Below are 144179 nucleotides of genomic sequence, written 5' to 3'. Positions count from 1 at the left end.
CCGTTATAAAAGGATGTAGTAGGCTCCTGCTTTACTTAGGCACCGGGAATCCTCATTGGGTGCGGGTGCCTGGTTCCACAGACTGGGAGATGCTGTCCATTCTGCTGAGTTAATTCAAGCTCTTTTCTGAGTGCATGCGAGTGTCTTGTGGAATCAAAAGCGATGTGTTTTAAAAAAAATATTTTTTCCTTTCTGAACCGCAGAAGGCCTTTATTACAGTTGGTCACTGGAGCATGTTTCACGTAGAAGTTGCTTGGACTGCAAAGCCTCTGTCTTCTGAGCTGCAGCTACGCTGGGGAAGCCTGTCTTGCCTGTTATCAGACTATGGAAGGCAAGTTTTTTGAGACTCTAATGGCACTAAAGGTAAACTGCTGTTCCTCCGTGTCAGCGCTGAAAGTGCAGTAACCCTTCAGGAACACCGCACCACGCTTAGTTAAGGGAAACGTCCCCATTCTTTAAATAAAAGCTCACTTAAAAAGCTCAGGAGTTTGTGGGATTTAGTTTAATTACAGAGTGATCATAAAGGAGCACTGCTACATGACCAGGCTAAAACTGGGTTATGTTCTGCTGTGAGTGTTTTTGATCCCTTGCCGCTTACTTACTCATGGAGTTTCTCTATCCTTAACTTGTAACAAGAACACGACTTAGAGCACCCTCTGCAAATGTGTCTGTGTTTTGCTGAAAAAAAGGCTCTTTACTTTCCTCGGGAGGTACTCTTGTCATGCATGAATTACAATCAGGGCCACTGGAATTAAGCGGCAGGAGAAGGCCAAAATATGCAGCAAGGTTGAGTAAATTATTTGGCAAGAAAACGCAAACTATGCGGCATAATGCTCTATTTACTGTAATGGTATTAATTCATTATTCCACCATTTTTACATCAAGCATAGCAGGTCGCAAGTGCTGCTTTTACGACATGTTGGTATATATGTGGGCTTTTAACCACCCCCCCCCCCTACTCCATCACTTTCACTAGTTCCTGGGCTAGCCTTTCTAAAATCCTTTGATGACATTGGTAAATGCTTTATGTTTGTCCCTCCTAGGGGCGGTTTTGTTACCACCTTGGGGACCAACCCGGTTAAATGGATAATTGCATGTTTGCCATTACGTTTAACTGCGAGCGCACTTCTTTTTTCTATTGTAATTCTCCTTTGCACCCACGCTCATGGCGGCCGTGACGCTTTGAATCAGCTTATTTTTTTTATGTTTCTCGCTGTTTCTTCACTATCATTTCTATTTCCTCTAACTTCCAGTCCCTTTCCATGCGTCTTGCCTCATCTCTATTCATGGCCCGCCCATTGCTTCTTCCCCTAACTCCCTTTTTGATAACCCTGACACATTCTCCTTTTTGATAACCCTCACACATTCCTCTTTTTGACTCATCCTTTGATGCAGTCTGTTTCCTGATCTCGCCCATCACACCTTTATACCTTTTCTACTTTATTTTTCCCGACTTTAGTTTTCGTTAATTAGCTCTTCTCACTCGCCTTTCCTTTTCCTCAATTTGACCATTAACCGTTCTCTTTTCGGCTCCCCTGCTTCTGTCTTCAAGCAAGCCCTCCCGGTTCCTCTACACCCCTGTTCGATCCAGGAAGGGTGACCTGCCCTGCCAGTTCTGTCCTCCAGACATGTACAGCTTGTCGTTTCAACTGGTGGGGCGCATTGTCGACTGGTCTCCTTTCCATCATTCTTCCAGTATTCCGTTTCATGGTACAATGTGAGATTGTCTGCTTGCACCCAAGAGCGAGAATGTCAGAGAATACAAATATGTGCAGAGTAGAAGGACTCCATTGCTGGAAACAGCTGTCAGCTCAGCTGGTTGCCTCACTTTGGTGAATTCTCTGTGCCAAGGGGAAGGGTTGGCAGGAGAGTGGTGCTGTACTGTTATGTTCAGGAGCCCGGTCCTTGGAACAGCTATTAATAGGCTGTGGTTTGGACACAGCACTTCAGAGGCTTCTTGTGCACAAAGTATGCCAAATAATTGTAGCCGCTCACCCATCACCCAGAACGTCGTCTTTCGGCGATAACTGCCCCATTGTATACTCTGTGGAGTCTCGGTGGTGCCATTCTCCTTTCCTCAAGCCCTACAGTGCTGGCAAGTGGCTCCGTGTCATGTTTATCACTTCCAGTCGTTCCTGCCGCTTCAGCCAGCAGCATTTTTATATACTGCGACTTTGAATACCGCTCTGTTAACAGAAATATATACTTCCTTTTCTAGGCAGTGATCTCATCATAAACTACTTTTCACCAATATACATCACAAACATCGTATTTACACAAATATTACAAAGCATAGACAAATATTAGCCACATAGTAATTCCTGTATCTAACTACTTCTATCTTACTGTGTGTAAATTCTGTCTTTTGCATCCTAAAGAGAGGGTAATTTTCAGGTTGATCGCGCAAGCGCTCTGGCCTGTTCCCCAGCTCATCACTATCACTCGTTCATGGGCTTGCCTTTGTTAGCATTGGTAAATGCTTTACGTTTGTCCCTCCTTGGGGCAGTTTTGTTACCACCATCGACCCTGCTACATGTACAATTGCACATTTGCCGATATATTTGACTGCAAGCAAACTTCTTTTTCCTTTTTTGTCTCGCCTTTGCGCTCATGCTCATGGCAACCATGGCCCTTTGAATCAGCTCGCTTATGTCAACTGTTTTACTTTTCCTTTTCAATTTAGGTGGCAAGAAAAGTCCAGTTAGGAATTTTCAACGCTAATAGCTCTAACTTGAGCAAACATGAGACCCGTTGCATTGCAAAGGCTTGTTCTCCTTGCAACCTGTGATAAGGCCTAATATATGTTATATTCATTATGCTTTGAACAACCATATTTACAGAAATTATTTTAATTTATAAAGTCATCACAACTGACATTGCAAAAGCAGTGTTAATTTGAAATTTGAAGACGTACGCTGCTATAAAAAATAAACTTTGTCAGTCACAATTCATTCCTTGCAAGGACGTGCTAGTCCTTCTTCCATGAAAATCGCAAGACAAGGCACATATGCTCTGCGGCTTTCCCTGCAGTCTCAAAGTACTGAATTATTACAGGCCTCCAACGGCAATTGGTAATGTTGCAGAGAGTCCAAGTGGTCAATTTTTGAAAGTTTACACTCTGCATTTCGAGACTATTGGTATTATTAGTTTTCTTGGAGTGCGACCACTGTTCCTTTAGAGCACGGACGCCACAGTGTTAGCACATTCCGAATTCGAGTGATGTGATGGGACGGGATTCTCCTGTCCTGTGCAGACCTCCATCATAGCATTGACCCCCAACGCAAAAGCAGGCACACGGGTCCCACTCCGTTAAATTTAATTATGTAGGGAGGGTTGCCTCATCTCGAATAGCACATTTACACAGTGAAGGATTATTGAATTCTTCACAGCACAAAGGGTGTGGCTGCTTATATACCAGAATCAAAGTTTTGCACCACAGTAGCCTCTCTGTGACTCTTGCATGTGTTGATGTTTAATCAAATTTCCAAACATGTTATTAGTGTTTTCCTTCTGTGTGAGGATTTGTCATCTGTGCATGGACCCAATTATATTCTGTATCACTTAAAATATTGATTGCTCACTTGCTGGTTAGTGTGAGTCTTTCAGTCCCACTACTGAATTTCAGACAACCAGAATAGTAGTTATGCACAAGGCTGGGAATAAAGTGCCTATCAAATTATTTACTTAGGGAAAATTAGAGAAACTACTCTTTAAAACTGCACTCAAAAGAAAGTTCCACCACATAATTTGTTGTTGTTCATGTTCCCATTTATATTGCAAATGAATAATTAATATCATAAGACAATGTGATACATGTTTCACAGCTTGCTGGTTCTGTGGCTCTGCAGGCACCCAACTCTAACATTTCAGTGATTTGCAGATCATGACGTAGGGGTGTGCAAAATGAATAATGCCTGCATGGCGTACGACTCATCCATTGGCTGAATCTGCCTTGCAAATAAAACGTCACTAATAATGTTTTAGTCAAAATGTGATTTTGAATGACATTCTTTCACAGGTAGACGTCTTTTACCTGTACAAACCCCGGGGCTGGCAAGACTCTGCATTGTTAGGGAATATGGCTTTGGTAGGTGCCTGGAGACTAGGCCCCAGGCATTCACACTCACTCCACCCTCTTTTCACTGGAGCTACGTGGAGGTGGTTGACCTGGAAGTGGTTGAACGTAGGTGGTTGGCCTGGAGGAACACAACACTCCTTCCTTTTCAGGCGCTGTCATATCTTGGTTAAGGAAGGGGACTCTGGTTGATGTCTGGATCCCTGGCTCAAAGGGGTTCCGTAGCATCTGGTAGACAGATTGGAGTGGCGTAGAGTGAAGTGTGTCAATTGAAACAGATGTAGCATGAAAGTGTGTGAACAGATGTAGATGAAAGGTGGCAGGAATAAACATTATGAAGTGTTGATGGTAATTTTTGTTAGTATGTGTCAGTAGTTTAAGTAGTGTTAAAGTTACTTATCTAGATCTGAAGATGTAAAGCAGAACAGAAATTGTCCCTGAAACAACATAGCTGCCTTTAACGTTTGTAAAGGCAGTGATTAGACAACTGCCTAATGACTTGACATTGCTATATGCCTTGGTACTTAAGGAAACTACTGTAAAATGTCACAAAATACTGCAACAGATATCACAAGGTTAAAATACTTTGTAACTTACAAAACACTTAGCCTACTTACCTGTAGTACCCATAATTATCATCTGGGCACCATATTATGTAATGCTGCCAAATTTCATGTAATTCCTTGCAGCCGTTTACATGCTACATCCAATACAAAAGTCCATGGAAAATGCATTGATGTTCAAATGTGTTTTTGGACCCTACTTTCTATGTTTGCACCCTCTTGACTAATCACCGCAAAACTTTGCATCACAGAAGGCACAATAGGTCTGCAAAGTTTCCTGGAGATTCGTCAATCAGGTGCAAAGTTATTAAAGGTGAAACATACATCTATCTATATCTATATATCGGTCTCTGTCTCTCTTTCTCTCTATATATCTATATTGTTTTAATTTCTGCACTATTGATGTATGCATTTCAATAAATGAAATTAGGTGAATCTCCGATAAGATCCATTCTCCAAGTGCTCCGACCCTTATGCACCGGGGGTGGCATGTTTTACGACAGAGCTGCTGTACTTAAACATCCAACACTTTGCAATAGCAAGGAAGATGCGCACTCAAGCGTGGTTGAAAATATTTACATACCCCACAAAGAATCAATGCATTTCTACCAGAACGGTCTTGCGAACAATATGACTCTCCCCATACCAACGCTCCATAAGGGCTGATATTAGTGATAAAATATAAAGGAAGGTCAACATCCTAGTATCAAATAAAGGCACTATCTTTAAATTTGTAAGAATAATAAAGTTAATAGGACCCTTTGTTTTTCAAAATGAAATATCAAGGGGCGGATTTAACAACCCCTATTGCCTCCTTGCTCCACATTAGTGTCATTTGTTTTACGCTAATGTGGCCTAACAAGGCCAAAATCCGTGTGCCAAATTTACAAATTGATGCAATGCATGTATTGGGCCACTTTGTAACCCTTTGAGCTACATTATGCCTTTGCCAGGCATAAAGTATGCAAGGGGGGCTTGCCCAGATGTGTGTCCCAGGCTCACTATGCCACCGGATTCAAGTTAGCCTGGCTGATGAAGGGTGATACCCTGAAACCGGTCCCAGGATGCTTGTTTCCGGTCCAGGGAGGGCCTGGCCTGGCAGTTCGGGCTGTACTGTTCCCATGGGAAACGGGATCAAGACTGATTTGCATATGGTTGGGTCCAAACTGGGAAGGCATGGTTCACAAGAGAATTGATGGATTAAACCCAGATCTGTGACGGGGGGTGAATGTTTGATTGGTTCCACATTCCATCCATCATTTGTGCTTGTTTTCCAAAGGAAAGTTCAGCATTGTTGAACTGCCATTTCTCTTGGGGAACCTCATTCCATGTGCTTGTGCCATACTATTCTGTATTTATTTTCTTTGGCTGTGATGTATTAAGATCATTGATTGACTCATGGGTGTTTACATAAAGCCGATATGTTTATTCCAGGGATCACCAAAACTGGAGCCTGCAAAGTTACTATGGAACAGGCCCCTCCCCTGTAGGGTGGTAGCTGCACATACAGCGATTCTCCACACTGCCAGATGAAATCCTTAAGGCAGGAGGTGCCCCCCTGTATGTCAGCTTGGAAGACTGCCTTGCAACCAATATGTCAAGCCATGTAAATGGTGCCATTTTCCCTGAGACATAAGGAAGCAGAAGTTAGTTTCATGAAAGTCTGGGGAGTAAGAGTATTATCTAACAAAGCATAGTGCTGAATATTCTTGTCCCAGGTGGGTGTATGATTTTCCATTGAATCTTGGGTGATATCTGTGCCATTCCATAAGGACATAGCCCTACAGGAAAATTAAATGTTGGGTCCCATTGGTCATGGGCAAAGACTGGTCCTGGCACTCTAAACCTTTGGCCTTCGGACACGATCTGGGGATAAGGGGTTAAAAAAATAGTTGTTACATTCAGTTCTTGGGCCCGATCTAAGACCATTTGGGTCCAATCTACAGTGGGGGCCCTGTCTTTCTCATACATTATATTTCGTCCCTGATGCCCTGTCTGTTTGTGAGAATATAGAGCACTTCTGGTAAAGTTTCATATCTTGGAGCATTAACAAGGAAGCATACTACTTTAACATGTGTTAACTGCATTTGGACCTTAATTCTACGCAAGTACAGCTGTAATAAACAATGAGCTATGTTCGGGGGTACTATTTTCATGGGGTGCAGTCTATCTGATCCAATTGCATGAGGAATTAGCGAGCACACAAAGCATGACTCATTTGTGGTCTTTGCACCTATTTCTGACATGTGCTGATACCACGTTATCTGACAATTTAGCGTATGCATAATTGGTTACATTGCTATTAGAGAGCTCTCTCAAGACATGAAAGGCATTAGAATTAGAGGGTACTTCGCTAACAAAGAGAAAAAAGGATAGTAATAAGAGATAAAGAAGAAGCATAAAAACAAAATACATATCTTGTGTATTGTCTTTTCAAAAAATAGTCCAAAAACAGTTAGAGAGGAGTGCTTTTGAGGTCAAAATCTTTGTCCCATCTCTTGTTACATATGCATTGTTCATTGTTTTTGGCTGAAAGCTGGGTCGAGACCCACATGGCTGTAATGAATCTAGGGTTTCCTGCCGTCCACCTTGAGGGAGGTTGGTGGGACCATGATGACTGTGTAGGGGCACTCGAAACATTTTTCTTTCCATTTCCAGACCCAGTTGCATAGTAACTCTTGATCTCCTGCTTTCACAGCTGTGAGGTCAACCTCACCGTGGTGCAATTTTCTTTTCCTCTGCTGCCGATTTGGAGATGAATTTTGCACACTTCAATAGTTAACATAAGTACAAATGCATTTCATCATTCAGTGCCTCTGTTAAACCTTCTCACTGAAGTGTGCTTCTAGTGGCAGGGACTTGGACACTGATGGAACTTCCTGTCACTATTTGATGGGGTGTCGAGTGATTCTCTGAACCTGCCATATTCCTCAGGGAAAATAGTGCTATTGGCAAGCGGTACAACTATTTTTTGTTTAAAGTGGCACATAGCTTGCTGATTTTCCTCTTCAAGAGGCAGTTCAGGCGCTCTACTACCCCATATCTTTGGGGGTGGTACTCATAGGACAATGTGTGCTTTATCCCTAGCAGTGTTCCAATATGTTCAAATATTGCATTGGAAAAATGAGTGCCATTGTCAGAACTTATCCCTTCTAGGATTCCCCATTGTGGAATCACTTCCCTAACTAAGTATGTGGCTGCTGATTTGACATCACAATGGACGTATAGTCTCACTTCGACCCATCAGGAGATGGGACAGACCCCTACGATGAGGTAACTGTAGTTATTGCGTCTATTGATCATATCCACAAAGTCCAAATGAAGGGCTTTAAAGGGACCTTGTGGTCGTGGAATGTTGGAACGTATCACTTTTAAGGTGGGATTAGGGGAGTTCTGCTGGCAGATCATATAGCTGTGCAGATACCTAGTAATTATGTCATGTAAATTGGGGACAAACCAGTCTTGTTGTATCTGTGCTGCCAAGTAGTCCCTGGAGGTGTGGGCTGGCAAATGGATCTGACCCAGAGCGATTGCAAGCAAAGCCTGTGGCATTACTGGTTTGCTGTCTATACACTTGGTCATCCCCTGACTGGATGCACTCTCTATCTTCCCATAGCTGCTTTTCGTGCAAAGAAACAGCTTTCTGCAATACTCTGAGGTGTAATATCGCTGCCTCAGTATAATGAGGCATGTCCTTGTCTGTGGTAGGCTTGGATTCAGGCTCCATTGGTGAGGCAGCCTGAGCCACTAGAACAGGGGCAGGTTGTGTGTCTGATGGTACCTTTGGCCTGGCACCTAGCTGCATCCTTAGCTGCCTGATCTGCTAGTGCATTATCCCAGGACACAAAATCCTGTCCACTTGTGTGCGCTGCACACTTCACAACCAACACTGCATGTGGTAACATAAGTACCTCTTTTAGGGCCTCTAAGAAGTTTGTATGCATCACAAAACTACCATCTGACTTAAGAAACCCTCTCCTGGTCCATCTCATGATGCTTGAGTGTACAGTGGTTGTTACATGCACCGACTGAGTATATGGTGATTACTTCTCCTGCACCTGCCTTAAGGGCCGCTATCAGTGCTGTTAGTTCTGCTGCCTGGGCAGGATAATTTGTGGGTAATGTCAATTGTTCTATGGCCTGCAGTGTATCAAAGGAATCATGCTGCTGAGCCTTGACTATTGCTGCCCCTGTATGTTTCATTACTGTCTCTTGGTCAATTGTTGAGGAACCGTCAACAAAATAGACAATGCTACCTTGTGTATGGTCCTCTGTGGTTTGACTGTATTCTTTGGGGCTGTGTGTTGCACAGTTGTGCGTATCCTCCTCAGGGTTTAATATTGGTGGCAAAGAATGTCTCAGGATTCACTGTATGACACTTCACAACCTTCAAAGATGGTATTGACAGTACCACCTCTCTGAGTAGTCAGAGTGGTCTTGGCCTTATGGAAAATAGCAAACACTGCATATTCTGCATAGAGCATCAAGGGTGCCCCCTCATAACTATGGGGGTGCTCTTTTGTACTGCAAAGGCTGCAGTGGCCAGAGCCTGCTCACAGGGATGGTGTCCTTTCATGACTGAGTCACGCAGCCCACTGAAGTACGTAATCAGTTTGTGCTCTAGCGGATACTTCTGTGTGAGGACAGCTGTCATCACCTGAACGTTGCAAGAGGAGAATAAATAGGACTCCTTGGTATCATCCAGACTTCTCAAGACTGGAGTATTTGTTATCTCACTTTTCAACATCTGAAAATCTTCCTTCATCTCTGGTGTCCATAATATCCTGCCTTTCTGACTTTTGCCTGTTTGATATAAGCTAACAAGGGGACTATTAGCATGCTGTAGTCAAATACCCACTGCCTCACATAGTTTCAGAGACCCAGAAACTTCTGCCTTCCTTTGACAGTTTCAGGCTCTGTCATTTTCCAGATGGCGGCTGCCCTTTCAGGTGTTACATGCCTCCCTGATATGGACAGTAAGGCCCATATTTCTACTTTTTGATGCAAAACTGAGCAAAAAAAGTATAGCGCCGGCTTACTTCACCCAGCTGGGCACCAAATTAATGGAATCCCACAAGCCGGTGTAACGGGGGGGCTAACACCTGGGAAAATTATGTTAGCCGGGTGGGGGTGGTGGTATGGGGGAAAGGGGGTTTTGCACCAAATAATGACGCCAGGCTGGTTAGAGGCAAAATAAAATGCCTTTAACCAGCCTCGCGTCATTTCCTGATGCAAAACCGTCCATACCACATGACTACAAGACAGGATTTGAGCCCACCACCTCAGTGGCCAGCACAGGGGACAAGGGTTCCCTGGGCATGGCCATTTCACCCAGTGCCATGCAGGAGGACCCATTTTAGGGCCCCCAATGGCACTTTATTTTTGTTTCTAAATACTTACCTCTTTTTACCCTACTTACCCGGGATGGCGTCCCCCCATCCTCAGGTGTTCCTCTGGTGTGGGTAGGGGTGTTCCTGGGGGTTGGGGAGGGCACCTGTGGGCTCTTTCCATAGTGTTTGACAATTAAAATGGGTCAACAGGTCCCCTAACGCCTGCCCTGACCCAGGCGTTGAAAAATGGCGCTGAGCAGGATTAGCGCCATTATTTAGGCCTGCCTCTCTCCCATGCACCATTTTTGCATGGGAGGATAAATAAGGCGCTAGGGTCTTTGAGTCATTTTTTGGACGAGAACGCCTGCCTTTCATCTCATTGACGCAAGGTGGTTTCACACATCCAAAAAAATTGCGTTAACTCCAATAGTTTGACGCTGGATGGGTCTAGCATCAAAATATAAATAAGAAGTTAAGTGTGCGATGAATTAACATTAAAAAATGACTCTAATTCAGCGCAAAGAAAGTATAATTAAGCCCCTGATTGTCCTAAGTATTGGACTTTTTCCTGGCAGCACTGAATTTTCTTCCTCTCCATTTTGTATCTTCTGAGTGGTTAAAGAGATATAGGTGGTCATTATGAGTTTGGCGGTCCCCGGACCACCAAGCTGAATGTGGCGGGTGTACCACCGCGGGCCCGGTAGAGAAGACCGCTATATTATGACCATGGCGGTGTTTCCAACGGAACACAGCCAATACACAGCCAGTACCTCCAGTGCGAGCTTGAGGTTGCACACCACCAGGAAATCCTGTGCGGTCGCACCTCCACCAAAACCCTGGCAGAAAAGAACCACATAAAACAGAACACTCACCTTCAGGAACACAGACACGTCCGCACCCGCCATGAAACCCAAACTTGAAGTCTTCCCACTGCACCTGCTGGCCACACAACAGCAGAACCAGTGACGAAGACAAGATCCGTAAGTACACCCACCTAAAACACACTAGAGGGAAGGCCATTAGTACACACCCACACACAGCACATACACCATGGGCAACAAACACATGCCACACACACACTACACCACACACATACACCATGGCCCTGTCAAACACATACATATACAACACCACTGAGTCACACAACAACACCAACGCAACCACACATACGCATTGACACAGATGCACACCGCACACCTCCACAGGATAACACATACTGGCAGCAACATGTAACAACAGCGCACAACCAATCAAAACCACAACACTGCCAAGCAACGTGTCCTGTCACACGCCACGTCCAGCCACCACACAAAGCACAACAAAGATGCAACACTACACACATCGACAGACACATCACTACCACACAATGCCACACAGCACTATCACAACAAGTCCATAACACAGGTCACCCACACAACTCATGATGCCACAGAAACACATCACACACACAGAAGACACGCACTAATATACACAACCACAAGACATACATGTGGAAGGAAAGGCAGGACAAGTTTCTTAACCTGGACACTAACAGCACTGTGGTGCAGATGTAATGAACATCATAACAAAATATGAAATTTAACTGTAAACAACATAGGTCTACTGCCCCATCCAAATGTACACAGTGCCCCAGGCCCACTGGGCAGAGTTACAGGCTCTAACTTGACTCCTGACTGCAAAACGGCCTCCATATGGCAGGGGCATCAGTGGGGCAGGGAGACACCTCAGGGATGGGGGCAGATGTGTGGACTTGGGTTTTGTAGGGGGTCCCTTGGCTTTGGTTTCGGTTTGGGTGGGGTGGGTTTGGTTTGGGCTTCTGCTTTTGGGGAGGGTCTTTGGACTTGGTTTTGGGAGGGGTGACCATGGGTTTGGGGGAATTTCAATGTTGCAGGGGGAGGGGCATGAGCAGTACCAGGGCTTCATGGGAGGACTGGAAGATAGAAGGGCTGGGCTTGGGGAGGGAAAGAGGGTGCTTGGGGGAAGCATGGGCTGGGACAGTGGGAGGTAACAGGGAAAACTCACGGAGGAAAGGTTTCTTAGGGACACAAGGGTGGTCATGGGAAAAACGTTTCTGAGTGAAAGGAGAAGGAATGCTTGAGAGGTGTGTCATTGTCGGTGCCTTGAAAACAACTATTTTCTTTTTGATGGCAATTTCTATTTACAGCTTAAAGGTACTGCGATGGGGGCAACATTTGCTCTACCCTACACATGCATCCTGATGGGAGCTGTGGAAAACTATTGGCTTTGGTCAGATCGCTCAGAACGTTTCATTAAACATATTATATTTTGGGGGCGATATATTGACGATATTTTGCTTATTTGGCAAGGTTCAGAAACTTTTCTTCAACAATTTATTCAGTCTCTCAAACCAAATCCTTGGGATATTGATGTAACTTACCATATCTCTAACTCCTCAATTGAGTATCTTGATCTTTTGATATATGTTGAAGATAACAAACTTCAGACAAAGTTTTTTCGTAAAACGACATCAGCTAATTCAATTCTCCATGCCACCAGCTGCCATTCCTTCAGTACCATTAGAAACATACCGAAAGGAGAATTCAGATGAGCAAGGCTCAATTGTACCAATATTTTTGACTATGATAACACATCCTCTGAAATGACCAAAAGATTAACATTAAGGGGGTATAACAAGGCCTCTTTAGATACTATTAGAGATGAAGTAAGAAATATGGACCGGAATACACTGCTGAATACACCTAAAAAAAACTAATAAGAACAACTTGATTCGTTTCATTACCACCTTCCATATTGGTCATAAATATATACGTAAATCACTCAGGAAATTCTGGTTTTTACTTTTGAACAACACTTCAATTAACCAATACATTACCAACTATCCTCAAATTGGCTTCAGGAGGGCACCTAACCTTCAGAATAGACTCTGCCCTTCTTTTCTTCAACCAAGACCTTCTACGACTTTCCTACCCTCAAAACCAAAAGGCTTCTTCACCTGCAGCAAATGTTCTGTATGCAAATTGGGTCGTTCCAAATCCACAACAGTTAATATCAACAATTACACTCATCAGATTTCTGACTTTATTAACTGTGCTAGTACCTATGTTATCTATGCCATCTGGTGTCCCTGTAATTTAACCTACATTGGCAGTACGATTCGCCCATTAAAGACTAGAATCCAGGAACATTTTCGGAATATACAAAAATCTGACATTCAAGCACCACTGGTTGAACATTTTAATAACTGTCACTCACAACAATGTACCTTCACTTTCAGTGCTCTACAACGCATTTCACTCTCCCCGCGAGGTGGTAATAGGGCATTACGACTCCGTCAAGAAGAAAGTCGCCTTATTATCAAATACGATACAGTTAACAAAGGCCTCAACAAAGATTATGAATGGCATTTCTGGCTACTGTAGCAAAATGGCTGTTTTTTGGTTTCATAACTATACATTGCCTTATTTTAGCTTCTCTGTTAAAACAGCCAGTGCTCGCATTTGTTAGGCAAATGTCTTCTAGGGTTAATATAAGTCCTAATTTTGTTCCAGACATATATTTTTTTAGCTAAGTCTATTTTTTTAGCTAAGTCTTTTTTTAACTAAGTCTTTTCTTTTCACTGTCATTTTCTCTATTTGTCATTTTTACTCCTTTTTCCTTAATACTCATAATGTTGGTTATCAGTGCCCATTTAGATTCTCTTATACAAGCAATTGATATTTTGAACCATTCCTCTAGTCGGATTTTCCTTTCTCTTTATTGTTTTACATTCTCCCTTCTCGTTTTTTTAACTTTGCTTCATTTTCTTTACCTTTATGCAATATCAGGTGGTGTGCCTGTTATAAAACTTGACATAGTAATGATGAGTATATTTTTCATGTTCACAATAAGAAGTTCCTATGACTGTTTTTTTGACTATATGCACAGTGTCAAAATGGCGGCCACCCTCTTCCCTTCTCTCTCCTAATGTTCACAATGACAATAGTCCTTCGTTTGTTTCCATCCGGAAACAGAATGACGCTAGGACTCTCCTAGTCGATAAATAGCTTTGTTTATTGGGAGCGCGACGCTTAATGCGCCCATCCCGGTTCCGTATGGTCTTCCGCCCATGAGATTCGGCATTTTCGACAATAATAGAATTTCAAGGTAAGGAGCGGTCTCTGTTACATACGGAGACTTCGTTTTCTTGTCCCAGTGGATCTCTTTAATTAACTAATTTATATTACTGTTAGCGAGGTAGTATCTGTGACCCATGAACTTTTTAAATATCGTGATGAACCTTTTGGCTTAAACTCAACTAGTGTGTTTCAACAATCACATTATGATTGCTAATAATGAGCACTACGACTAAAAATTGAATATGCTCTAATAACTGTTACACATTTGTCATATAATGTAATCAATTCATATTATTAATGTATGTTCATCCTTAAGATACATCTTGTCTAACCTAAGTGCATTACTAATTGGTTTCCTTGGTATAATGTTCTCAGCACTGGCTTCTCTCCTCTTTTCCTTTTTTTCCCTTTTTCCATTTTCTTTTTGGGATTTTGGTATTAGATATCTTACCTTATTTTACTTCTATCCAAGTGGTTTTTTAAATTATTCACAAATGACCAGCGCTTTTGTATCGGTTTTATCTATCGCACAACATTGGTGATTCCTTTCGCAGAATATTCTGCCCTCTTGTTCACACTTCGGTGATCTTTGAATTTCCATCGATATTTTTTCATCAATACTTTTTCATCAATACTATCAATAGGTTTTTTCTTTGTCTTTTAGCCTTGAGAAAGCCCCGGCTTATAATGCCAGAGGGGGCAAAACACGTGTTGGCTGCTTCTCTTCCTTTCTTCTCGGGCCATTATTTTGGATGTTGCTCTTACTAAAGGATACAAATAAGTGACTTTTTCTTTTGAACGTTTGGAAGCATAACAATGACTGTAAAAACGGCTGCTTCTCTTCCTTTCCTCTCGGGCCATTATTTTGGATGTTTCTTTTACTAAAGGATACAAATAAGTGACTTTTTCTTTTGAACGTTTGGAGTCAAAACAATGATTGTAAAAACAAAGGAATAAATGTTGATTTTGATTGCTTAAAGAATTTAGAGTGGGGCTTTACCTATCCTTGATGGTGTATACTCTTTTTTAGAGGACGTTTGGGTCCCTGTCCTCTGGTCGAGTCCCCTATCTTCTGAATTAGGCATTTACACGGGAGAATAGTACTTTGGACCCTCTCCAATATTGGAGCCTTGTTTCACCTTCCATGTAGTCATTAGTACGTTACATTTGTGAAGTCCACTCCCTGGATGGCATTCACAATGGTTAACTGTCCCACAGAGATAGATCTTGGGAGGTCAATAGCCTTCTCATTGAGGACAGGGCTGACTGGGGCAGAGGCAGAGGTGCCTTTGGTGGAGGAGATGCCCATCCTCCTGGGTGAGCGTGCATGGGCAACTGGATGGGGAGCTACAGGGAGGGCGGTGCTGGTAAGGGGAGTGATGGACAAGGATGAAGCTGGGCAGGTCCCAGACGGGTCTGCCACCGCCAGCGAGCGTCCATCCGAGGAAGATTCTGAAGATGATGTACTAGATCCGGTCTCCCCTGTGGCACTCCCCTGGCCTTCTATCCCACTGGTCCCCTCGGCCCGCTGGTGTCAGCCTCCTGGGTCCCATGGGCTGCAACTTCCCCACTTGCCAGTGCCCCTTCTCCTTCACCCAATGATGATGATGATTTAAACAAAGACAGAGGAGGAGAGAGACGGAGGGTGGTAGAGACAGAAATGGTGAATTGCGTCAATGCCAACTGTTGGACCTGGCTTTTTGACAGGGTCATCCCCAAACTTTTTGCCTCCTTCCTCCTATTTTTTCTGACCTGTTGTTGTTGGCCTTTGACCTCTAGGCACTTTACCACGGCTAACCAGTGCTAAAGTGCATATGCTCTCTGTGTAAATTGTACTATTGATTGGTTTATCCATGATTGGCTATTTAATTTACTTATAAGTCCCAAGTAGACTGCACTATATGTGCCTAGGGCCTGTAGATTAAATGCTACTAGTGGGCCTGCAGCACTGGTTGTGCCACCCACTTCAGTAGCCCCTTAACCTTGTCTCAGGCCTGCCATTGCAAGGCCTGTGTGTGCAGTTTCACTGTTACTTCGACTTGGCATTTAAAAGTACTTGCCAAGCCTAGAACTCCCCTTTTTCTACATATAAGTCACCCCTAATGTGTTCCCTAGATAACCCCTAGGGCAGGGTGCTGTGTGGGTAAAAGGCAGGACATGTACCTGTGTAGTCATATGTCCTGGTAGTGTAAAACTCCTAAATTTGTTTTTACACTACTGTGAGGCCTGCTCCCTTCGTAGGCTAACATTGGGGCTGCCCTCATACACTGTTGAAGTGGCAGCTGCTGATCTGAAAGGAGCAGGAAGGTCATATTTAGTATGGCCAGAATGGTAATATAGAATCCTGCTGACTGGTGAAGTCGGATTTAATATTACTATTCTAGAAATGCCACTTTTAGAAAGTGAGCATTTCTTTGCACTTAAATCTTTCTGTGCCCTTCAATCCACGTCTGGCTAGGTTTAGTTGACAGCTCCTTGTGCATTCACTCAGACACACCCCAAACACAGGGTACTCAGCCTCACTTGCATACATCTGCATTTTGAATGGGTCTTCCTGGGCTGGGAGGGTGGAGGGCTTGCCCTCACACAAAGGACTGCCACACCCCCTACTGGGACTCTGGCAGACAGGATTGAACTGAAAGGGGGCTTGGTGCATTTCTTAGACACTCTTTGAAGTCACCCCCACTTCAAAGGCACAACTTAGTATAAAACAGGGCCTCTGCCCTAACTCATCAGACACTTGCTGGAGAAGAAACCTGAACAAGAAACTACATCCTGCCAAGAAGAACTGCCTGGCTGTTCAAAGGACTCATCTGTCTGCTTTTCTACAAAGGACTGCTGCCTTGCTGTTGGTCTGCTGCCTTGCTGAGCTCTTGTCTGGCTGTAAAAGTGCTCTCCAAGGGCTTGGATAGAGCTTGCCTCCTGTTCCCTGAAGTCTCAGGACCAAAAAGACTTCTCTCTTTCACTTGGACACTTCGTACGCCGACATTTTTGATGCACAGCTTGTTCCGCTGCGAGAAAAACGCCGCACACCAACGCTGATCGACGTGACGCCTTCGGGACGACCGGAACTTCGACGCACGGCCTCGCAAGGACAACGCCGCCCGACTTCCAGAGGAGAAATCGACGCGACACCTGCTGTGAGAGCGAAACTTTGGCGCACAGCCCCGCGGAACGACGCGCAGCCGGAAAACAAGCAGGAGAATCCATGCACCGACCCGGGACATCTGTAAATCCCCGCGACCCATAGAAAGAGACTGTCCGCGCGCCGGAAAACAACGCACGACTTCCCCGCGTGAAAAATAACAACGCAAGTCCGCGTGTGCTGGGGAGAAATCGACGCACACACTATTTTTCCACGTATCTCTTCTTCTGCTGCCCTTTGCAGAGATTTTCCACCAGAAACCAGGTACTTTGTACTTGAAAGAGACTTTGTTTGCTTTTTTAAGGACTTAAGACACTATGGGGGTCATTCCGACCCTGGCGGTAAATACCGCCAGGGCCGGGGACCGCGGGAGCACCGCCAACAGGCTGGCGGTGCTCCCTTGGGCATTCTGACCGTGGCGGTTCGGCCGCGGTCAGAACAGGAAAACCGGTGGTCTCCCGCCGGTTTTCCGCTGCCCTGGGAATCCCCCATGGCGACGCAGCTTGCTGCGCCGCCATGGGGGATTCCGACCCCCTCACCGCCATCCTGTTCCTGGCGGTTCCGCCCGCCAGGAACAGGATGGCGGTGAGGGGTGTCGTGGGGCCCCTGGGGGCCCCTGCAGTGCCCATGCCAATGGCATGGGCACTGCAGGGGCCCCCGTAAGAGGGCCCCACTTTGTATTTCAGTGTCTGCATTGCAGACACTGAAATACGCGACGGGTGCCACTGCACCCGTCGCACATCCTCCACTCCGCCGGCTCCATTCGGAGCCGGCATCCTCATGGAGGGCTGTTTCCCACTGGGCTGGCGGGCGGCCTTTTGGCGGTCGCCCGCCAGCCCAGTGGGAAACCCAGAATGACCGCCGCGGTCTTTTGACCGCGATACGGTCTTCTGGTGGTTCCCTCCAGGCGGGCGGCTCCCACCGCCTGCCGGGGTCAGAATGACCCCCTATATATCACTTTTCAGTGATATCTTTACAAATTCATATTGCATCTTTGATCGTTTTGACCTGCAAATACCCAGATAAATAATATATATTTTTCTAAACACTGTGTGGTGTATTTTTGTGGTGTTATATTATGGTATTGTATGATTTATTGCACAAATGCTTTACACATTGCCTTCTAAGTTAAGCCTGACTGCTCGTGCCAAGCTACCAGAGGGTGGGCACAGGCTAATTTTGGATTGTGTGTGACTTACTCTGACTAGAGTGAGGGTTCTTGCTTGGACAGAGGGTAACCTGACTGCCATCCAAAAACCCCATTTCTAACATTGGTGATCAGCGGTGAGGATAGGACTTGTGTTTGTGCAGTGACATACAGTAGCTAAGTATTTCACTACCTACCCACAGTTGAAGGTCAACTTGATTTTTCATCTTTTTGCTTTTAGTTCTCTGATGTCCTCCTGGATATACTATTGATATTTTGGAATTTAGATTTTGTTTTTTGCTGGTAAGACCTTATCAGTATGAGGTTGCTTACCTGCTCATTCTTTGTGCCTACTGACCACCTCACTAAGGCTGCCCCAAGGAGGCTTTGCAGAAAATGGGGCCTTCCTGTATCAAGGAGATCTACTAAGATGAAAATGCTACATAACTACATAGTCTGGGGGGAAGAAAGATGGGCAGAAAGAGAGGCAGCAAGAAACCAAATGACTAAGTACCCCTCAGATGAGGAGGAGGACTGCTCACATGAGGAGGAAGACTACTCAGATGAGGAAGGAGAACCAGAGAGAGGTGAATGGCTCCTAGCTCAAAAGCGGCAGGAGCAACAGTTAGAGGAGTATCTTGAAAGGGTTGAGGCAAAAAGACTCTTAGACCTGGAAAAAGAAAGGATTGCAGCTCAAGAGCTGAGCTGTGAAGAGCTGAAACTGGAGGCCGGAAGGACTGAGTCCAGTTCAGATGGTGGCAGCAAAAATCTTGCATCCAGTACTGCTGAAGAAGGGCACAAGCCCCGAGATGTGGGGCCCAACTTGAAGAAGGGGGTTGACACACCCCAGGTGGTTCAAGGGTATGAGGTAGTTCCCGTTATGCACAGGGTCCCTGAGAAGGATTGGGGAACTGGCACAGGGAGTCATATTCCTACTGGGGGAGGGACACTTTACTGGCTCCAGCAGAGAGTGACAGAGAAAAGGGTTCCCCCCTGGTGGACATCCTGGGTATAGAGTGTAGAGACATCCCAGAAGAGTATGGGTTGAGTGTCAGGGACAGTCAGATACTGTCTCACCAGTCTCAGGAGGGTGAGGTAGAGTGCTTTTCCAAGGCTGAGTTACTAGATGGTGGGGTGAAGGGTACTGTGGTTAATACATGCAAAGGGCAGAGTGATGTAATTGCTAGAGAGCATATGTCTGGTCCTTATTTTCCAGAGTTACGCCAACACCCGGTGGAGTGTGAGTTCTCTGACCCCAGAGAGCTTACAATGGAGGCAGACTTCTGGGTGAGTACCAGAGAGTCTGAAGAGGCATTTGGGGGTGCTCCTGAAGGGAGTGGTCTGGGTGTTTCTGAACCAAGTGAGGTGGGAGAGGATTGTAGTGTCCCAGATAGGTCCCAGAGCCTAGCCTGTACCGTAGGGCCACCTGTTGAGGGAAGCCCCGCAGTGTCAGAAGAACTTGGGGGGGTGACTGTAGCCAGCATCCCAACAGTTCTGGTGTCTGGCAGTACCACTCCTAGTGAGGGGGTGCAGAAGTCCAGACAGAGGGTTGAGAGGGGGTTGCAGACCCCAGTGGAGGACCTGGAGAGTCAGGGGTTAGCTCGGAGAGCAGAGCCCCCCAGGAATGACCCAGGTGAAACAGTTTCTGATTTGAGGGAGATCCAGACTCTGTCGGATGGGCAGAGGTCAGGAGACCTACGCCAACCAGACTCTTGTGTGGCCCTTGGGGACGGTGTGTCCCTTGTGGGGGGTGAGTGTGCCCCCCAGGAAGTCCTGGCATGCCAGGCAATGGTTCAACCTCAGGGTGGTGACCCTGGGTTGGATAGCCAGGTTCAGAGGTTAAACTCTGACCTGGTGGGGGGTAGGTGTGCCTCCCAGAAAGTCCTGGTGTGCCAGGCAATGGTCCAACCTCAGGGTGGTGACTCTGGGTTGGATACCCAGGTTCAGAGGTTAAACTCTGACCTGGTGGGAGGTAGGTGTGCCTCCCAGGAAGTCCTGGTGTGCCAGGCAATTGTCCAACCTCAGGGTGGTGACTCTGGGTTGGATAACCGGGTTTAGAGGTTAAACTCTGACCCGGTGGGGGGTAGGTGTGCCCCCCAGAAAGTCCTGGTATGCCAGGCAATGGTTCAACCTCAGGGTGGTGACTCTGGGTTGGATACCCAGGTTCAGAGGTTAAACTCTGACCTGGTGGGAGGTAGATGTGCCTCCCAGGAAGTCCTGCTGTGCCAGGCAATTGTCCAACCTCAGGGTGTTGACTCTGGGTTGGATGGCCAGGTTCAGAGGTTAAACTCTGACCTGGTGGGGATAGATGTGCCCCCCAGAAAGTCCTGGTGTGCCAGGCAATTGCCCAACCTCAGGGTGGTGACCCTGGATTGGAGAACCAGGTTCAGAGGTTAAACTCTGACCCAGTGGGGGGTAGGTGTGCCCACCTGGAAGTCCTGACGTGCCAGGCAATTGTTCAACCTCAGGGTGGTGACTCTGGGTTGGATAGCCAGGATCAGGGGTTAAACTCCGACCTGGTGGGGGGTAGGTGTGCCCCCCAGAAAGTCCTGGAGTGCTAGGCATTTGTTCAACCTCAGGGTGGTGACTGTGGGTTGGATGACCAGGTTCAGAGGTTAAACTCTGACCTGGTGGGGGGGTCAGTGTGCCGCCCAGGAAGTCCTGGCGTGCCAGGCAATTGTTCAACCTCAGGGTGGTGACTCTGGGTTAGATGGTCAGGTGCAGAGGTTAAACTCTGACCTGCTGGGGGGTAGGTGTGCCCCCCCAGAAAGTCCTGGTTTGCCAGGCAGTGATCCAGTCTGAGGGTACAGACCCTGGGCTGGAAGGCCAGGTTCAGGGTGTCCCCCGGACCTGGAGGGAGGGGCTACTGATAACACTGCCCCTACCATGTTGTCTTCTGAAGAGGCCACTCCTAGTTGGAGGGTGCTGGACCCCAGAAGGGAGGGCAGGGGGAGGGATGCCTCACCCCGGGCCCTAGTCCAACCTGAAGGTACAGAGCCCCAGAGGGGAGGACCAGGTTCAGGCTGTCATCCCTGACCTGGTGGAAGGGAGAGTGGTTAAAGGGTGCCCAGCACCTGGGGCTACTGCCCCCCACTCTCCACAGCCACAGTGGTGGGAGAGCTTTGAGAGGCCTGGGGCCTGGCTCTCATCCCTGGCAACTGTCGGTAACCACTGTGGCTTTCTGTCCAGGTGGACAGAGTTACCCCTGGGGAGGGGACAAGTGTCACACCCCGGGGGTAGAGTGGGCAACACCACTGTGTTGGTCATGGTGGAACTATCCTGCTCCTGGGATACAACTGTGAGCAAAGTAAGGTTAGGTGCTGCACAGATGGGATCCGCAGGTAAGGAGAAAGATTCCCCATGGGTTGGCTTAGTGGGCCCTGAGAGTATGGACAGAGGGATCCAATTGGAGTCAGGAAGGCGAAGAACTAGAGCATGCCCCTGCTGTTGTGGGCCTGGGTCCTTGTTCTGTCGCCTCAAACAGGGAAGTACATCAGGATAGTGATTGTTCTCCCCTGGCTTTAGGCTGGTAGGGGGTCATGTTGGACCTGGCTTTTTGACAGGGTCATCCCCAAACTTTTTGCCTCCTTCCTCCTATTTTTTCTGACCTATTGTTGGCCTTTGACCTCTGGGCACTTTACCACTGCTAACCAGTGCTAAAGTGCATATGATCTCTGTGTAAATTGTACTATTGATTGGTTTATCCATGATTGGCTATTTAATTTACTTATAAGTCCCTAGTAGAGTGCACTATATGTGCCTAGGGCCTGTAGATTAAATGCTACTAGTGGGCCTGCAGCACTGGTTGTGCCACCCACTTCAGTAGCCCCTTAACCTTGTCTCAGGCCTGCCATTGCAAGGCCTGTGTGTGCAGTTTCACTGTCACTTCGACTTGGCATTTAAAAGTACTTGCCAAGCCTAGAACTCCCCTTTTTCTACATATAACTCACCCCTAATGTGTTCCCTAGGTAACCCCTAGGGCAGGGTGCTGTGTGGGTAAAAGGCAGGACATGAACCTGTGTTGTTATATGTCCTGGTAGTGTAAAACTCCTAAATTCGTTTTTACACTACTGTGAGGCCTGCTTCCTTCATAGGCTAACATTGGGGCTGCCCTCATACACTGTTGAAGTGGCAGCTGCTGATCTGAAAGGAGCAGGAAAGTCATATTTAGTATGGCCAGAATGGTAATATAAAATCCTGCTGACTGGTGAAGTCGGATTTAATATTACTATTCTAGAAATGCCACTTTTAGAAAGTGAGCATTTCTTTGCACTTAAATCTTTCTGTGCCCTTCAATCCACGTCTGGCTAGGTTTAGTTGACAGCTCCTTGTGCATTCACTCAGACACACCCCAAACACAGGGTACTCAGCCTCTCTTGCATACATCTGCATTTTGAATGGGTCTTCTTGGGCTGGGAGGGTGGAGGGCCTGCCCTCACACAAAGGACTGCCACACCCCCTACTGGGACTCTGGCAGACAGGATTGAACTGAAAGGGGGCTTGGTGCATTTCTTAGACACTCTTTGAAGTCACCCCCACTTCAAAGGCACAACTTAGTATAAAACAGGGCCTCTGCCCTACCTCATCAGACACTTGCTGGAGAAGAAACCTGAACCAGAAACTACATCCTGCCAAGAAGAACTGCCTGGCTGCTCAAAGGACTCATCTGTCTGCTTTTCTACAAAGGACTGCTGCCTTGCTGTTGGTCTGCTGCCTTGCTGAACTCTTGTCTGTCTGTAAAAATGCTCTCCAAGGGCTTGGATAGAGCTTGCCTCCTGTTCCCTGAAGTCTCAAGACCAAAAAGACTTCTCTCTTTCATTTGGACACTTCGCGCGCCGAAATTTTTGATGCACAGCTTGTTCCGCGGCGAGAAAAACAGCGCACACCGACGCTGATCGACGCGACGCCTTCGGGACGACCAGAACTTCGACGCGCGGCCTCGCAAGGACAACGCCGCCCGACTTCCAGAGAAGAAATCGACGCGACGCCTGCTGTGAGAGCGAAACTTCGACGCACAGCCCCGCGGAACGACGCGCAGCCGGAAAACAAGCAGGAGAATCCACACACAGACCCGGGACATCTGGTAATCCCCGTGACCCATAGAAAGAGACTGTCCACACGGCGGAAAACAATGCTAGACTTCCCCGTGTGAAAAATAACAACACAAGTCCGTGTGTGGTGGGGAGAAATCGACGCACACACTATTTTTCCACGTATCTCTTCTTCTGTGGCCCTTTGCAGAGATTTTCCACCAGAAACCAGGTACTTTGTGCTTGAAAGAGACTTTGGCGGTCATTCTGACCGCGGCGGGCGGCGGTCGCCGTCCGCCATGCGGTTACCGCCGAATGGCCGCTCCGCGGTCAGGAGACCGCGGATGCCATTCTGGCTTTCCCGCTGGGCTGGCGGGCGACCGCCAAAAGGCCGCCCGCCGGCCCAGCGGGAAAGCCCCTGCAACGAGGAAGCCGGCTCCGAATGGAGCCGGCGGAGTTGCAGGGGTGCGACGGGTGCAGTGGCACCCGTCGTGATTTTCACTGTCTGCAAAGCAGACAGTGAAAATCTGTATGGGGCCCTGTTAGGGGGCCCCTGCACTGCCCATGCCAGTGGCATGGGCAGTGCAGGGGCCCCCAGGGGCCCCACGACACCCGTTCCCGCCATCCTGGTTCTGGCGGTGAAAACCGCCAGAAACAGGCTGGCGGGAAGGGGGTTGGAATCCCCATGGCGGACCTGGGCCAGGGGAAAACCGGCGGGAAACCGCCAGTTCCCCTTTTCTGACCGCGGCTTTACCGCCGCGGTCAGAACAGCCCTGGAAGCACCGCCAGCCTGTTGGCGGTGCTTCCGCTGCCCTCCGCCCTGGCGGTCAGAGACCGCCAGGGTTGGAATGAGGGCCTTTGTTTGCTTTTTTAAAGACTTAAGACACTATGGGGGTCATTCTGACCCCGGCCGGCGGCGGAAGCCGCCGGCCTGGCTGGAACCTCCAGAATACCGCTGCGCGGTCAAAAGACCGCCGCGGGTATTCTGAGTTTCCCGCTGGGCGGGCGACCGCCAGAAGGCCGCCCGCCCGCCCGCCCGCCCAGCGGGAAACCCCTTCCCATGAGGAAGCCGGCTCCGAATGGAGCCGGCGGAGTGGGAAGGGTGCAACGGGTGCAGTTGCACCCGTCGCGATTTTCAGTGTCTGCAATGCAGACACTGAAAATCTTAGTGGGGCCCTGTTAGTGGGCCCCTGCAGTGCCCATGCCATTGGCATGGGCACTTCAGGGGCCCCCAGGGGCCCCACGACACCCGTTACCGCCAGCCAGGTTCCTGGCGGTAAGGGGGTCGGAATCCCCATGGCGGCGCTGCCTGCAGTGCCGCCATGGAGGATTCCCCAGGGCAGCGGAAAACCGGCGGGACACCGACGGTTTTCCGTTTCTGACCGCGGCTGTACCGCCACGGTCAGAATGCCCATGGGAGCACCACCAGCCTGTTGGCGGTGCTCCTGCGATCGTTGGCCCTGTCGGTCCATGACCGCCAGGGTCAGAATGACCCCCTATATATCACTTTTCAGTGATATCTTTACAAATTCATATTACATCTTTGATCGTTTTGACCTGCAAATACCCAGATAAATATTATATATTTTTCTAAACACTGTGTGGTGTATTTTTGTGGTGTTATATTATGGTATTGTATGATTTATTGCACAAATGCTTTACACATTGCCTTCTAAGTTAAGCCTGACTGCTCGTGCCAAGCTACCACAGGGTGGGCACAGGCTAATTTTGGATTGTGTGTGACATACCCTGACTAGAGTGAGGGTTCTTGCTTGGACATAGGGTAACCTGACTGCCAACCAAAAACCCCATTTCTAACACCAACCCATTATTTACATAGGGTAAAACCTTATTATTGCTCTAATGTCATGGCAGGGCATGCCATTACAGAGACATGAGAACCTGTGAGAAATCAAAAGGCAAACAAAATCTATGCTCAATAGATCTACTAACGTGGGGATATTGTCACTGAATGACTTGAGTAAGCCTGTAACAATGCATAGTAACAGAATAGTAGCCACATTCTCAAGCTAGTTGACATAGACATGTACTGCACTGACAACCCAAATGACTTCTGCATGTTAAGGTTGCACGGCCACATATCCCTTAACAATGTGGTAATTCATTCCTTGCAATCATCTACATAGTCTGTACATGGCAGCTGGCAGAGAACACACACACATTACCACTGTCATAGTGGCTGACTAATACAGACTGCAATGGCCTAACACCTCTGAATCACTGATGCTGATGGAAGGAGCTGCTCTACTGAAATATATGGAGGGTGTCCAGAGAAACCCAAACATGGAGTGAGTCACCTCATATGTCACTTTCAGCATGATATTGGCACACAAAAGCTAGATAGATCTTGCCACAGAGACTAAGACCCATAGTCGATGTGCATCTACCAATGAGATACACCACATCTTCCCACAGGTAGTCAAGCCAAACCCATCAAGGGGCTAAAAAGTGAGAGGTTACAGTCTGTACTCACCCCCTTGTGGCTGCTGTGCTGGGTTCAAGCGCCCATCCTCATCGGGGTAGGGCACCGCCAAAATGTGGGCCGTTAGTGGGGTCAAGGTCCGACGGGCACCCATCGCTCATTGGAGGCCGTCCCCAGCTGGGCCTCAGTGGTTTTCTGGGCCCAGCATCTCAGGTCCTCCTACCACTTCCTGCAATAGGTGCTCCACCAGCTATAGACCCCCAGTGTCCGCACTTGGTTGGTTGGCTATGGCACACCAGATCTCTTTCTTCTTGTGGGTGCTGACCTGCATGGGACACACAGACACAAGGAGAGAGTCTTGTTGAGTGGCATCACAGCAACAGCATTGACCTTCACACTTCAAACACATCTCATGCCCACGCAAACTTGTGTTAACAGCACTAACGCACTCAGTCCTTTGCCATGACCATGCATCCAATCCGTGTGTGCCGTCAAATAGCCTTCCTATCCTCCACACCACTATTTGACAAGACAATAACATTGGATTCACCTGCTGCTCTAGCGCCCCATACAACCATCCAAACAGGGCTAGGACTCATCCACCAGCCTCTCCAGTTCTTCATGCATGAAGGCAGGGGCCCTATCTCCTGCAGGACATGGTTTCCTGGGTCCCAGAGATAGAACACAACAGCTCACGCAGTGAAGGTCTTGCTTGCACGAGTGTCAGGAGTCAAGTGAGGTAGACTGCAGAAAATGGCAGTCACAGCCGCCGTGAACATGACTGTCACCGCCCGTGGTGATCATCATTGGTCCCAGTCTGCCTTAAACAACAATTTAATCCAATGAGGAGTTGCACAGCGGTTCTGACCACCTACCACCATGGCATCTAATGCCGGCGGAATGAGCTCACTTCCATCTTTCCTGTGCATGCAGAACAAGCGGCTGCCATTTTACATGTAGTCAGTGTATGGTGAATTATGAGGGCATCATGGAAGATTTTTATTGATGTGTACGTGAAATTACAATGTTTGCACATCAATTCGGGGTTCACACATGTGCCATACATGGACAGTGTAGTTCGATGTACCGATGACTATGAGAGGCCATGTGCAGTCATTTGCTGCCTCATAGACGGAGTTATCATATCTGTTTGTGTGCAGTTTAAATACAGGTCATTATCTGGGGACCTAGGGTGTTGTTACGTGGAAGTTTCACAAATGTTGTGTGTTGCGATCAATTTGTCTGGGCCTTGCACAGTCATCTGGGATAGCATACACGTTCAGTCTTCATACCCCATACAGTCAGTACAGTATATATTTCAGCTATTGTCCACAGTACTGTTGTGTGATCCAAGTGTTGTGTCAGTTGTCATGTGAACTGTTGACATGAACTTGTGCCTTTCCTCTCTCCCATTCCTAGATACTGTGCAATGGTGTGCATGAGACATCCATGGGTGTACCGGTCCGTAGTCAACCTAGCTATTCTGGAGGAACACCACATCATACAGACCTATTGTCTGAACCTTCAGACCATCATGGAACTGTGTACCCAGATGGAGCCGGATCTGTTTCCTGGCATCCTCAACCCCTATGCCATCCCTCCCATAGTACAGATCTTATCAGTGCTACACTTCCTCGCCTCAGGCTCCTTCCAGGTTACAGTGGGCTTGGCTGCTGGGATGTCACAGACAATGTTCAGTCTAGTGTTGTAGGATGCACTGGTTGCCTTACTCAAACACCTGGACAGCTACATCAGGTTCCCCCAATGTGCGGATCTGTCCACTGTTAAATTGGACTTCTATGATATGGCACACATCCCTCATGTGATAGGGGCCATAGAGGGCACCCACATTCCTTTGGTTTCTCCCAGGGCCAATGAACAAGTGTACAGGAACAAGAAAAACTTTCACTCTATAAATGTCCAGGTGGCGTTTCTTGCTAACCAGTATATCTCACAAGTGACAGACAAGTTTTCTGTATCAGTGCAGGACTCATACATTCTGAGGAAAAGAAATGTCCCACACATGATGGCACAACTACAGAGGGAGAGAACCTGGCTCATTGGTATGTATCCCGTTGTACGTGTCCAACTGTAATTTCACCTCTCATCACATTTTGCCCTGTGTCCCTACCGGTTTTGTAGTAGGTCTAACCTTTGTACACACAGGTGACTCCGGCTATCCTAACCTTCCCTGGCTGCTGACACCAGTGAGATACCCAACAACAGATGGGGAACACTGTTACAATGAGGCCCACAACAGTACGAAGCGTGTTATCAAGGGAACATTTGTGCTACTGAAGGCTAGATTCCAGTGTCTAAACATCTCAGGATGTGCCCTGCTCTACAGACCACAAAAAGTCTGCCAGATCATTGTTGCTTGTTGCACGCTACACAATCTGGCCCAGAGATGTCACATACAATCACTGGATGTAGAGGAGGTGGCAGTTTGACCAATGGCTGATGATGGTGACATAGAAGGCGATGAGGAGGCAGATGATGAGGATGCAGCTGACTCTAGAACAGAGTTAATTCCGCACTTCCTCCAGTGAACTTCAGGTAGTTGTACACTGTATTGTATGTGAACTGTTTTTCTGTTTGCCTTGTGACATTGCTCCTTCTGGTGTGTAGCATCAATGGAGGTGTAAAGTGCAGCTATCCCTCTGTGTGGCTTTTAAGGGAAACATATTGTCCATCAGGGGAGGTGTTACTGTATAACTGTCAGAGCAATGTTAAATATGCTGTTGGCTAGCATCACATCTGCAAAGTATTGGGCATGTTGTATGTTCCCAGTACTGCTATGTTAACTGCATAAAGAGTGCCAACCAAAGTAGTGATATCAGTATTGCTACTTATCCTGACTGTACCCAATTGACGATTATGGTACCTAACTTTTACTGACAGCGTAATTTGCCTATAGTTGGGTAATGTCAGCTGTGGGGGATAGTCCATTGGGAATACATGTCTTGGAAAAGTCAACCTGCCATGGTAATTTGTGTTAACAATCCTTTTGCAAATTTGCACTTGTAAGGATAAATATGTACAGCATGTGTGTTGAGTGGCCAACATTTACTATCATGATGGTTGTCCCTGTCTTGGTCTATTTGCAGGACCATTGGGTGGTGCTTCTCTGGTGCCTGGCTTGACTGGTGGCTCCTTGACACAGGATTTCAGAATATGTCTGTTGTACTACTATGTTAACTGCACATTGCTGCCCCCCATGTCCATCTTACAGACATCTTCTGCTCAATGGGTGGACTGTATTAACATATTGCACTGCATAAAATCGTACTTGTTACAATAGGACACGTAAGCAGTAGCTGTGCTCAATGGCGTTTACTGTAATTTTCAAGTGCTATTGGTGACGAGTGGGGTCATGGGGAAGGAAATCATCAGAGTACTTGGCCCAGCTGTAGGTATTACAGGTCCAGTATCCAAGTGGCATAGGAAAATGGAGATATGACAGTGGACAGTCGACAGGGTGTCTCAGTGGCACACAAGGGAGACTGTTCAAGAGAGGGATCACTTCCTGGCGGTGGTTTTGGTCTTGGTATCAGGTCCTGCAGAATGTCAGGATGGACGACCCTGTTTGTGTGGGGTTCCTCAGCTGCAGAGGCAGGGGTAGTAGTGGCCTGTGGATCCTCCGGCAGGGCATCCATTCCCCTAGCTACAGCTGATGTGGATGACACAGTTGGTAAGTGGCTAGTGGAAGGGGCCTATTGGGTGGAGAATGCAAGCAGGATAGTTGTAAGTTCTGTGAGCACCCCTGCAATGGAGGCCATGGTGGCATTGAGTGCCTGCTACTGCTGCATGGCCTCCTGGTGATATTCCCTCTGCAACCTCTGGTTCCCCTGCAAGGTTGAGGGTATCCGGCCCATCTTGTCCTGGGATTGTTGTTATGCTCCCAGAACTTGGGTGATGGCATCCTAGCCATTTGTTTACCTGGGGGGGCATCATGCCTTGGCCCACAGGTACCCTCCCACTGCCCCTGGCCCACTGAGCCTGTGCCCCTGGCACAGTGTGCCCACTCCCAGTTATACCAGGACCTTCATCGTCTTGGGTGTGTGGGGTAAACTCTGGTCCCTGTACTGTGGGGTACACTGCTGATTGAACAGGCCTTGGGACACAGGTCTGGGGACGAGGAGTTGGCTGTGATGTCGATGCCACAGGAGTGGAGGGGCTTAAATGTGGGCAGGGTGAGGCTGGTAGTGGTGGACTGACCAGTTGTCCCAGATGGGCCAGGTAAGTTGTCACTGTCCAGACATCCAGAGTAGTAGTCCTCACTGGGGCCTTTATCTTGGGGAGGGCTGTCTTTCTCTGGCATCCTCTGCAGGGTGGCAGTGGCAGGGGTACCTGTGGATGTAGAGGGTGAAAGTTATGTTGTGGAGGTGTACTTGTTAGTATCATGGTCTGGTGGATACAGTGCCTTGACTTGCTTCCCAGTGATGGCAATGACAGATGCTGCACTGCTGACATTGTTTATTGGTGATGGATTGTGAAGATGGTTCCATGTTGCATTGAGGCTTGTGGATAGTGGATAGCATTGCTGTCATTTATATGTAGTAGTAAGCAGTTGAAGTATTGAGTTGGTGTAGGAGGTACCATGGTTTTACGTTCACGGATTCCACTGTGGTGTGGGAGTGGCTGATTTTCAAGGGTAAGGAGTAGTGCATTGTGGGAGTTGTAGTGCTTGCCACTGTGAGTACTATCCATGCACTGGGAGGGGCTGTGTGGGGGTAGTGGCAGTGGGGTGGTATGGCATGCAAGGGTGGGCCATTGGGTGAGGGGGAGAAGGTGTGCACAGTGGGGCACATTGCGGGGTGATAGGTTGGTGGGGACGCATGCTGTTCAGGTGTGGTTGGTGCCAGGGGAGTGATAGTGACTTACCAGAGTCCAGTCCTCCGGGTATTCACGTCAGGCCCTCAGGATGGCCAAAACCTTCTCCTCCAATGATGTGAACTCTGGGGGAGGAGGTGGGGGCCCACCGCCAGTCCTGTTGTTTTGCAATCTGGTGTTGTGATGTCATGGAATGCAACCCCATAGGTTGTTCTACCTCTTCCGGATGTCGTCCTCTGTTCGTCGATAGTTGCCCACTGAGTTTACCCTGTCGACGACCCTCCACCATAACTCAATTTTCCTGGCGATGGATGTTTGCTGGACCTGTGCTCCCAACAGTTGTGACTCTACCCTGACGATTTTGTCGACCATGAGCCTCAACTTCTCGTCAGTGAATCATGGGTGCTTTTGAGGGGACATGGTGGTAGTGAAGTGGTTGGGGGGGGTTGTGCTCTACAGTGGAGTGCCTGGTGCCTTATGGGGTGTGTGGGGTGCCTAGTTTAGTGTGCTGATGTGTTGTGATGTTTGTGTGCATTTGTGATGTGTGTATTGTATTGATGGGGCAGTTGTGTGGTGTGTGCTGAGTGAGATGTGTAAATGCGCCTATTGTGTGCAAGTGCAAATTTGTGTGATGTTGGCTCCTCACTGCCTGTGATAGTCAATTTAGTTGCAAAGGATTGTGGGTTCTGTGGGGGTGTGTTATATAGTGCAGTGTGCAGGTGTGTGTGATGTGTGTATGCGTCTCAGGTGTGGGGGTATACGTATTCTCCAATGTGGTGATGTGTTCTGGTGGAGGTGATTCCTTGACCACAGCGGTTCGCACTGACCGCTTTGCTGATTTGTGGGTCGTAATATGGAGGGCGGGTTGTTGTCATTGTGGCAGTGCTGGTGGTGAGACCACCTCCCTCCCGCCCTTGGTCGGCCCAGCAGACTCTGATTTGTATGCATTTTTTGACAGACTTCACTTTGCAACTCATAATACGGCAGTCGGGATACTGATGTGTTGTGATGTTTGTGTGCATTTGTGATGTGTGTATTGTGTTGATGGAGCAGTTGTGTGGTGTGTGCTGAGTGAGATGTGTAAATGCGCCTATGGTGTGCAAGTGCAAATTTGTGTGATGTTGGATCCTCACTGCCTGTGATAGTCAATTTAGTTGCAAAGGATTGTGGGTTCTGTGGGGGTGTGTTATATAGTGCAGTGTGCAGGTGTGTGTGATGTGTGTATGCGTCTCAGGTGTGGGGGTATACGTATTCTCCAATGTGGTGATGTGTTCTGGTGGAGGTGATTCCTTGACCACAGCGGTTCGCACTGACCGCTTTGCTGATTTGTGGGTCGTAATATGGAGGGCGGGATGTTGTCATTGTGGCAGTGCTGGTGGTGAGACCACCTCCCTCCCGCCCTTGGTCGGCCCAGCAGACTCTGATTTGTATACATTTTTTGACAGACTTCACTTTGCAACTCATAATACGGCGGTCGGGATACTGCCAACTTTTGGCGGCTGTTGCCATGGCGGTCTTCCCAAAAGACCTCAAAAACTCATAATGAGGCCCATAGTGTTGTTTCTGCACTGTTATTCAGTAGGGGTACAAACCAACATGTCATCAACATATTGGTACATAGTGCTGTTACATTGAAAATTGCTCTGCTTCCTGCGATATGAGAACGCTGTAAGGGTGATGCCCTGCTCTGTCTCCTTGGACAGGGGATATTGCTTCACTCTGGGTAAGAGGGCACCTTCCTTTATTGTAATCCGGAATGGTCCAGCAGTACGGATAAGGCCAACATTGTGGGGACCCTTAGTCAACAAGGTGTCTGATACTAGGACTGGTCTGTTTCTTTTACTGAATCAGAAGCTCTGCTTGGTGTGGGTGTTCTGATTTTTAACACAGTTCTCAGTGGTATGTCTTCCTGAAAAAGTACCACTCTTTTCTTGGGGTCATCATCAAACAGTTGGTCATCCATCACTTCCCTAACCATCTTTCCTGGCTCAAAGAAGATGATACATGCCCATAAAATATTATTATGGTCACTGGCTATTAAAGCACCACAGGCCGGTGTTAGTTCCAAAGCCTCTATTTGTAATATCATCTCAGTATCTGACAGTCCAGAGTTCTGTCCTTGATGTCTAAAGAGAAATTCCTTGGGCAATTGCACCTCCTTTCCCAATAACTCTGGTGTTTCTGCTATGATGGTGTTTACTGCTGTGGTAAATACCTCATATCTGGTATGTTGGGGTACATTTTTCTCAGCTGTTCCCACACTACTGATCTCACCAGATTAAATGGAGACACATCACACCTGATATTAGCGAGGGTCACATTCTTAACTCCTGCCTTTTGAAATACTGTGCCTGTTTCATCTCCTATGAGGGGACTAAGCAGACCTTTTATGACCCTATTGCCAGGGTAATGCGTGCAGACTGTTTTTCAAATGCCCTGATCCATTTCCCTGCTCCATCAGTGAGTAGCAGCAGCTGTTTTCTGAGGTTTTCCTTGTCCATTTGTAGCCAGAGAGCCTAAAGTGATGTCCCAGGTCCCTTACGTATGGGGGGCATCTGATGCAAAAGGGTGGTGGCATGTTGGAGATAGTCCTATCTGTTGTACTTCTGCCATATATGTAGACATTTCGTTATGTAAGTGTAGTCCCAATCTGGATCACCCTCACCATACAGAATACAATCTTCAGCATTCGCCATATCATGTGGGTCAAAGGGCCCATCTTCTGGCCACCGGATCATCTGTTGGGCTAGCCTTTTGGTCCAGTTTGCCTAATTGTCTATAAATGGTACACCAGGGTGCCAGCTATTTTCCTCTTCAGCGCCAGTCTCACTGCTTGGGCACTCTTCTGCTGTGCTGGTCTGTTGTGGAGTGTCATCTGTCCCCTAAACTCATTTGATCCCATTCTGGGGCTGGCCCTGGGTGCTTTGGAACTATAACCGCTCAAGCTCTGAAGCTCAGGGTTTTCTACTTTTAGGGAGCACATCTCACTCTCTTTCCCTTGCATCAGTTAGTTTAGGCAATCTGTCCGCACCCCTTGTGTAGTCTAAGTCAATGAGTGGTCTTCTCTTGAACATCATAAGTGGGGTGAATTACTTCTTGGTTTTGAAACAGTTCACCCATGCCCTCCACACGCTGGTGTATGGATTCTATCTTGTCTGCTAATTTCCCAAAACGTCTCTGAGTTTGTCCTGTAAAGCCATTGTTAAACCGTTCTCTCCTTACTTCACTTGTCTCTCTCCTACTCTCACTGCATGATAGCCTGTCCTGTACACTCTATGTTGAGGCTACCATGCACCCTTCTGCTTCTGACAAAGGGGGGACTATCTTTAGCCCTTGTATGCTCCTTCTTCCTTCCTAGAGACATTAGCTGTTGTGTTGTATCTACAGTCCTTTGTACGTAGTCACTCTACACTGCATTCCCTATGTCCCTTTGCTGTTGGACGGACACCTTTTCTTTAATTACCAGTAGTATCTCTTCTCTGAAGTAACCGCAACATGGCTGATAAAATCTGTGATTGGTCATCCCTAACCCCTGAACTCTGTTCTTCATTCTTATCTTGTTGGGTAAAGGTTGGATCTTGATGTATTATGAATTGCCATGAAAATTAGGCATCCCCTACCCTAGTTTTCTGCTCAGGGCCGCTTGCCCTCTTTCGCTTTGGTATTTGTGGGGTTACCTTCGGGGGGGGTCCACTGTTGGGAAGTGTGCAGAGGTTCCAATTTCAGGGTTCTCAAACCCTACTGCAGCTTCCTGCAGCTGCACTAATGCGTAGATGCTAGACACTGTAGGCACAGTGCTCAAAGGGTCATACAGGAGTGGGGGAACAGACGGGATATTATTGGTATCTCTATGTGAGGAATCTTTTGACTTCTCACAAAAGTTTCTCCATAAGCCTACAGACACTTTCATTGTCTTTCATTTGGTTCCTGCATTATTACTTCTGTAGTACGTGACAGCATGCTCAATTATCCTATTGTTGAATGTTTTTTTTTTGGGGCGAAGGATACGTAAGCTTTTGGGTGGCTTTAAACCTCTCCAGGCTATGCTTTCATAACTTCTTCTTGTCACTGGAGAATACCTTCTGCCTGTGCTCTAATGGGGTCTCCACCATTAGGCAAGTTTACTACTTTACTTTTTTTATCTATTTTGCTACCAGATCAAATAATCTTTGCACAAATCTTATTATGGTAGGACTTCAGCACTTCTTTCTACTTTTCAGATCACATTATACATTCAACTTTTAATCTTGCTTAACCAATTTTACAGGGCACATTACATTATAAACTTTTCCTTTTATGCAATGTATATACAACAACACTTTGTGCATTTATACAATACTACACAACAACATCACACTGTGGCCACATTCCATTCAAATACGCGCTCGCTCGCCACCAGTCACATTAAAGAAAAAATGCAACACTAAGGGCCATATGTACGAACACTTTTTCCCATAGACACAGAATGGGTAAAGACCTTTGCTAAATCTGGCCCTAAATTCTATTCTAGGGCAATAATCACATCTCTAATCTACTTTCGATAAATGCAACTAGCACCTTCCTCCAGGCCCCAGAGAAGACACTTGTTAGACCATGTGTTTTACAACCCAAGGAAAGAATGCTGGACATTAGTTCCAGGATTGGGAATTTAAGTGTTCAGATTTTAACCGCAAGTAAAGTTTAGCGACAGCAGCTTTTCAGATGCCCCTCAGTGTCAAATGGAACACATCTCACCTCCTTCCGAGTTCATAGCTCCCACATAGGACACTTCAAACCTGTCATTGGGAATCACAGATTAACTAGTTATGTATGCAACTTGTTGATTGTGCAACACATGTACACAATCCTCCAACATATAAAAAAAAATTGCATGTGGTACCTTTCTGTCTCTTACTATATTAAATCCTATATTTACACTACATTTACATATTTGACTTTGCCAAGATGAACACAACACAAAATTCTATTCTACATCTGTGTTCAACATTGCCAAGAAGAACGCGCTAATTAAAAAACAAGGATTGTGATTTGCTTTGCCCTCACCTTAAAAAGACAGAGGTCCTCAGTTCCTTTCCACCCTACGTGCACAGGCAGAATTTCAGTCTAAACCTGGCTTCTGCTTACCTCATCAAAGTGTGTGCACTGGCCTCCCTGCAGCAGGAGGGCAGGCAGTCTTCTGCGGCCAGCCGTCGGGTGAGAGGCAAAGGAATCTTCTGGAATCTGGCTTGCCAACTGTTACGGGGTGTGCAAAATGCTCTCAACTAAAAAAAAACATGTAGACTCTTCTTGGCAATCCAAAGACAGTATGTACTAACTGTTGCGACAGGGAGAAAAACACTGTGGAATGTACCTCAGCCCACTCAAGCCAACTTTGTGTTTTTTCTCAAATGCCTGTTCCCAGGCAGGCCTTTTTATACAATTCAGTACAATGCTCTATTACATGTATTAAATAATCAGTAATTGCATGTTACAGATTTAAGATGTAAAAAACCCTTAAAGACATGTGACTCCACAACCCCGAATTCCTAAACTAAACTATTACTGTTGGAAAATGGGTTATTGGTAAGGGCAGGTAGGTACCTATACTTAGCAATAGGCCACTAACCTCCACTAAGGTCCAGTTAGGTCTCAGTAAATTAAACCAAGCTCAACCCTTGGTAGCTTGGCAATGAGCGTCAAGGCTTAACTTAGGAGACAGAGTGTAAAGCATTCAAATATCACAAAACAGTAATTAAATAAAACACAGGAAACAGTTTAAAAATCCAAAACCAATTTATAAAAATTAGATTATATTTTTATCTTTAAAATGACACCAAAACGAATAAAATCGGATAAGGGGAACCGGAGATATGAATTTGTAAAGAATTATTATTTTTTTAGCGCCTAGAAACAAAAAGCGCCAATCGGGTCATCTGGTTGCAACTCGACCGGGGCAAAGTCAAAGTTTAAGGCCGACCGCGATGGAGCCCTGCTCAGCTACAGGCCGCGGGAGGCCTCGGTTAAAAGTTTACCTTCACACTTAGTCTTTTTTTCGAATATTTTCTTCAGCAGGACGAACCTGTCAGTCCAATCCGACCTCCTGGAGCCCTTCTCCGGATACGCGATGCTGGAATCCTCGGTGGAGATTTTTACCTTCGGACTTTTCGAGTTGAAAATCCTGTAGTACTTCCTTGTTGGATGTGGTAGGGAACTGAGGTGTGGGTGCAGGTCTGCCAGCTTTATCCTTGCTCCTGGGTGAAAAGCAGGGGGGTCCTGGTTCCCCAATCAGGTGTAGGGTCCTTCCCACTGTGATGACCACTTCCTGGGAAGTGTGGCAAAAATCAATCCCAGGAGGCAACATTTTCCAAAAATTCATCATGGCTGAATCTGATTTTTGGAGGTTACATCTGGCTGAGCCCACCCACTGGTGTGGCTAAAAATCATAAACACACCCCTCTCCTGCCCTCTCCTAATCTAATCAGGGGGGCACCTAGTTGTCTGGGGTTGCAGGATGTGGGGGTGTTGCTGGTTGCTCCAAATGTCCTTCTCTGCCTTTGAAGACCAGTTTGGCAGCCCTCCCCCTTCCTGCCTCACCATCTGCTGAGGGGAGATTCCTTCCCACAGGCACATTCCTTTGTGTGAAGCCAGGCCACTTCACACCTCATCAAGGCAGCTTGGCCAAGCTGCTAGAGGCTGGCCAATCAGAGCACAGCAGCAAAAACAATGCAGGGCTGAAATTGGCAACTTTTCAGGTAAAATTTAAAACTCTTTACCTGAACAAGTTATATTAAATCCAACAACTGGAAGTTGTGGGATTTATTACAACAATTAATTTGATTCCAAACTCTTGGTATGCATCATTTAAGGAGACTTTAAAAATTAAAATAAAGTCTCCCCATTCTAGCCTATGAAGGCCATTTACTACAATGAGGGAAAAATGAATGTGGCTGTTTTTACCTCACCAGGGCTTATAAAACTATTTTTATAAAGTCCCTGCTTATAGTTACATGGCACCCAGCCCTAGGGGCACATAGGGCACACCTTAGGGGTGACTATATGTAAAAATAAGGTAGTTTAAGACTTTGGAACTACTTTTAATTCCAAAGTCGAATTTACATATAACTTTAATTTAAAAGCAGCCAGCAAGGCATGCCTGCCTTTAAAATGACACTGGGCACCTCAGCAGTACACCTATGGGTGCACCACCTATGCTGTGGTCCCTAAACCTACATGCCCCACCATATACTAGGGACTTATAGGTAGGTTAACTTAGCCAATTATAGTTAGCCTAATTTGCATATCCATTTTACACAGAGCACAGGCCCTGGGACTGGTTAGCAGTACCCAGGGCACCATCAGAGTCAGGAAAACACCAGCAAAAAGTGGAAAATGGGGGCAAAAAGTTAGGGGGCCTCTGCAATCAGCCCTGTTTTCCCACAATTACACATTCTTCACACTACGTTTGACAATGTTTACAACAGAGTATTCTTTGGCCTAAGAATGCTCGGGTGTTTCATGTGAGAAGCAATCTCCTTAGAGTGTATGCTGGCAGCATTGTATGGCTGCTGCCACAGTGTGCTCGGAATTTAGGTTCTTCTCTGCACCAATTGTTTAAGCAGAGCACCTGTGTGCTCTGGGCTAGTTCAATTATGGACCTAATGTCTAATCAGACCACAATCTGTTTGTAGGCACAGAGTGGGTACCGGGTGGGCCTTGTGTGCTGGTATCGTAAATAGTTTTAGGTCAGTTAGACATACCTCGGTCTTTAACTAACAACCCATTCAGGTTTCCTATTCCACTACATTCTTGAGTAAACTTTTCTCCTTGTTTGTGTCAGTGTGGGAGTTGGGTCTGTTGAAGCGGATATGTTAGTTAGAAATGTTTAATGAATGTTCATGCGTTTTGATTAACAAGAAAATGATAGAAAAGTTAACATAGAGAAATTAATGTGAACGTTTGAAAATGTGTCCATGAAGAGTGACAGACAACTTATACAAACTTGTACTAAAATGATAAAAAATGCATGAAATATTTAAAATGTGTAATAAAAATGTAGTAGTATGTCATAGTGAGATGTATAACTTATGAATTAACGTAGCCGAAGTTGTGGCCCAGTTTGCCAGGCCTTGTGCAGCAGCGGAATAACGATGTACTGTTAAGAAGCAAATGTGTTGAACTGACCATGAACCACTGGATGTTAATAAAGTCTGCTTAGCTAGAATCTTCTGCAATGTACCGACAGACAGGAGACAAGGGAATAAATGTTGCAACAAGGACTGTGAAGAGCAGGCTAGATGTAGTTTCCCAGGACTCGAACAATAGAGACACTGACTGGAGAAGAAGATGCAACATTTTCGATACCTGATGAGACGGATAATGAGGACATAATACAGTGAACCAGTCAACACCTTGAGAACGACATAATATCAGAATTCATTGATTTGGAAAATAAATATTATTGGTAGAGTCCTAAATGCTGATTAATCTGACCAATTAGGAATTAGGGGGATGAACTGGGCAACAATGATATAATGTCATGACAAGAGGTGAAAACATCCAATGCGAGATGAGAGGGGAGAATTGATGCAGATGTTAGATGTCGGAAGACGCAATTCTAAATTCTGTCTTGGGATCATGGTCTTGAGAGCTTGATGTGTTGTTGATCTATTGATGAGCTGAAGACGAAGACTCACTTTGTTGCTGATCCCTACTGTGGTTAGGTAGCTATGACAATGCGACTGTTTAACTTTTGTGCCTTTTTTTTCTAGGTACTAACTGCGCTGTTTTATAGTTTTCTCTTAGTTAGATGTTTTCCAAATTCATGTTCCAAGTTGTTTTTTTTCGCATGAAGTCCCACATGCTAATGCAAATCTGGGTTAGGTAGGGTTTTTGGGTGATGCTGACAGTGACAAATGATTAACGGACTGTTTTGCTGAACTCTGCTATTAATGTTGTTATATTCATCTTTATTGGCTTATACTGAAGCACTAGAGCATATGTTTTCTCAAGTTCTGATTAGATTATGTTATTGGTGGTCACCAATGAACTAATTCTGAACTGATTTGAATAAAGTTTGATCTAACCCGATGACTTAGTATTGTAACAAATAGGGAAATAAAATTGCTAAAACGTATATTGAGGTGTGGTTATTCATGAAATGTTGACGTTATTAACTGTTGACTAAAGTTTTGCTTATTGATTATTGTTTTGCACACTGATTATTGATGTTCATCGATTACTACGTAGAAAGGATACTCCATGCGATCCAAAAGGTTCCTCGACCTATACACGTCCCCTTGTATGTTTACTTACTAAGGACCAGGCACGCTAGCAGTATTTGATAGCAGCTTGATGGTTAGTTTCCTTGGAAAACTAGTTATGTGCTAATTAATGGTTATGGTGGTAGTTTGAGTTAGGTTTAGTTTTTCATTATTATTGTGATTTGGACTTTGTTTTTTCGTAATGGCAATTTAAGCAAGCATGATGTCCCCTTAAGCCCAGAAATTATTTACCCAGATCCTGGATCCCGCTAGTAAAGTTGGGTATCTTCTTGGCGTATTTTGATAGTGTGAAAGTGGTAGGTTGTGCTTGCAAAGGCTTATGCAAATCGCAGGTGAATTGTGACGTATGTGAGGGAAGTAGGGAGTCTGCGTACTCCAGTTGAAGTATAGTAGTTGTTGGTGAAGTACGGACCCTGTGTGGTCTAGGACTCCATAGTATATTGACTAGTGTAAGAGACACTTGGTTATGTGTTGTAATCTGTCTGGTTTAGTAGGATTATCAGGCATGGTCAACAAGTCGGTGTGTGAGATAGATGAGTAAAAGACATTTTTCAACTGAGATTTTGCGAGTCCTATGTGCACCAGGACAGACCCATTGATCAGTTGGGAGTAAAGTTTGTGGGGCGAATTTTGCTTGCGAATGTGGGAGCCTGAGACAGAGGAATAGCTATATGAGCAAAAGGGCCATTAGTGAAAATCCGTAAGGTCTCTGATGCGATTGTGTCCCTTCCTGTAGTAAGCCAGCAGGTTTGTTTTAGTTATTGGTTTTTGGTAAGTGCTCGCAAATAATCTGCATTTGTTGTGTGAGTTGAAGTTAGGAGGACAAGCCGCAAGACTTTGTCAGCCGCTGTGTGTGGGTGTGACGTCAGAGTGTGCCGCCCTGGGATAGGTTGGTTAGTGAGAAGAGTCGCTAGCAGATTGGCAGCCGTCCGTAAGGGGCAATTGGTTGAGTAAGCGGGTAAAGGGAATCTTGGGAGTAAAAGTCATTTCACTATTTAATCGAGATAAATAAAACAGACAAAATGAAGTTTTTCAAGGCATTTAGAAGTGCGATGAAAGGTGATTCTTACCTTAAGGCATCAGTGGGGAGCTGACCCCACCTCAAAATTCTCCGGCTTATATTGTGATGAAGAAGCGAGGTGTAGCACTGTGTCTTTAGTTAAAGCAGTGGTATGAACTGACAAAGAAACAAGGAGCTTTAGCGTTTCCAGAGCATGGAACATTTAATTTGAGATTTTTGGACAAATTGCGAATGGCATTATATGAGATGAAGCCGTTACCGAGACCAGCACAGTTTGAAGCTTTAGCGGTTTGGGAACTAGTGGCCAGACAGCAACAAGAGATGAAATTCAAGAGGAGAATGAAAAGAGTAGAAAAGTCCTTAGCTGAAGCTAGGTGGGATTGGGAACAGAAAAGATGGAGAGCAGAGACGCTACAGGGTGTCAAATTGTTTCCTGCAATTACAGAGGAAGACGAGATAGAGAATGAAGATAATGCTAAAGAGAGTGAAACTCCAGGGGCAAAGAAAATGAAAAAGCCTCATGTAGACGATGAAGACTCTGATGTTGAGGACCTTATTACACAGGTGTTGAGGGATTGACCTTCACCCTTTGGGATTATTCAGGGTGTCCAAGTACTAGTGCCATTACAACTGCTCCAGCACAAGCATCAGGAACACAGGGACCAGTGCAGACTGACAGTGGACAGATACCAGGGGTAGTACAGAGTATACCAAATGCAGGGACTACTACTGTGGTCCAAGCACAGATGCATCCACCATCAGTAAAGAGAATTTATCCAGATATGCCAGTTTTTGAGACAGTTTCGAACATAGTGGTGCCAACGGAGCCAGTACTCCAGAGGCCAATGCTAGTTCAGACTGAGCCAACTCCAGTGTTACTGTCTGTGGCACAGCCACATGGTTTGCCGAAGATTACACCGATGACAGGAACACAGTCAGATATTACACCAGTCATGAACTAGGTGATGGGGGTAACATTTCCACAAGGTGCGAGTGTCAGGGCAGCTCCAGATGTAATATCACTACCAATTACTGTAGGTCCAGCGGTACCCTTATTTGCGCAACAGAAAGTAAGTGTGCGAGAGCAGAAAGAAATGTCACAGAGTCTTGTGAGAAGGGGAGTGAGTGATCCTGTGCAGATGATGTCATCCGCAGGTCAGACTTCTAATGGATCTAAACCTTTAATAGATCTCAGTCCACTTGTAGCGCTTCCAGATGCAGTAAATGGCCCGAATGTGAGTCAAAGTTTGAAAATGTTGACACCGCAAACTCCAGGTGCAGTGATGCAACAGGTACATCCAAGGGTGAAGAGCAGATACATTGTGTGAGGTTAAATATAGAAGCAACTGAGTTAGTTGAGGGAACAATGGGTGTGAACAGGTTAGAGTCCTACACTGAAGAAGAGCTGAGGTATTTGTGCCAAAGACTACAAAAGAAGTGAGTAAAATACATCAGAAGTTGGCAGAGCTAGCAGAGAAACATGACATCGGGATTGAGAAAACAAAGCATTTGAAACTCAGTTTCAGTTTAGATTTTGAGGCGAAGTATTTTGAACACATGAGATCAGCAGGAATGTAGGCTCACTTGAAAGAACTACTGCAGAGTGCTCAGATCTGGGGAGCATTAGAGAAGTGGGAAGGTAGATGGGCAAAGAAGGATAAGCAGAAGCGAGATTCGCACGAGGGGTTTGAAGATGTTCAAAAAGAAAGGGAATTAGTAAAGATGCTTCCGATGAGAGAGATTCCAGGGGAGCAGTTTGTTCATGTCCCATGGCACAGGAGTGATATATTGTCATTCACAAACTATTACCCAAAACTGGGAGAGAAACCGGTCGAGTGGTATCAGCATTGAGATAGGTTTGTGAAACTTTCCAAATGTTTGTGGGAAGAACACATAATTGGAGATAGTGGTTCCAGCCGACTTATGGGTTGAGTGTAAGAGAGCAGTAGATTGGCCGACAAGTAAAAGAAAAAGGGATAAAGTAACGGGTGCACCTTCACCTGAGGTGATGAAACATTACTATAAGGTGATTGAGTTCCTGAAGAGAAGAATTTCTCCTAAAAATATTGACTGGCAGAGAACTGACAGAACGGTTCAGGAGTCTAAAGAGTCTATACATACCTACTATGAAAGATTGTTAAAAGCATTCAAGGAGTACAGTGGTAAGGAAGCAATTGAGCCGAAAGACATGTTGCATTTTGTGTTCAGGTTCATCGAAGGGTTAAGACCGGAATTAAGGCAGCTGATAAAGAGTCCTTTGATTTGCTGGCAGGCAAAGCCAATTGATGAGGTATTGCAGTATGCAAAATACTGTAGTGATGAGATTGAATTGAAGCAGAAAAAGTTGAAGGAAAAATCAATGGTGATGCAAATAAAGGCAGCTCAGACAGGAGTGCAGGGAGCTTTAGTACCACCTATGCTGCTGCAGAAGAGAACTGTTATGTTCCAGCCTCAAATAGGAGGTAGAAGTTGTGGCGTTGACATGATGCGTGGTCCGGAGTTGGGTACTCTAGTGGTTCAGAATGACATGCAGGGGATGAAAAAGATATTGCTGTGTCATTTGTGCGGAAACGTGGGACACTGGAAGCGGGAGTGTCCTTTGATGGTGCAGGATGGTGTTGTTCAGCAGGTTGGTGATATCAGTACATTTCAAACTGTGAAAGTCCCAGGAATGAGAGGATTTATTCCTATTGTTTAGAATCGAGTGCAGATTATTCCGACCCATGCAGCAAATGCAAGTGCTGTGTGCACAATTAACACAGTTGCAACCAATACAGCAGCAGGTTACCATGGTACCTAAACAGCAAATACAGATACCTCAAGCCCCGATGGAGCAGCAACAGGTGATGCTTACTCAGCAGGTCACAAGTCAGAGACAAGACAGAAGTAATGACACAGTACACCAATTCCCATTTTATAGTGAGGATGGAATAAACGAAGAATGGATGAGTGATAGTTCGGATGAAGGACAGTGTGTGCTTACAGCATCCTTAGAGCTAGATCAGAGAGGACCTTTCGTGAAGGGAAAGGTGATGGGTTACAAGGTCTCATTTTTGGTGGATACAGGAGCTACACGCTCTACAGTGAGAAGTGTGGAAGTTCCAAATTTACCTCTTTCAGGCAGAACAGTTCAGGTTGTGTGAGTGGAGAATAGACAGTTGACAAACCCAATCACAGAACCAGTGCAGGTTGAGATCGGCAATTACCAGCGACTACATAGATTTGTGGTGTGTGATTCGAGTCCAGTATCCCTACTGGGAAGAGATTTACTGTGCAAGACAAAATGTTCCATTAATTGCTCGGACATTGGAATCGAAGTACAAACTAATTGTCAACATCAGGGCAGTGCACGCTTTACGGGTGGCTGGAATGCAAAAAGCCAGCACTTATGAGATAATGTAATTCATGCATTATGTTGATATGCTGTTGTTTAACCTTTTGCATTGCTGAGTTTAATCCTGAAGACTTATATTCAAGGTGCTTGTAAATACTGTTCATTTGCAATGTATTGCTGCAGGCTTTCACAGTGTGTCAGGGTGTGGTCCCTTTCCAGGGCCTTCTAGAAGCTTTCTCTGCAGCATGACTGGGTGTGGTTTGTGGGCTGGCTAGACTCTATATAAGGGAGCCAGCCCAGCTCCATGTGCTCACTATTCAGAGGTCCCAGTGCAGAGCAGCAGCAATTTCCAGAGCTTCTGTTCCGGAGGCCTACTTTGATCTTCCAGGCCTTTGCCCTTCATTGTATTGGTGATCCTTGATCAGGGCGGTAAGACGGAAGTCGGCTGGGCCCCCGATTCTGTTCGAGTTTTTGGGCCTAGTTTTCATGTTGGAAGATTTTTCCTTGTGCGTGTGAATGTGCTTGTGTTTTCTTGCATTTACATGTTGATATTCGAATAGGCAAGACGCGCAATTTATTGTTGGCATTTGACTTTTGAGATTGGGTCGGCAACATTGTGCGCAACCATTTCTAGATATTTGCATATTGACATTCGAATCGGCAAGACGCGTGATTCATTCCTTGCATTTAACTCTTGATACTCATTGTGTGCTACCATTTCTTGGCATTTACATGGTAGCATTCGAATCGGCAAGACGCGCGATTCATTCCGTGCATTTAACTCTTGATACTCACTGTGCGCAACCATTTCCTGGCATTTACATGGTGGCATTCGAATTGGCAAGACGCACGATTCATTCCTTGATTAAAACCCTGATAGTCATTGTGCGCGACCATTTCTTGACATTTACATGGTGGCATTCAAATCGGCGAGACGCGCGATTCATTCCTTGCATTAAACCTTTGATAATCATTGTGCGTGACCATTTCTTGGCATTCACATGGTGGCATTCAAATCGGCAAGACACGTGATTCATTCCTTGCATTAAAACTTTGACAATCATTTGTGCGTGACCATTTCTTGGCATTTACATGGTGGCATTCGGATCAGCAAGACGCGCGATTCATTCCTTGCATTTAACTCTTGATACTCATTGTGCGCGATCATTTCATGGCACTTGCACATACTTGTTGGAATCGGCAAGACGCACGATTCATTCACGCATTTAAACCTTGATGTTCAGATCGCTTACAGAGTGTCTATCATTTCAGGGCATTTGCATATACTTTTGGAATTGGCAAGACGCGCGATTCATTCCTGCATTCAAACCTTGATGTTCAGATCGCTTACAGAGTGCGCAATCATTTCATGGCATCTGCATATACTTGTTGGAATCGGCAGTGTGCGTGATTCATTTCCCGCATCCAAACCTAGGTGTTCAGATCGCGTACAGTGTGCACGATCATTTCATGGCAATTAAAAATATCTGATGTGTAGTGTTTTCCTGAAGTGCACACAACCATTCAAGGCTTTTGAATTTTCTGCAAAGGTGTTAAAATTCAAGGTGTTACATTATATGTGCATATTAAGTCCTTAGTACAATTCCTATTGTTTTCCAGGGAATGTTCAGATTACTTTTTTTGTCCTCATGTAAAAAGACAATGTTTGTTCTGAAAACATAATTCTAGAACGTTCTTATTTTCCCGGACAATATGTAACATCTCATGAAAAGTCCATATGAAACATTGTATTAACCATTCTTGATTCCTTTCCAGATACCTAGATTTCTTGAGGCCTAGTTAGAGTCTAGTTCTAGGCCATTCATGTTTCTTCGATCTAAATGTTATTTCATGTTCCGAGTATCATTGAACTCTAGATTCAACAGAGTGTTATTTCATTTCCCGAGTATCATTGAACTCTAGATTCACCAGAGTGTTATTTCATGTTCCGAGTATCATTGAACTCTAGATTCAACAGAATGTTATTTCATGTCCCGAGTATCATTGAACTCTAGATTCAACAGAGTGTTATTTCATGTTCTGAGTATCATTGAACTCTAGATTCAACAGAGTGTTATTTCATGTCCTGAGTATCATTGAACTCTAGATTCAACAGAGTGTTATTTCATGTTCTGAGTATCATTGAACCCTAGATTTCAACAGAGAGTTTTTATGAACCTCAATGTGATTATATCTTGATATTGTGTTGTTTAACCTTTGCCTCCTACAGGTCTCCTTCCCAGCTGTTCCCTTCCTAATCCCTTTTTCCCCCACTTGGACTCTCTCAGGCTCGGTGATTTTATCTATCGGAGTCTTGGAGCTGTCTAGTGGTGGACATGATGGGAACGTGCGCAGACCCGAGGATCTGGTCTCCCTGACACTAATAGTGATGATGAAGAAGAACAGGTGACTGAAATGGTGATCAACAAGGCTAGTGAGGAAACCCATTAATTGAGTTTTTCCCACTGTTTACTGTGAAAGAATTGCATGCAGACTTACAGGGAACAGTGAAATAAGAAGTCTGGGACCTGACAGGTAAAGAAGTAGGTCTGATTAAGGGAGTGGAGCCGATTAAGATAACTTTGAAGCCAAATGCAGTATTTCTACAACTTACACAGTATAACATGCCACAAGATGTTCTGATGAAGGTGGCGCAGATAATTGGAGATTTCCTAAAACAAGGGGTGTTGAAGGAAGTGTTAAGCAGTCCATGTAATTCACCAATGATGAGCTTAAAAATCCATGCTGAAAAGTGCGCGTTGTGCAGGACTTGCGAAAAGTAAATGATTTAGTGGTCAAGTGTTGTCTAGTGGTGCCAAATCCAGCTGTGACACTGTTTCAGATTCATTGTGATGCAGAGTGGTTCACAGTGGTCGACATGTCACAAGCTTTCTTTTCTGTGCCTCTTCATGAGGATAGTAATTTCTTTTTAGTTTCAAATTCCTAGACAGAGTCTATAGCTGGTTCAGGCTTCCACAAGGGTATACGGAGTCACCATCACTGTTTAATAAGATTTTGAAAAAGAACCTGGAGTCATTGGAATTGCCATACCAATCGACTTTGGTGCAATACATTGATGATTTGCTGACTGCATCCAGAACAAGGGACGAGTGTAAGTACAAGTCGATTGCCCTGTTGAATCATTTTGGAAATTTTGGACATATGGTCTCACCTGTAAAATTGCAGTATTGTCAGAAATCAGTGAAATACTTGGGACATCAGATTGAAAAGGGATTAAGGAGAATCTCTAGAGAAAGAATTACCATGATACTGCAGAGAAGTCCCCCGACTTTGCAGAGAGATGTCACAATGTTCTTTGGAATTGTGGGGTACTGTAGACAGTGGATCCCAAACTTTGCTGAGATTGCAAAACCCCTACAGCATTTGATACATAAGGAAGTTACAGATCCCATTACCTTAGATGAAGATCAGATGAAAGCGTTCACTGAATTGAGAGAGAGTTTGTGCAGAGCTCCAGCGTTGGGAATGCCTGCTTACACAAAGCCATTTACATTGCTTTGTCATGAACGTGATGCTTGTTCTTTGTCTGTTTTGACACAGGTCTATGGAGGTGCTTATCACCCAGTAGCCTATTTTTCAGCTACCTTGGACCCGGTTGCAGCAGCTTTACCAGGTTGCCTGCGTGCAGTAGCTGCAGTTGGTCAAAGTCTTTCCCAATGTGAGGGGGTAGTCATGGGATACCCTTTGACGGTAATGGTACCACACTCTGTTGACAAGGACAAAAACGCAATACTTGACAGGTGCAAGATTGACAAGGTATGAGACGAGCATATTGGGTTGTCCAAATGTGACATTGAAAAGATGTACAGTCCAGTGAAATTGCTTCCAAGTGATATTGTTGAAATTGAAAAAGAAGAAGGCATTGAGAATGATTGTCTTGAGGTAACTGAGCTGTGTACAAAACCAAGACCTGATATTAGAGACATGCGTCTACAAGAAAATGACCAAATTGTCTTTGTTGATGGTTAATGTCTCAGAGATGGAACAGGGACACTGAGAGCAGGATATGCAGTATGCACAATTACAGACAAGTTAGATGCTTCCTGGCTTCCAGGTGTATACTCTGCACAAGTAGCAGAATTGGTAGCTCTTACTAGAGCATGCTATGTTTCTGAGAGATTAAGAGTTACAATCTATACAGATAGTCAGTTTGGATTTGGACTTGTTCATGATTTTGGTCAGCTGTGGTCACAGAGAGGTTTCATGACCTCACCTGGAACACCAGTGAGAAATGGTGACAGAATAAAAGAGTTGTTGTACGCAATACAATTACCTGAAGAAATTGCAGTGGTAAAGTGCAGTGCACATCAAAAGACACAGGGTTACATTTCTTTGGGAAATGGATATGCAGATCAAGTCGCAAGGTTTTGCGCATTGAACTGTATATCGTTTAAAGACAAGTGTGAATTGATGTCTGAAGAAGAGAACAATTGCACACGTTGTGCTTTAAAAGTGATTGATACTCTAGAAGAATTGAAAACATTGCAGGAAAATGCAGACAAAGAGGAGAAACGAATTTGGGTAAAGCTGAAATGTATCCAAAGACCTGATGAAATTTGGGTTTCTGAGGAGGGTCAGATGGTGTTGCCAAACAGTTTATTGTCTCAGATGGTCAGGTACTACAATGGCCAGGTGCATATTGGAAGGGATGCCATGGTCAGGTTGTTCAAGGTTGATTGGCTCAATCCAAAATTCAGGCAAGCAGCGGAGCCAGTGTGTCATCGATGTGTAATTTGTCAGCAACTGAATGTGGGAAAAGGGACAGTGGTGAATTTGAGCCACATTGGAAGAGCAGGGGGTCCATTCAGCAGGATGCAATTGGATTTCATTGAGATGCCTGCATGTGGTGGTTTGAAGTACGTGTTGGTGGTTATGTGTGTCTTTAGTCATTGGATTGAAGCATATCCAACAGGAAGAAATGACAGTCTCACAGTAGCAAAGCTGTTGCTTAGAGAATTAATACCACGGTTCGGATTTCCGATCTCTTTAGAATCAGATAGGGGAACTCACTTCGACAATGAGGTGATTAAACTCTTATGTGCAGCACTAAGCATTGAGCAGAAGTTGCACTGTAGCTATCGCCCAGAAGCTTCAGGACTAGTGGAAAAAAATAAATGGTACCTTGAAATCAAGAATTGCTAAGATGTGTGCCACTACCAATCTGAAACAGCCAGACGCATTACCTTTGGTGTTGATGTCAATGCGGAATATACCTGACAGGAAGACAGGGCTGTCGCCTCATGAGATCCTCTTGGGCAGAGCAAGGAGACTGCAGGCAATTCCAGCCAATGCACTGGTCAATATTACAGATGATATGGTGTTGGATTACTGCAAAGCTCTGGCTGATGTGGTTCGCTCTTTCTCTCAGCAGGTGCAGGCTGCTGCCCTGTCACCCATCCATGACCCAGGTCACAATCTGAGTGCTGGAGATTGGGTCGTCATCAAAAAGCACATTCGCAAAACCTGTTTGGAACCGCGCTGGAAAGGTCCATACCAGGTGGTGTTAACAACTACGACAGCTGTAAAGTGGGCAGGACTGTTGAACTGGATAAATGCAAGCCATACAAAGAGAGTGGTGAGTTCACAAGATCATGCAGAAGTGTTGTTGAGAGCACCAACAACAGCGAAACAAGTGAATGTAAATGGGTCGGACCCAGAGCAGGCTGAACCTGAAGTTGAACCTGAGCTTGTGGAAGATCGGTCTATCACCCTTGTAAGAGAAGAGAGTGAAGAATTACAGGAGGGTGAGCAAGATCCTAACTCAATGGATACAACAGGAGAACCAAGCACAGTAGGGGTTCTCCCAGAAGCAGATGGTGCTGAAAAACAAACAGAGCAAGTGCCAGATCAAGCGGGTGAAAAAGTTGAGACGGATCAAAGTCAAAGTGATTCGACTCCTCCTGAACCCGTTGCAGGTCCATCAAGAGAAAACACCATAAAGAAAGAAAAGGAAAAGAGTCCAATCCTGAGGAGAATATTGACAGAAGGAACAAGAAAAGGAGATAAGTGGCCTGAATCCCAAATTGGACAGAACAAGGAATTGGTCATAAATGAATCAATAGAAGAAGAAGTGGATACTACAAGAAAGGAAGAATTAAATGAAGGAGAATTAGGTGGCGGACGAAGGTTAAAAAGAAAGAGAGTAGCGAGTCGAAGATACGCAGGTCTTGAGTGGGCATATGCAGCTACAGGCGAATGGCAAAACAAGTTTATGTCCTTTTGTTTTGATGGAGAAGTTCTGAGTCAGTACTTTGATGTAACCTGAAGGCAATCAAAAGTTGTTGAGCTGATCTAAAAAAAAGGTGAAAAGGAAAGACTGTTGAAATAAAACCGGAAAAGACATTGATAACCTGACATGACAATTGAAAAACGGATATGACAAGCTGTTAATCGATTTTTGACAAGGAAGAAAAGGGTCCTAGGTGTGAAACTGAACTGTGAGAAAGAAATATTTTTTTTCATTTTTGATTTTTTCTGTTGCACTTTTCCTAAAGAGTCACTTCTACTTTCTGATTCTTTACAGATCATGGCTGAGTTAAATAACCAAGTTAACAACATTAGATATTGTAGGTATTTGAGTGTTGGAGTGGCAATTATGTGTGGAATAATGTTTATAATAATGATTGTGGGAATGTCTGTTCATTAAATGAAAGAGGCTACTATTGCTTCTGTTCCTGAGACTACTACACTAACAGCTTTAGAAAAGTGTAAGTTAGATGAGAAATACTTGCATGACTACTAATACTCAAGGAGAGCTTTCTTCTAATGTCTTCTAGCGCTTATTGAGTGAGTATGTTGAGACGATGGATGCAAGGAATTGTCTTGTGTGTACTCAAATTCCTTCCTCTGTGGAAGAAGGGGTTATGTACCATAGTCTGCACTAATGTATGGCATAAGATGTAGTCTGCTACTAATAAGATCCTATAACCAGGAGTATATACAGTACTTTTATTCAAACTACGACCTTGTGTTTTCTTTTGTTCCTAATATTAGATATCTGAGTAAGGTAGCTAAAGAGCATGATATAGTATTAGTTGGAGGCTTCTTTGAACCAACATTACTTTTTGGTTCCGCGTACGCTCACAAAAATAATTTGACATGCTTACTTACCCCGTTAGAAAAGAGCTTTATAGGGCATACTGATGACAGGAGAAAGGCATTGAAGGAGAAGATAGAGAAAGGATTAGAGAAGGAGACTTATAAGAATGATTATGCTTACACTGCAATTAAAACGAAAGGGAAATTAGCCTTAGATGCATTACATGTAGGGAAGCTTTTTATATATAGGGCAAAATCACGCACTGACACTTTATTTGTGGGAACGAGTGAATGTGGGCATGTGTATTTGTTTTAGAGTAAATGGACTTTTAAGTTGAATGGTCAGGACCCTGCGATTCCTGGGATTTACTATATTTGTGGGCTTAATGCTTATTACCATCTTCCTAGAGGATGGTATGGGACATGCTATTTGAGGAGAGTTTTCCCTAAAATCTATCCGATAGATGATTTAAAGAAGTTTCCGAAAGTGACTGAATTACATCATGAGCGACAGAGGAGGGAAACCACTTCTGCAATTGTGGGAGATATTTTTGGTGCAGTAATTCCTTCTGTAGGAGTTATTTTGAATGCAATCAAGATATGAAAGTTGTCTACTATTGTGGATAGCATGCTGATGAACTTTACAGGGGCAATACTCCTATTAGATACTGAATTAGCTGCGGATAGAGCTATGACACTTCAAAATAGGCTTGCTTTAGACATACTATTAGCAAAATACGGCGGAGTCTGTAGGATGATTAGTGTTAAGCATTGTTGTTCTTACATACCTAATAATGATAAGGAGATAAAAGACTTACTTGCTAACTTAACTAATTCAAGTAAGGATTTGAAAGAATTGAAGGAACCGGGGGTTTGGGAACAGGTTGGAAAAGCATTAGCTTCAGTAGGCAATTGGTTTAGTCAAATTTGGAATGGGGTATTATGGAAAATTGTACAGGAATTATTAATTGTGATTGCTTGTCTATTAGGATTTTGGGGCATATGCAAATTGTGGCAAAATTTAAAATTAAGAAGATCTAAAAATAATCAGAGGAGGGAAGAACATCCCAGGGGAAGAATCTATAGAGAAAATTTAAGAAGGAGACAAGATACAGCAGAGACTGTTTTATAAAATGTTGATAAGGAAAGGTGTGATTACATATTTAGTCATCAGAGGAGGGAGTGTTGAAGCAGATATGCTAATTAAGAAAATTATTAATGATATATATGTGTTTACTAATGAAAAATGCATAGAGAAATTATTCATTGAGAAAATAATGTGCACATTTGAAAATGTGCCTTCGGGGTGTGATCACCATGTGTACTAACGGAACTGAAAATGTAAGAAATAATGAAAATATATGAGACAAATGTAGTAATATGTCATATTGAGAAGTATAACCTATGTTTTGCATTAATTTGTAGTGCTAAGTTAGCCGAACTAAAGGCCTAGTTCCCCTAGGCCTCACACACATGAAGAGCTGAAATTACTGAACACTTTGCAAAGGACTGGAGGCATGCAATGACCCTGACTCGCTTGATGTTAAAGTTGCTTAGCTAGACTTTTCTGCAATGTACCAAAGGACAGGAGATGATGAAGAATATTTGATACAATTATGTGTAGAGCAGACTAAGGGGGTCATTCTAATCTTGGCGGGCGGCGGGAGCCGCCCGCCAAGCGGGAACCGCCAGAAGACCGTACCGCGGTCAAAAGATCGCGGCGGTCATTCTGAGTTTCCCGCTGGGCTGGCGGGCGACCGCCAGAAGGCCGCCCGCCCAGCGGGAAACCCCCTTCCACGAGGATGCCGGCTCCGAATGGAGCCGGCGGAGTGGAAAGGGTGCGACGGGTGCAGTTGCACCCATCGCGATTTTCAGTGTCTGCTATGCAGACACTGAAAATCTTTGTGGGGCCCTGTTAGGGGGCCCCTGCAGTGCCCATGCCATTGGCATGGGCACTGCAGGGCCCCCCAGGGGCCCCACAACACCCGTTCCCGCCAGCCAGGTTCTGGCGGTCAAAACCGCCAGAACCAGGCTGGCGGGAAGGGGGTCGGAATCCCCATGGCGGCGCTGCCTGCAGCGCCGCCATGGAGGATTCCTCAGGCCAGGGGAAAACCGGCGGGAAACCGCAGGTTTCCCTTTTCTGACCGCAGCTTTACCTCCGCGGTCAGAAATGGCCTGGATGCACCGCCAGCCTGTTGGCGGTGCATCCGCGGTGCATCTGCGGTCCCCGGCCCTGGCGGTCTATGACCGCCAGGGTCGGAATGACCCCCTAAATGTACTTTCCCAGGACTTGAACAATAGAGCCACTGACTGAAGAGGAACATGCAACAATTTCGACACCTGAAGAGCCGGGTGATGAGGACATCATATGGAGAATCAATCCACATCTTGAGAATGAACTGATATGGAAATTAGTAGATTCGGTAAACAAATACTATAGGTTAAAGTTATATCTGCTAACTGACTGACCAATTAGAAATTAGGGGGACGGACTGAGAGACCCTAATAAAAAGTCATGACAAGGGGCTAAAATCAGAGATGAAAGGGGGGAATTGATGACGTCAGGAGACGCTGTCCGGGGTGCTGATACTGGGCTCATATTCTGTGAGCCTGATCCGTGGCTGACTAATTGATGACCTGAAGACGAAGACTGACTTGTTGCTGATCCATTCTTGATAGGTAACTATGAAAATGTGACTGACAAATGTTATGCCTTTTCTTCTAGATACCAACTGCGCTGATTATTGAAATTCTCTTTTAGATAGAATTTTCCAAATTAATGTTTTCTCTAAAATGTTTTTCACATGAAGACCCACATGCTGATGCTAACATTGGTTAGGTAGGCTGTAAAGGGTGACGTTGACAGTGACAAATGACTCACAAACTTATTTTGCTGAACTTTGCTATTAATGCTAGTATTCTTAGTGTATGGAATTGCATTGTCGTATATGTTTCTTTCAAGAGATGATGTCTTCTATTAATGGATTAATAAATTGAGTGGATTGAATAAAGATTGAATTAACAGATGCTTTCGAATTGTAAACAATAGGGAAATAAAATTTGTTAACTCTTTACCAAGTTGTGGTTATTCATGAGTAGATGGTTTTCAGCTGTTTTCCATAGAATGTTTTCTTGATTATTGACGTTAGCTATTGACTCAATAGTCACTGCATGTCTAGGATACGCCATCCGACTCAAAAGGTTCATCAACCTATACGCGTCCCCTTGTAAGTTTACTTACTAAGGACAAGGTGCACTAGCAGCGTTCAAGGAGTACAGTGGTAAGGAAGCAATTGAGCCAAAGGACAGGTTGTACTTTGTGTTCAGGTTCGTGGAAGGATTGAGACCTGAAGTAGGGCAGATGATTAAGAGTCATTCGATTTGCTGGCAAGCGAAACTGATTGATGAGGTATTGCAGTATGCAGATTACTTTAGTGATGAGATTGAGTTGAATCAGGAAAATCTGAAGGAGAAAGCAATGGTGATGCAAATTAAGGCAGCTCAAACAGGAGTGCAAGGAGCTTTAGTGCAACAGATGCCACAGCAGCAGGGAACTGTTATGTTCCAACTTCAGATGAGAGGTAGGGGTCATGGAGCTAATTCGAATCGTAGTCCGGATTTAAGTACTGTAGTGGTTCAAAATGATGTGCAAGGGATGAAAAAGATGTTACTGTGTCATCTGTGCAGAAACGTGGGGCACTGGAAGCGGTAGTGTCCGTTGATGGTGCAGGATGGTGTTGTTCAGCTAAGTGGTGATGTCAGTACATTTCAAACTGTGAAAGTCCCTAGAATGAGACTTAATCCTAATCTTCAGAAACAAGTGCAGAATTTTCAACCCATGCAGCAGGTGCAAATGCCTCGTGCACAAGTGACACAGTTACAACCAATGCAGCAGCAGGTTCCTATGGTACCTAGACAACAAAATGCAGATACCTCAAGCCTCAGTGGAACAGCAACAGATGATGCTTACTCAGCAGGTCACAGGTCAGAGACAAGACAGAAGTAGTGACACAGTGCACCAGTAAGAATTAAATAAACGATGAATGGATGAGTATTAGTTTGGATGAAGAGCCATGTATGCTTCCAGCTTCATTAGAAGTAGATCAACGAGGACCCTTTGTGAAAGGAATGGTAATGGGTCACAGGGTCTCATTCCTAGTGGATACAGGAGCTACAAGCTCTACAGTGAGAAGTACAGAAGTTCCGAACTTACCTCTTTCAGGCAAAACAGTTCAGGTTGTGGGAGTAGCGAACAGGCAATTGATAAATCCGATCACAGATCCAGTACAGATTGAGATTGGCAACTTCCAGGGACTACTTAAGTTTGTAGTTTGTAACTCAAGTTCAGTATCCCTATTGGGAAGGTACTTATTGTGCAAGACTAGATGTTCAATTAATTGTTCAACTGTTGGAATAGCAGTTCAGAGAAATAGTTATGATGAGGAAGAACAAACTCCTGAATCTGAGAATGAAAGCATTAATGAAGAGTACCCGTTAATTGAGTTTTTCCCAATGGTTACTGTGAAAGAATTGCACGCAGACTTGCAGGGAACAGTACAGGAAAATGTGTGGGACCTGACAGGTAAAGAAGTAGGTTTGATCAGGGGAGTGGAGCTGATGAAGATCACTTTGAAGCCGAATGTAGTGTTCCTGCAGCTTCCACAGTATAACATGGCGCAAGATGTTTTAGTGAAAGTGGCACAAATAATTGGAGATTTTCTGAAACAAGGGGTTTTGAAAGAAGTATTGAGCAGTCCATGTAATTCACCGATAATGGGCTTAAGGAAGCCGTGTGGGAAAGTGCGCATTGTGCAAGACTTGCGGAAAGTGAACAACATGGTGGTCAAGTGTTGTCCTGTAGTGCCGAACCCAGCAGTAATATTGTTTCAGATTCCATTCGATGCAGAGTGGTTCACAGTGGTTGACTTGTCACAAGCTTTCTTTTCTGTGCCTCTTCATGAAGATAGTCAGTTTCTTTTTAGTTTCAAATTCTTAGACAGAGTCTACAGCTGGTGCAGGCTTCCACAAGGGCACCCGGAGTCACCGTCTCTGTTCCATCAGATTTTGAAAAAGAATCTAGAGTCATTGGTACTACTGTATCAATCAACTCTGGTGCAGTACATTGATGACTTACTAATTGCATCCAAAACGAGGGACAAGTGTAAATATTACTCGATAGCCCTGTTGAATCATTTGGGAAAATTTGGACATAAAATGTCACCATTGAAATTGCAGTACTGTCAGAAGTCAGTGTAGTATTTAGGACACCGAATTGAGAAAGGGTCAAGGAGAATTTCAAGAGAGAGGATTACAATGATATTGCAGAGAAGTCCCCCGACTTCGCAGAGAGATGTCAGAATGTTTCTTGGAATGGTAGGTTATTGTTGTCAGTGGATTCCAAATTTTGCTGAGATCGCCAAACCATTGCAGCAGCTGACAGATGAGGAGGTTTCTGACCCCTTAGCCTTAGAAGAAGATCAGATGAAAGCATTCACTGAGTTGAGAGAGAGTTTGTGCAAGGCTCCGGCATTGGGAATGCCTGATTACACAGAGCCATTCATATTGTTTTGTCATGAACTTTATGCTTGTTCTTTGTCTGTTTTGACACAGGTCCATGGAGGTGCTTATCGCCCAGTAGCCTATTTTTCAGCTACCTTGGCCCCAGTCGCAGCACCTTTACCAGGTTGTCTGCATGCAGTTGCCGCAGTTGGTCAAAGTCTTTTACAATGTGAGGGAGTAGTGATGGGATACCCTTTTGACAGCAATGGTACCTTACTCTGTTGAGATTTTACTGACAAGAATGAAAACACAGTATTTGACTGGTGCAAAACTGACAAGGTATGATACGAGCATACTAGGTGCTCCAAATATAACATTACAAAGATGTACAGTGCTGAACCCGGCAACATTACTTCCAAGTGATATTGTTGAGATTGAAAAGGAGGAAGACATTGAGCATGATTGTCTTGAGGTAACTGAACTGTGCACAAAGCCAAGACCTGACATCAGAGATTCACAATTGGAAGAAAATGACCAAATTGTCTTTGTTCATGTCTCAGAGATGGTACAGGAACTTTGAGAGCAGGATATGCTGTACGCACAATCACAGGTACCTTAGAAGCTTCTTGGTTTTGAGTTGTATATTATGCACAGGTAGGAGAATTGGTAGCTCACACTAGAGCATGCCATGTTTCTGTGAGACTGAGAGTCACAATCTATACAGATAGCCAATATGGAATTGGAATTGCTCATGATTTTGGTCAATAATGGGCGCAAAGAGGTTTCTTGACCTCTACTGGTTCACCAGTAAGAAATGGCGACAGAATATAAGAATTTTTTTATGCAATACAGTTGCCTGAAGAAATTGCTGTGGCAAAATGCAGTGCATATCAAAAGACACAAGATTACATCTCACTGGGAAACGGATATGCAGATCAAGTCACAAGGTTTTGCACATTGAACTGTATATCATTCAAAGATAAGTGGGAACTGATGTCAGAAGAAGACAACCCATGTACAAGTTTTGCATTGAAAGAGATCGATACTTTGGAAGATTTGAAAACATTGCAAAGTAATGTTGACAAGGAAGAGAAAAGACTCTGGTCCAAATTAAAATATGTCCAATGTCCTGATGAGATTTGGGTTTCTGAAGAGGGTCAGATGGTCCTGCCCAATAGTTTATTGTCACAAATGGCTCGTTATTATCATGGCCAGCCACACATTGGGAGGGATGCCATGGTTCGATTGTTCAAGTTCGATTAGTTTAACCCCAAGTTTAGGCAGGCGGCAGAGGCAGTATGTCATCGCTGCATAATTTGTCAGCAGCTCAATGTGGGAAATGGGAAAGTGGTGAATTTGAGCCACGTTGAAAGAGCAGGAGGTCCATTCAGCAGAATGCAATTGGATTTCATTGAGATATCTGCGTGTGGAGGGTTGAAGTACGTGTTGGTGATTGTGTGCATTTTCAGTCACTGGATTGAAGCATACCCTACAAGAAGGAATGACAGTATCACAGTAGCAAAGTTGTACTTAGGGAGTTGATACCACGTTTCGGATTTCGGATCTCTTTAGAAGCAGATAGGTGAACTCACTTCAATAACGAGGTGATTAAACTCTCATGTGCAGCACTAAACATTGAGCAAAAGTTGCATTGTAGCTATCGCCCTGAAGCATCAGGACTAGTGGAACAAATGAATGGTACCTTGAAATCAAGAATTGCTAAAATGTGTGCAGCTACGAATCTGAAATAGCCAGAGGCATTGCCTTTGGTGTTCATGTCGATGAGAAACACACCCGAAAGGAAGACAGGGCTGTCGCCCTATGAGATCCTCATGGGTAGAGCAATGAGATTACCAGCAGTACCAGCCAATGCACTTGTAAATATTACAGATGATATGGTGTTGGACTACTGCAAGGGTCTGGCTGATGTGGTTCACTCTTTCTCTCAGCAGGTGCAGGCCACCAACCTGCCACCCATCCACGATGCAGGGCACAATCTGAGAGCCGGTGACTGGGTCGTTGTCCAAAAACATGTTCGCAAGACGTGCTTGGAGCCATGCTGGAGAGGTCCATACAAGGTGGTCCTGACAACTACGACAGCTGTGAAGTGTGTAGGACTCCCGAACTGGATACACGCGAGCCATACAAAGAGAGTGGTATGTCCGCAGGATCATGAAGAAGCGTTGTTGAGAGCACCAACAAGAGCGAAACAGGTTGCCGTACCTGAACCAGAAACAGAGCCAAGAGAGCCTGAAATTGAACCAGAGCTTGTGGAAGATGGTTCTATTACCCCATAAGAGATAAGAGTGAAGCATTACAGGAGGGTACGAAAGAATCAATCTCATCAGATACAGCAGGAGTGCCTAGATCAGCAGAGGTTCTCCCAGAAGCAGATGGTGCTGAAAAGCAGACAGAACAAGTGCCAGACCAGGAGGGGGAAAGAATTGAGACGGATCAAAGTCAAAGTGATCCGACTCCTCCTGAGCACGTTGCAGGTCCATCAAGAGAAAACACCATAGATAAAGAGAAGGAGAAGAGTCCAATACTGAGAAGAATATTGACAGAAGGATCAAGAAAAGGAGATAATTGGTCTGAGTTGCAGATAGGGAAGAAAAAGGAATTGGTCATAAATGAAACAATAGAAGAAGTAGATACTACGAGAAAAGAAGAATTGAGTAAAGGAGAACTAAGTGGTGATCGAAGGTTGAAAAGAAAAAGAATAGTAAGTCAACACTACGCAGGTCCTGAATGGGCGTATGCAACTACCAATGAATGACAACACGAGTTTATGACTTTTTGTTTTGATAGAGAAATTCCGAGTCAGTACTTTGATGTAACCTGAAGGTGATCAAGAAGCTAAATTGCTGAGCTAATCTAGAGAAACCTTAAAGAGACTGCTGAAAATAAACTGGAAGAGACATTGATAACCTGATGCGACATTAAAACCCAGATGTGACAAGCTGCTAAATGAATTTTTGACAAAGGAAAAGGGGTTCCTGAGTATAAGATTGAACTCTGAGAGAAGAAGTTTTCTTTTTGATTTTTACTGCCCTTTATATAAGAGTTACTTCTGCTTCCCGATTCTTCACAGATCATGGTTGAGTTAAATAAGCGAGGTAGAAATGCTAGGCGCTGTAGATATATGAGTGTTGGATTGGCAATTATGGGGGTTATTCCAACTTTGGAGGAAGTGGTAATCCGTCTCAAAAGTGACGGTAAAGTGACGGATATACCACCAGCCGTATTACGAGTCCATTATATCCTATGGAACTCGTAATACGTCTGGTGGTAAATCCGTCACATTTGGGACGGATTACCACCTCCTCCAAAGTTGGAATAACCCCCTATGTGTGGGATCTTCTTCATAATGATGATTGTGGGAATGTCTGTTCTTGATGTGAAAGGAGCCACTCATGCTTCTGCTCCTGAGACTACTACACTAACAGCTTTGGAGAGGTTTAAATTAGATGAGAAGTATTTGCATTATTATACTAACGCTCAAGGAGAGCTTACTTCTAATGTTTTCTTTCACTTGTTGAGTAAGTATGTTGAAACAATGAATGCAAAGGATTGTCTTGTGTTTACACCAATTCCTTTGTCAGTAGAGGAAGGAGTTACGTACCACAGCTTACCATTAACCTACGGAATAAGCTGTAGCTTGCTACTAACAAGGTTCTATAATCAAGAGTATATACAGTATTTTTACTCTAATTACAATGTTGTTTTCTCATGTGTTCCTTTAATAAGACATCTGAGTAAAGTAGCTAAAGAGCTTGATATAGTATTAGTTAGAGGATTCTTTGAGCCTACACTAACATTTCGAACAGCCTATGCACATAAAAACAACCTTACGTGCTTGCTTACACCTTTAGAAAAGAGGTTTGTGGGGCATACTGATTACAGGAGAAAAGCATTAAAATTAAAATTAGAAAAACGTTCAGAGAAAAGGACTTATAAGAATGATTATGCTTACACTGCAATTAAAACACAAGGGAGATTAACATTAGATGCATTACATGTAGGGAGGCCTTGTATATATAGGCCAAAATCACGCACTGTCACTTTATTTGTGGGAACAAGTGAATGTAGGCATGTGTTTTTGTTTCAGAGTAAGTGGACCTTTATGTTGAATGGTCAGGACCCTGCGATTCCTGGGATTGATTATATTTGTGGACTCCATGCTTATTACCATCTTCCAAGAGGATGGTATGGAACATGTTATTTGTGGATAGTTTTCCCAAAGATTTATCAGATAGATGACTTAAAGAAGTTTCCGAAATTGACATAATTACATCATAGGCGACAGAGGAGGGAAACCTCTTCTGTAGTTGTGGGAGATATCTTTGGTGCAGTGATTCCTTCAGTGGGAGTCAACCTGATTTCAATCAAGATACCAAAATTGTCTACTATTGTGGATAACATGCTGACAAACTTTACAGGGGCAATACTCCTGATAGATACTGAATTAGCCGCGTATAGAGCTATGATGCTTCAAAATCAGCTTCCTTTAGACATTCTTTTAGCGAAAGACAGCGGAGTCTATAAAACGATTAACTCTAGGTATTGCTGCTCATACATACCTAACAATCTTAAGGAAATAAGAGACTTAGGGCCAGATGTAGCACACAGTTTGCACATCGCAAACAGCAAATTTTGCTGTTTGCGACAGGCAAACTGCACTTGGCAATGCACAAAACACCTTTTGCGATTCGGTAACCTGGTTACTGAATCGCAAAACGGGTTTGCGAGTCACAATTAGGAAGGGGAGTCCCCTTCCTAATTGCGAGTCGCAGTACAATGCCAGATTAGTTTGTGACCACGAACGTGGTCGCAAAGCAATCGCAGTTAGCACCCATTTCAAATGGGTGCTAACCCATTCACAATAGGGAAGGACCCCTTCCCCTTTGTGAATGGCATCCACTGCCTGCTCTGAAAAAAATTAAACAAAAATGTTTCATTTTTTAGTTTTGTAATACGTCTCGTTTTCCTTTAAGGAAAATGGGCTGCATTAAAAAAAAAAACTGCTTCATTTAAAAGCAGTAATGGACATGGTGGTCTGCTGTCTCCAGCAGGCCACCAACCCTTTGCGACCCCCTTGCGACCCTCTGACTGACAATTTGCAAATCGAAAATTGGAATATACCTACATCTGGCCCTTACTTACTAACCTGACTAACTCAAGTAAGGATTTAAAGGAATTGAAGGAACCAGGTGTTTGGGAAAAGTTTGAAAAAGTATTTGCAACTGTGGGAAATTGGTTTAGTAACATTTGGAATGGGGTATTGTTACGAATCATGCAGTGAACATTAATTGTTATTGCTTGCTGTTAGAAATGGGGTCTTTGGTTGACAGTCAGGTTACCCCCTGTTCAAGCAAGGACCCTCACTCTAGTTAGGATAAAAGAGAATCACCCTCAGCTAACCCCTGCTTACCCCCTTGGTAGCTTGGCAGAGCAGTAGGCTTAACCTCAGAGTGCTGGGCGTAAAGTATTTGTACCAACACACACAGTAACTCAATGAAAACACTACAAAATGACACAACACCAGTTTAGAAAAATAGGAAATATTTATCTAGACAAAACAAGACCAAAACGACAAAAAATCCAACATACACAAGTCAAGTTATGATTTTTTAAAGGTTTAAAATAAAAAGAGTCTTTAGGTAGTTGTAACACCACACTAGCGCTGCTAGCGTGAAAAATGTACCTGCTTTGCGTCAAAAATAACCCCGCACGGGCGGTATGCGTCGAAAATAACCCTGCACGGTTATATGCGTCGGAAACAACTCGGCACGGCGATGCGCGTCGAAAAAGCCAGCCACGCGACGGTCCGAAAGTCCCGCGGTGCAGGTTGCGGTCTCTCAGCCTTCGTCAGCGATGCTGCGCGTCGTTTCTCCTGCTCCGGGCGTCGATTCTCCGGTCGCGTTTCCTGCGGCGTCGTTTCTCAGCTGCGGAGCCAGCGTCGCGTCGTTTTCTCAGCCGCGATCGGATTCGCGTCGATCTTTTCGCCGCACGGCGCTCGGTGCGTGTATTTTTGTCCTTAGGCTGCCAGCCTCTCCTTTCAGGGTCCCAGGAACTGGAAGGGCACCACAGAGCAGAGTAGGGGTCTCTCCAGAGACTCCAGGTGCTGGCAGGAAGAAGTCTTTGCTATCCCTGAGACTTCAATAACAGGAGGCAAGCTCTACATCAAGCCCTTGGAGATTTCTTCTTCAAGATGGAAGGCACACAAAGTCCAGTCTTTGCCCTCTTACTCTGGCAGAAGCAGCACTGCAGGAAAGCTCCACAAAGCACAGTCACAGGCAGGGCAGCACGTCTTCCTCAGCTATCAGCTCTTCTCCAGGCAGAAGTTCCTCTTGGTTCCAGAAGTGTTTCCAAAGTTTGTAAGTTTGGGTGCCCTTCTTATACCCATTTTAGTCTTTGAAGTCACCTTTCTTCAAAGGGGACTCACACCTTCTTGTGAAATCCTGCCTTGCCCAGGCAAGGCCTCAGACACACACCAGGGGGCTGGAGACAGCATTGTCAGAGGCAGGCACAGTCCTTTCAGATGAGAGTGACCACTCCACCCCTCCCTCCTAGCAGAGATGGCTAATCAGGAAATGCAGATCACACCCCAGCTCCCTTTGTGTCACTGTCTGGTGTGAGGTGAAAAACAACCCAACTGTCAAACTGACCCAGACAGGGAATCCACAAACAAGGCAGAGTCACAGAATGGTTTAAGCAAGAAAATGCTCACTTTCTAAAAGTGGCATTTTCAAACGCACAATCTCAAAATCAACTTTACTAAAAGATGTATTTTTAAATTGTGAGTTCAGGGATCCCAAACTCCACCTGTCCATCTACTCTCTAGGGGAATCTACACTTTAATCATATTTAAAGGTAGCCCCCATATTATCCTATGAGAGAGAGACAGACCTTGCAACAGTGAAAACGAAATTGGCAGTATTTCACTGTCAGGACATATAAACCACATTACTATATGTCCTACCTTATCCATACACTGCACCCTGCCCTTGGGGCTACCTAGGGCCTACCTTAGGGGCGCCTTACATGTAAGGAGAGGGAAGGTTTAGGCCTGGCAAGTGGGTACACTTGCCAAGTCGAATTTACAGTGTAAAAATACACATACAGACACTGCAGGGGCAGGTCTGAGACATGATTACAGAGCTACTTATGTGGGTGGCACAACCAGTGCTGCAGGCCCACTAGTAGCATTTGATTTACAGGCCCTGGCACCTCTAGTGCACATTACTAGGGACTTACTAGTAATTCAAATATGCCAATCATGGATAAACCACTTACATATAATTTAAACAGGAGAGCATATGCACTTTAGCACTGGTTAGCAGTGGTAAAGTGCTCAGAGTTGAAAAGCCAACAGCAACATGTCAGAAAAATATAGGAGGCAGGAGGCAAAAAAAGACTGGGGATGACCCTGCATAAGCAAAAGTCCAACACGACCCCCTACCAGCCTAAAGCCAGGGGAGAACAATCAATACCTTGATGTACTTCCCTGATTGGGGCGATAGAACAGGGACCCAGGCCCACAACAGCAGGGGCATGTTCCAGTTCTACGCCTTCCTGACTCCAGTTGGATCCCTCTGTCCATACTCTCAGGGCCCACTAAGCTAACCCATGGGGAACCCTTCTCCACATCTACAGACACCATCTGTGCAACACCTAACTTTACTTTGCTCACAGATGTATTGCAATGGGCAGATAGTACCACCAGGGCCAACACAGTGGTGTTGCCCACTCCACCCCCGGGGTGTGACTCTCGTCCTCCCCCCCCCAGGGGCAACTCTGTCCACCAGGACAGCAAGCCACAGTGGCCCCAGACAACTGTCAGGGATGAGAGCCCGACCTCAGGCCTCTCTAACCACTGTGACTGTGGAGAGTGGGGGGTGGTAGCCCCAGGTGCCTGGCACCCTTTGACCACTCTCTCTTCCACCAGGTCAGGGATGACAACCTGACCCTGGTCCTCCCCTCTGGGGCTCTGTAACCTCCCTGCAGAAGCGGCACCCCCAGAGTCAAAAACTGTCAGGGTGCTTGTAGAAGCAGTCCTGCACAATTCTTCCACCAGTGCAGGGATGTTAACCTGCAACTGATCCTCCAACCTGGGGTCTGTACCTTCAGGTTGGACCAGGGCCAGGGGTGAGGCTTCCCTCCCCCTGCCCTCTCTTCTGGGGTCCTGAACCACCCAACTAGGAGTGGCCCCCCCAGAAGACAACATGGTAGGGGCACTGTTAGCAGTAGCCCCTTCATCCAGGTCAGGGGGGACACCCTTAACCTGGCCTCCCAATCCAGGGTCTGTACCCACAGACTGGATCACTGCCTGGCAAACCAGGACTTCCTGGGGGGCATACCTACCCCCTACCAGGTCAGAGTTTACCCTCTGAACCTGGTCATCCAACCCAGGGTCACCACCCTGCGGTTGAACCACTGCCTGGCACACCAGGACTTCCTTGGGAGCACACTTACCCCCCATCAGGTCAGAGTTTACCCCCTGAACCTGATCATTCAACGCAGAGTCACCACCCTGCGGTTGAACCATTGCCTGGCACACCAGGACTTCCAGGGGGGCACACTTACCCCCCTCAAGGGACACACTGTCCCGAAGGGCCACACAAGAGTCTGGCTGGCGCAGGTCTCCTGACCTCTGCCCATCTGACAGAGTCTGGATTCCCCCCAACCCAGAAATGGTCTCACCAAGGTCATTCATGGGGGGCTCTGCTCTCAGAGCTGACCCCTGACCCTCCAGGTTCTCCACTGGGGTCCGCAACCCCCTCTCAACCCTCTGTCCGGACTTCTGCACCCCCTCACTAGGAGTGGTACTGCCAGACACCAGAACTGGTGGGACGCTGGCTACAGCCGCCACCCCAAGTTCTCCTGACACTGTGGGGTCTCCCTCAACAGATGGCCTATGGTACAGGCTAGGCTCCCTTCCTGGTGTTCCCGCAGGGAACCCTCCAGGACCTGGGACCGGATCTCGGGCACCTTGGGCCTCAACCCATCCCCATTCCCTCTCCTCTGAGACTGGACATGGGGTCCCTCACCCATCCCACTACACTGGGACCTACCTGGGACACTACAATCCTTCCCTACCTCACCTGGTTGGGAACTACCTAGACCACTCCTCTCAGGAGCACCCCCAAATGCCTCTTCAGACTCTCTGGTACTCACCCAGAAGTCTGCCTCCATTGTAAGCTCCCTGGGGTCAGAGAACTCACACTCCACCTGGTGTTGGCATAGCTCTGGAACATAAGGACTAGACATATGCTCTCCAGCAATTACATCACTCAGCCCCTCACATGAATTAACCAAAGTACCCTTCACCCAACCATCCAGTGACTCTGCTTTGAAAAAGCACCCCACATCACCCTCCTGAGACTGGTGAGACAGTACCTGACTGTCCCTGACACTCAACCCACACTCTTCTGGGATGTTTTCACACTCCATAACCAGGACTTCTACCTGGGGGGAACCCCTCTCCCTGTCACTCTCACCTAGAGTCAGTAGAGTGTCCCTCCCACCAGTAGGAATATGACTCCCCATGCCAGTTCCCCAATCCACCTCAGGGACCCTGTGCATCACTGGAGCTACCTCATACCCCTGAACCTCCTGGCGTGTGTTAACTCCCTCCTTCAAGTAGGGCACCACCTCTCTGGGCATGTGCACTTCTGCAGCATCACTGGATATACAATTGTTGCTGCCACCATTCCAGCTGGACTCAGCCCTCATGACTTCCAGCTCTTTCAATTTAAGCTCGTAAGCATAAATCATTTTTTTAATCTCTAAGTTCCTCCTCCTTTCTTCCAACTCTTCCCACTTGTCATACTCCCTTTGCATCCTCAACTTTTCTGCCTCCAACCGGCGAACCCTTTCTGCCTGTCTGTCCTGTAACTCTTCAGGAGTCAGACCCTTGGGTGACACCCTGCCATCCCTCCTGGGGACCCTCCCCCCAGGCGTAACAGGTTCTTCCACTACACCACTGTGTATCCTCTGCACTTCCCCACCCACATTCTCCTCCTCTGTGTGCCCTCCAGCCTTCTTGATTGTCACCCCGGCCCTCTGTGCCTGTTGCAGCTCCCCCTCCCTGGTGGAGCTCTCAGTGGGACAGTCAAGATCTTTAAGGAACTGTTTCAATTGAGCAACTGAGTACTCCTTCAGTTTCTCCATTTCAAACACAGCTCCAGCTGTTGCATCTCCAGATTGAGACATGATGGTCACAAGTGCAAAGTTCCAAAGGCAGAAAATAAGTTCCCAATGAAGTAAAAAGAATCAGTCAAGGGATCAGCAAAATCATGGAAGTAGAACAAAAAGAGTCCTTAAGAGAAAAATCAAAAGATCACCAAACAAGTAGTATGTGGTCACGTAGTGGTCTGAGATCAAAACAGTAGTGTACACTTAATTACTGTATGTCAAGTACAAATACAAGTCCAATCCCGACCGCTGGTCACCAATGTTAGAAATGGGGTCTTTGGTTGACAGTCAGGTTACCCCCTGTTCAAGCAAGGACCCTCACTCTAGTTAGGATAAAAGAGAATCACCCTCAGCTAACCCCTGCTTACCCCCTTGGTAGCTTGGCAGAGCAGTAGGCTTAACCTCAGAGTGCTGGGCGTAAAGTATTTGTACCAACACACACAGTAACTCAATGAAAACACTACAAAATGACACAACACCAGTTTAGAAAAATAGGAAATATTTATCTAGACAAAACAAGACCAAAACGACAAAAAATCCAACATACACAAGTCAAGTTATGATTTTTTAAAGGTTTAAAATAAAAAGAGTCTTTAGGTAGTTGTAACACCACACTAGCGCTGCTAGCGTGAAAAATGTACCTGCTTTGCGTCAAAAATAACCCCGCACGGGCGGTATGCGTCGAAAATAACCCTGCACGGTTATATGCGTCGGAAACAACTCGGCACGGCGATGCGCGTCGAAAAAGCCAGCCACGCGACGGTCCGAAAGTCCCGCGGCGCAGGTTGCGGTCTCTCAGCCTTCGTCAGCGATGCTGCGCGTCGTTTCTCCTGCTCCGGGCATCGATTCTCCGGTCGCGTTTCCTGCGGCGTCGTTTCTCAGCTGCGGAGCCGGCGTCGCGTCGTTTTCTCAGCCGCGATCGGATTCGCGTCGATCTTTTCGCCGCACGGCGCTCGGTGCGTGTATTTTTGTCCTTAGGCTGCCAGCCTCTCCTTTCAGGGTCCCAGGAACTGGAAGGGCACCACAGAGCAGAGTAGGGGTCTCTCCAGAGACTCCAGGTGCTGGCAGGAAGAAGTCTTTGCTATCCCTGAGACTTCAATAACAGGAGGCAAGCTCTACATCAAGCCCTTGGAGATTTCTTCTTCAAGATGGAAGGCACACAAAGTCCAGTCTTTGCCCTCTTACTCTGGCAGAAGCAGCACTGCAGGAAAGCTCCACAAAGCACAGTCACAGGCAGGGCAGCACGTCTTCCTCAGCTATCAGCTCTTCTCCAGGCAGAGGTTCCTCTTGGTTCCAGAAGTGTTTCCAAAGTTTGTAAGTTTGGGTGCCCTTCTTATACCCATTTTAGTCTTTGAAGTCACCTTTCTTCAAAGGGGACTCACACCTTCTTGTGAAATCCTGCCTTGCCCAGGCAAGGCCTCAGACACACACCAGGGGGCTGGAGACAGCATTGTCAGAGGCAGGCACAGTCCTTTCAGATGAGAGTGACCACTCCACCCCTCCCTCCTAGCAGAGATGGCTAATCAGGAAATGCAGATCACACCCCAGCTCCCTTTGTGTCACTGTCTGGTGTGAGGTGAAAAACAACCCAACTGTCAAACTGACCCAGACAGGGAATCCACAAACAAGGCAGAGTCACAGAATGGTTTAAGCAAGAAAATGCTCACTTTCTAAAAGTGGCATTTTCAAACGCACAATCTCAAAATCAACTTTACTAAAAGATGTATTTTTAAATTGTGAGTTCAGGGATCCCAAACTCCACCTGTCCATCTACTCTCTAGGGGAATCTACACTTTAATCATATTTAAAGGTAGCCCCCATATTATCCTATGAGAGAGAGACAGACCTTGCAACAGTGAAAACGAAATTGGCAGTATTTCACTGTCAGGACATATAAACCACATTACTATATGTCCTACCTTATCCATACACTGCACCCTGCCCTTGGGGCTACCTAGGGCCTACCTTAGGGGCGCCTTACATGTAAGGAGAGGGAAGGTTTAGGCCTGGCAAGTGGGTACACTTGCCAAGTCGAATTTACAGTGTAAAAATACACATACAGACACTGCAGGGGCAGGTCTGAGACATGATTACAGAGCTACTTATGTGGGTGGCACAACCAGTGCTGCAGGCCCACTAGTAGCATTTGATTTACAGGCCCTGGCACCTCTAGTGCACATTACTAGGGACTTACTAGTAATTCAAATATGCCAATCATGGATAAACCACTTACATATAATTTAAACAGGAGAGCATATGCACTTTAGCACTGGTTAGCAGTGGTAAAGTGCTCAGAGTTGAAAAGCCAACAGCAACATGTCAGAAAAATATAGGAGGCAGGAGGCAAAAAAAGACTGGGGATGACCCTGCATAAGCAAAAGTCCAACACTTGCATATTAGGATTATGGGTTCATGCAAATTATGCCAATAGATAAAATTGAAAAGATCTAAAAATAATCAGAAGAGGGAAGAGCGAAACAGGGAAATAATTTATAGAGAAGATTTGAGAAGAAGACAAAATGCAGAGGAGATTGAGCTATGAAAACGATGATGGTAAGGGTAGTTTGATTACATATTTAGTCATCAGAGGAGGGACTGTTGAAGCGGATATGTTAATTAGAAATTTTTAATGTCTGTTTATGCGTTTTGATTAACAAGAAAATGATAGAAAAGCTAACGTAGAGAAATTAATGTGCACATTTGAAAATGTGGCCACGAAGAGTGACAGCCAACTTATACGAACTTGTACCAAAAAGATAAAAAAATGCATGAAATATTGAAAATGTGTAATAACAATGTAGTTATATGTCATAGTGAGATGTATAACTTATGTTTTGCATTATATTGTAGAATTAACTTAGCCGAAGTTGTGGCCTAGTTTGCCAGGCCGCAGCGGAATAACCATGCACTGGAGAGAAGCAAATGTGTTGAACTGACCCTGAACCACTGGATGTTTATAAAGTCTGCTTAGCTAGAATCTTTTGCAATGTACCGACAGACAGGAGATGAGGGAATAAATGTTGCAACAAGGACTGTGAAGAGCAGGCTAGATGTACTTTCTCAGGACTCAATCAATAGAGACACTGGCTAAAGAAGAAATGCAACATTTTCGATACCTGATGAGCCGGATGATGAGGACATCGTACAGTGAACCAATCAACACCTTGAGAACAACGTAATATTAGAGTTCATAGATTTGGAAAATAAATAATATTGGTAGAGTTGGTTCCTTTATCTCACTTTCACACTAGAGGGGGCTAATACATGGGTCTATGTGATTATTAGATTGTTGTAAACAGACTTATTAATGGGATCTTGATCTTGAGTTTGAATTTGATAATATAACTAATTAATTTTGTTACTTGCTATTTGTGGGAGGTTAATTTTCATTGTCTTGTAAGTTATGTACATTTCATGTCGTGATTTCTGTTCATATATGTACATGTCTTATGTTTGATGTGTTTTTCAGCCTTGAAAAAGTCACGGGGAGCACTCACTCCCATGACGAAACACATGTTGGCTGTTTCATGTTACATTAAAAGATGGACTCTTCACTCAAAACGAATTCCACTGGATTTTTGTTCATTTGCATGTACAATGCGATTTTTAATTACTGAAATATACGTTTACAAATTTTTGTAATATTGAATCCTATAGTCTTGAACTCCTATTCGAGTGCCTAGGTCTCTGTTATGTAATTTTGTACATCTGTGGTTTCACAGTGTTGGAGGTGGGGGAGATTCCTCCGAGGCCGGCAGCACCGTTTCTCTAAATGATATAATTCTATTTTACTCTTATAAGGGGAATGTTGGGAGCGCTTCCTTTCCCTTAATGTTTCTTCCCGCTTGGAACACTTCATAAATGCTGATTAATCTGACCAATTAGGAATTAGGAGGATGGACTGGGCAACTATGATATAATGTCATGACAGGGGGCGAAAACTTCAGATGCGAGATGTGAGGGGAGAATTGATGCAGATGTTAGATATTGGAAGACGCTATTCGAGATTCTGTCATTGGGTTCATGCTCTTGAGATCCTGATGCTTTGCTGATCGATCGATGACCTGAAGACGAAGACTGACTTTGTTGCTGATCTATACTGTGGACAGGTAGCTATGACAATGTGACTATTCTTTCGAGGTACCAACTGTGCTGTTGTATAGTTTCCTTTAGTTAGATGTTTTACAAATTCATGCTCCAAATTGTTTTTTTCGCATGATGTCCCACATGCTAATGCTAATCTGAGTTAGGTAGGGTTAGGTAGGGTTTTTGCGTGACGCTGACAGTGACAAATAATTGACGGACTGTTTTGCTGAACTCTGCTATTAATGTTGTTATATTTATCTTTATTGGCTTATGCTGAAGCACTTGAGCATATGTTTTCTCAAGTTCTGATTAGATTATGTTTTTGGTGGTCACTAATGAACTAATTCTGAGCTGATTTGAATAAAGTTTGATCTAACCCAATGACTTAGTATTGAAACAAATAGGGAAATAAAATTGTTAAAACATATAGTGAGTTGTGGTTATTCATGAAATGTTGACGTTATTAACTGTTGACTAATGTTTTGCTTATTGCTTATTGTTTTGCGCATTGATTATTGAATTTCATCGACTACTACATAGCTAGGATACTCCATGCGATCCAAAAGGTTAATCGACCTATACGCGTCCCCTTGTAAGTTTACTTACTAAGGCCAGGCGCGCTAGCAGGTCTAAACTGGTTTTTAACTATGAACAGCTGTGTGATCCCTGCTTGGGCCAGATGTTGCATGATATTTACGTGTTTCATATTTTCTACATTGTGATTATTTTATACATTTCCTACAGAATAGTTTACAATGACTTCATTGTAAAGCAAAACTAAAAAAGGTAATTAGGTAAAATAAATCCATACAGAGATGAAGCGCCTCAGTGGGCAAATACCCACAGTGCAAGGAAAAATGAATTTATAAGTAATACGTGCACAAAATACACTATGAAGCTGTATGACCCTAATTACATTGTGCTTCATATACTGGCAATTCTAGGGGCCTTGAGAAGACCCTTTTGTGGCAAAATAAATTCATACACACATAAATCCCATTGTAAGCAAATATCCACAGTGCAACACAATATGAATCCACATTTTATGAGGATACAAAGTATTCAATGAAGCTGTATGCCCTTTAATAATATCATGCTTCATATACTAGCAATACCCTGTTGGGACTTCAATAAATATTCAAGCTTCCGTTGTTCTGTGAGAGAGAAGCACGTATTCAGGCAATACCTATTCATATGTAAAGAAAAGACAAAAAATAATTTATAAGGAAAACTTGCAAACAACTTATAATATAGCATTGTGTTTGCATCTGAAAAACTTAGCTTAAGTTGGAAGTGTCCTTCCAAGGAAGAAAAAGGTTGAGGGGTGATGGCCTGCTGACCACAACTTCCTCAGTTTTTTCCCTCCGGTCCCCGTCCTCTCCTTCCTGTAAAAGTAAAAATTAAAAATACATTTAGATAAAATGTGATCCTTATATTAAAAGACAGAGAAAAAAGAGGCACTGCAGTCTTCTGTTATCTAATTACCTATATGTACCCTAAATTCCTCTTCTGTGTTCAATCCTATAGGGCTTCTGGTGTCAAAGTCCAATATGTATCTGGATTCTTTTCTTCTCAGAATTAAGTGCTCTACTACCTACTCTAGGCTTATTCTTGATTTGATTTATAGCATAGCATTTCAACATATCCCTGTTGCTAAATTAATAATCCACAAAATGTCGTGCAACAGGGTAATTCTTATAATTGTTATTTATTGCCCTGATATGTTCAAGAATACGTTTTCTTTTTTTAACCGGATGAATATTACTTCCAATGTAGCACTTGCCGCAATGACACTCTAGGATGTAAATCAAAAAAATGTAATTACAATTCAAACATTGATCGATTGTCTTAGTACCATTCCCGCATGAAATCAGATCTTCTCTTACAATGTCACTATTTTCTCAAGCTTTACAGTTTCTACAGGGATACATGCCCTTCAAACCCCATGTATTCTGACCAGCAAACACACTGAAATCACTGTGTCCAAGTTGGTCCCTAAGTGATCTCCCTCTCCTATATTTTACACTCGGGATGTCCTTGATCTCATTTCGAATTATTTGATCACATCTAAGCATCTGCCAATTCATATATATAATAATATTCGTAACCTTTTTGGAGGCTTCATTAAATATGGTGATGAACCTGATCTCATCCTTTATTTCCTTAGGACTTCCCTCATCTGTCAAATAGTAATGCCTCTCTAGGTCTTTCTTTGACACTTTCCATAGAATTGTTCAGTACTCAATCAGGATAACCCTGTTCTTTAAATCTATTCATCAGCTCCATTTGCCCAGCTTGAAAGGACTCTTCTGTGCTGCAATTTCTGTGCACTCTCAACAATTTACCAAATGGAAAATTCAATTTAAGAGGTTCCGGGTTGTCACCCTGTGCATGAAAACTCATGTTCCCTGCAGTGCCTTTCCTGAAAGGTTTGGTACATATTTTCTTATTCGTGAGGATTTTAGATTTTAAATTGAAAATTGTATGAATACAATTTAAAATTAACTGGAGAAATAAGCAAAAGAAAATATCATATTTTTTGATGTAAAGATAGAAAAAAGGATTAACAAAATATGTACCAAACTTTTCAGAAAAGCCACTGTAGGGAACGAGTTATAGTTACTTTAGGGCAAGAATTAAAGTTACTTGGGATAGCAATAACTGGTGAATTTCAGAGGTTTTGTTAGTTTAAAATGGTATGATTTAACTGGGATTTTCACCTAATTATTGTCACAGCCCCCTCTTGCACCCTCTGTACAGTGGGCCTGTCACACAGGACTCATGTTGTATCTCCCCTGTGGCACTTCATGGCCTCCTGCAATACCAGGATAAACACCCCTCAGGCCCCATTGTCCTCGTTCATATAACACCTTGGGAGGCCCCCTCCCAGACCATTAGAACAGCTGTTCTCTTAGTTTTTTCAGTTTCGGACACTTGAGAAGAACAGGCTTGTGTATCCTTTTTATTGGTTCCAACTGCCATGGCCTATTGACTTCACCTGCTAATGTTAATTGATTCCACTTGCGTTTGTTTATTGGTTCCATCTGCCATGTCCTAATCACTCCACCTGCTTTTTTTTAAACAAAATTTTATTCGGTTTCAGGCTTAACTGTTCCAACATACAGTGTATAAATCAAGTAGCTCTGCATACAAAAAACATAATTGTAAACAAGCGGTCTGCTTAACATATCTACAGGAGTGTCCGAGCAGTCTTATATTATTTAACATTGATGATGAACAACAAAAACCTGTCCCAACCCCCCTCCACCCTAACCAGCTTTCGTCAATTAATTATATGAGTTAAGGCATATGGGTCGCAATTAATATTAAGCTTCTCAGGAGTCTATCTCATTATATGGAGGGCTGACATATGTAATCTCCTTAAGAACAATACCATTCCTAGCAAGTCGTTTGCGTGGAAGGGGAGGATGAACACCCCTTAGGTCAAAATATGTGTAAGCCTCAGGTGTTCTACACAGACTCTCCTTCAGAATCTTTTAAGGGACGCTACTTGCCTAAGTGCAGTCAACCCTGTGTCTCAGTCTGTGCCCCAACACTTCTACTAGTGTGTCTCACTCTAGAGCTATTGGTTTTCTTCTCGGCCCTCTATATTCTTCTCTTCTGGGACCCAAACTTTGAGTGTGGCTCCAACGTAATACCTGTTCCCTCCATGGGAGGAGAGACGGGGCATGGGGAGACTTCCAGTGCATCGTCAGCTGTCGTTTTGCCAAAAGCATAGGCAAGTCCATGAAGCGTGAAAGTACCTTAGGTCTACGTTTTCTAGGGTGTAGTCCCAGGAGGAAATAAGCGGGTGTCAGTTCCACTGTCACAATCCCGATCTCTGTCAAAGTGGCTCCTATTGCAGTCCAGTACAGTGAGAGGGACGGACATGCCCAGATCATATGGGGAAGGTCGGCGTCAGTGGTCTGACACCGAGGACATTGTAGTGTGGTAGATCCTGCTGACCCTATCCGGAGTGCGGTGTGCTCGATGAAAAAGCTCACATTGTATCAGCTTAAACCTACTGTTGTGAGAAACTTTTTTAGCATATTGTAATAGGAAAATTCACTCTTTCGCAGCTGTACAATTTATCCTTCCAGATTATGGCCAGCTAACCAATAGGACAACCATTGAAGTTGGCCCAGAATAGAGTAGGCCTTGAAGTCTGGAGCGCCCAAGCAACCCATGCCTGGAGGTAACTGCAATTTTATCAGGCTGACTCAGCGGCTAATTCTTCCCCATATTAATTAAATCAATCAATAGGGAGTTCAATGTCCCAAATATGCAGGGTGGTACCATAAGCAGCAATTTCACAAAATGGTATAAGACACCAGGTAACAGTACCATATTTCCCAGTGCTACCCTCCCCACTCCTGAAAGTGGTAGAGTGATTCAGTAGTCGACTTGGCATCGAAGCGATGTAATCGTCCGGCTTAAATTACCTTCTAGTATCCGCTTGGTCCCGATATATGCGAATACCAAGACACCGGAAAGAGACAGGTGCTATTGCGATGGACATGGGTCCAAATTGGATCGCAGGTTCCGAACAAGTGCCCCGGAAGGAGTATGCATATGATTTATCAGGATTAATTTGGAGCCCTGAAAGGAGTGCAAATTGAGAAAAAATCTGTGCTGTCCTCTGTGTGTCTTGCCTCAAATCCCCATAAAACAGTATCATATCATCTGCATATAAGGAGCAAGCATGAGTAGTGGGGTTGAGCACAATTCGCCAATCATTCACGCTGTGGTGAAGGTGTTGTGCAAGGGGCTCCAATGCCAATACAAACAAGAGGGGGGAGAGAGAACACAGAGAACAACCCTGCCTAGTTCTACGGTAAATGGGGTAAGAGGTAGATATACAAGAGCTTCCCCTACTGTATAAAATCTGTGGGTATGCCATAGGCTTCCAGAGATGCCAACATATATTGTCAGCTGAGAATATCGAATGCTTGCTGCATATCTAAGGAGATTGGTCTTTCGACTGATCCACCAACTGAAATAGTTGGCGGATATTCATTGATGTACCACGGCGTGAAACAAATCCACAATGGTCTGTGTGCAGTAGACGCAGGAGTAGTGGGAGTAATCTGCCCGCTAATACTTTACTGAGGAGTTTTCTGTATTTATAATAAATAGGGGTCTATAAGAGAACATCTGTGTGGGAGGTCTATCCTGTTTAAGAAGCAAGGTCACCACTGCTTCTCGGGTTGTAGCCAGAAGCATTCCTTCTTCGAGAGACCTCTTATACAACTTCTCTAGGTGGGGAAGCAGGCGATTAGCAAATGTGGCATAACATTCCACCAGCAATCCATCAGAGCCTGGGGTTTTATTAGATGCCATCTCTTAATGTTTTGTGGATCGCAGTAGTCGTGATTGAAGCTTGCAGCACTTCTCTTTCTAATGCTGTCACCTGTGGAAGCAGATATTGGTGCAGAAACATGTGTATGGAGTGATGGTATAGAGGCGGTGGTGCAGCGTATAAATGAGCGGAGTAGAGACGAAAGGCGTTGTTAATGCTAGTTAGATTATTTGCTATACCCAACTGTGGAGATTGTATCATTGATATAGGCGTGGGAGATTGCTGTGGCCTGATTGGTTTGGCAAGAAGGGGCCCCGGTTTGTCGCCTCTACGTGTGTCCTTTAGGTGTAAAATCTATAATCTACCACTCGCAAGCGCGCTAGAAGTTCCACATGACGGATCCGTGCTGTTTGTAATTGCGCTGTCTGAGTGTCGTCCAGGGTCGCCTCTTGTTCTAGAGCACCCAGATTATTTTCTAGGTGTGTGAGGTCTTTCAGAATTTCAACCTGTGCTCCCACTCGCATAGAAATGGAGGATCCCCGTATTATCACTTTAAAGCCTCCCATTCAATCAGTGGGGAGGTGGCAGTGTCTGTGTTTTCTGAAACATATGTGGGCTGTAGGTGGCATGTTGGTATAGGGTTGGGTACCCTTCCCCAGTTCAGCTGGATCTCGAGCAGGTTATGGTCAGACAGCGTCTTACCTAAATATGTGGCATAGGTTATGTGGGATTGTAATCTGGAGGTACACAAGAATTGGTCTAAGCGGGAATGAAGCATATGTGGGTAGGAATAAAAGGCACATTCCTTTGCAGCCACATTATGGTTCAACCATACATCCACCAGGTCCCACCCCTCAACCCAGTGTCACAATGTTCTGGCCTGGCGAACCAGTGCGGTGCTCGGAGGGGCAGTGTGAACAGTCGATGAGAACATCCAGCACTGCATTCGAGTTCCCCCCACCCCCAGTACCCAAGGGAGGTGAGCCCAGTCCGATAACACAGTAGATAAGCGTGCATAAAAAGCATCTTGTTCTTGGTGTGATGCATAAAAAGAACCTATTGCTGTCTGCTCTCCATCCAAGAGACCTTTGAGCAGTACATATCTACCTTGTAAGTCAATTTTAGTATTTTGGACTGAAAACTGAATTTCTGCCCTTATTCATATGGCTGCTTATGGGCATACATCGAGAAGGAGGTGTGGAACTATTGTCCCCGCCACTTGTACTGTAGTTTTAGGGCTTCTGGCGTAGTAAGGTGGGTTTCTTGTAAGAAGACAAGATGAGCGTGGTGTCTGTGCAGTTGTGCCAGTACCCTGTGTCGTTTACAGAGTGTTCCCAGCCCTCTAATATTCCAAGTAGTTATATTGTGTAATTTAGTAATCATGGCCATTGCCATTAATGTAGGGAGTGTCAAGCAACTTCAACCCCATGGCCCTACTGCGTTCCCCCTGTTTCAGTGATGATGGAAGCATACCAATAGCAACAACCTGACCCAATATGCGGTCCAGCGAGGACAACTGTGCTCGACCAAATGCAACTAATATAACAAACTGTATAAACATAAAGATAGCAAGTCTTAAGCTAGCGGGGTGCCTGCGGCTCATACGCCAAACTATACATTTGCGCTGTAAACATAACACGTTATCAAGGTCCAGACCCAGGTTTCATCAGTAATTAGCTACTCACATCGGTGTCCCCAACGTCAAGCTATTAATATAAGGAAATTACACGTGGATGACGGGCGCACCGACTCCAACGGCCAGAGTTCTGTGATGGAAACTCCTGTTTTTGGTCACCCCACGTTCCTTGAAAGTTCTGATCTAGCCATACTGTGGCCGCCATTGGAGAATCAAAGAAATGAGAATGTTGTTCATGTATTACTTTCAACTTCGCAGGAAGGATCAATGCATATACAAGGCTGTATGCTCTTAGGTGTTTCTTAACTTCTTGGAAGGAAGTCCGGTGACGTTGAACCAACGTTGTGTAATCTGGATTGAGAGATACTCACAAGCCATCCACAGTGATCGGCGCACGTTCCTGTGTGGCCTGAAGTAACATGTCTCTGTCTCTGTAGTTCAGTATTTCCACCACTATTAGCCGTGGTGGGGCCACCGGAAAAGGTCTCTTGGGAGGCACACAGTGCGCCCATCTACCCTGAAGAGAGCAGGCAGGCCCTCAGGTGATACCTTCGATTGTAGCTAGGTCTCGATGTACTGTGTGGGACAATCTCCTTCAGTACCTTCCGGAATGCCCACTATCCGGATGTTATTCCTTCAGCATTCTCGGCTCGGTCTTGAAGTTGTTCCACTTGTTTGCGCAGTTGCTTCAACATGTCGTTGTGCTCTGCCTGCGCCGGTGCCAAGGTGGCCAATGTTTGTTCCGACGATTTGACTCTGTCTGCCAATTTGTACTGGTGATTTTTCAGCAAATTGCGGTCTGTGGTAATAGCGCCAAGTTTCTGTTCCATGGTTTCTCTGGAGTCACGTATTTCCCATAAGATAAGATCTAGCTTGTCCCCTGCTGTCTCTACTCTCAGGTGGCATGGAGGAAATCGAGTCTTCTGAGGGTGGGGAGTATTGCTGTTCATATTCCTCCAGCCTGGGGGCTTGGTTTTGTTGCGCATCATCTTGATGAAGAATTGTCTCCGTAAGGGCAGGGGGCCACCCTCAATGCTCCAGATATTTACTCCCTAGAGGGGTGCGTGGGACCTATCACCCCCGCCCAGCACCTGGTGGTGTATGGCAGTTCCCAGTGCATTCTTTGTCTTCTCAGGGTGTGGACAGACTAAGTCAGCCAGAGCCCTGGGTCTCTGGGTCAGGCAGATCCAGTATTTTCCGATATCCCACTACTCGCCACAGGCCGCCACCGTATGCAGCATCTCATATCTGGGGCTAAACTGGGGCAAGCCCCCAAGCCATTCAGATCCTCTTGCCCCAAGTCGCGGCCACTGGTCTCCGCCATGGGACACCCTCAGGGGACGCCAGCAGGCCGCAGCACAACACGCCCGGAGAAATGCATTTGTCAGCGGGCCTCCCATGTGCTAGGACTATCCACACGGACTCCCTGAGGTACACGACTGCGGCCCTCCTCTAACCTGTCACAGCTATCAGGCACCACACCCAGCCTCCACCAGGTCAGGCCGTTCCCTGTCAGCACTCAGTCCACTCCTGCCATCCACACCTTACCACTTGGTTGCTAGGTGGCAGGGGAAGGAAATATTGGGTGGGAGGGAGGCCTCGCCACAGGCTGCTGCCATCCGCTGCCATCACCACACAGGTGCCGCCGCTCTGCAATCCGGGCCTCACCGCATACCCGGCACCTCTGCGATCCTTTACTATGTGTGGTGTGGCTTCTCCGCAATGGTGGGGATGGATCTCGAGTAGATGTTATGACCCGGGTCCAGAGCATCTGAATTAGGCATCCGCCATGTTGGACACTTGGCCATGCCGACCCTTCACTCCACCTCCTAATGTTAATTGATACCACATGCTTCTTTTATTGGCTCTTACTGCCATGATCTAGTGACTCCACCTGCTAATGGTAATTGATTGCATCTGCTTGCATTAAAGGTATGAACCATTATGCTGACAGGTGTTCTCTCCCAGGGCCCATTGGAACCTTCCTGTCTCCCATTTGAGCCACATGCCTGTCTGGAGTCAGCCACACCCATAGAGTATTTAAACCAGACCTGAAACTTGAATCGGTGTTTGGCCTAATTCCTGTCCTGAGCAAGCATCATCCCTGCATTCACCTCCTGAGTGACATGGATTCCTCCAGCGCTCTAGCCTTTCTCAGCTAAAGCCTTCCTGAAGCTCCTGTGACCCTAAATTTTTGACGCTTCTGTTGTCTTTGCTTCCAGTATGGCAATTCCTCTTCCTCTGAGGCTCCCTTCATTACAGTTAAAACAGCTTCCTCCGGATTCCAGTTTTAAGTAGTAGAGACAGGGCTTAGTACTTAATCACAGGTTAGTGTGCACTAATCCTTAGATTAAACCTAAGACTATTTTATAAGAGTTTTTAATAGAGAAAGCTTGCTTTTAGGAAATCGGACACTCCATTTGTTTCAATAGCTTTAGCACTCTGAACTCCTTCACAGAGTGGGTGTTCTGCACTTGAATTATATCAGAACTGAAATCCACCCACCAGTAATTATTGACAAATATTTGTAATAAGACTAAGAGAGGAGTTATTAGGGCACACTATATTTGTATACAATCTTCCACACAGAGATACAAATGTAAAATTACTCTTGGCAGTGCCATAAACTCCAGCCTTAAATTTTGATTTGTACCTGCCCTCATGCATAACTTGTGGTGAAGCCATTAAACATGCAATATTGTGAATAACTATGTAATCTTTGTATTCTGAGAACTACTGGTCAACTATTCTTGTTATTTCCAGAGCACTCTATCCATACCAACACAAAAGGTCCAGAGACTGGGGAACCTCTTACACAGTGTCGCACGGCAGCAGAGCAGGACCGGTGCCACAAGTCTATCTTTTTTTTGTGTCCCAACTCCCTTCCCTTCCAGGGCTGTATATGATTTGAGGGTTCCTTGATCGTAGGCTGCCATCTGGGAGGATAAGAGGTCCAGCATTGCCTCTGTGGCCGAAACCAGGTGAGTGTGTGACAATCACAACGTCCCATTAACTGTTGCTTTTTTAGTGAATTTCAAGTAATATTGTATTACCATATGTAATGCAAGCCCCATGCCCTGCATGGCTTTTAGCCGTGCACTGCGTGGAGTTGGCCACTGGGCCTGGCCAACTTCTCTTGGGCAGCCAGCACCATGCAGGGCATGGCCTTCAACCATGTGCAGCATGAAGATGGCCGTGGGCCAGGCTCTGAGTCTAACATCCGCTGATGCCCAACCCTTCCGTTGTGCACGAGCCATATGCAGTGGGGGTTTGGCACAGGACCTGACACTCAAACTCCGACAGTCGCGCATAGCTGAATATAATGGGGATCATTTTAAGTAAGGCAGAGCTACTGATTTTGTAAAAGGGTCCGCAAACCATAATTTAAAAAGTGGGCATATTAGCTATTTTAAGAGGTCAGAATATCAGCATTTATAAAGCACATGTATTGTCTTTATCTGGAAATTAGCAAGCGTTATAATTAAATGTTTATTTTATTAATTCACATAGTTTTATGTCTAATAAAAGTAATTGTCATTAAAAAATGCAATTTAGCTTTATTACAAAAATCAGCAACTCTTTCAGTTTTATTTAACATTTTCAAGCTAAAAAGTGCAGCCTTAGAACTGACCACCAGGGGGCTCTGTACTCTAGCTGAAGCACTTAGAGCTCCAGCTAGGCCTGCTTTTGAAAAATATGGTAAACGTTTCTGGGTGGGATCATAGATTTAATGACCCAGGAGTCTTGCATTTTTTCTTTTAATATTGGTTTGGGGCTGCTGGATTTCTTGCAGCCCCCACATTATTAAAAATAAATGCTTGGTGGGGCCACTGCCCCTTCTAAGGACACCACCAGGATAAAAGAATATCTTTAAGAAGCCCTCACAGGGCATTTTAGAGTGTTCCTCGCACCTTGAATGAGAGGCTCCTGGGTGTCCTGGTGCCCAACAGGGACCATCAGTTTTTTTTGTTGGGCTCCATTGACCTACTGGATGCCCTGCCATCACATATTCTGGGTGCCCTCTGGAGCTGGCAGTTCTTTTTATGTTTAAATAGTGGGGAAAGTTTGTGTTTTCAAGACAACACTGACCCCATGACGCCATACCCAAGGACCAAAATGTATTTAAAGGGGACGGGCATGAGGCGTGCCTCCCTGAGCCTTTATAGGCCAATGGGCCCATCCCACAGGGCAGTATTTAGTTTTATGGGATGAAGGGGGCACAATTTTACCTCCACAAGACAATATTGGCCGTGGGGTCCTAAATTCCCCATGGCCTAAGGTGGGTGGGTGCCCCTGTGCCTTCTTGGGCACTCACAACACAGAATTTAGGGAACTGCGTGTAAAGACTGATGCCCCCCCCCCAAACTGCCTCATTGGTTCCACTGCATGCACCCATCCTGAGTGCAGCAGGAGCTGGCTTTGCTCCATCTGGCAGGAACAACTTCTTTTCGTGTCTCTGTTTCTCTGCCTACAGGAGTGTGGGCAGGGAAGAAAATGTATGCTCTCACCTAGCAAGAGTATTTTTGAAGTTCCTGCCGGGTAGAACCACACATTGTTTCGCTGCCAGCTCTCTCACAGTTATATCCACTCTGCTCCCTTAAATATGTTTTTAAATTGTTTTCCAGCACAAGGTTCTGAGTCCTGAGTTCTAAGATGGTTGCCACACATTATTGTTGATGTGGTGTCAACCAATAAGAGCTCATCTTGAGACCTTTCGACTCTGTGGATCCTTTGCGGCTTAAAATGCCTATATGTTTTTAACCTTAATTTCTCAAAAACTACCTACCAGATATAGACCAAATCACAAAAAACATGTTTTTTTGACCAAGATCTAGCTTTATGCCAAATTTGATGTTTATCCTATGAGCCTTTTGGGATGTAGCTGTGTCTAAATTTCCTATGGAAGAATGAATCGGGAAAGCCTGTTTTAGACGGCCCCTTTTTCTTGGCCCTTCATCACCCTGAACTTTCCAGGTGAAGTTGAGGTGGATGAGATTTTTTTTTCGTGAAGATTCGTCAACCGGCGAAAAAGTTATAAGCAAACCAGAAAATATTTCTCCCATGGAAACTCGGTCTTAATATAACTACCACGTGGTGACTGCCACTCAGATGAGTTAGAAGAACTTCTAGATCTTACAAGCTGCAGTATCCTTTTTGTAGCTTCATTTTTACAGTTCATCTATTCAGGTTTAACAGAGCAAAGTGGCTTTTCATACCCAGTTCCATAAACTTTGAGGCTGTGGCCTGTACCTGTAGAACTGGCTCAGGGGACTAGACCACAGATTTACCAGTAAGCTTGACCCACCTCTCACTGTTTTTTTTTAAGCTGGTTAACCCAGGGAAGTATGAGAATCCTCCCTAGTCTGACATGCATTGGCAAGTTGGCTCTTATCTGAGTCTCTAACTCTGAAATGAGGGAACCTGGGGCAAGATGTAGCAAGGGTTTTGCGATTCGCAAACGGCGAAAAATGCCGTTTGCGAGGTGCAAAAGCCTCTCCGCGATGCAGAAATGCATTTCCGACTCGCAAATATAAAGGGGTGTTCCCTTCCTATTTGCGACTCGCAACGCTATGCAAGTTCATTTGCGAACGCGAAAGCAAATGAACTCGCAGTTACCATCCACTTGAAGTGGATGGTAACGCATTCGCAAACGGGAAGGGGTCCCCATGGGACCCCTTCCCCTTTGTGAATGATCACAAAAACAATTTTTCAGAGCACCACTGCCTGCTCTGAAAAATACCGAAACAAAAGGTTTCGTTTTTTTTTTCTAAGTGCAGCTCGTTTTCCTTTAAGGAAAACTGGCTGCAGATAGAAAAAAAAAAAGCTTTATTAAAAAGCAGTCACGGACATGGAGGTCTGCTGTCTCCAGCAAGCCACCATCCCTGTGAGTGCCCATACTCGCAATGGGGTCGCAAACTGTGACCCACCTCATTAATATTAATGAGGTGGGTCTTTGCAACCCCATTGCGAGTTGCAGAAGGTGTCTGAGACACCTTTCTGCATTGCAAATTGCGAGTTGCAATTTGCGAGTCGCTCGGACTCGCAAATTGCTAGTCGCAATTTGCTGTGTTCCTACAGCTGGCCCCTCGTTCCTAGCACGCATGGAGGTTCGACCAACCTCCAACTGGAACTAGTTTGAGTGCATCACATCTTTACGAGTACAGTCATTTAACCGTAGATACCTAGAGGTGCTATTTCCTTACTGGAACTTAGGTTTCATTACCCAATGTGGTTTAAGCCTCCTGCACCCTTTTGGGCCTGTCCAGGAACCCATTTTTCTTGACATTATTTTTTTACATGAATTTCAGGCTTATGGAATCTAGGAGGACTGACATGTTGGAGGAAGATGAACCAGTGGTCCGCTGGCCATTTGGTCTACGAACAGCTGACCAGATGTTTGTGGCTAGCCACTGACCAGATAGCCATGGCCATCTACCAACCAGGTTGCTGGCTCCTGCCACTGACAAGATAGCCATGGACAAATTGAGGTGCTGGCCAGAGTGCTCAGGCCTACTAGCGCTGCTGACCAGAATGCCCAGGATCACCAGAAAAGCTGACCTGAGGCTGAAGGCTCTAGAGCCACTAACAAGCTTCCCTTCACCAGGGCCCACTTGAGTCATCTGGTTGTCATGCTGATCTGCAAATAGAGTATGTCCCTCATTCTGCACCTACTGCAGAATGGGAGGTGGAGACCCATGCACCAAGTTTCAAACACCGTGCAGCTGCACAGAGACGATACCGCTCATGACACATGCAGCCAGGTACCTCAGGGTTTCACCCTCAGTATGGGCCCTGGGTTTATCCTTCCCATGAGATACCGTGACGTGCCTTTATGGCAGGAATGAAGGTCCTGCAGTGGCCAATCAAGGTTTGCCTTTTAAGAGCCCAAACTCCAGCTCCCGGAGAATCCAAGGATGATTGATACTCTAGAGACCCTCATAAAGGCAGGTTTTTGATATTCCCACAGCTTCAAGGTCAGGTTAGATGGGAGGAGCACAGTGACTAAATCACAAATGAGAGTACGGGGTTCTTGTAACGTAAGTAGGTCGATAGTGTAACAATTATGACACTAGACCACTCATATACCTCGAGTAGAGGTGAAATGTAGGTGGGCTGTGGAGTGGTGTAAGGTCTGTACGGGGGGTTTCCTTTACGGACTAGGTGGTCTCACACACTATATAGTGTCATGCTTCATCATATGACCACCTAGCCCCACCCAGGTAGGACAGTGCCACCTGGGCGGATTCAACCTCACTGTTAAGAGAACAGGAGGGAGTGCGTAAATTAATTTAATTTCTGGAAAAGGGGATCCAGCTATGCTAGGGTAATAAAAACACCTACTCAGATACCCGGGTGAGTTTAATAGAGGGTTCTGTGTGGTGTGATTAAAAAGAAATGGGGAACCAGTGTGAGAGCAATGACTCACAAGGTCACCTATCTAAAAGAAGTAGCCGACATGTTTCTGCCCTTATAATTGAGCTGTGGAGGGTCTCTGGGCATTCATCAGGGCGTTGGATCCCTGTTGCAAATGCTTATTAAGCGCTGCAGAAATGATCACAATAGAAAAGGGGTTGAGGAAGGGCCTACCTTAACCAAGGGAATACCTGGGGAGGACCTATAGTAAATAGGATAAAAACAGACCAAAATTGATAGTGAAAGGTAATACACAGCAAACCACAACACACGTGACATAATTCATGCAAGACGCAGGGGTGCTAGTTGCAATTATAAATAACAGTCGCATCATTGCTAACTATGCAAGGCGGACAATAGGCAAGGGAAGCGAATGTCTTACCCTAACACTCGAGGCTAGTGGCCTCTGGTATCCTGGAGAGGGAGCGTCCCCTTATAGTCAGACTCTAGGGTTTGAGGGAAAAGGCAGAAGGGAAGAATAAAGATGAAAATAGATGGAAAATACAAAGGAAAATAAGGGGGGGGTTTCAAGTGAGTAGAATGGAGCGGGAGGGGAATGAGAAAGAAAAAAGAGGGTGGTCCATAATGGAGGAATAGAAGAAACCAAGACAAGAGTTAAGAAAAAGAAAAGAGAGAAATCAGAGAAGGAGGTGAAGCAAGGTCACTGAGTGGGGGAAGAAGTGGGGGAAAAAAGAAAGGGAAAAGAACACAGGGGGAAAGGGGGAAGAATGGAGAACAAGGAGAAAAAATATATATAAAAAAGAAAAGAAAGAAAAAGGAAAAAAGAAACCGAAAAAAGAAAGCAAGAGAAAAAAACTAAAGAGAAATATGGAGAGGTAGAGAAATAGGAGAGGAGAGATCTCTTATCTGTGAATCCAACGAAGGCCGACTCACTGCATCAAAGGTGGGCGCTCTCTGTGCGCCTATACCGACCTCTCCTTCAGGACCGCTTGAATAAAGTGGCCTGGTTGTGATTAGTAGATATAGTGACCTTAATAAGGTAGAATAAGCTGCAGCTGCTGATAATCACCGTCGCGGCCCGGAGGTGGGCGGGACCGGAAGTGCTGCGAACTGCCTTCGTTAGTGGCTGTCGGCCAAATGTGCAACGGCCACACCCGGACATGCCGGGGGCCGGAAGTGGCCATCGGCGAAGGGGAGCGCCCTGAGGTGATGCCGCCCTCGCCATGTAATCCAAGGGGATCAGCTGAGCTGCCGCGTAGGGCGGCAGTAGCCCAGGGAGATCCCTCGCGCTGGGCGGTGACGCCCAACCCACGAGTGCTGCCGGGAAACGTAGTTTTCCGGCAGCGCTGCAGGCTGCCTACAAGTAGAGTCGCTGGGAAACGTAGTTTCCCGGCGGATAGAGAGGCTGCCTATAGTGCGGCAAAGCCGAAAGGAGGAGCAGGGAGGGATAAGAGGGCGCAGGGCAGTGGGGGGAAGAAAAAGAAAAAGAAAGGAAGGAAGAAAGGAGGAAACCAGAGGGCATAAGGGAAAGAAAACAGAAAACAAAGAGGGAGAGAAAAAAAAAAAAGGAAGAAAAAAGAAGAAAAAGAAAAAAAGAGAAAAAGAAAAGAGAGAAAAGAAAAGAGAACAAGGACAAAAACGGAAGGGGGATGACAAAGACGGGGGAAAACGAGAGAGAGGGGAGGCAGGTGAGGGGGAGGGGTGGGTAAGGGAGGGAGATGGAGATGGGGGGTGGTTTGTTTGTTGGGGGGAAGGGAAGGGGGGAAGGGGGAAAGAGGGAATAAAGGGGCGCCAGGGGTCGAGGAGCAAGGGGACACCAGAAGGTGAAGTGAGTGATGGGGTGTGAAAGGAGGGAAATAGGGCAAGGTAAAAAAAAGAGAAATCGAAAGGAGAAAGGCAAAGAGGGGAAGAAAGGAAAAGAAAAAGAAAGGAGAAAAAGGCAAAGAAGGGAAGGCAAAAACTAATCATGGTAGGGATAGCGGAATCTAATAGGTGAACGAAAAGGGGGGGGGGTTTTGAGGAGCAGGGGGGGGAATTTTTTTTTATTAGGGGGTACTAAGTTTGAAGAGAGAACCAAGGTATCTCATCATTTAGTCCAACCGTGTCGGTGTGTAACCTCCAAACCCATCGTTGCTCAGCCCTAAAAGGTTTTTCAGACACGTTAGGGGTCGAAGGAGAAAAATGTTCCAGGACCGTCCATAACATGTCATCTGGGGAGTGATTTTTTTGTAGGAAGTGGCTAGTGAGTTTTGTTGCATCTCGTTTGCACCTAATCGTGCTTCTGTGCTCACAGATTCTGGTGCTGACCTTCCTTGTAGTCATCCCCACATATTTGAGTAGGCAAGGGCATTTAATTAAATAGACTACGTTTTTGCTGTTACAATTCGTAAGTGATTTTTGCACCCATGGGGTTTTAAGGTCAAGATTGATGGTGGTAGATCTGTGGGTAAAAGGGCAAACGCTGCAATTGCCGCATGGATAATGACCTGCGGGGGGGGGGCATCTGCCAAAGTGTAGTCTGTGTGGGACGCCGCTTCTCCCTTGGTCTTGTGTGGACCACCATGTCGCGTATATTGTTTACTCTCTTATACGCGTGTAGTGGTGGTTCAAAGGGTAAACCACCTGAAGTCAGGATTTTCCAATTGTCTCTTATAATCTTCTGGATTTCATTGGATAAGGGATTGAAAGTGGTAACACATACGATCTTGTCCAAGCTTGGTTTCAGTGCTCGGGGCTTTAGCAGCTGGTCCCTGTTATTATTGCGTGCTCTTTTTTGTGCCCTACTGACCAGATGTGGGGGATAATCCTTGGTGTGTAGCTTGGTAGTTAGTTTGTCTGCATGTCTGCGGTAATCGGTAATGGATGAGCAGTTTCGTCTTAACCGTAGGAACTGCCCGAACGGGAGGTTATCTCTTAGGGCTCGTGGGTGGAAACTCTGGTATTGTAACAAATTGTTGCAGTCTGTTGGTTTGTAGTAAATGTCTGTGGCTAACCCGCCGTCATGTTCATAGATGAGTAGGTCGAGGAAAGGTAGCTTTTTGTCACCTATGCTCATTGTGAAGGTTAGAAAGGGGTTGGTTCCGTTAAGCCAAAGAGCAAATGCCTAGGCCTCTTCCTTACTACCAGTCCATATTAGCAGTACATCATCGATGTATCGCTTCCAGAGTTTGATCTGGTCTCGGTAGGGATTATCCTCATGCAGGACCGTATGTCTTTCGAAGTGGTCTACGTATAGACATGCTAGACTTGGGGCAAATGTGCAACCCATCGATGTGCCTTGTGTCTGCAGATAGAAACTATCTTCAAATTTGAAGTAGTTTCTGGTGAGAGCGAGGTGTGCTAGGTCCAGTATAAAACGTTTGGGATTCACCCATATGTATTTCCAGCAGGTTGCTTATCACTTCCAGGGTGGCCTCTTGTGGGATGTTTGTGTAAAGTGATTCCACATCGAGAGTAATCAGGAGTTCCTTGGATTTGTCAAAGGCTATAGATTCCAATAAGAGGAGGACATGGGTAGTGTCCTTAAGGTAAGTCGGGATTCTTTTAACTAATGGTTGGAGGAAGAAATCCACGAACTTCGACAAGGGTTCTAGTGCTGAGCCTATCCCGTAAACTATGGGTCTTCCAGGGGGAGGAATCTTCTCTTTATGTACCTTTGGTAAGATATAAAAGTACGGGATTTTTGGGTTGGTCTGTATCAGGTACGATGCCTCATGATCTGTGATCCAGTTGTTTTCCTTCCCTTTTGATACTAGGAAAGCGATCTCTTCTTGGACATCAGTTGTAGGATCACGTGACAGATGCTGGTAGTGTTTGGTATTACCCAGAAGTCGCTTACACTCGTCTCTATACATTTCTTGTGGAAGAATCACTATAGCCCCGCCCTTGTCTACTGGTTTTATAATGATAATTGGATCGGCTGTAAGGCTCTTCAGTGACTCTATTTCGATTTTGCTCATATTGTGGAATACTTTGTTGGGTGCCTCAGTAAGCCCATTGATCTTGAGGGATACTGATTTCTCGAAAGCCAGTACCTCAGGGGGCATTTGCCCTGCTGGGGGGCAGAAGGTGGACTTAGGACGTAGTCCTGTATTCTGTGCGGGAGTATCATATTCCTTCCCGAGGAAAAAGGTTTTTAGGCGAATCTTACGAAATAGACCCGCTAGGTCTGTTCTGGTTCTGAATAAGTCAACTTTTGGGGTAGACACGAAATTCAGACCTTTATTTAATGCTTGGGTTTCGGTTTGGCTCAGAGTCCGATTGCTCAGGTTAATGATGCTGACTCTATTCTCTGCGCCGAGTTTCACTTTGTCTTGCTTGTCCCTGGGATGGCCTCCCTGTGTGTTAGGTTTTCCATGGCATCCTCTCTTGGGCGCCACTGTACTTCTTTTCTCCTCCCTCTGTCCCTCCCGTGACCTCTGTCTAAAAAAGGGGGTGGGGTTTCAGAGAAGTGCCATTGGGCAGGGTGCTGCAGGTAGGGTGCTTGGTATTGTGGAGGGGGACCATACTGGTTGGGCCAACCCCATTGTTGGTTGAAGTATGGGGGGTATGGGGGAGGTAAGGGTGGATAGTTCCATCCTCCTCTGCGCTGCCCACGCCATCCGCGGCGTTGTCGTGTATTCCCTGACGAGTTACTATCACTATCTGAGCTGATGTTACTCCCTGAGGAAGTATCAGATGTGTTAGTGGGATTCTTTGCTACATAGTCAGGTTTGGTGTATGGGTATATCCTTTCTAGGGAAAAACGATTTAGGTCTGTTTGAAATGTTCCTATTTTTTGCTGAGTCAGGTATTCTTTATATTCATTCATGTTTTTATTTACCTCCTCCAGTTTCTTTTTGAAGGAGAGAATGCTCACACCTGACTTCAGGTTATTTTCACTGGTTTTTATCTGGATCAGTAGGGTTTCAGATAACCTAGTGGCGGTTTTTATAATTAATATCAGCCAATCTCGTGTGCATTTCCATGCTATAAGCGACCAATCTTTACGAAACTCAAGGTCGTCTAGGAATATGCGAGGCTCGTTGGTGACAAGTAGTCCGTTTGGTGCAGAGTTACTGCGGAGGTATTCTGTGAGGACAGCTCCGTGTAGTATAGTCTTAATTTGGGAGCGTTTCAATTCCACTAGGGTGTCCCAGTCCCCAAGCTGGGACAAACTCTTTGACAAAGCCGTGTCCCCAAGGAGTGAGGGGGCTGCGAGGATAGCTGATACTTCCTCGTCGTTGAAGGAGAGACCTTCTGCCATGGTGTGGCAGAAGGGGCGAAGGGGTGGGGGGGTTGTATGGGGTTAAGTAGATAGATAAACAAGTAGGGGACTGTGGGAAGAAAGGGGAAGGACTTAAAGCTCTGAGGGGTGCAAGCAAGCCAATGTGCTTGCTAAGAGAAGGAGAGAAGAAAGAGAAGACAACTCTCGCAGCCTAAAGGCTGCTCTACTATCATATTACACAAAGGGAGAATATATGGGAGTGAGGAGGACACACACCGTACTCGGCTCCCAAAACACAATACTAAATCACAAATGAGAGTACGGGGTTCTTGTAACGTAAGTAGGTCGATAGTGTAACAATTATGACTCTAGACCATTCATATACCTCGACTAGAGGTGAAATGTAGGTGGGCTGTGGAGTGGTGTAAGGTCTGTACGGGGGATTTCCTTTACGGACTAGGTGGTCTCACACATTATATAGTGTCATGCTTCATCATATGACCACCTAGCCCCACCCAGGTAGGACAGTGCCACCTGGGCGGACTCAACCTCACTGTTAAGAGAACAGGAGGGAGTGCGTAAATTAATTTAATTTCTGGAAAAGGGGATCCAGCTATGCTAGGGTAATAAAAACACCTACTCAGATACCCGGGTGAGTTTAATAGAGGGTTCTGTGTGGTGTGATTAAAAAGAAATGGGGAACCAGTGTGAGAGCAATGACTCACAAGGTCACCTATCTAAAAGAAGTAGCCGACATGTTTCTGCCCTTATAATTGAGCTGTGGAGGGTCTCTGGGCATTCATCAGGGCGTTGGATCCCTGTTGCAAATGCTTATTAAGCGCTGCAGAAATGATCACAATAGAAAAGGGGTTGAGGAAGGGTCTACCTTAACCAAGGGAATACCTGGGGAGGACCTATAGTAAATAGGATAAAAACAGACCAAAATTGATAGTGAAAGGTAATACACAGCAAACCACAACACACGTGACATAATTCATGCAAGACGCAGTGGTGCTAGTTGCAATTATAAATAACAGTCGCATCATTGCTAACTATGCAAGGCGGACAATAGGCAAGGGAAGCGAATGTCTTACCCTAACACTCGAGACTAGTGGCCTCTGGTATCCTGGAGAGGGAGCGTCCCCTTATAGTCAGACTTTAGGGTTAGAGGGAAAAGGCAGAAAGGAAGAATAAAGATGAAAATAGATGGAAAATACAAAGGAAAAGAAGGGGGGGTTTCAAGTGAGTAGAATGGAGCGGGAGGGGATTGAGAAAGAGAAAAGAGGGTGGTCCATAATGGAAAAATAGAAGAAACCAAGACAAGAGTTAAGAAAAAGAAAAGAGAGAAATCAGAGAAGGAGGTGAAGCAAGGTCACTGGAGTGGGTGAAGAAGTGGGGGGAAAAAGAAAGGGAAAAGAACACAGGGGGAAAGGGGGAAGAATGGAGAACAAGGAGAAAAAATATATATAAAAAAGAAAAGAAAGAAAAGAAAGAAAAAGGAAAAAAGAAACCGAAAAAAGAAAGCAAGAGAAAAAAACTAAAGAGAAATATGGAGAGGTAGAGAAATAGGAGAGGAGAGATCTCTTATCTGTGAATCCAACAAAGGCCGACTCACTGCATCAAAGGTGGGCGCTCTCTGTGTGCCTATACCGACCTCTTCTTCAGCACCGCTTGAATAAAGTGGCCTGGTTGTGAGTAGTAGATATAGTGACCTTAATAAGGTAGAATAAGCTGCAGCTGCTGATAATCACCGTCGCGGCCCGGGGGTGGGCGGGACTGGAAGTGCTGCGAACTGCCTTCGTTAGTGGCTGTCGGCCAAAGGTGCACCGCCCACACCCTGACATGCCGGGGGCCGGAAGTGGCCATCGGCGAAGGGGAGCGCCCTGAGGTGACGCCGCCCTCGCCATGTAATCCAAGGGGATCAGCTGAGCTGCCGCGTAGGGCGGCAGTAGCCCAGGGAGATCCCTCGCGCTGGGCGGTGACGCCCAACCCGCGAGTGCTGCCGGGAAACGTAGTTTTCCGGCAGCGCTGCAGGCTGCCTACAAGGAGAGTCGCTGGGAAACGTAGTTTCCCGGCGGATAGAGAGGCTGCCTATAGTGCGGCAAAGACGAAAGGAGGAGCGGGGAGAGATAAGAGGGCGCGGGGCAGTGGGGGGGAAGAAAAATAAAAAGAAAGGAAGGAAGAAAGGAGGAAACCAGAGGGCATAAGGGAAAGAAAACAGAAAACAAAGAGGGAGAGAAAAAAGAAAAAGGAAGAAAAAAGAAGAAAAAGAAAAAAGAGAAAAAGAAAAGAGAGAAAAGAGAACAAGGACAAAAACGGAAGAGGGATGACAAAGACGGGGGAAAACGAGAGAGAGGGGAGGCAGGTGAGGGGGAGGGGTGGGTAAGGGAGGAAGATGGAAATGGGGGGTGGATTGTTTGTTGGGGGGAAGGGAAGGGGGGAAGGGTGAAAGAGGGAATAAAGGGGCGCCAGGGGTCGAGGAGCAAGGGGACACCAGAAGGTGAAGTGAGTGATGGGGTGTGAAAGGAGGGAAATAGGGGAAGGTAAAAGAAAGAGAAATCAAAAGGAGAAAGGCAAAGAGGGGAAGAAAGGAAAAGAAAAAGAAAGGAGAAAAAGACAAAGAAGGGAAGGCAAAAACTAATCATGGTAGGGATAGCGGAATCTAATAGGTGAACGAAAAGGGGGGGGGGTTTGAGGAGCAGGGGGGGGATTTTTTTTATTAGGGGGTACTAAGTTTGAAGAGAGAACCAAGGTATCTCATCATTTAGTCCAATCGTGTCGGTGTGTAACCTCCAAACCCAGCGTTGCTCAGCCCTAAACAGTTTTTCAGACACGTTAGGGGTCGAAGGAGCAAAATGTTCCAGGACCGTCCATAACATGTCATCTGGGGAGTGTTTTTTTTTGTAGGAAGTGGCTAGTGAGTTTTGTTGCATCTCGTTTGCACCTAATCGTGCTTCTGTGCTCACAGATTCTGGTGCTGACCTTCCTTGTAGTCATCCCCACATATTTGAGTAGGCAAGGGCATTTAATTAAATAGACTACGTTTTTGCTGTTACAATTCGTAAGTGATTTTTGCACCCATGGGGTTTTAAGGTCAAGATTGATGGTGGTAGATCTGTGGGTAAAAGGGCAAACGCTGCAATTGCCGCATGGATATTGACCTGCGGGGGGGGGCATCTGCCAAAGTGTAGTCTGTGTGGGACGCCGCTTCTCCCTTGGTCTTGTGTGGACCACCATGTCGCGTATATTGTTTGCTCTCTTATACGCGTGTAGTGGTGGTTCAAAGGGTAAACCACCTGAAGTCAGGATTTTCCAATTGTCTCTTATAATCTTCTGGATTTCATTGGATAAGGGATTGAAAGTGGTAACACATACGATCTTGTCCAAGCTTGGTTTCAGTGCTCGGGGCTGTAGCAGCTGGTCCCTGTTATTATTGCGTGCTCTTTTTTGTGCCCTACTGACCAGATGTGGGGGATAATCCTTGGTGTGCAGCTTGGTAGTTAGTTTGTCTGCATGTTTGCGGTAATCGGTAATGGATGAGCAGTTTCGTCTTAACCGTAGGAACTGCCCGACCGGGAGGTTATCTCTTAGGGCTCGTGGGTGGAAACTCTGGTATTGTAACAAATTGTTGCAGTCTGTTGGTTTGTAGTAAACTTCTGTGGCTAACACGCCGTCATGTTCATAGATGAGTAGGTCGAGGAAAGGTAGCTTTTTGTCACCTATGCTCATTGTGAAGGTTAGAAAGGCGTTGGTTCCGTTAAGCCAAACAGCAAATGCCTGGGCCTCTTCCTTACTACCAGTCCATATTAGCAGTACATCATCGATGTATCGCTTCCAGAGTTTGATCTGGTCTCGGTAGGGATTATCCTCATGCAGGACCGTATGTCTTTCGAAGTGGTCTACGTATAGACATGCTAGACTTGGGGCAAATGTGCTACCCATCGATGTGCCTTGTGTCTGCAGATAGAAACTATCTTCAAATTTGAAGTAGTTTCTGGTGAGAGCGAGGTGTGCTAGGTCCAGTATAAAACCCGGGGGGTTTTGGGATTCACCCATATGTATTTCCAGCAGGTTGCTTATCACTTCCAGGGTGGCCTCTTGCGGGATGTTTGTGTAAAGTGATTCCACATCGAGAGTAATCAGGAGTGCCTTGGATTTGTCAAAGGCTATAGATTCCAATAAGAGGAGGACATGGGTAGTGTCCTTAAGGTAAGTCGGGATTCTTTTAACTAATGGTTGGAGGAAGAAATCCACGAACTTCGACAAGGGCTCTAGTGCTGAGCCTATCCTGGAAACTATGGGTCTTCCAGGGGGAGGAATCTTCTCTTTATGTCCCTTTGGTAAGATATAAAAGTACGGGATTTTTGGGTTGGTCTGTATCAGGTACGATGCCTCATGATCTGTGATCCAGTTGTTTTCCTTCCCTTTTGATACTAGGAAAGCGATCTCTTCTTGGACATCAGTTGTAGGATCACGTGACAGATGCTGGTAGTGTCTGGTATTACCTAGAAGTCGCTTACACTCGTCTCTATACATTTCTTGTGGAAGAATCACTATAGCCCCGCCCTTGTCTGCTGGTTTTATAATGATACTTGGATCGGCTGTAAGGCTCTTCAGTGACTCTATTTCGATTTAGCTCATATTGTGGAATACTTTATTGGGTGCCTCAGCAAGACCATTGATCTTGAGGGATACTGATTTCTCGAAAGCCAGTACCTCAGGGGGCATTTGCCCTGCTGGGGGGCAGAAGGTGGACTTAGGACGTAGTCCTGTATTCTGTGCAGAGTATCATATTCCTTCCCGAGGAAAAAGGTTTTTAGGCGAATCTTACGAAATAGACCCGCTAGACTGGGACACCCTAGTGGAATTGAAACGCTCCCAAGTTAAGACTATACTACACGGAGCTGTCCTCACAGAATACCTCCGCAGTAACTCTGCACCAAACAGACTACTTGTCACCAACGAGCCTCGCATATTCCTAGACGACCTTGAGTTTCGTAAAGATTGGTCGCTTGTAGCATGGAAATGCACACGAGATTGGCTGAGATTAATTATAAAAACCGCCAATAGGTTATCTGAAACCCTACTGATCCAGATAAAAACCAGTGAAAATAACCTGAAGTCAGGTGTGAGCATTCTCTCCTTCAAAAAGAAACTGGAGGAGGTATATAAAAACATGAATGAATATAAAGAATACCTGACTCAGCAAAAAATAGGAACATTTCAAAAAGACCTAAATCGTTTTTCCCTAGAAAGGATATACCCTTACACCAAACCTGACTATGTAGCAAAGAATCCCACTAACACATCTGATACTTCCTCAGGGAGTAACATCAGCTCAGATAGTGATAGTAACTCGTCAGGGAATACACGACAACGCTGCGGACGACGTGGGCAGCGTCAAGGAGGATGGAACTGTCCACCCTTACCTCCCCCATACCCCCCATACTTCAACCAACAATGGGGTTGGCCCAACCAGTATGGCCCCCCTCCACAATACCAAGCACCCTACCTGCAGCACCCTGCCCAATGGCACTTCTCTGAAACCCCACCCCCTTTTTTAGACAGCGGTCACAGGAGGGACAGAGGGAGGAGAAAAGAAGTACAGTGGCGCCCAAGAGAGGATGCCATGGAAAACCTAACACACAGGGAGGCCATCCCAGGGACAAGCAAGACAAAGTGAAACTCGGCGCAGAGAATAGAGTCAGCATCATTAACCTGAGCAATCGGACTCTGAGCCAAACCGAAACCCAAGCATTGAATAAAGGTCTTAATTCCGTGCTTACCCCAAAAGTTGACTTATTCAGAACCAGAACAGAACTAGCGGGTCTATTTCGTAAGATTCGCCTGAAAACCTTTTTCATCGGGAAGGAATATGATACTCCTGCACAGAATACAGGACTACGTCCTAAATCCACCTTCTGCCACCCAGCAGGGCAAATGCCCCCTGAGGTACTGGCTTTCGAGAAATCAGTATCCCTCAAGATCAATGGGCTTACTGAGGCTCCCAACAAAGTATTCCACAATATGAGCAAAATCGAAATAGAGTCACTGAAGAGCCTTACAGCCGATCCAAGTATCATTATAAAACCAGCATACAAGGGTGGGGCTATAGTGATTCTTCCACATGAAATGTATAGAGACGAGTGTAAGCGACTTCTGGGTAATACCAGACACTACCAGCATCTGTCACGTGATCCTACAACTGATGTCCAAGAAGAGATCGCTTTCCTAGTATCAAAAGGGAAGGAAAACAACTGGATCACAGATCATGAGGCATCGTACCTGATACAGACCAACCCAAAAATCCCGTACTTTTATATCTTACCAAAGGGACATAAAGAGAAGATTCCTCCCCCTGGAAGACCCATCGTTTCCGGGATAGGCTCAGCACTAGAGCCCTTGTCGAAGTTCGTGGATTTCTTCCTCCAACCATTAGTTAAAAGAATCCCGACTTACCTTAAGGACACTACCCATGTCCTCCTCTTATTGGAATCTATAGCCTTTGACAAATCCAAGGCACTCCTGATTACTCTCGATGTGGAATCACTTTCCACAAACATCCCGCAAGAGGCCACCCTGGAAGTGATAAGCAACCTGCTGGAAATACATATGGGTGAATCCCAAACCCCCCCCGGGTTTTATACTAGACCTAGCACACCTCGCTCTCACCAGAAACTACTTCAAATTTGAAGATAGTTTCTATCTGCAGACACAAGGCACATCGATGGGTAGCACATTTGCCCCAAGTCTAGCATGTCTATACGTAGACCACTTCGAAAGACATACGGTCCTGCATGGGGATAATCCCTACCGAGACCAGATCAAACTCTGGAAGCGATACATCGATGATGTACTGCTAATATGGACTGGTAGTAAGGAAGAGGCCCAGGCATTTGCTGTTTGACTTAACGGAACCAACCCCTTTCTAACCTTCACAATGATCATAGGTGACAAAAAGCTAACTTTCCTCGACCTACTCATCTATGAACATGACGGCGGGTTAGCCACAGAATTTTACTACAAACCAACAGACTGCAACAATTTGTTACAATACCAGCGTTTCCACCCACGAGCCCTAAGAGATAACCTCCCGTTCGGGCAGTTCCTACGGTTAAGACGAAACTGCTCATCCATTACCGATTACCGCAAACATGCAGACAAACTAACTACCAAGCTACACACCAAGGATTATCCCCCACATCTGGTCAGTAGGGCACAAAAAAGAGCACGCAATAATAACAGGGACCAGCTGCTACAGCCCCGAGCACTGAAACCAAGCTTGGACAAGATCGTATGTGTTACCACTTTCAATCCCTTATCCAATGAAATCCAGAAGATTATAAGAGACAATTGGAAAATCCTGACTTCAGGTGGTTTACCCTTTGAACCACCACTACACGCGTATAAGAGAGCAAACAATATACGCGACATGGTGGTCCACACAAGACCAAGGGAGAAGCGGCGTCCCACACAGACTACACTTTGGCAGATGCCCCACCCGCAGGTCATTTTCCATGCAGCAATTGCAGCGTTTGCCCTTTTACCCACAGATCTACCACCATCAATCTTGACCTTAAAACCCCATGGGTGCAAAAATCACTTACGAATTGTAACAGCAAAAACGTAGTCTATTTAATTAAATGCCCTTGCCTACTCAAATATGTGGGGATGACTACAAGGAAGGTCAGCACCAGAATCTGTGAGCACAGAAGCACAATTAGGTGCAAACGAGATGCAACAAAACTCACTAGCCACTTCCTACAAAAAAATCACTCCCCAGATGACATGTTATGGACGGTCCTGGAACATTTTTCTCCTTCGACCCCTAACGTGTCTGAAAAACTGTTTAGGGCTGAGCAACGCTGGGTTTGGAGGTTACACACCGACACAGTTGGACTAAATGATGAGATACCTTGGTTCTCTCTTCAAACTTAGCACCCCCTAATAAAGAAAATCCCCCCCCTGCTCCTCAAACCCCCCCCCTTTTCGTTCACCTATTAGATTCGGCTATCCCTACCATGATTAGTTTTTGCCTTCCCCTCTTTGCCTTTCTCCTTTCGATTTCTCTTTCTTTTACCTTCCCCTATTTCCCTCCTTTCACACCCCATCACTCACTTCACCTTCTGGTGTCCCCTTGCTCCTCGACCCCTGGCGCCCCTTTATTCCCTCTTTCCCCCTTCCCCCCTTCCCTTCCCCCCCAAACAAACCACCCCCCATCTCCATCTCCCTCCCTTACCCACCCCTCCCCCTCACCTGCCTCCCCTCTCTCTCGTTTTCCCCCGTCTTTGTCATCCCCCTTCCGTTTTTGTCCTTGTTCTCTTTTCTCTCTTTTCTTTTTCTCTTTTTTCTTTTTCTTCTTTTTTCTTCATTTTTCTTTTTTCTCTCCCTCTTTGTTTTCTGTTTTCTTTCCCTTATGCCCTCTGGTTTCCTCCTTTCTTCCTTCCTTTCTTTTTCTTTTTCTTCCCCCCACTGCCCCGCGCCCTCTTATCCCTCCCCGCTCCTCCTTTCGGCTTTGCCGCACTAAAGGCAGCCTCTCTATCCGCCGGGAAACTACGTTTCCCAGCGACTCTCCTTGTAGGCAGCCTGCAGCGCTGCCGGAAAACTACGTTTCCCGGCAGCACTCGCGGGTTGGGCGTCACCGCCCAGCGCCAGGGATCTCCCTGGGCTACTGCCGCCCTACGCGGCAGCTCAGCTGATCCCCTTGGATTACATGGCGAGGGCGGCGTCACCTCAGGGCGCTCCCCTTCGCCGATGGCCACTTGCGGCCCCCGGCATGTCCGGGTGTGGCCGGTGCACATTTGGCCGACAGCCACTAACGAAGGCAGTTCGCAGCACTTCCGGCCCCGCCCACCCCCGGGCCGCGACGGTGATTATCAGCAGCTGCAGCTTATTCTACCTTATTAATGTCACTATATCTACTACTCACAACCAGGCCACTTTATTCAAGCGGTCCTGAAGGAGAGGTCGGTATAGGCGCACAGAGAGCGCCCACCTTTGATGCAGTGACTCGGCCTTCGTTGGATTAACAAATAAGAGATCTCTCCTCTCCTATTTCTCTACCTCTCCATATTTCTCTTTAGTTTTTACTCTTGCTTTCTTTTTTCAGTTTCTTTTTTCCTTTTTCTTTCTTTTCTTTCTTTTCTTTTTTATATATATTTTTTCTCCTTGTTCTCCATTCTTCCCCCGTGTTCTTTTCCCTTTCTTTTTTTCCCCCACTTCTTCCCCCACTCCAGTGACCTTGCTTCACCTCCTTCTCTGATTTCTCTCTTTTCTTTTTCTTAACTCTTGTCTTGGTTTCTTCTATTCCTCCATTATGGACCACCCTCTTTTCTCTTTCTCATTCCCCTCCCGCTCCATTCTACTCACTTGAAACCCCCCCTTATTTTCCTTTGTATTTTCCATCTATTTTCATCTTTATTCTTCCCTTCTGCCTTTTCCCTCAAACCCTAGAGTCTGACTATAAGGGGACACTCCCTCTCCAGGATACCAGAGGCCACTAGCCTCGAGTGTTAGGGTAAGACTTTCGCTTCCCTTGCCTATTGTCCGCCTTGCATAGTTAGCAATGATGCGACTGTTATTTATAATTGCAACTAGCACCCCTGCGTCTTGCATGAATTATGTCACGTGTGTTGTGGTTTGCTGTGTATTACCTTTCACTATCAATTTTGGTCTGTTTTTATCCTATTTACTATAGGTCCTCCCCAGGTATTCCCTCGGTTAAGGTAGGACCTTCCTCAACCCCTTTTCTATTGTGATCATTTCTGCAGCGCTTAATAAGCATTTGCAACAGGGATCCAACGCCCTGATGAATGCCCAGAGACCCTCCACAGCTCAATTATAAGGGCAGAAACATGTCGGCTACTTCTTTTAGATAGGTGACCTTGTGAGTCATTGCTCTCACACTGGTTCCCCATTTCTTTTTAATCACACCACACAGAACCCTCTATTAAACTCACCCGGGTATCTGAGTAGGTGTTTTTATTACCCTAGCATAGCTGGATCCCCTTTTCCAGAAATTAAATTAATTTACGCACTCCCTCCTGTTCTCTTAACAGTGAGGTTGAGTCCGCCCAGGTGGCACTGTCCTACCTGGATGGGGCTAGGTGGTCATATGATGAAGCATGACACTATATAGTGTGTGAGACCACCTAGTCCGTAATGGAAATCCCCCGTACAGACCTTACACCACTCCACAGCCCACCTACATTTCACCTCTAGTCGAGGTGTATGAGTGGTCTAGTGTCATAATTGTTACACTATCGACCTACTTACGTTACAAGAACCCCGTACTCTCATTTGTGATTTAGTATTGTGTTTTGGGAGCCGAGTACGGTGTGTGTCCTCCTCACTCCCATATACTCTCCCTTTGTGTAATATGAGAGGAGGACAGTGACACCTGTATCCTACTGTCGTGTTGGCTCTCGTTATACTAATGAGACTGCTGGATTTGGGTGGCAGCACCACCAGGTTGTGGAGAACTGAGTTCAATTTCAGAATGTGTGTCAACTGTCAGCCTAACCTTTCCGGCCAGCTAGCAGTATCTCACCAGCATTTGAAAGTGGTGGTGATTTGTGGCAGCCGTGCGCATGACATTCTGATTTCTCAGGGAAATAGTGGTGTAACAGATCTCATCCTTTTCTCTCAGTTCCATTCATCTCACACATGCAAAGACAAGCAGAAGCAGAAATAGGTTCAATATATTTCATTGAATAAACTGGGTTCTAGATAAAATGGCATGTACAGCAATGATTAGGATGGTAAAACATAATAATAGCAATGCAGTGACAAAGAAAGTGAAACATAAGGAATGTCTCACCATAGTGTCAGAATGCTTAATGTTGGAATCCCTACCTATGCCACTAAATCAAATCAAATCAAATCATTAACATTTATAAATCGCGCTACTCACCCGTGCGGGTCTCAAGGCGCTGGGGGAAAAAGGGGGGTTATCGCTGCTCGAACAGCCAGGTCTTTAGGAGTCTCCGGAAAGCGGAGTGGTCCTGGGTGGTCCTGAGGCTGGTGGGGAGGGAGTTCCAGGTCTTGGCCGCCAGGAAGGAGAAAGATCTCCCACCCGCCGTGGAGCGGCGGATGCGAGGGACAGCAGCGAGTGCGAGGCCAGAGGAGTGGAGGAGGCGGGTGGGGACGTAGAAGCTGAGGCGTCTGTTGAGGTATTCCGGTCCCTTGTCGTGGAGGGCTTTGTGTGCGTGGGTGAGAAGTCGGAAGGTGATCCTTTTGCTGACTGGGAGCCAATGCAGGTGTCTCAGGTGTGCGGAGATGTGTCTGCTGCGGGGTATGTCGAGGATGAGGCGGGCCGAGGCGTTTTGAATGCGTTGCAGGCGATTTTGGAGTTTGGCTGTGGTCCTGGCGTAGAGGGTGTTGCCGTAGTCCAGGCGGCTCGTTACGAGGGCGTGGGTCACGGTTTTTCTGATGTCGGCGGGGATCCAGCGGAAGATCTTGCGGAGCATGCGGAGGGTGAGGAAGCAGGCGGAGGACACGGCGTTGACTTGCTTGGTCATGGTGAGAAGAGGGTCCAAGATAAAGCCGAGGTTGCTGGTGTGGTCTGTGGGGGTCGGTGCGGTGCCGAGGGCCGTGGGCCACCAGGAGTCGTCCCAGGCGGACGGGGTGTTGCCGAGGATGAGGACTTCCGTTTTTTCAGAGTTCAGCTTTAGGCGGCTGAGCCTCATCCAATCTGCGACGTCCTTCATACCCTCTTGTAGGTTGGTCTTGGAGCTGGCGGGGTCCTTGGTAAGGGAGAGTATAAGTTGGGTGTCGTCGGCGTAGGAGGTGATGATGATGTCGTGCTTGTGTACGATGTTGGCGAGGGGGCTCATGTAGACATTGAAGAGTGTCGGGCTGAGTGATGAGCCTTGGGGTACGCCGCAGATGATCTCGGTGGGTTCTGAGCGAAACGGAGGGAGGTAAACTCTTTGGGAACGGTTTGAGAGGAAGGAGGCGATCCAGTCCAGGGCCTGGCCTTGGATTCCGGTGGAGCGGAGGCGGGTGATTAGGGTGCGGTGACAGACGGTGTCAAAGGCAGCCGAGAGGTCGAGCAGAATGAGGGCGACTGTTTCACCGTTGTCCATCAGGGTTCTGATGTCGTCAGTGACTGAGATGAGGGTGGTTTCAGTGCTGTGGTTGGTTTGGAATCCGGTTTGTGAGGGGTCGAGCAGGTTGTTGTCTTCCAGGAAGGTGGTCAGCTGTTTGTTGACGGTCTTCTCTATTACTCTGGCTGGGAAAGGCAGAAGAGAGATGGGGCGGAGGTTTTTCAGGTCGCTCGGGTCAGCCGTAGGTTTCTTTAGTAGGGCGTTGACTTCGGCGTGTTTCCAGCATTCGGGGAAGGTAGCAGAAGAAAAAGAAGAGTTGATGACGGTCTGGAGGTGCGGGGCGATGATGTCGTCGGCTTTGTTAAAGATGAAGTGCGGGCAGGGGTCCGGAGGGGTGCCGGAGTGGATAGAGTTCATGATGGATTTGGTTTCTTCCGTGTTGATGTGGGACCAGTTGTTGAGGGTGATGGCCGTGGATGCCGGTTCGGTGGTGTTTGGTTGGGTCTGGTGTCCGAAGCTGTTGTGGAGGTCGCTAATCTTGCGATGGAAGCACTACTAGAGCAAAGCAGTGTTGGCCCTAATCCACCCTTCCTGATCCCCAGGAAAACACCATCCCCATTCCTGGATATGGTAATAGCAAAGAGGGTCCTGTCTCATGTAGGTGGAGAAGATGTCAAGTCTCAACAGACAGCTGCAAAGAAGCAACAGTATGCGATGGCAATTTTCGAGCTGGAACTCTCCCTCCAACGTATAGGGGGCAGTCTATAACAAAACATCTGGCGTTTTGAGAAAACTTCCCTAACGTAAGAACACACATGTTTCCTACGAAGTAGCAGAGATTGGGGTGTTCCACTTTTTCTTGACAATACCGGTTATAGCCTAGAGCAAAGCACAGAACCAGAATTTCAGACTAAAAGGAATGAAAACGGTTTCTAGGCTGAAAATGTATGATATAAAAGAAATACAACATCACCCACAATGAAACTTCTGCTTAGAAAATTAAATGAATGCAAATAAATCGCTACTGAGCAAAAGGGCACAAACTACAAGCCTATGGCTAAAATATCATAACCATAAAAAGCTGCTAAAATAACCTCACAACACTACCAGAACAGCGAAACAGCCTTACTCCTAGTTTGGCCTCCCCTCTTGGAGTCAGATTCAAAAGTTAAAAATGTTTTGCATATGCTTGGACCGGGAAGCTCACCCCACAGTACCAGGCTGTAAAGCAGCTGCCAAGCAGCAGCGGAGGGGGTTGCTTTGTCAAAGGTGATGCAAACATCTAGGCAAGACCACACAAGTCTTCCAACTCCTGCATAGTCATATGGAACCGAACAACTAGATACCCGATTCTAGTGGAGGGTCGCTCGACCTGCACATTGGCTATCTGCCACCTGGGTATCCAGGGTTTAATTTCTGCATGTTGAGCCACACGCCATGCCATCGGGCTGGGCCCCCCTCCCTGGAAGAGAAGACGATGGAGAAAAGCCAGGTTCCCCCTTGCTATCAAAAGAGTCAGGCAACAACCACCGGGGTGTGTGCATGGAAATCTGAGACAGCTCCCCCCTGCCTCTCAAAGGGATAACCAAGCACAACCATGGGTTTCAAGTAGCACAGCATATTCATGAAGAGGAAGCAGGTTCCTAACAGGACCCTAAGTCTTTCTTATCTAGGCTAACCTGCACCCCCAGGGTGGCAACTCTTTTTTTTTCATTTGAATCAAGACAAGACAGAATCGGGCATGGAGATTCCTGCCAGCCTCTCTGCCTGTGTTTCTTCTGGGGGGCAGTCGAGATCAGATGTGCACAATTTTGCTGGTCGTGCCCTTTAATGATTCTCCTGGAGATTAATCTACATAATTCTTCTTTCAATGTTTACTTTCTCTTTACAGTTAAATTTGATCATCTTTACAGCCCTGTCTTAGTGCCTTTTCTGAACCCAGTCGGGATGATTAGAGGACCTCACTGAACCAACCACTTGTTAATAGTAATAATGGATGTGTATAAAGTGTAGGGACTTAATTAATGCAAGCTTATTGCACCCACTTAGTGAGAATTCTTTGCTCAACGAATATACATTTGCATTACAAATGGGATTGAGAAGGTTCTCCCTACTTATCAGCAAAGTTTAGATGCATGCTGAAACATTCAGCGCAAAACAGATGCAGCCTCTGACATCCAAGGATTTCACAGATCTGTTATAACTGGATCTTGAGTGCTGAACACCACTTGAAACCAGCTGCTGCAAACCATATGGATAAATAGCAAGGAGTAGTCTCATTTTTTACTGGAATTTAGCACACATCTCTGTCCACCTTTTAAGAAAAGTCATGCATCACCATCCACTGAGATAAGAAAGCTACTGATCTGTCAGTTATTTTAGCGTGCTGTCCTAGTGAGGGTTTCCATGTTGAGCCAAAGTAAGACACAGTCTCCAGCTCCTGAGGTGTATTTCTGTCAATCCCTTTAAGTTTCAGCTTTGCAACCTGTTAGAAATAGTGTTGTTGGTTTACTGGCCTGCTCATGTAACAACCACAATACGTGTCAGTATTAGGAACAGGCAAACCCTAGATTAACCTGTGATCAACCCCCTGGTAGCTTGGCACGGGACAATCAGCCTTAACTTTCAGGCAATGTGTAAAATATTTGTGCAACACTTCAAACAGTAAAACTGTGGAAATACCACACAAAAAGATTCCACACCAGGTTAGAAAAATTGAACTTAATTCAATAAATAAAACAAGATCAAAATGACAAAAATTAAAATAATAGACCTGGAGCAAAAATCTTTAAAGAACAACGTGAAAAATAGCACTTAAAAGCATAAAGCTCTAACCGGGAATATCTGGTCACTCTGGACTGAATGAAAATCAAAAGTTCAGGCTGACCGCGATGGAGCACAGGTCAGAAACAGTTCCAGATTAATCCAGCTGAAAGTTTACCTTCTCAAGTTTTGTGCCAAGAGTCCTGTTTGCATTGGAGAGGACTGCAGGAAACAAGGAGAGCATTGCAGGTCAGCATGGCGCGAAGAGCAGGCCAGGAGTCACGGATAGGCGGACTGGAACTTTGTGTTGGCTGTTCTCCATGAACAACCAATCTTGCTGTGTGAAGATAGAGGATGGCGGCGGCTTGTGCTGAACTTCAGTGCGAACTGCACGGTCTCGAAAACGACCTCAAAACCATGATTTAAAGAGTCTGTGAGCCACACCAAGGGTCTAGGACCTGAGAGGCACCACCTGGGGGTCAGGACCTCACTGCAGCTAGGTTCAGGAGCTGTTTAGGGAGCCTTTTATGTCCCTGAGGTCCTTGAAGTCACTCTGGGCTCCTTGGTGCAAGGTGAAGTTGCAGATCTAGTTCTTTCCCAGATGAAGAAGAAGACAGCAAGTCAGCACAGCAGGGCAGCAGTTCCTTTGGAGCAGCAGTCCAGCAGAGTGGCAGTCCTTGTAGCAGCACAGCAGTCCTTCCTGGCAGAGTATCCACAGATCCAGAAGTATACTGAAGAGTTATTGTCTGAGGTCCTTCTTATATACCCTAGGGCCCTGGTTCTGGAAGGTGGGAAAAGCTTCTGGATAGTGTCTTTGAAGTGCATGGAATGTATTGCCTCCTTTGTGCTGGTGTTAAGCTGGTTTAGGTGACAATGCAGTGTTGTTAAGCCCTCTGTGTGAAGGCAGAGCTTAGGGTATTTAGGTGTATGTGGGGCTGTGCTCAACTCCGCCCACCATCCTGCTAGGAGATGGCCTACTCAGGCACACCTAATCCCTCTATTGTGTGGCTGTCTAGGAGAAATTCACAAAGTCTGTCAGTTACACCAAGTCATGTGACTCGGGTTATGCTATAGGCACAAAAGGGCTAAAGGCAGAGAAATGCTAACTTTGTAAAAGTATCCTTTTTCACAATTGTGATCAAAAGCCAGACCACCACCAAATAGGGCTTTTCAACATAATTTCAAAGACACCAAACATGAACTAATTCCCTTTTCCCATTTGGAAAATACACTGATAAAATGTAATAAGGCTACTCCAAAGTTATCCTATGGGAGAGTTTTTCATTACCAGGAAATGTAAAAATTAAAAGTACATGTCTAACTTTTTAAATACACTGCACCCTGCCCTTGGAGTTGACCAGACCCTACCATAAGGGTGACCTATATGTATTAAAAAGAAGGAAGGTTTAGACCTGGTAAAAGGTTTACTTTGTCAGGTCAAGACAGCACTTTTTAGACTGCACACACACAGGCTGCAATGATGGGCCTGAGGCCTGTTAAACGGGCTACTTAAATGGGTGGCACAATCAGTGCTGCAGGCCTACTGGTAGCATTTAATTTATACTTTATTCTAGATATATATAGTGTCACTTTACTGGGGACTTAAAAGTGATTAATTATGTCATCTGGGTAAACGCCCATCTAACATGTTTTAGGGAAAGAGTACAAACACTTTGGCGCTGGTTAGCAGTGGTAAAGTGCCCAACAAAAAATAGGTTCAGCAAAATAGAGGAGGAGAGGCAAAATCTTTAGGGGAAGACCACCCTAAGCTCGATGATCATGAAAAGGACATGGCTGGATCGGTAATTGGAATCGTTGATGGTCGTAACAATGATGATAACTGACTGCCTTTGTACCTCTGACTTTCATTCTTGATAAATGAATATAGTCTTTACAGATGGTTTTGCTTTGATTAGTTTTGCATCAGTCCAAGAATTTGAACTCATGTGGCACAATTAGAATGCCCCTGGCAGTCTTTAATCAGGGCCCCAGTTTCAAGAGGCAACAAAATAGAACTGTAGTTGTATTCCATTATTCTTACTTGAAGCATTCAGGTAACTCACCTAAGTAAATGCTTAGGACCTTCAGGACAATCAGTCAGGACCATCAAGGGGGAGCCAAAAACAAGGAAGGGACATTTTGAGGCTTGCCTTGAAGTGAGCCTCCAGCTTGAATCTGAGATCCAACAATGAGCAGTTTAGCTGCAGATACCTTAATATATGCTTGTGATGCTAGAATTGTCTTCCAGTAGCTTCTCATGAAAGGATTTGAAGTGTTCTCATTATAGTACCTTAAACGAGTTCTCTGTTTGATTTCCTCACCACCTCTCCAATTCAACAGTGGTTAATTTGAATAGCTGCCAAAGTCTTGGATCAGGGCTCTCTCTGTAGAATAGGACCCTGATTTTGTGTTATCCTTTGTCACCGAAAATATCCTTGAAAACTTATAGGAGTGACATCAGAATGTAAGGAGATCTACAGTCACCAAAGTGGCTAGGTAAACTCAGCTTGGTCTTGGTCTAATAAAAGCACACACTCAGAGATGTCAGCCATCATCAGCATCTATTGCCTCTTGAACCAACACATTCATCAAAGTAAGAGATTAAGGGGGTGATTCTAACCCTGGCGGTCGGTGATAAAGCGGCGGCCAACCCGCCAACAGGCCGGCGGTCCAAAAAATGGAATTCTGACCCTGGCGGGAACCGCCAACACAGCCCGCCACTTTAACACTCCGACCGCCACGGCGGGACAAACAAACAGCGCGGCGGTCACCGCCAACAGACAGGCGGCAGACAATGTACCGCCCACACTATCACAACTCACCAATCCGCCACCTTTTCCGGGGCAGGAGCACCGCCGATGAAAAAAACGGCGGAAACAGACTACGAACGGGAAAACGCTCACCTCTACGCACTCCACGAGGAAGGAGGACAGCATGGAACCCGAATTAAACATACTACCTGCTCTCGTCTACCTGCTCATCTACCACGAGTACGAACGGCGGCGCAGACGACAACGATGAGTACCGCACCTACGACACAGGGGAGGGGGGAGGAGGAAAGGTTATGGCACACACATATGCGACCCCCAACCCCCCCAAACTATGTACACACCAATGCAGAGCAACAAGTCACAGTGACACCACCCAAACCCCTGCTGAAAAATGCAAAGACATAATTAAATTGTGAATCAAAATTTATGTAAAAATAGCCTCTGATAAGTCATGGTCAAATAGCAATAAAAATTTAAATAATTCAATTCAATATTTAGTGCAATCGATAAACCGAGGCAATTAGTCCTGCACATTTAACGAAATTCCAAGTGTCCGTGGGCCAAAGTGTATCAACACAAGGGCAAAGCCCACACAGGAGACCTGAGTCTTTGGAGAGAACACTGCAGGGGCATCTGATGACAAAACTACAGGCACCTCAGGGGGAAGGGAAGGGGGGGGCACCACAGCCACATGAGTCCACGACGCCAGATCCACGAAGGGGCCACCATGCCCACTGTGCCATCCTGGGGAGTGCAAAGCCACAGTCCATCAGGTGGATAACAGTCACCACTGGTCAAGGAGGAGGCATGGTGGGCACAGTGAACCGTGAACAGTAGCTCGACACAGATCCGGCACTGTCATTGTGCCAGTGGTGCTTGAGACGGCGGGGCCCAGCGGAGCGGTGCTTGGCAGGAAGGGCCCAGCGGAGCGGTGCTTGACAGGAAGGGCCCAGCGGAGCGGTGCTTGAGACGGCGGGGCCCAGCGGAGCGGTGCTTGACAGGAAGGGCCCAGCGGAGCGGTGCTTGAGACGGGGGGCCCAGCGGAGCGGTGCTTGACAGGAAGGGCCCAGCGGAGCGGTGCTTGAGACGGCGGGGCCCAGCGGAGCGGTGCTTGACAGGAATGGCCCAGCGGAGCGGTGCTTGACAGGAAGGGCCCAGCGGAGCGGTGCTTGACAGGAAGGGCCCAGCGGAGCGGTGCTTGAGACGGCGGGGCCCAGCGGAGCGGTGCTTGACAGGAAGGGCCCAGCGGAGCGGTGCTTGAGACGGCGGGGCCCAGCGGAGCGGTGCTTGACAGAAAGGGCCCAGCGGAGCGGTGCTTGAGACGGCGGGGCCCAGCGGAGCGGTGCTTGACAGGAAGGGCCCAGCGGAGCGGTGCTTGAGACGGCGGGGCCCAGCGGAGCGGTGCTTGAGACGGCGGGGCCCAGCGGAGCGGTGCTTGACAGGAAGGGCCCAGCGGAGCGGTGCTTGACAGGAAGGGCCCAGCAGAGCGGTGCTTGACAGGAAGGGCCCAGTGGAGCGGTGCTTGACAGGAAGGGCCCAGCGGAGCGGTGCTTGACAGGAAGGGCCCAGCGGAGCGGCGCTTGAGACGGCGGGGCCCAGCGGAGCGGTGCTTGACAGGAAGGGCCCAGCGGAGCGGTGCTTGAGACGGCGGGGCCCAGCGGAGCGGTGCTTGACAGGAAGGGCCCAGTGGAGCGGTGCTTGAGACGGCGGGGCCCAGCGGAGCGGTGCTTGATAGGAAGGGCCCAGTGGAGTGGTGCTTGACAGGAAGGGCCCAGCGGAGCGGTGCTTGAGACGGCGGGCCCTGTTCAGCGGTGCTCTTCTGCACGGCGGGGCCCTGCTCAGCGGTGCTCTTCTGCACGGCGGGGCCCTGTTCAGCGGTGCTCTTCTGCACGGCGGGGCCCTGTTCAGCGGTGCTCTTCTGCACGGCGGGGCCCTGTTCAGCGGTGCTTGTCCAGTAATTCACGGGAGCCAGACCTGGCCTGGACTCCCTGCTCAGTCGCCCTCCGACCGTGCAGTTGCTGGACCCTTCGGTGACTGAGTCCTGGGCCCTTTGGTGTCCTCCCTTACAGCCGGGATGGGGCTTGTGGGTCCCTCCTGCTCCACGCTCCTGCTGGCTGACTTCTCCACCCTGCTGCCCTTTCGCTCCTTAGAAGAGGTTCTCTGGCCATTGCCTCCCCTGGATGTTGTGGCAGGTGAAGTGGCCGAACTTTGGTCCTTGGGGGCAGCCGTGGCACTCCTCTCACGGCGGCCCTTGAGTTTCTGGGTCCTCTTGCCTGGGGGGGCTGGCTGTCCCCTTGCTGCTGATGAAAGTGGCACTGCTGCCAAAGGGTGGGCTCCAGAACCCATGCACCACAGTGACACTCGAAGCTGGGCTGGTGGTGGCTGAGGTGCTCTTGGGACTCTTAGCAGATGGAGGGGGTGGGTCAGGGGAGGGAAAGAGGTCAAGATTAGAGAGGTAAAACATTTTAGGACCAAGGTAAAGGGTGGGAGTAGTGGTGATGGGAGTGGAGGAAGAGGATGTGGTTGTAGGAGAGTCAGGTGTGCTGTCTTTGGGTGCAGGTGATTGTGACGTAGGCTGTCGTGAGGTGGATGGCTGTTGGGTGGGTGGCTGCCTGCGTTTGTGTGTCTTGGAAGAGGGGGTGACAGACACAGTGGGAGAGGACACAGGGGACGTGTAAATGGCAGTGGGGGTGGTGACTGCACGTGTGCGTACTGGACTGGAGGTTGTGCTGGTGATGGAAGCACTGGCTGATGGTGGTGTGCATGCAGGTGTGAGTGTAGACGTCACAGGGAGGGAGGAGGGAGACGAGGAGGAGGGGGACACAGAGGTGGTAGTGACTGTTGGCATGTCTGCATCTGGGTGTTGCTTGGGTGAGTGTTTGTGGGATCTGTGGTGCTTGTGTCTGGATGAGCTGCCCTTGGGTGTTGAGGTGTGTGCAGGCTGGTCTGATGGTGTGGATTGGATAGGCAGAGGAACAGGAGACAGAGACAGGGTGGAGGCAGTTAGAAGAGGGAGGCTGGAAACAGGGACAATGGCTGCCGTCAGTGCTGAGGCCAGAGCATTGAACGATCGTTGATGGGCAGCCTGACCCGAATGAATGCCCTCCAGGTAGGCATTGCTCCGATGCACCTCCCTTTCTACCCCCTGGATGGCATTCAAAAGGGTAGTCTGCCCAACAATGATGGTCTGAAGGAGGTCAATGACCTCCTCACTGAGGGCAGCAGGGGTGACAGGGGCAGGGCCTGAGGTGCCTGGGGCGAAGGAGATGTCCGCCTTCTTGGGCGAGCGGGCACGGAGCGTAGGCTGAGGGGCTGCTGGGAGGGCGGGGCTGGTGCGCTCGGTGGCGGCTGTACCTGTAGAGGCGGGGGGCCCGGATGTTGCCGCCACCGCTAGGGAGCTCCCATCCGAGGACGTGTCGGTGTCGCTGGTGTCACCACCGGTCCCCGTTGTGGTGCTCCCCTCGCCCTCCGCATCACTGGTGCCCTCGGTGTCTGTACCACGGCCCACCGGGGCCTTGTGACTTGCAGCTCCCTCGTGCTCCGATGCCAAATCTCCTCCGCCTGATGATGCTAATGCACAAGCAGATTAAGAAAAAGGGGGGGGGGAGAAATAATAAAACAGGTTGAGTGCATGCAATGTCAACACCGTTGGCGGAGAGGACAGACACAGGAGCCTCATGCACTACGCTGCGCAATCGGGGTATACTACTCAGTACTTGTGACCAGGCCTACAGGTCTATGCACAACAAATACACACCTGGATGATGCAGGACCATGGATAGCTGTACTTGGCACCCTACAGAGGTGGGGGGCGGGGGCACAGGGCCATGCCTAAAGGAGAGGACTACACTACAGGAAACGCCCTGGCCTAATGTCACCCACAACCCTCCTCCCCCACCCAGACGCCTCCACTGCGCATAAAGATAGCAGAATGTGCTAATACTCACCCCCTTGTGTCTGCTGTGATGTCCTCAAGCGCCCATCCAAATCAGGGTAGGCCACCACCAGGATCCGGGACATCAGGGGGGTCAGGGTACGACTGGCACCCCTCCTAGGTTGGGAGGCCATCCACAGCAGTGACTCGGCGGTCTTCCTGGTCCCGCGGCGGATGTCCTCCCACCTCTTGCGGCAGTGGGTGCCCCGTCTGATGTGGACCCCCAGGGCCCGGACTTCCTTGGCGATGGCACGCCAAATGTCGACTTTCTGATGGGCGCTGACCTATTTGACATGTAAAGGGTGGGAAAGGAAAATTCATCATTTATCTGCATGTTAGATGCGATTGCCCCCCCTCCCCAACTTTGCCATGTGGCACATGCTCTCATCTGTCGTGCGTTGCACTCCTCATTCGCTCCCCTCCCCACCATCTTACATCCACCCCACTCAACACAGGCATAGCCCAATCAATGTGCACCCAGTGTACTTACCTGTTGGTCTGGAGGACCGTAGAGTAACGCATACTGGGGGAGGACCCCATCCACAAGTTTCTCCAACTCTTCAGACGTGAAGGCAGGGGCCCTTTCCCCAGTCGCAGCAGCCATTGTCTCTTCCAGACCGAGGTCACAGCAGCACATGCAGTATAGGTCCTCTCCTGTGGATGATCAGGTCTCGAGTTATTAAGCAGATAGAAAATGGCGGTCACGCCCGCGGCGGGGCGTACCGCGGCGGTGCGTACCGCGACCGCCGGAGCACCTCGTCATTGGCTCCTGAAACCCATAGGCTTCAATGTTAACCAATGCGGCTTCGTATAGCGGTCTTCGACCGCCTACCGCCACGGTGTGCCACGCCAGCGCATTGACCTCACATCCCATTGTCCCACTTCACAGGTCAGGCAGCCGCCATTTCAAGGGCCCACATGGCCTAATCTGTACTGCGTCACACAGGCCTAGGCCTTGCATTGACACACATACACGCCTTTCAAAACATAGATAATCGTGTGCTATGCAAGCTGTGGTGAACGTACCTGTGATTTGCTTGACTCTGTGCTCCATGTTGTCCTTCCTAGGCACCGTCCGCTGGGACTTGCGAGGAGAAGGATGAATCCTCGCATGTACCGACCGCTGGTGGACCTGTCGACAATGGAAGAACGCCATATCATACTACGATACCGACTTGACCGAGCCACTATACATGAACTGTGTGCCCAGCTGGAGCCAGCCCTGATGTCCCCCATCCGCCAACCCACAGGAATTCCCCCTCTTGTGCAGGTTCTGTCAGTCCTCCATTTTTTGGCAAGTGGCTCATTCCAGACAACAGTGGTCATGTCATCTGGAATGTCTCAGCCTATGTTTTCTAAGGTTTTGTCCAGAGTGTTGTCTGCCCTGATGAAACACATGCGGAGCTACATTGTTTTCCCTGAGGAGGTTGATTTGGCCACTGTGAAGGGTGATTTCTATGCCCTTGGACATATCCCCAACATCATTGGTGCCATTGATGGGACCCATGTGGCTTTAGTACCCCCAAAAGACGATGAGCAGGTGTACAGAAACAGGAAAAGTTACCATTCTATGAATATCCAGGTGGTCTGTTTGGCTGACCAGTACATCTCCCATGTAAATGCCAAGTTCCCTGGGTCAGTGCATGACACGTATGTTATGCGTAATAGCAGCATCCCTTATGTGATGGAACAGCTACAGAGACAACATGTGTGGCTAATAGGTGACTCTGGTTACCCCAACCTGCCTTGGCTATTGACCCCAGTGAGGAATCCCCGGACCAGGGCAGAGGAACGGTACAATGAGGCCCATGGGCGAACTAGGAGGATCATAGAAAGAACCTTTGGCCTCCTGAAGGCCAGGTTTAGGTGCCTGCATATGACAGGTGGATCCCTGATGTACTCACCAAAGAAGGTATGCCAGATCATCGTGGCCTGCTGCATGCTTCACAACCTGGCTTTGCGACGCCAGGTGCCTTTCCTGCAGGAGGATGGTCCAGATGGTGGTGTTGTGGCAGCTGTGGAGCCTGTGGAGAGTGAAGAGGAGGAAGACGACGGGGACGACACAGACAAAAGGGACACAGTTATCCAACAGTATTTTCAGTAGCACACAGGTAAGAATCAACCACGCCATTTAACATTTGCAGAAAGCCTCCTGCATCTTTACTTTGTGTATTTCCCCCCAGTTCTTTTAAAATGATGTTTGATTTTCCCTTCCCTTTTCAGTGCTGTATGACCCACTGCGTGACTTCAGCTTGGTTAGCCCATGGACTAATGCTTATTGACATCGGTATGTTGTCATCACAAAATTACCTGAACATTATTGATCAATAATGTGTTATACATTTGTAAATAATACAGGCTGACTCCTGAATGATTTCAGTGCAATGAGTGATTTATTTTAGTGCTAGATATTGGTACATGATATTAAAACGGTGATGGGTGAGGGTGGAGTTATGTCCATGGCAGAGTCAAGTTCTCAGTCGCACAGGTGCATTGTCCATATGCCTGTGGAAGGATGGAGCAGGGGCAGTTCAAGGTTGGACAGGGTGACAATGTGGGACAGTGGGAAGACATCCGGGGGTATCTTATGCTGGCGGGGGTCTTGGCATCCTACTCTGTCTTCCTTTGGGATCTCAGGCTCCTCTTGCGGGGTGGTTGTTCTTCAGCAGGAGGTGGGGTTCTGGTGGCCTGTCGTTGTGGTGGGGCCTCCTGTCCACTTGCGCCGGCGGAGGTGGTAGGCTGTTCCTGGTCCTGGCTAGTGACAGGGGCCCTTTGTGGTGCCACATGGTCCCGCAATGTGGTTTCTATACGGTTGAGGGCCTGGACTATGGTCCCCATAGCGGTACCGATGTTCCTGAGTTCATTGCTGAACCCCATGTACCGTTCCTCCTGCTGTGCCTGGATCTCGGTGAACCTGGCCAGTACCGTCGCCATCGTCTCCTGGGAGTGATGGTATGCTCCCATGATGGTGGTGAGGGCCTCTTGGAGAGTCGGTTCCCTGGGCCTGTCCTCCCCCCCTGTCGCACAGCAGCCCTCCCAGTTGCCCTGTTTCCCCGGGCCTCTGTCCCCTGGACGGTGTGCCCACTACCACTGCCCCCAGGTCCCTGTTGTTGTTGGGGTGTTGGGTCAGCCTGGGTGCCCTGTAGTGGCGGACACACCGCTGATTGACGCGTCCTGGAGACAGAGGCATGGGCCCGCTGGGTGGGAACTGTGCTGGCGGTCCCAGAGGGGGTTGGGTCTGCTGTGGCCTGTGTCTGTGTGTGGGGAACCGACTGTCCAGAGGTCCCCGATGGTCCGGGCTGGTCATCAGGTTCTAGGTCGACAGAGCTGCTGTCCTCACTGGGGGCCTGTTCTGGGGGTGGGATGGACATATCTGGACCCTCCGTGGCGGTGTGTTGGCGTTCGGGCCCTGCAGGGGTGAAAGAGTATGGTTATTGTTTTTGTGTGTGCCATGGCGTGCATTTTGAGTGCCCTTGTCCCCCAGTGCTGGCATTCCCTTGTGGGAGGTGTTGTGAGGGTGGGGGGGGGTGTATGGGTATGTGCAATGGTCATGCTTTGGTGATGGCTGTCTATGGGTTGTGTTGGTATTCAGGGGTTGGTGTTGTTTAGGGTGGGTTGTGCTGGTGAGACATTGGCAGGGAGGATGTGTGCTGGGGGTTGAGATTGGGGGTGAGGGTGGGGGTGGGGGTTGGCATGCTGGTGGTTGGGGGGGTGAAGTAGTTGAGATTCGACTTACCAGAGTCCATTCCTCTGTGTACTCCAGCGAGGCCATCAGGATGCAGGATGTTTACTACCTAGGAGTACTTGCTCCTATGCTGTGAATTGGGGTGGTGTGGGTGGGAGTCCGCCGCCAGTCTTCTGCACAGCGATGTTGTGTCACGACACCATCGACACGACACCATCGAGCGCACCTTCCCCCGTAGGTCGTTCCATCGCTTTTGGATATCTTCCCGATTTCTGGGATGCTGTCCCACAGCGTTGACCCTGTCTACGATCCTTTGCCATAGCTCCGCCTTCCTTGCTATAGTGGTGTGCTGCACCTGTGTGCCGAAGAGCTGGGGTTCTACCCTTATAATTTCCTCCACCATGACCCTCAGTTCTTGGTCCGAGAATCTGGGGTGTCTTTGGGGTGCCATGGGGTGGTGTGGATGAGGTGTGGGGTGGTGTTTGTGGTGATGTGCGTGGTGATGTGTGGTGATGTGTGCGTAGATGTGGTGTGTGTGAGGATGTGTGTGTTGTGCTTTGCGTTCCCTGTGCTCTCTCTCAGTGTATTGCGCCTTCTCTCAGATATTTGTGGTTGTAGGGGTTTGTGGGTGAAGTGGGTGTGTGTTTTATAGTTAATTGGGTGTGTGGGAGTGGTGTGTGTATGTTTATCAGGTGTGTGGATTTCGAATTGTCCAATGTGGCAGTGTTTTGGAGCTGTGTGTGTATTTTGAGCGCGGGGGTGTGTACCGCCAATGGAATACCGCGGTTGAAAGACCGCCGCGTGGATTCGTGGGTCAGAATGGCATGGGCGTGATTGTGTTGGCGTGGCGGTGGAGGTTTGGTCATCTCCAGTTTATCGCTGCCAGCTGATTAGGCGGAGTTCCGTGGATGTCGGGTTTTTGGCGGTTGCACAGTTGGTGGTCAGAATGACCGTGGCGGTTTACCGCGGCCGCGGCAGTAGAATGGCGAACTTCTGGCCGGCGGTAAGGGCCTTTTACCGCCGAGGTCAGAATGAACCCCTAAGTGATCAAAGGAACCATAACTGATTTAAAGAGCCATTAATGGTTTCACTGTACTAATCACGTGTACTTACACATACATAGCTTATAGCCTCATTAGGAGGTTGTCAGTCTTGAGACCACCAGCCTCGTAGTGGCAGTAAGACCACAACACTCCTGAAGGTCCAACCGCCATATTAATACCCTGTGGTTGGATCGCCAGGGCACCGCCATCCTCCCACATGGTTCCCGATGGGCAGATAGCAGAGGCCCCCTTGCCCAGCACCCTTGGAATGCGCACTGTCACCGTAGCTCCTTAAGGGAGCCAAGACCAATAGAGTAGCACTATTCACGCCAGGCTGACCTGTGGGAACTTTGTAATACGATGTTCCCGCTAGTCAGCCTGGTGGGAACATCGTAATACAACTGGGAGTGAGGCTACTGGGTTGACAGCAGTCTCACCTCCTTGAGTTTTCATAATCAGTCCCTTAGTCTTTGAGCGAGCATATACTACTGACATGGTCAACCATGTAGCCACATTTACTCGAAGAGGGAGGCACATACCCTCCTGGTTAAACCTTCATACATCCAACAGCCTGTGGGGCTCTGTAGTCTCCAGGGGCTCGTTAGATATTACAGGCTCCTCTTGGATACTGGTGACCCATCCTGCTCCATGACAGAAAGCAGTGGCAGGCTGAGGTACAGCCTGAGCAATTCACAGGAAGTTCTGATCGTGCAACCAGCATGGGTGATAGGAACACCCCATATAATGCTTGTTCTTGGCTGCTACAGAAGTGTTCTTGGTATAGAAGTCTAATGGTGTCAGAACTGCCACCAGGCTTCTGGGGCTATCACCACCCAACCCCATCCACTCTCATCAGAGCACAACAGAGCATGCCGCGTGGTTGCCTGGCTTTCACTCTGCTAGGTGGGGAGGCTGTTTGAGAGGATCTCCACAAAAGGGACTCCTTTAAGTACGACAGTCCCCAGTGAAATGGAAGTTCTTTTCTTGAAACAACATTCAAGGCTGTCCAAGCAATACTTGACTAAATGAACTAAGATATGTTAGAACATGCCTGAGCAGGCTGTCCTGACAAGGATGTCTAATACGTGCCCTTGCCTGCTCTCTGGTAAGGCAAGCCTTTGAAGATGCCCATGGGGTAGGGCTGAAGGCTGTCAAAGACCCAAATGCCTTGTGGCCCCATATGGGGCAGTTGAGGCCCTTGCACAACCTGGTGAGGACAACAGGTTAAAATGTGTGTTGTGAGCACCCTCTTCATAGTAAACAGGAGGAAGATCCTAGACTTTCTTGTAATGTGGGCCACCTGGGTGAAAGAGAGCAACATAAGAGCGAATGCATCTAATCCTATGGAGCAGTGCCTGAGCTAGAAGCATCAAATAAATCCTCATCAAGATTTCTAGGGTAGCAAGCACATTTTGAGACCTCTTTAGTTCCTATGGCCCATGAAACAAGATGACTGGACTTGATGCACCTCTATTTGGTCAGAAGCTGTGTCCTAAGGGGAGTTTCTACTTTACTGGTGAGGTGCCAGCTAGATGCAGGGGGACACCACACCGGAGATCAGCCATGGTCAGGTGCTGGAGCCTCCCAGAGTCCTGATGGGCCATTTGTGACACCATGGACCACATCCCGGCATCCTCCAGCTCTGACTAGGACCTGGCCATAGCTTTCAACCTCACAGAAGCAGGGGAGCCTTTTCTGGGCATGCTGAATCCCACCTTGGGCACTTTGTAATGTCATGGTTTAGCAAATCATGCTCATGCCCAGTGGCCTTCACCTGGGACTGCTGTAGTTCTGACTGGGACCTGTCAGAGCTTTCCTCTGTGCAAGAGCTGTATAGCCTTCCAGAACCTTGTCCTTGGCAGTTTGTGACACCCGCCTAATGGACCCCTGGCCCAAAGGCCCATACCCCAGACCTACCAGAGCTCCAACCAGGGACTCAGTCAGAGCTTTCAAACCCATGCTGAGGAGAGGAAGCTCCCTGCGCCGGCAGAAGGATTTCTAAAGTGGTCTGGGACACCAGTGCTTGCTGTCTGGATCACATAGTCTAGGGCCTCTGCCGTAGGCTTGCCCACAGCTGTGACTGGGACCTGCCATAAGTTTTAATCCTGCAGAAGCTGGGGAGCGCTTGCAGGCTTGTGGTTTCCCATCCAGGGTATGGAAGTATGCCTCTGATTGGTGGATTAGCCTGGCAGTTCCCATAGAGCCTGAAGTCAACCTTATCACAACCTGTTGACTGGAAGAAACACTGGGTTGGTATGGCAGTCCGTCTCTCCATCAACAACAACTACTTAGCGGAAGGTGACTAGGTTTTCTTGTAAACTGAGTACCATGGGTGATGGAGCAAGGCTTTCGATCTGATGGTTACCTCGTTCAAGAAAACTTCAAACAAGTCCTCAACGGGACTTCCAGGGAGGCTTGTAATTATGAACTATAAGCATGCACCGTGAATCATGTGATCTTGCATTCAAAACAGCACCATTGACATTAGTGTGACAAATTCCACTCACTCTTAGTTGTGGTAAATGTTGCACAATGTTTATTATCTCACAACCTCACAGCTGTAATTCTGTGTTTAAATACCAGCAAGTGTACCTCAGCCTTCCATCTTTCCGAGGTCAATACTTATATTTATCATTAAATTGGCAAATAATGACAATTGTTCTTCACAATGCTTGGAACAGCTAAATCATGCAATTAAGAGCTTTATAAAAACATTATTGTAAATCACTTAAAGGGCTTTGTATAACAGTCATCAGTGCCAACAGTATAATGTGAGGGCTAGAAAGCAAGTCAGTTCACTCGTCATTTTTGTAGGGTCAGCCCATGGTTCAAGACTGGCCAGTTACCCATTAACCTTTTAAATGACTGTCAAGGTTCAGTATTCATTCTATGAGGCAGGTGCATGGAAGAATGGGAAAATAGCCACCCTTGACTATATTTGAGCTCAACTCTTCAACTGTCTGATTCACCTTTACAGCCTGCCCCTTTGTTGGGAGAAGCACTGTGATGCTGTTATTGTTGGCATGTAGAGATGTGCAAAAGCCATAGCTATTAAATTCAAATAACATGATGGGGAATTATCTCACACAAAGACCAACTAATCCTGGGATGAACTCAACACTGAACTGAAAGAGCTCTAAAAAAAATCACAAGGTAGGAAGTTCATTCATACTAGATGGGACTCTAGCTATTGTGAGAAGCAGGGCTTGTACTTTGGGGAATTATCATGAAAAAATTACAGAGTAAGGGCCAGATGTAGCAAACCGTTTGCGAGTCGCAAACGGCGAAAATCGCCGTTTGCGAGTCGCAAACGTGGGTTTGCCATGCAGAAATGCATATTGCGAGTCGTTACCGACTCGCAATATGCATTTCCGACTCGCAAATAGGAAGGGGTGTTCCCTTCCTATTTGCGAGTCGCTGTGGGATGCAATACCATTTGCGACCGCGTACGCGGTCGCAAATGGCATCGCAGTTACCATCCACTTCAAGTGGATGGTAACCCACTCGCAAATTGGAAGGGGTCCCCATGGGACCCCTTCCAGTTTGTGACTGGACCCAAAAATATTTTTTCAGGGCAGGGAGTGGTCCAAGGGACCACTCCCTGCCCTGAAAAAATACCGAAACTAAAGGTTTCGAATTTTTTTTAAGTGCAGCTCGTTTTCCAGTAAGGAAAACGGGCTACACTTAAAAAAAAAAAACTGCTTTATTTAAAAGCAGGTCACGAACATGGAGGTCTGCTGACGTCAGCAGGCCTCCATGTTAGCGAGTGCCTATACTCGCAATGGGGCCGCAAATTGCGACCCACCTCATGAATATTGATGAGGTGGGTCATTGCGACCCCATTGCGAGTCGCAGTCAGTGTCTGAGACACCGTACTGCATAGCAAATTGTGACTTGCAATTTGCGAGTCGGATGGACTCGCAAATTGCAAGTCGCAATTTTGCATTTTGCTACATCTGGCCCTAAGTCTTTGCATTATCAAGGATGGGCTTCTGTGTCATTTTGTGTATTATCAAGATTAGAGGGCTTCACAAATAATTCTGTGTTAACATGAATAAAGAAGTGCTTTGTTCAAGTAGTGCTCATTGTATGAAGCAACTATACCTATGGTGGTCATTATGATATTGGCGGTCAACTGACCGCTATGGCAGTGGTGGCGGTGGGTCCACCGCCAGGCTGGCGGTGAAGACTGCCATACTACGACCGCGGTGGTGAACTGACCCATACATAGCCACAACACCACCAGTACCGCCAGTGCAGTCAGACCACTGCAGACGGCAGTTGCCATCCTCAGCCCGGTGGAAAGCATATCCCCGCCCACCATATTACAAGTCTACAGACCGCTGTGATTTCCTGGGCGGGCTGACCGCCATGAAAAGCCTGGCAGAAACGACCAGTATACAGGGTGACACTTACCTCCAGGGAAGCAGAACTGAAAGTCTTCCCAATGCTCTAATACGCAATCCAAGTACAGGAACTTACCTCTGAGGGAGACTTTTTGGCTGGGGAAGGGACATGGGAAACATGGGGGGCATGGGAGGACTTAAAGCTGGAGTGACTGGGCTAGGGGAAGGGGAACGTGACTCTTAGGGACAACACAGGTTGGGCTGGAGGAGGGAACAGGTCAAGGCGGACAAAGAAAAGTTTTTAGGAACAGTGAGGTAGATTGTGGGAACAGGTTTGGGAGTGGAGATAGAGGGAGTGGTTGTAGGACGTGTAGGTGTGCTGGACTTGGATATAGGTGCATGAATAGTGTGCATGTGTGAGGTGAATGACTGTTGGGTGGGTGAGTGGGAGTGTTTCTGTGACTTGGGAGGAGGGGAGGAAGACTGGGAGAAGACAGGCAGGTTGTGTGAATGTATGTTGAGGTGGTGCTGCATGTGGGTGTGATGGTGGTGGTGACCTGAGTTGTGGCGGGATATGGGAGTGAGGATGCAGTGCTGGCAGATGTGAGCAGTGATGTGATTGTGTGGGATGAGGTGGTGGGGGAGACAGTGGAGGCAGTGGCTGTTGTTGTGTTTGCTGGTGTGTGTTGTGTGTGTGAATGCTTGTAATGTGACCTGTGGTGCTTGTGTTTGTGTTTGCGCATTTTGTCTGTTGTCTCGGGTGCATGCTGGTCTGATGTTGTGTTTGGGATGGGATGGGTTGGGAAGAGGGCTCTGGGACTGGGCACAGGTAGCTGGAGGAAGAAGGGATGAATTAGGGACACTGGCTACTGTCAAAGAGGAGGCCAGAGCCTGAGACGATCTCTGTAGGCAATGCTTTGCTGCGTCTGGGATGCCAGCCGTGGATGGCATTCACCATGGTTAACTGCCCCACAGAGATGGATCTCAGGAGGTCAATAGCCTCCTCATTTAGGGCATGAGGGCTGACTGGGGCAGGGGCAGAGGTACCTGCGGCAAAGGAGATGCCCACCTTCTTAGGGGAGCGGGCACCGGCAACTCGGTGGGGAGCTACTGGGAGGGCGGTACTGGTAATGGGGGTGATGGATGATGTAGATGCTGTGGTAGTGACAGAGGGGTCCGACACCACCAGGAAGCTTCCATTGGAGGAGGAATCAGAGTCAGATGTAGCAGTTCCTGTCCCCCGTGCTCCCCTCGCCCTCCAACCCACTGGTCCCCTTGGCATCTGTACACTCTGCCTCCTGGGTCCCGTGTGTTGCAGCCTCCCCACTCACAATTGTCCCTACTCCTTTACCTGATGATGCTAACGTACAGAAGGACAGAGGAAGACAAGGAGGGAGGGTGGGGTAGAAAGAAAGGGAGCATAGGGTCAATAACCACACTTATGCCACATATGAACCACACTTTAAAACAATACACAAGCAACATTCAGTATGCTGTGCCAAACACCAGAACAAACGAGTGGCTACTGACAACAGGAGACCTTGCAATTATCCATCAACAACAATACATTGATACAGCAGCAGAGTGTGGCTACTCAACAAACCACGGGCCTGATTTATGATAAGTAAGCATCACCTTTACATAATTTTTTTACACAAAAGCGGCGCAAACTTACACAATATAATTTTTCCTTAAAAAAATGACGTAAAGGCAGCTCTAGCTTTTCATAAATCAGGCTCCATGTGTGTGAGTTAACTGAGGGACATCTACACTTACCCCATGACAGTGTGTGAACAACCTGCATTTTCTTGGATATACCACATAGCTAGTTCAAACAGCAGTACATGAGACTCACCAATCTTCACATTAGTCCTCGAATGTAGCCCTCTATATATATATATATATAGAGCCATGTCTGTAACTTACAACTACCTATTAGGCAGACCAATTAGCATTACAATGAGGACCTCAGCTACAAACCGACCAGAGGTTACTTGGGCATCCACTAGCTAACCATAGAATCACTGTGCAACTCAAAACCAACATGAAGAACACTGTGAGTACTCACCCCCTTGTAGCTGCTGTGCTGCCCTTATGTGTCCATCCAAGTCTAGGTAGGCCACTGCCAGTATGCGGGCCATTGGGGGGTCAGGGTCCGATGGGCACCCCTCCCTCATTAGGAGGAAGTTCCCAGCTGGGCTTCTGCGGTCTTCCAGGCCCAGCTTCTCAGGTCCTCCCACCGCTTTCTGGAGAAGGTGCTCCACCACCTATGGACCCCCAGGGTCCGCACTTTCTTGGTGAAGCTCATCACAAACCCTTCTTTTGATGGGCACTGACCTGCATGGGAGATACAGAGATAAGGACACATTTATGTAGACTCTGCAAGCAGTTACAGCATTGGACTACATACTGTATACATATCACAGTTATGCTACACATGACACGTACCTATGTGCACATTAAGGTTGCACGACACACTCTCAAAAGGACATACTGCATGCACACACACATGCAACTACATGCAACCATGTTGCATCTACTATACAGATAAGGTGTTTACCTGCTTATCTGGAACCCTATACAACTGTCCATACAGGGGCAAGATCCTATCCACAAGCTTCCCAAGTTCTTCCGGTGTGAAGGCTAGGGCCCCATCCCCTGTAGAACGTTCCATTGTAGCTTCCAGATACAGGACTCAGCAGCACACGCATTGGAGGTCTTGGTAGCTGGACAGTCAAGAGTCAAGTGAAATGGCATCTAGAGAATGGAGGTCACGGCTGTGGCGTTGTTCACCATCACCAATGACGGTGACCTTCATTAGCCCCTGTTCCCCATAGACATCAATGTTATCCAATGAGGAGTTACACGGCGGATCCGACCATCCACTGACATGACGAATAACGCCGGCGGAGTGAGGTCACTTCCATCTGTCCTCTGCATGCAGGACAGGCAGCTGCCATTTTACACAGTAATTTATCACTGTACCCAATTATATTTGCGTCATAGCGCGATCAGGCACACTACATGCCATGCCCTACACATTGTGAAGTTACTCATCTGAAATGATAATGCCTTACACCATTTACATCGTAATCAATGCTGTGCCCAAAACTGTCTGACCTAGGGAAATTGTGATGTACTATGTTTTTGTGACTCATATCTTCACATGTCTCCATTCATCATACATTTGAGCTGTAGACATGTTAAATAATGAAAGCGGGTTGGATTTTATGTCCATCAGTATATAGGAGCAACCAGTGAACAGATGGCCAATAGGTTTGCCTATGAGGTTGATATTTCAGCAATGATTGATAAAATGGATGCTCAATATGCATTTTCTTTGTTCCAATTGTATTGTTTGTTATGTGTAGCTACCGACCAATGCAGACGCAGAGTAATGCACCAGTGTACCGGCCCCTAGTTGACCTGGCTACAATGGAAGAACAATGGAAGAACAACATGTACTGCTAACCTATCGTCTGAGTAGTGTGACAATCAGAGAACTGAGTGCACAATTGGAGCTAAGTCTCGTGCCTGCTAATCATCATCCAAATGCTATTCCTACTCCTGTACAGGTGCTTTCAGTGCTCTACTTTTTGGCCACTGGCTAATTTCAGGTGACAGTGGCTTTGACAGCAGGTATATCTCAACCAATGTTCAGTTTAGTGTTGAAGGATGTTCTATCTGCCTTGCTCAAACACATTGATAGCTACATCAAATTCCTACATGGAGCAGAATTGGGCACAGACCCACATGTGATTGGGGCCATTGATGGTACCCATATAGCTTTGGTGCCTCCCAGGATAAGTGAGCAGGTATTCAGAAACAGAAAAAGTTATAATTCCACTAATGTGCAGTTGGTGTGCATCGCTGATCAGTATTTCTCACAAGTGACTACCAAGTTCCCTGGATCTGTGCATGATGCCTACATTATGAGGAACAGCATTGTCCCACACCTGATGGCACAACTACAGACAGAGAGAGGCTGGCTCATTGGTGGGTATGAAGTTTTAATTCACTGTCTGTCACAGCATTTATCCTTTCCCTTCTCCTCTATATTATTGTACATATGTTATTTGTCATTCCACTACTACCAGGTGACTCAGGCTACCCTAACCTATCCTGGTTGTTGACACCTTTGAGGAATCCGAGAACAGAGACTGACAATCGCTACAATGAGGCACATAGAAGGACCAGAAGTGTGATAGAAAAGACATTTGGCCTTCTGAGAGCAAGATTCAGGTGTCTGCACATATCAGGTTGATCCCTGGTCTACTCCCCTGATAACGTCTGCCAGATAGCCGTGGCCTGTGGCATGCTGCACAATTTGCCCTCAGAAGGCATGTGCGATTACTGGAAGAGGAGGGGGGGTTTGAATGCACTAGTGGCAGCAGAGAGAACCAAAGAGATGTGGACACCAGGACTCAGCTGATTCAGCAGTACTTCCAATGACAGTCAGGTAGGTTTGTGGTTGTGTTTCTTACAATCACCTTGTGAAGTGCAGTGTGGCAGCTCTCATATTCATTTCAGTATGTGGGTTGCTCTGCCTCAGTCACCTCAGTGTGGTTAGTGATACAGGAGGGAGATATGGGGTTACTGTAATCCTGCCTTCACTATGTTTCGACTGTATGTTTGCTCAGATTGTTCAACTCACATTTTTTAATCAGATGCCTCTGTAGTTGGTAAGTGCTGTTGGTAGTGTAATGGCTCTACTGATGGCCTCACATTTAACCTCTGTGATTGGGTCTCCCTGACAGTTTCCCCAGCACTGGATGCCATGCAGGAGAGTGTGTCATACAGAGAACATGGCATGGCTCTATTCTTGGTGTGTGTTCTAGGGACATAACTGAGGTTGTGTCATGTGTGTAGTAATGTTGATAGTTCATTACAGTGCTGTATTTGTAGGACATGAGGCCTGTGAATCTAGTATGGTATTTGACACTAGATCATGTGGTTTGATAATGATCTAATATTTCCAATGTGTATTTCATGGAAGTTTTTCCCTTTTTTCAGATCTTGCAGTGGTCACTAGGTTGTGCCCATGGAATAGCTGATGACTGCTATCACTGAGATTGGTGGATGGTGAATGGTAAAAAGCACTTACACTGAGAAATATTACAACAAGCTGACAATACTTTGGATGGAAACTGATGTCCAGTAACATTTACACTATAACATTGTAGTACAGACATTGCATTGTGATTGAATGAAAGCAGAAATACATCAGCTGTGGTTAAGTATTTTATTCTCATTACAAAAAGAAAGGGATAGTGCATAGGAGTGGGCTGATGGTGGCCGAAGTCTTCAGTGTAGTGGCTCAAGCAGTTGGTAGCACAGGTCCAGTATCAATGGGGCCATAGGATAATGGAGCAATGGCACTCCAAAGTCAACAAGGTGTGTTAGTGGCACACAAGGGAGACATATTAGGAGAGGCTCACTTCCTGGCAGTGGTTTTGGTTTTGGCTACAGTTTCTGTAGGATGTCTGGCTCGCAGGGAACATTTGTGGGGGGGGGGGGTCCTCAGCTACAGATAGTGGGGCCCTGGTGGCCTATGAGTCCTCTGGCAGTTCACTAGCTACAGCAGATGTAGAGGGCTGGCCATGACTCTGGCTAGTGGAAGGGGCCTGCTGATGGATGGAGGACACACACATACTGGTGGCTATATATCTAAGCCCCCTGCAATGGCGGCCATGGCGGCATTGTGGGTCTGCCACTGCTGCATGGCCTCCTGGTGATGTTCCCTCTGCAGCCTCTGGTTCTTCTCCAAAGTGGTGAGTACCAGGCCCATCCTTTCCTGTTATTTTTGGTAGGCTCCCAGGACTTGTGGCAGTGCCTCCTGGGTAGTCGGTTCCCTGGGTTGCCCCACCCCTTGGCCCACAGATGACCTACCACTGGCCCTCACCCCCTGTGCAAGTGTCCATCATCATATTGCCTTGTGGGTGTATATTCCATTCCCTGTACAGGTGGGCACACTGTTGATTGGCATGTCCTGGGGTAACGGGTCTGGCGTCGATAGGCGACTGGTGTTGTATCTGCCTCAGTAGTGTTGGGGTCTGGCATGGCCAGGGTGTGGCTTGTGGAGTGTGACTGACCAGAGGTTCCAGATGGGCCAAGGAGATCTTCCAGGTCCAACCATCCAGAGTTGCTATCATCACTGTGGCCTTCTTCTGGTAGAGGACTGGATGTTCATGGCAACTTTTGCCGGCTGACATTAGCGTGGTACCTGTGGACAGAAATAAGAGACATTCACATCTGCCTCACATTTTCACATTGCCTAACCTGGAACATTATGCTGGATGGTTGCTCCACAAGTATGGCAATACCAGAAGGCAGTTTATTAATTGCTTTGTGGCAAATGTGGTTTACTTTATTTGTTTACATCTAATATGTGATGACATATCAGTATTTTTGCATTACTGACATTGCCATTTCTTGGTTTGCTCTTGGAACCAGCTTATTCAATGGTATATGTCATCATTTTCTATGTAGGTGTGCCTTTGGGATGGTTGTTGTACATTTTTAGGTCAGTGAAGGGTGATGCATTGTGGGATTGGTAGTGCTTCACAGTGAACATGTTTTACCCATAATTGTGAGTGCAGACGTTGGAAAGGTGTTAGTTAAGTGGTGTGGACATGCAGGGAAAATGGGTATGGGTGGTCAGGGGGGTGGGTTTCAGTGTGGGTTTGGGTGGGATGGGGAGTGATAGGGTGACGGGGACACATGCAAATACAGGTGTTCATATTGTTAGGGGAGTATAGGCGACTTACCACTTTCAATTCCTTCGGTGATTCCAGTCTGGCCGTCTGGATGCAGGATAGCCAAGACCTTCTCCTCCCATGATGTTAACTCTGGGGGAGGAGGTGGGGGTCCACACCGGTCCTGTGGATGGCAATCTGGTGTCTCAATGCCAGGGATTGCACCTTCCCCATAGGTCGTTCCACCTCTTCCTTATGTCATCCCTTGTGCATGGATAGTTTCCCACTGAGTTCACCTTGTGGACGATCCTCCGCCATAACTCAATTTTCCTGATATGAATGTCTGCTGCACCTGAACAGGTGTGGCTCTACCCTCATGATTTCGTCCACCATGGCAAAGAACTTATCATTTGTGAAACAGGGGTGCTTTTGTAGGGACATGGTGATGTTGATTTGTGTGTGGTGAATGGGTTACACAGAGGGTGGTGTGTTTTGTGGGAGGTGGAGGGTATGTGGTTATGTAGAATTGAGTGCTAGTGGTCTATAGTGCAACAGTGCAGTGCATGTTTGTGTGCAATGCTGTTGTGTGGTGTGTGATGTGTATTTGGGGTGTACAGGAGGCTGTGTCTTCTATGTGCAGTTCCATGTCGTGAGTGGCGGTGAGCAGTGTGGCAAATGTTTTCCATTGTAGAGGATTGTGGGATGTGTGGGTGTGTGTTTTATACTTGTGGGTGTATGTGGTGTTTGTATGTGTATCACATGTGGTGTATTCTAAATGGCCTATGTGTTTTTTTTTTGTTGGGAAGTCAGTATTGGGACCGCAGCAGTCCACACGACCGAAATCATAATGACCACCTAAATCTCCCTGTTATCAAAAGTAGAGCTCTGACTGTGTTGGGATGTAATCGGGTTAAAAAGGTTTTAGTGACCTGAGCTATCAGCGTATAACTCTGAGTAAAGCAGTGTATTTTCAAGACCAGGGCTGTCAGTAAATCTGTGCATTCTCAATTATAGAGCTCTGCCTGAACCTATCACATTATCAAGCACACATCAGTAAGTTTATGTGAGTAGTCTCAAGATTTGAGGCCTGGAAGAATTGAATCCATTGTAACAATATTGTAACACTTACAAATTATATGTTCAAGATATAGGCGGTCATTCTGACCCTGGCGGTTGAAAACCGCCAGGGCAGAGTGCCGCGGAAGCACCGCCAACAGGCTGGTGGTGCTTTAGGGGCCATTCTGACCGCGGCGGTAAAGCCGTGGTCAAAAAAGGGAAACTGGCGGTTTCCCGCCGGTTTTCCCCTGCCCCAGGGAATCCTCCTCGGCGGCGCTGCAAGCAGCGCCGCCATGGGGATTCCGACCCCCTTCCCGCCATCCTGTTTCTGGCGGTTTTCACCGCCAGAAACAGGATGGCGGGAACGGGTGTCGTGGGGCCCCTGGGGGCCCCTGCAGTGCCCATGTCACTGGCATGGGCACTGCAGAGGCCCCCTAACAGGGCCCCATAAAGATTTTCAGTGTCTGCAAAGCAGACACTGAAAATCGCGACGGGTGCCACTGCACCCGTCGCACCCCTTCAACTCTGCCGGCTCCATTCGGAGCCGGCTTCATTGTTGAAGGGGCTTTCCCGCTGGGCCGGCGGGCGGCCTTCTGGCGGTCGCCCGCCGGCCCAGCGGGAAAGTCAGAATGACCGCCGCGGTCATTTGACCGCGGTACGGTCTTCTGGCGGTTCCCGCCAGGCGGGCGGCTTCCGCCGCCCGCGGGAGTCAGAATGACCCCCATAGAGCCTTGCAGAGTCTGCTCTTTTTAGTGACTTGACTTAAAGAAAACAGCCTGAAACTTCTTAAACCCCTATTTGTTGACTATTAACTGCCATTCTTCAAGATTACTCTACTCGGCCAAAAGGATATCCTGACATGACCTATGGTGCAACCACTCATGAACAGACGCCCTTATGTTAGCAGGTAAGTATGAATATGAATAACCTGAAAAGTATATCTTGAGCTACTCTATAGCACAATATCCTTTAGGCGTAGTGATCCTGATATTCAATGGCACATTAATATTCTGAGGGGCATCATGCCATTGCACACCTGTACTATAAGGCATTGTTTCTAAAGTGTGCCTAGTATCCCTGCTGGATATTATTATTCCATCTATTTCCATTTAGCTCACACATCCTTCCACTTCTTATATAGGCCTCGTACACAGAAAAGGTACCTCATTGATGAATTCTCATACCTCTTCCGCACTTTATTCATCTGTTACACCCACTTTCTTGGTACCTTCTACCTCCCACACACCACCTGTGTAAAGAAACAAGAGTCACCATTCTTAACCTCTTTGACACCCTCATTGTGGTACAGCATGTCGCCCATCCAGCACACTCCAATTCCACTTCCTTTACATCATCTTTTTAACATCACTAGCCATCCAATGCAAACTTCAGATATACCTGGCCTGAAACAAATACCTCACCATCCTCATCTTCCTGCTAACTGTCTAACCAACACACCAAGGTCAACCCAAAAGAGAACAACAGACCTTCTGATCCCTGAAAGATTTCTTAAAGCTCAACCTTATCTACTGCTTTGCCAACTATATGTCTGATGTATACATCCTTTTAAATAATGTCAACACTTCACCCACACTGCAGCGAGTGCAAGCCAAGATCTTCAGAACCCTGGTTGTCCAAAGTCCTAGAAGACAACAAACGCTACATCTGTAAACAGGAAAGAAAATGGTAGGAAAACAGAACTTTAAGACACTCCTTGCAACTCACAGACCACTCATCACATCAGCCAACCAAGTACTGTACCAATACCATTAATGAAGCTACCAACAGAAGTAAAATACTCTTTAGGACAATTAAGCACTACCTCAAACTTCTGCCTGACCGTTCCACCTGTCACTCCACAAAGAAGTGCAATTCATTAACCATTTCTTCAATAAAAAAATACAGTTGATGTGACAGTACATCAACAACACGAAGCCAGCTTCTTCTGCTAAACCCATTCCTTTAATAGCTAGTGGTACAATATAGCACAATTGTTTCCACAGAATTTCAAGAAGTTCTATAAAAATGACATAATAGTTATATTGTGTAACGTTGGACACAAAAGCATGCACTTTGTGTAAAAAATCCTTTGCAGGATATTGGCAGATGACTGATTCACGTAGAAAATGCCTCTTAACAAGACACTTACTGCATGAACATCCACATTAAAAAAGTTGTGTGCAATTGCGTCCAGCAAAGTTTCAAGAAATTTTGTGAATTTTGCATTACACAAGATGCGGAAAACGTATGAATTTTGTAATTAAAATTTCACCCAAGCCTACCAAAAGCATCCCACAATGTTCATTTTTCAAAGTGCCGTCTTGCTGAGATTTCAATGATGTACTCAACTCTTTGAAATCCAACTCATATGAAGACAATGCCCTCTCCTCGGACTTCATCAATGCCCACTCTAGAGAAGCTCTGTTGTCTCTAATCATCCTTGTCCCTGCCCCCTTACCTAAGGCATCTTTTCAGAAGCTTTGAAGACAAGCCAGAGCTACCCACTCCAGAAAAACCTGACAGACCCTGATGACCTCACAAATTAGCGGACCATCACACAGCAAGCCATCATCGGTAAGGTAATCTAAAAGCAGCCTGCCTCCAACAGTACATCAGCACCAACCATCTCCTGCATGCCTTCAACTCTAACTTCATTTCAATCATGGTACTGCACATGGAAAACTACCTTTCAGGTTCTAGACAACAACCTGGTGACCACAAAAAACAAATGACCCCTGCCTCTTGATAATGCTGGAAATCTCAGCTACCTTCAACACCACAAACTGACTCTCACCCATGCTCTGAAGTCTTGATTGAGATTCACTGATTACATCTGTGAACATTCTTCTCCTACGTATCAAACCATACCTGCTCATTCACCTGGGCATCTCAGGGTCTAGATGGATCCCTTTCATCTGCAGAGTTCCCCAAGGATCCATGTAGTCAAGTCATCTTCAGCCTCTACATTGAGCCATATTGATCTCTACTCACCAATTATGGCATTCAATTGATACACTAACCGACTTAAAAGTTTACTTCATTCAAGGTATACTGTACCTCACACAATGTAGCATCATGTCCAGGTCTGGATCTCCAATACCTGTCTGAAGCTCAATTCCATTAAGACATGGTTCTTGTTATTTGACCAGAACAACAAGCAACGAGTCCAAGCCTGGCTCAGTGATATGGACCCAAACTTCCACACCACCTAAACTCTCAAGGCAAATACTGCTATGAAACCAAAGATGGCCTAGTTCTCGCTACTAAACAAAGTAAAACTATTTCTCCCAGCAACTGACCTCAGAACTACTGTTCAAGCAATAACACTCTGTCATCTACACAGTGGCAACACCCTGTTCAATGGCCTCCAAGACGTCATAATTACCACCTATTAATGGCAACACATCTCCTATGGTGTCTAAAACAACATGGCAACTTCAACCCCATGCCACCGGAGCTCCACTGGTCCCTTTTACTAGCCCACAGCACCTTCAAAATTAGCTGCATCATTTACTACACCATTATGAGCAGCATGCACTTGCATCTGCCTGAGTAACCAGGACACCACAAAGTGGATACAAAAATATGTAAAAAACAAAACACAAGACAAGAGATGTTTTTCAAATATGCAGCCAGAATGTGAAAGATCATCCCTGTATTCATCAGAACTGCCCAAACCTTTTATGATTCAGCAAAGGGCTGAAGATGAAAGTCTTTAGAAAATACTACACCACAGTGCAGAATGGGTATACTTCTGCTCCCTGAAACCTGCTACCCGTCCTATAGTTTGTTGAATGTGCTTTGTCTTTGTAACTGCGCTTCTCTGCATTTTGGCTTGATTCACTCCATAGAAAACATACATACATACATACATACATGGCAAATGGCATTTATTTGTTTGTTCAATTTTAAAAGCATAATGCGTAATATTTTGATAAATGTTTTAGCTATGGTTCATGTTTTTATATTTAATGCATATGTGTAATTTAAAGAAAATGATTTAAAATGAAGGGTGTGGGTTTGTGGTTTGGAAAACATGTTATGGTAGGCTGCCTTCTATGCGTAATGTAATCCAGAAGAAAAAAGCTGGGAACTATTGGTAAAATAAAACTGACCACAGGTAAGGGGGGAAGTGAAGATGCTGGATTAGGCTGAGATAAGGAATTAGGAAGGGAAAAAAACTGAAAACAAAAGCCAACGAAGCATTGCCAATGCCAATAAGTCTGGCATTAATGTGCCAAAGTATGTGAACTCTGACATTCACAGATGATGTTTACATGTGTTGCAAGCATAAGAAACCTATACAATTTTAAGGAGCCTCAGTAAAATATGAGACTGAGAATATATTTCTCACTTTCTTGCTTTTGGGAGAGCCATCAAAGGTGCAGGAGACCTCTCATTATTGTGGTCCCTGTGCTGCTGGAGATGAGGAGTCGGTAGGGCAGTGGTGAAGACCCTTGCCAATGGACTGCTCCTGGATTAGGACGGGAGGAGAAAACAGGCATGGTAGATGGTGCATAATTTATGCTGTGGGCACTAGAGGGTGGCCATAGCAGCTGTGGCCAGAGCCAGATAGGACATTCATGGTTTACAATCATGGTGTCACTTCTTGTTTCCGCCTCAATCACATTCACCTCTAAAATAGCCATATCCAGAGGAAAGGGGATAGCATCTCTCACCAGCAAATGGCCGCTGATTGGGCTGCCTCTAAACCCCTACGCACAGTTTCTAAATAGTTGTATTTTTCAGCGTGAATGAGCCTGCAATGTGCATTACACTGTGGCTGTATACATAGTGGGAATTGTTTTACATCTATACAAGACCCCTCAAAACAATGAAGCTTATTCAACAATGTTTCTTTGTCAGGGATCATCAAAGTTCACAGTGACTTCTGAGTACAGAATTAACTAGAAACCACCACAAAAGTAACAACAAAGTAGCTTGCAGCATCGAATGTAAGGAATGCGGATACTTGATTGTGGATAAACTTACCCTAACACAATGTACACCTTGAGAACCATGAGTTGTCATCTACACCTTAGATATGGCTTATGTTTGTAGTGTCGATGGAGGAAAAATTATAGTTAGCTCTTGTACGGCTCCCATCCTGAACTGATACATTTCAAGGTGATCTTTAATGTGATGGTGAAGGATAAGGAGGCACATGGATAAGGGTTGCTTTTGACCACACAATTTGGCCAAGAAGCCAGTATTTATCCAAAGTTTAGATTTCCTGGTTGCACAGTAGGTATCTCTTTATCCCGTTTTACATCAAAGATTAATCCTTTTTCTTTAATTCTCTGAAGAGACACATCTGAGTTGCAATTCTTTTTACACATAACAGCCCTGAAAAGGTGTTAAAGTGCTTTGTCGAAAGCTGCTGTGTGCCCTAGAAAGAGGCCAACTCCAATTAGTATACTCCCACCCACAGATACTTCAATATCAAATGTTTATATCTCAGAAGATCCCAAGACCCCTTACCATCCACAACCCTTAGTCCCAAACGCCAGTGTCTGCTCTGTGACTGTCTGTTCGGCTTTTGAAGCAGCAGATAATGTAAAGAGTTTATTTTCAGCCCATATCAGATTTGATCTGTAGTTACAAATACAAATTGCGAGATAAATTCAGCCATCACTCCCTTTTTGTGTGTAAAAGGCCGCTTTATTGGAAACAGGTGCTCTCACAATATTTCGCCCTTGGCCTTATGCCTTACAAAACTAAAGCCTCACTATACATAATCTCTTCTATCAACACTCCCCCCTCCCCTACCCCCCTCCTTTCCCCCCTTTGCACTTGCCGCTCATTAGTACAGTCCTCCTTACTTCCTGCTCCTGTCTAATCTGTCTAGTACCTTAATAGTCAACTGCTACCGTCTTGAGCGTGCAAGTCTCCAGCCCCTACACCTGCATATTATTTACGTAGCCCTGCTACTGTCCACCCTCATTCAATCTGCCTTTGTCTTGTCTTATTTTCTTCCCATCCGTTCTCATCTGTCATGTGCCCGTTCTCTGCCTCTGCCTGCACCTGCTCCAAGCGACAATACAACAACCCCTCCCCGTGCACCTCTTTCCAACGTGCCAAACGAAACATGACCAGCCAATTAAAACTACAAAAACCCCAGTGTCGTTAAAATGTCGGGTGGGAGGGCGAGGTCCCCGTCCTTGCTCCCTCTTCGCTCCCCCTGCAACAGTCCCAAGGTAGTGTTGAGAAACATTCCTTTCTGCTGCACCCACCCTCCTCCTCTCTACCCACCTCCTCAATGTCTCAACTGCCTGTACTATAACCACATGAGACACCCTTACCTTCTCTCCCCACACCATACGTACGGAAGGGCGGGCGCACCTTAAGGGTAATCCCGTCGTTTTCCATTTCTTGCTCCCCTTCATCACTCCATTCAAGGATGTGACTCCACTCCTGTACCCGATGAGCTATCTCCTCAGCCCCCTACTCCCCTTGCCCATACTGAAACTGCCCACCCTCCTTCACCTCACACCCACACCCCCTTCCTCCTGCCCACTCCGCCTCTCCTCTGTCCCTTTCACTTTCCCCTTAGAGACCTGCTTCCCCTTTCCCTCCTCCCTCATACCACCCTCCTGTCTGTCCTTCTTGAGTCCCCACGCCTTCACTACTGCCGTTTTTCCAGGCAGCAAGGGGGCGTGTTCGGCCACTACTTTCCCAGGCTGCGCGGGGCCTGCCATACCCGATCTGTCCTCCCTGGTATGCTGCGCCCCCGAGGGGCGCGGCCACCGCCCACTAGCTCAGTCCAAATTCGGAGCCGGGGCCTCCCCCAGGCCACCCCCGGCTCCAGCAGTCATTCCGGATTGCAGTCGCGCCCCAAAGGGGCGTGGCTGCCCTCGCATGCCTCGAGCGCCCCTGACCCCCCACCCCTGCCCCTCCCCCGCCCACTCTCCTCACCTGCGGCATCGACCGCAGTCTACTCCTGCGCGGCGGTGAGCATGCCGCCACCGCCGCTGCCACACCACTCGCCGCACGCCACACGGGACGATCCCGGCTGGCGGCGTCTCCGACCACCAGATCGAGGTGCTCGGCGTCCCTCAGAAGTTTCATCGTCTGAAGGACGTGCCGATCCATGCTGTCAGCCATACTCTGAATAACGTCTCCCTACTGCAAAGACCTTCTGAAAAACCGGTATGAAGTTGGCCCTGCCGATAATTGACTAACGTCCTGCTTCTACCTCACTTGCTGGTCAAAACGCAGACCAACCTCTAGAATCTACTAACTCCCTCACTACCTCCTGTCCACCTGCCACAGAAAGACCTGCTACCCGGCCACGGGGAAAAACCTGCCACCCGGTAACTGCTCACCAACAAAATGGTGACAGTTACAAAATGTCGCCCATATTTATATAGTAGCCAACTGCTACTAAAATAACGCACCCCCATAGCCCAAAAGCGCCCAAAAACGGCGCGAATGGGCTGTCTCATCTCGCAAAGATCCGGGGGAGGAGACTGCCGTTCGGCGCCCCCCCCAAAACCCCCTTAGCAAATGAGTGTGTGTTTGCCACCTTGCTCACACAAACTCCCATGGAAGAAAGTGTTTCAATAGTTCTCAAATCTGTTCGAATTTCTTTAAATCTCTTTTCCTTCAGGCAGGACACAGCTTTTGCAGTAAATATAGAAATGCACATCTATTATTCGCACAGCGTTATTTTTCATGCTACTGGGAGAGGTGAGCCTCAGTTGTAAACAAGGCAAACATGGCTTAGTGATTAGTGAGATTGTTCTCTCACCACCAACCTATGACAGACACAGGACCTACTTACCTTCAGGAGACACCTCAAACCTTGGCTGTTCGATCAGTAGCAGCCCCCCCATCAGCGCCTTGAGACCCTCAAAGGTGAGTAGTGTGCTTTACAAATGCTTTGATTGATTGCCCCATCTGCCCACCAGTGGGCAGAACAAATTTGGCCCCATTTATTGGGGGCGGGGGTACGGCCATACTCCCACCCTCTTTTAAAAAAAAAAATCTTCCCTGGTGTCTGGTGGGCTTACTGCCCCCCTAGAGGGCAGATGAGCCTTACAAAAATAGGCCGATATGCCCCCAAAGGGGGCAGAAACGGCTTCAAATAAATTTGACCACAGAGTAGCGACCCTTGCCTGAGGAGTCACTCCCCTTGTGTGAAATTGGCACAAAAAAAAAATCCCTGGTGTGTAGTGGTTTCTGTCTCCCCCCCTTGGGGGCAGATTGACCTAAGAAAGAAAAATAGGCTGATCTGGCCCCAAGGTGGGCAGAAATGGCCTAAAATAAAAGGTTGCTCCCCTTGCATGAAATTGTTGCAAACAAATAAAAGCCCCGGTGTCTAGTGGTTTCAGCCCCCCTTGGAGGCAGATCGGCCTAATTAAAATATTCCAAGGGGGGCAGAAATGGCCTAAAATAAATCCCCCCCAGGGGAGTGACCCTTGCCTAAGGTGTTGCTCCCCTTTTTAAAAATTGTTGCAAATAAAAATCCCTGGAGTCTAGGGGTTTCCGCCCCCCTTGGGGACAGGTTGGCCTAATAAAAATAGGCTGATCTGCCCCTAAGAGGGGCAGAAAACGCCTAAAAACAACTTGTCCCCCCCCCCAGGGGAGCGACCCTTGCCTAAGGGGTTGCTCCCCTTATCAATGTAAACAAAACAAAAAATCCATGGTTTCAAGTGGCTTCTGACCCCCGGGGAAAGATTGGCCTAATTTATAGAGGCCAATCTGCCCCTGGGGGGGGGGCAGAAAAGGCCTCATAAAAACATTGCTCACTGGGTAGTGACCCTTGCCTATGGAGTCGCTCCCCTTATCAATAGAAACAAACAAAAGATAATCCCTGGTGTCTAGTGGCTTCTGCCCCCGGGGGGGGCAGATTGGCCTTGTTAATATAGGCCAATCTGCCCCCGGGAGGGCAGAAACGGCCTAAAAATAAATTGCCTCTTGGGGAGCGACCCTTGCCTAAGGGGTCGCTCCCCTTATAAAAATAATCTCTGATGTCTCAGGGCTTCTGCCCACCCCCAGGGGGCAGATCAGCCTAATTGATATAGGCCGATCTGCCCCCGGGAGAGGCAGAAATGGCCTTAGAAAAAATGCCCCTCCTTGGGGAGTGACCCTTGCCAAAGGGGTTGCTCCCCTTATGACAATTTCCCAAAAAAACAAAGTCCTTGGTGTTAGGTAGCATTCCTGCAGCACAATCGCTGTGCGATCGCGCTGCAGGAATGCTCAGAGAGACATGAAAAGGAAAGGAAAAGCCTTTGCTTTTCATGCCTCCCTGACCTCCCCTGTGCTCGTAGAGAAGAGAAACTAATCTGTTTCTCCTCGGTCGCGCAGCGTGATGGGAGGCGACCTCTGTTGAGGCCAGTGCGCGATGGTGGTGAGAGTTGCTGTGAGAGTGTCTGGGCATGAGAGTGTGAACATCAGTGTTTTAGTGGGTGCATCAGTGTGTGCGTGGATCTGTGAGTTGCTTCATAAGTCTGTAAGTGGGTCTGTGAATGGGTGTGTGAGAGTCTGAGTGGGTTGATGAGTGGGTGCGTAACTGAGTGGGTCTGTGAGTAGGTGCCTTAGGGTATGACTGGGGCTGTGAGTTGGTGCACAAGGCTCTGAATGGGTGTGTGAGCGGGTATGTGAGTGTCTGAGTGGGTCTGTGAGTGGGTGCATAAGTGTCTGAGTCAATGTGTGAATGGGAAAAATAGATTGAAAGACAAAGAGGGAGTGCAAGAGAGAGAAAAAGCGAGAGGGAGAGAAAAAGAGAGTTTTTCAGGCTTTGGTGTATGATATACTTAGAATGAGATATTTCCGTACAATATTAAATAAATAATGAATCTGCCATTTTTAAAAATTAAAATAATTTGTACTTTACAAAAAAAGAGGGCGGCAAGTCCGGCTGGACTCGAACGCTGAGGTTTATTTTTCACCCCTTTATGGGCTATCTGAGACTGTGGGGGAGCTGTCAAGTGCTTCCCCACGGTCCTTACATATTTATTTATTTATTTTTTGTAACTTTTTAAAATGTCCCTTATGTGCTATCTGGCACTGCAAGGTAAGCCTCAAGGCTTCCCTAGCAGCGATTTGCCTTCAGCAAGCAAGGAGCTAATTTTAACATCAGCTCCCTGCTTATTGAAGCATTTCATCTTAGTTCCCTGCACCCGTGCAGGGGACAGAGTTGAAAACTTTTTGACAGCGACATCTGTTTGACAGGTCCCACTGTCAAAAACCAAAGTGTTTGCTGTAGCTTGGCTGCAGCTGTAAAGCTGCAGCCAAGCCACAGCAAACAGCTATGTCTCTGGGGTGGACCTCCCGGGACATAGCAGGAGCCAACCCTGGGGGCTAGCAGTACCCAGGGCCATTAGTGGCTCCACGAGGAGGGCCGCGTGGTCCGTGTCCAAAGTGTTAGGAGCCCCTTTAACTATTTGCCCTGGGGAGGTGGTGATCCCTAAGGTAGCAGGGGAGCGTCCCCCAGCATCATATTTATTGATAGCCACGGGGAGGTGGTGGTCCCTGGGGCAGCGGGGAGCTTGTGTCCCCCTCCATTATCTTTATTAATAGCTTGGGGAGGTGGTGTTCAAAGGGGCAGTGTAGGGGCTCGCAGCCCACCTGCATATTATTTATAAGCTTTGGGGAGGTGGTGGCCCCCAGGCCAGTAGGAGGGGGCCAGTAAGCCTCCTGGCATTATTCTACAAATGAATATGTTTTCCCCCTAATTTCTCAAAAACCCTGAACGAATTTACACCAAAACAAAAAAAAAGGTTGCTTTCTGGACCAGGGCCTACTTTTTGGCCAAATTTGGTGTAATTCCTTCCAGTAGTTTTGGCACTATCGCTGTTCAAAATCCCTATGTAAAAATGAATGAGGAAACAAAGTCTTTTCCCATTTATACAGCAAAGTCTTTAAGCAGAAGATTAGCACAGTGCCATCCTTGCCGAGCTGTAAAATGACAAAAGCCATTCACCACTTCAGGCACAGTATTACAGCTTTGGACTGGTAAAATACCATCCATGCCAACCAGGAATGAGTGAAAGCAACCCCTGACAAGTGTTTTTCCTACCATTATAGCCCTTCAGAAGGGTTACTTTTGTCCAGACACGAGGGAGCAGCCAGTGTTAGTCAAAACAAAACCATTTCAGGGTTAGAGTGACGCATAAATAAGGAAAAAAAGAGAGAACTCTGAGTATTTCCCAAATTTAGGTGGAGAGCAGCTGCAGTGAGTAGCACCATGCAACATCACCGACACTCTATATTTGCCCACCTCAAATGTCTGTTTATCTAGCAAAGTTTTTAAGCGAACCGCTATGTCCCAAGGCTGGACATCCAGGGACATAGCAGGAGCTGGCCCTGGGGGGTGGCAGTTCCCAGGGCCATCAGTGGCTCCAGCATTATATTTATTGATAGTCCTAGGGAGGTGGTGGTCCCTGGGGCAGCATAGGGGGGCATTGGCTCCCCGCATATTATTTATAGCCCTGGGAAGGTGGTGTTCTTGAGGGCAGCGGAGAGGCTTGCAGTCCCCTGCATGTTATTTATAAGCCTTGGGGATATTGTGGTCCCCAGGGGAGTGAGAGGGAGCCAGGAGGCCCCTGGCATTATTCTGCAAATTCCCCCGGGACTTGGCCTACTTTGGGACTTTACAATGCTGAAGTGCGAGAGCCCACCCTTCATTTTTTGAGAAAAAAAATTGCCGCAGATTTGCGACCCTGTCGCAACTCCACTGCATTTTTTTTTTTAATGCTTTTCAGCCCTGGGGGACACTTTGGGACACCAGCAGTAGAGCTAAGGGGTCATGGTGTTCGTACCTTGGTCCCTTTTTAGAGTCGAGCACAAAGTGCTCCTTCCCTGTTGTAATCGCTCTGTGGGCTTATAACCCCACCCATGTGAAGCCCATCAGTTTGGTTGGTTCGTGGACTTGCCTTTTAAAATTAGCTTGAATTAATTGGTAAAAGGCATGCATACGTCATGCCTTTTCCGGTGTTTAGCTCACCTCGAGCGCACCAGTAAACTAGTGAAAACATGCAAGGCTCTGTGTTTTCAGTATGGTTTTTGCACTATTTTTTCTCTTTATTTCATAGGTAGCGCAATATAGCTGGGCAGTAGTAGAGCACTTTGCATGACATCGACCCTGTTACATGGATAATTGCACTTTTGCTGGTAACATGGATAGTTGCACTTTTGCTGGTTACATGGATAATTGCACTTTTGCCAATACGTTTCACTGCGAGCGAAATTCTGTTGCCTTTTGTGTGTTTGCTTTGTGCTCATGGTGGCCATTGGCTCGCTTATGTGAAACTGTTTAACTTTTCAGTTTATGTGGCAAGAGAAGTCCAGTTAGGAATTTACAAAGCAAATAGCTTTAACTTGAGTAAACGCACGACCCATTACTTTGCAAATGCTGGTTTTTATTGGCTGAAGCTGAGTCCCAACATGGCTAACAACACTTCAACGGCTTCCTTGTTGAAGTGTTGTCAGCCAATCAGATCTCAGCACAAGATCAGGAGGGGTGAAAAAATCCTTCATGTCGCTATATATATACAATTTTGTTTTCCCCTTAATTTCTGAAAATATATTGAACAAATTTACACCAAAACAGAACAAGCATTTGCAATGCAATAGGTCTCACATTTGCTTAATTTAGAGCTATTGGCATTGTAAATTCATAACTGGACTTTTTTTGCACATAAATTGGTCAACCCTGCCTCATAATTTGGTCTTTTCCTGACACATATTTCCAGTGGCTCTACATATAACTAAAGGACTGCCAATTTACCTTCTTTATCTATCTGCGACAAAAAATTTAAATGTTGCCATTTAGCATCCTAATTTAAATCTGCCATGCTAATTCATGCTAATTACACTGCACTACGTCACTGCATATTTAGTAACTTTTGATCCTTTGAGCTATAAATACATCTTTCTAGTTACAGTCTGCAGACTATGCAGCAAATGATGGATTACATTGCACATCCATAATTATGTGGTAGTTGCTAACCCTTAATATTGCACATCTCCAGTGTCCCCGAGTTTGACCAAGTGACATCATATGGTCTTTGTTACCCAAGTAAACAAAACTTATTTTATCTACCTCAGAGGGACGAAATGCTCATTGGACCGTCAAGATTCGAACCTGTGACTATGAAGTCAAACAAATACTCTGTCGCCAAACAGTCCCAAGTTAAGCACTGGGGATGGCCCACAGATGTGAACTTTCATCATGAGGCTCTGCAATAGGACAGCTGTAGCCTTTCACGTGCAGTTCTGAAAGGAGCGAGATATTGACAGCCTTAGGCCCTGCCTTGATCTGTCTTCGCTTTAAGCTGAGGATGAGCTCCCTGGGAGCCAAGATTTAAATATAACTGCAAGCGCTTCAAGATTTTGCTTCATGTTGATGTCTGGGTTGCAGCAGGGAGGCGAAGGGTAGAAGGAAGGAATTAGATTTTCTTTTGGTACTTCTTTTGTTTTACAGATTACTTTTGCTATTGTTCCTCTGCATATTTTAATGCAGAACATGTTTTACAAAACTATTGTTGAAATTAAGACTCATGTCATTGTTTACGCCTGTTCCCAAGTAATAATAACATTGCGACCGCCCTGAGATCAGTACTGGATAAATAGAGCCCAGAGGAGTCTCACTTCGTGGCACAAATAAAACAAGGAGGGCCAGTTAAAGAAGCTTGTGAACGTTAAAACACAACTTAACTCTCAAATACAAATTTGGAGAAATAGTGCTGCTGCAGTGTTTACGTAGCAAAAAAATAAGATGTTAATGGGACATATATGGGATCTTCGATGCTTTGTAAATCTTTTGGTGCGATGGGATGCATAATTATATGTTCCTACACAATACAAAACAATAATTTGTGCTCCATGCTGAAAAGCGCTTGTACGCCTCGTCGGAGGTAGTAAGTGCTATAGAAAAAACATTTACAATATTTTTATACCCACAAAACCACTCACACGTGACGCTGTGTGTGTTTGCGGCAATTGCTTTTATTATTTGCGCTTTTTCATTTATGTACCTCTGGTTGGGCCTTACACATGCAGGTGAGCGTGGCACACCATTAATTACCTAAAAGATGTCTTCATATCTGCATAAATGCCAAACATGTGCCTGGCTAGGGAGACCTCCCCTTCTTTTACCCCCTGTCACTGTTGTTTCTAAGGAATCTCTCAAGGACGGGTAAGTGTTGATGTGAGAGAGCATGGGGTCAGAGATCACTCTTATCGGATTCACCTCAAGTTTTTCATGAGTCGCTCTGGAGTTCTTAGCAGGTTAGCAGGGGTTACATTGTCGGAAACCTTCACAAGTCCCGGAAAGAAACACCGGCAACGCATCAAACAGAATGTTCTGATGCAGGGTAAACTGCACTTGGGCACCTGTCTGCCTCAGAAAGTGTTAAACGGACATGTGGGTGCCCTATAAGGGAACTGAGAAAGCAGGTTTCCAGGAGTTCATAAATTGTATAATGTGCGCTGATATCGGAAAATACGTTTTCAGTTTAAAGTTTTAACCCTTTCTTGGCCGCAACCTGGGAGGAGCGGGGGGATACTTTTTTACTGCGGCGAATGTGTGCGTTGGGCGCGCTGTATAGAAGATGAGATATCCGCCTAGGAGCACTCTAAAGGAATAAAGAGCACAAATTAAAAGTGTGTACGTTCGCTGGTGGGCGGCGCGTTTAAACCCATGCCGCTCCGATTTGACTTTTGTGTGTGTTGTTGGTGATTTGTTTTGCAGGTAATGGATATTACTCCTGGCAAATGGTAGATTTGCGCAAGGAAAACTTTGTCAGTTTAGAGTAGTGAAAAGCTCGGACCCCTCTACCCGGGGCTGGCAAAGAGTAACACACCGGGGCCATGACTACAACGGCGCAGTACCTGCCCCACAACAATGCACTTTCGGGCTCCAGCTCATGCAGAAGCTTGTTTTAGGCACAGATGGAGCAAACGTGACCCGTCTTTTTCTGTGAAAGGTGTCGACCTCTGTAGGGAATGCACCACACCCAGGAATTTGTTCCCTTATCTCAAGGCCAGATTTAGAATCCAGAGGCCAACAAGCAATGCATGAATAGAGACGGCCTCGTCATGCCGTCAATAATGTAATCGCGCATGACGTGAGGCGGCCATCTTAAATTGGGGGAATGCACATTAAATATTGTAATGGTAGCGATTTTCTCTACGCATTGGCAGCGCGTAAGGAAATCTATGTAAACATAGTTGTGGTAATGATTGTATTTGCACTGTG

The sequence above is a fragment of the Pleurodeles waltl genome, chromosome 11 (assembly GCF_031143425.1).
Source record: "Pleurodeles waltl isolate 20211129_DDA chromosome 11, aPleWal1.hap1.20221129, whole genome shotgun sequence".
NCBI lineage: Eukaryota > Metazoa > Chordata > Amphibia > Caudata > Salamandridae > Pleurodeles > Pleurodeles waltl.
The sequence above is the reverse complement of the archived record's forward strand: the minus strand, read 5'-3'. Positions refer to the sequence as shown.